The sequence below is a fragment of the Callorhinus ursinus genome, unplaced genomic scaffold (genome assembly GCF_003265705.2).
Source record: "Callorhinus ursinus isolate GAN/ISIS: 27379988/994484 unplaced genomic scaffold, GSC_fseal_2.0 scaffold1, whole genome shotgun sequence".
Classification (NCBI taxonomy): domain Eukaryota; kingdom Metazoa; phylum Chordata; class Mammalia; order Carnivora; family Otariidae; genus Callorhinus; species Callorhinus ursinus.
Genome location: NW_027397063.1, coordinates 63,043,625 through 63,184,419, shown reverse-complemented (window position 1 = coordinate 63,184,419; position 140,795 = coordinate 63,043,625). Strand labels below are relative to the sequence as shown.

General features: G+C 47.6%; 1 protein-coding gene, 2 long non-coding RNA genes and 2 pseudogenes across 7 annotated transcripts; 2 read left to right on the top strand and 3 right to left on the bottom strand.

Moving 5' to 3' along the window:
* Positions 1 to 25,533: 25,533 nt before the first annotated feature.
* On the bottom strand, positions 25,534 to 30,050 carry LOC141374539 (uncharacterized). The gene is made up of 3 exons (XR_012381522.1): positions 29,929 to 30,050; positions 26,920 to 27,049; positions 25,534 to 25,610 (listed from the first exon to the last, which is right to left on the bottom strand). It is a non-coding gene; the product is annotated as an uncharacterized lncRNA (long non-coding RNA).
* Positions 30,051 to 30,218: 168 nt separating this feature from the next.
* Positions 30,219 to 30,421, bottom strand: LOC112821729 (guanine nucleotide-binding protein G(I)/G(S)/G(O) subunit gamma-12 pseudogene; annotated as a pseudogene).
* An 18,335-nt stretch (positions 30,422 to 48,756) lies between these two features.
* Positions 48,757 to 49,889, bottom strand: LOC141374315 (small integral membrane protein 29-like; annotated as a pseudogene).
* Positions 49,890 to 49,934: 45 nt separating this feature from the next.
* LOC141374541 (uncharacterized) lies at positions 49,935 to 59,944 on the top strand. The gene is made up of 3 exons (XR_012381533.1): positions 49,935 to 50,060; positions 50,849 to 50,970; positions 58,871 to 59,944. It is a non-coding gene; the product is annotated as an uncharacterized lncRNA (long non-coding RNA).
* Positions 59,945 to 67,373: 7,429 nt separating this feature from the next.
* On the top strand, positions 67,374 to 109,032 carry BDH1 (3-hydroxybutyrate dehydrogenase 1). 5 transcript variants are annotated; one of them, XM_025876333.2, is made up of 7 exons: positions 67,374 to 67,575; positions 76,813 to 76,939; positions 89,352 to 89,424; positions 90,092 to 90,202; positions 100,535 to 100,676; positions 106,873 to 107,025; positions 108,240 to 109,032. In XM_025876333.2, the coding sequence occupies exons 2-7, from the start codon at positions 76,857 to 76,859 to the stop codon at positions 108,707 to 108,709; spliced, it is 1,032 nt and encodes a 343-aa protein (XP_025732118.1). In that variant the 5' UTR covers positions 67,374 to 67,575; positions 76,813 to 76,856; the 3' UTR covers positions 108,710 to 109,032. The 5 variants fall into 5 exon arrangements, with proteins under 5 accessions (XP_025732118.1, XP_025732108.1, XP_025732137.1 ...); XM_025876323.2 differs by lacking the exon at positions 67,374 to 67,575 and adding an exon at positions 68,657 to 68,804; XM_025876352.2 differs by lacking the exon at positions 67,374 to 67,575 and adding an exon at positions 68,886 to 69,032.
* Positions 109,033 to 140,795: the final 31,763 nt, after the last annotated feature.

Here is a 140,795-nt window from a genome sequence, read left to right as displayed (position 1 = left end):
GGAAGTTAACCAGTTGGGAAAGAGCTGGGGCTACGAGCTGAGAATGCCAAGGGTATCTTGAGCAGCTTCTCGATCCGGACCCCTTATCCCCCCCCCCCCCCCCCCCCCGCCCGGCCCCGAGCTGCATATTCTCCGTGGCCTCTTCCTGCCTGGGGTAGAAGTGGATTTAAGTCGCTCATTCCACAGAGATGGGGCTGGGCCTCATCTCTCTTGGTAGAATGAGCAGCTTTGAATCTTAGGACTTGGATTCTGTGCCTTTGTGATAAGGCAGGAGGTGTTTTTAGGGGCATGTAGACAAGACAGTACCTTTGTAGGAGACTTCAATTCCCAAATAAAATGCATTCTCCAATTCCTAAGCAATAGAGAGAAATTTATAGCGCCAGGCCTTATACACATGAAAATAACAACAACAGCAACAAAAGCGAATCCTTGACATACCAGACCCTGAGAGAGAGAACAGGAGAAGCTCTGATTTCCGTTCAGGCCCTGACTTGCTGGGTCCCTCAGTGCTCTGCTGCCTCTCGCCCTCTCTCCTCCTGTGTCCTTGCTCAAATGTTACTTCCTTTAAAAGGCCTTCCTGACCTTTGAGAAAAATAGTGCTCTTGTCACTACCACTTTGCCTGCTTTATTATATCCTTGTTAAAGCTTTACCTGAAATTATACCCCTGATTTGATGTATTTTTTGCTTCTTGTGTTTCCCCACTAGTATATAAGCAACACGAGTGCAGAGAATCTGTCTCATTGACTCCCTGCTGTACCCCCCAGTGCAAGAATACATTATAAGCACTCAATAAATAAATTGAATGGAAGGGATCTACCTATTCAAAGAATTTACTGAGGGGCGCCTGGCTGGTTCAGTCAGTGGAGAGTGCAACTCTTGATCTGGGGGGTGTGAATTCCAGCCCCATGCTGGATGTAGAGATTACTTAAAAAAAACCAAAAACATTTTTGGGGCGCCTGGCTGGCTCAGTCTGTAGAGCGTGTGACTCTTAATCTCAGGGTTGTCAGTTTAAGCCCCACATTGGGCGTGGAGCCTACTTAAAAAAAAATAAATAAAAAAGAATTTACTGAGAATTCTAAGGTCTGCAAAAGGAACTAGAGGTAGAGACTTTTATTTGAATTGTTTTTCTGGGAAACTATTAACCTGTAAATTTCTGTGTCTTCTTGACCTGCATCACATTTGTTACCAGGACTTGCCTGTCATTGAAGAAATACACAGTTAATCTCTCGTTAACCTCATAAAAAGAATATTTTCCTTTACTCTAAATAACCACAGAGTTTTCCACAAAGCAATGTTGCTCAAGTTTCCAAATGTGTAAGTTGGAGATCGATATATTTTATCTTTTTTTTTTTTTTTAAGATTTATTTATGCAGCACCTGGGTGGCTCAGTCCGTTAAGCGTCTGCCTTCGGCTCAGGTCACGATCCTGGGGTCCTGGGATAAAGCCCCACGTGGGCTCCCTGCTCAGCAGGGAGTCTGCTTCTCCCTCTGCCCCTCCCCTGCTTGTGCTCGAGCTTTCTCTCTCTCTCTCAAATAAAATCTTTTAAAAATTTTTAAAAAATAAAAGATTTTATTTATTTATTTGAGGGAGAGAGAGAGTGCAGGGGAGAGCAGTAGGGAGAGAGGGAAAGAGAGTCCCAAGCAGACTCTGCATAGAGTGCAGAGCCCAATGGGGGGCTCGATCTTACAACCTTGCGATCAGAACCTGAGCCAAAACCAAGAGTCGGTCCCGTAACTGACTAAGCCACCCAGGCACCCCGATATATTTTCTCTTTTATTCCTCAGCTTGAATCAGCTGACTGTACTGGTCTAGGAGTCACAGCCTGAGAAAAATCACCTTATCTTTCTGAATCTCAGTGTATTGTTTCCTCTAAATGTTGGCAAATGATATAATTTAGGGAAATCCTCTCTTGGCATGTTTCTGGAATGTAGAGCGAAGCACGAGTTTTTTATGCATCATAAAACAAATCAGAACTATGTTTTAAATAAATCTTTATTTTTAGTTTTTATTTTATTTTTAAATTCCAAAATAGTACACATTTATTGTAAACAATTAAAATAGTACCAAAATGTAGGACTCAGAAACCCTTAAGTGCCTCATAATCCCACACCTCATGACCATTGTTATGTTTGCGTTTATTCTCCCTGGGAATTCGTACAGAGATCCTAATATAGTAACAATAGTAGCCACAATATCCAGTATCCTGAAACTTGCTTGTTTTCATGTAATAACGTATCTCTTTGTCTAGCCATAATCTCCGTCAGTCTCTCACCTGCTGCAAAACTTGGCTTTTACCTGACAGCATATTTTTTCAAGAACCCAGTCTGTGGTTTCACAGGGAAGTAGCTTTTTGGGTGGGTGATCTGCCGTCATCCAGGGCCTTGCTTCAGGAGTTTCACTCTAGAGCTCTCAGGGAAGATGATTTTGTTTTGGTGGACTTTTTGTAGTAAGAAATAGAAAACCATTCCATCTTTTTTTTTTTTTTTTTTAAGTGTTTCTCTGGTAAACATGTCTTCATTAATAAGTGGTTCTCTCAAATACTGGAGTCATCCTGCCTGCCCTTCTGAAGTGATTTTTCTTTTGTCAGTTAAAGGGACAATACAGGGGCACCTGGGTGGCTCAGTTGGTTAAGCGACTGCCTTCGGCTCAGGTCATGATCCTGGAGTCCCCGGATCGAGTCCCGCATCGGGCTCCCTGCTCAGCGGGGAGTCTGCTTCTCCCTCTGCCCCTCCCCCCTCTCATGTGCTCTCTCTCTCTCATTCTCTCTGTCTCAAATAAATAAATAAAATCTTAAAAAAAAAAAAAAAAGGGACAATACAACGGTACTTTTCGTGTGAAAACCCAGACTAAGGGTTTCCAATAACACATATTCACGCTCTGAGACTCAGCTCAGAGTTCCACTCTCTGGGACGTCCTCCTGACTCTTGCCCACTCTGTTCGGCCGCCCTTGCTCTTGGCACGTGAGGCTTGTTCCCAGGCGCACCGCAGCAGGGTGTGTGGGCATCGCCGCCGGCCTACAGGCTCCTTCTGGAGACCGTCAGGTCCTTCAGAGTAGGGTTGTGTTTCTATCCCTGGTTAATTGCTTAATGCCAGGTACATAATAAATGTTTACTAAATATTACTGGATGGTTGGATGAAGGATAGAATGTTCCATTCTCATTATTTGTGGGCTGATTATGTACTTCTTGATTCATTCAGAGGCCCTCTTTCCTCCCCTTCCTGTTCCCTTAGAGCCATCTCCTTTACCACTAGGAGCTGGAACCAGGTGAGAGTTGAATGGTGCCAGGTATCTGGGGAACAGCAAGAAAGCCCTCAAACTGTTAAAGCAGCGGGGCCCCTGGCTGGCTCAGTCGGGAAAGCATGCAACTCTTGGTCTTGGGGCCGTAAGTTCAAGCCCCACAGTGGGCCTAGCGCTTATTTAAAACAAAACAAAACAGGGGCGCCTGGGTGGCTCAGTCGTTAAGTGTCTGCCTTCGGCTCAGGTCATGATCCCAGGATCCTGGGATCGAGCCCCGCATCGGGCTCCCTGCTCTGTAGGAAGCCTGCTTCTCCCTCTCCCACTCCCCTGCTTGTGTTCCCTCTCTCGCTGTGTCTCTCTCTGTCAAATAAATAAAATCTTTAAAAAAACAAACAAACAAAACACAACACAACTGGTAAAGCTGCAGCTCGCCATGGCCCCGGGGAAGAACACTGAATTGGGAGACAGGAGACCTGGGTTCTGGTCCCACCTCTGGTACCAATTCATTTACCCATTCACTCACTCTTTCAACAATATTTGTGCAGCACTCAGTTCTAAGTCCTGCAGATGTCGTGGTGAGGAAGAAAGACAAGATCCTAACTCTCGTCTTCCAGGGGAGAGTCCAGCACACACACAGTAAAAGGTGATGTGATAGGGAGTGTCTGGGTGGCCACTTCCGTTTTGTGGTGAGGAAGCGCCTCCCTGAGAACGGACATTTCAGCTGAGATGTGAAGGAGGAAAAGGAGCCAGTCACTCAAGGACCATAGGGATGAGCATTCCAGGAAGAAGAGCCAGTGCCAATGTCCTAAGGTGGAAACAGAGTTTGTGTTGTCAAGGGACAGAAAGAGTGTGTGGCTGGAGTAGAGAGAGTGAGGAGAAACATGATTGAAAATGAGTTTGAAGAGGTGGGTGGAAGCCGTATACTATCCTGCTTTGAGGAATTTGGATTTTATTTTAAGTACAATGGGAAGCTAGTGGAGGGTTTTAAGCAAGAGAGTGAGAAGATCATTCAGGCTTTCCTTCCAAGAATGGATAGCAGGATGGTTACAGAGGGATCAGCTGGGAGCATTGCAGTCATTCAGGCAGCGTGGACTTAGGCTAGGGTGATTGTAATGAAAATGGAGAGAAGTGGATGAATTTGGAATATGCTCTGTAGATAAAGTGGACAAGACTTGCTGACAGATTGAATGTGGAAGATGAGGAAAGAGAGGAATCAAGACCGAATCCTAGATTTATAGGTTGAACAACAGGATGGATGCTCGTCTAATGACTAAAAGTAGGAAGACTGAGGGAGGAGCAAGTTGGGTAGGAAAACTCGAGTTCTTTATGGATAAATTATGTCTGAGTTGCATATTAGACATCTGTGTGGAAATGTTAGGAAGGCGGTTGGATATCCAAGTCATGCTTTGGGGAAAATTCAGGGCTGGATGTAGAGATTTGGGGATCATAGGCACATAGATGGTCTCCAAAGCCATGGGACTGGATGGGGTTACCGAAGTAGTAGTAGAGGAGAGGAGCCCATAAGGACAACAGAAGGGAAAGAGAACAGCAGGGGGTCACAGAGTCAAGAGAGAAAACATTTCAAGAGGAGGAAATAATCAACTTTTGCTGAAAGGTCACGGAAGCTAAGAACAAAGAGGTGGCCTCTGGATTTAGCGACATGGAGGTCGTTGGTGACCTTGACAGTAGCAGTCTCTGTGGAGAGTAGGGACCGAAGCCCAATTTGAGTGCACTGAGGAGGGGACACGGAGACAGCAAATCTCTTGTAAAGTTGAAGGAAAGTAGAGAAATCAGTTAGTAGCTGAAAGGAGACACAGGGGTTCGGGGAGATGCTAAGAGAATGCGCGCACAGCGATGGCCCCAGTAGAGGAGAAGTACTGACTCTGCGGGTGTGGGGGGGAGGACTGCAGGAGCGACCCCGAGGAGAGAGGGGGGACGCGACCCCGAGCACAGGGGGAGAGACTGCGTTTTGAGAGCGACAGAGGTTCTGCGTTTACAGAAACCAGAAGGAAGGCAGCCGGTACAAGAATGTATGTGGGGTTGGTGGAAAGAAGATGCAGGATTTTCCCTTTGTGTGACTGCGGTTGAGTCACTTATCTTGCCGAGAAGCTAAACAGGTCTGCTCCAACCATGATGAATGTGCTTCTTTGAACATAGTCAGTCCGCCAATCACACCTGCCTTAACATCTGCTTTATTCAGTAAGGGGCCTGTGGGGGAGGTGCAGGGTTCAACCTAGACCTAATTATAATAATGGCTCCTAACTATTCAACACTATACATCAGGTCCTATATGGAGGCTTTCCATAAATTCACTCTCACTGTCCCCACACTCTGCAATGCAGGCTTTAGTAACATTCACATGAGGGAGATTAAGAAACCGAGGTGGGGGGCGCCTGGGTGGCTCAGTCAGTTAAGCGTCTGCCTTCAGCTCAGGTCTTGATCTCAGGGTCGTGGGATGGCGCCCCAGGTAGGCTCCCTGCTCAGCGGGGAGTCTGCTTCTCCCTCTGCCCCTCCCCTGCTTGTGCTCTCTCTCTCTCTCTCTCTCTCTGTCAAATAAATAAATAAAATCTTAAAAAAAAAAAAAAAAGGAAACCGAGGTGGGAAGAGGTGGTCAAGCAACTTTTCTAAAATGATGCAGTGAGAATTTAATCCCCGAAGTGTGACCTGCACCCCTACTTTTGACCATTGTGTTGTTCTATTGCCCCTGCATAGGAAGGGGTGAGAGGGCTCAGCTAGGACACTCGGGGGTTGCTCAGGTTAAATACCTTCTAGTCTTCTCCTCAGAGAGATGACAATAATTGCTCACTTATTCCTAAAAAGTGCTGAGGGAAGCAGGAGAGCTGAGTGTTCTATAGCAGGCTCCGAGTTTAATGTTCCAGACTCCTTGACAAAGGCCACGTGGCGGCAGAGGGATTGAAGACACTCATTTAAAGCCATAATCCAGCGCTATCATCTGTACGCCTGGGACATCTGCTGCCAGTTACCAGTGTATTAGATAAATCCTCAAATGATTGTGGCCTTAGGTTTCTCCAGATGTTTGCTGGGAAACAAGCTTTGCCCGGTTTTGCAATCCTCTATAAAATAAGGTCAGTTTCATATGAATACAGATTGGGCAGCAGGGCCTCATCCATACCTTCCAACTTGCATAAAATTCAGGATTTTTCCATGCAGAGCAGTACAATTTCTGTTTTCTTTTTCTTAATTTTCTAAAATAACAAGTAAATTGGTGGAAAGAGCCCTGGTCTGGGAGTAGGGAGACAGGCCCCTATCATCTGTCTCACTTCATAGCTGGGTGAACTTGGAGAGTTTCCCAAGTTGTCAGTAAGGGCTTTGGCTATCAGGGGGTTACCGTATAGAACGGGTGGAACTCCGTGGGAAATTGATACAATTGTATTTCAGTATAATTGAATTCCTTGTGGTTTTGTGTCTTTTATTGTATGGGTTCGTGGACATTTTGCCAAACTGTTAAAGGGATCCAAGGCACAAAAAGTGTAGGAACCAGCCAGAGGATCTCCGGAGTTCCTGTTTAATTTGACATTAAGTTCCATTAACATACCTTCCCGGAACTAATTTTCTTTTAACAAAGTCCAACAGCTGGAAGAGTGAAGAGCAGTTCCTCAACGCTGGTCAGAGGGGTCAATAAATAGGAGGTGATAGAGCCTCCCATTTGGGCTGGGGCCCCGGCCTGCAGACGGAGAAACCCAGGCTCTTGGCTCTCACATGCTGTCAACATCTGAGTAGAGGGGCGGCACCAGCCACATGCCCAGATGTGCATCTGGGGACCACCCTGAGAGGCAGGAGTGGCCTGCAGACTGAGGTGTCTCGGGAACCAGGTGCTGCCTCGAGAGAGGAAGGAGAGGGGGAAGAATGGCAGCAGGAGAAGAACCATGACCTGGCCAGGCCTTCTATCTCCCGTGCTATTTCCACTCCTATAACACAGTTTCTCATGATAAAGTGTGATGCTAGAAGAGATCCTGGGTAAAAGGCATCACTGACTAATAAGCCACCTATTAGATATTGGCCACTTACTATCCTGGGCACTCTACATACATTACCTCCTTTAAGCCAAGAGAACCACGTAAGGTAGATATAATTATAACCATGTCACAGAGAAGAGAACAGGCTCCCAGAAGTTAAGCATCTTGCCCAATATGGTGCAGCAAGTGGCTGAACTGGGATTCACACCCATTTCCACATTCGCCTTCCAGTCAATGGGAGCTGTTGGTCAGCATTTGGCTCAAGGTAGTCCCTCTCCCTCTCAGACTGGGACACGCCCCAGTTTGAAGAATAGGACTTCTGTGTCTTCTTCCAAGCCTCTAAGAAGACGGCCAAGCTGGATTTATTTATTTACTACTTACTTTGTCAAAAGCAGTGTTGTACTGTGTCTGGAGTTTTGTGTTTGATCGAAAGCCTTCTTTTGAGTTTTCGGAAACTAATATTTACAAGGAGGTCCTTATCGGAGCCATGAGAAGAGTATTACTGGATTTGAGAACCACAGCATCCTCCTTTAAGAATGGCAAATGGTTTTTCATGGGCTCTATCTCCTGGAGGGGGCTGTACAGCGAGTCTGTTACAGACTCAGGGACGTATCAGTGCATCCCTTGGCCTTGTGTGCTTTGCATCGGGTCTAAGACCCAGTGTCTTAGAAGTATTGGCAGAGTGAGCTGTTAGATTATAGTACACTCTGGGCTTTTCCTTTCCAAAGGTCTTGTGTTGGTGACTCTTCCTTAACCCACTGGTCCCTAACTCCGATGTATACCTGGGGTGCTTTCGACAAGACTGATTCCTGGGCGCCCCCTCCAAAGAGTCACTTAAATCTGTGTGAGGGTCTGGGCATCAGTAATTGCTAAAAGCCCTGCCAAAGATTTCAGTGTACAGCAAAGGCAAGAACCACTGAGCCATGGTCTTACTTGCCTTGAGCCATGCTGTTGGTGCTCCCTTACCTAGAAAGCCTGGCCAACTTGTGCTTATCCTCCAGGAAGTCTTCTCTGAAACCCGGCGGGGCTCTGTGGCCCTCCTCTGTGCTCCCAGGACTGCTTGCACCGGCTCACTGTCACACATCTCATGGCACCCCAGTCTTCAGTTTGCCTGCCTTCCATACAAGGCTGTAGGTGGAAGAGACGGGGCCTCGTGTCTCTGAAGCCCCAGCTTCCAGCACGGTGCCTGGCACAGGGTGGAAGCTTGGCACGTGCTTGTTGAATAAATGGGGGGATGAACACATTTGTGGGGGGAAAGAATAAAAAATGTGGTTAGACTCGGGTCTAGTTCTCCAAGGGCCCGGAAGATGTCCCAGGGGAGCTCAGTATGAGTGTGTTTGGGGAGGTCTGAGGCTGAATATGCACCTGACATTCAGAAATAATTGTGTTCTTTGGAAGAAGGTGTCCCGCACGTTGTCGTAGCGGAGACCAGAGTGAGTATCGCAATCCCAGGGGTTGCAGCCCCAGCTACCACTGTGCCCCCACCACTCGGCCCAGCCGTCTGCTCGGCTCATGAGTCAGCCTGCCTCTTTGTCCCTCCCAGAGATGTTGGTTCTGTCTCAGAGGAACAAAGGGAACATTCTGGCTGTGAGACAATGACTTTCAGGGTTTTCCTGGTGCAGCTCTGGAGAGAAGACACTTATTTCTACCTGCTCTGTGGGGACCAGGAGAGGCAGGGGCATACCCATGGCCTTCAGTCGTGAGATTCAGATTCAGACAGCAGTGGCCAAGCCTCCTTGGGGTGGGTACTCTGAGGTTTCCAGGTGGGAAAGTCCTACCGTTAGTGAAAACGGAGAGGGACGAGGAGGAGGGGGAAAGCGGCTTCTCTTAGGAACCTACCCGATGGTACTAGGACACCATTGTGGGCACTCTGCGTTAACTCTACTCCTTGCAGCAACCCGTGAAGTAGGTATCATCTTTGAGCCAGTCTTCAACACCCACATATCTTCAGGCACCTCATTCTCTCCAGCCAGCCTCCTAAACTTACATCTCGTTCCTTCTCTCCCCAATGGCAATGCCTTAGCGCAGGCCACCATCTAATTTGCCATGAGAAGGCGCAAGTGTCACTAAGCTCACACCTTACGTCCAAACCGTAGTGAGAGCTGTGTTCGGAGTTGGGTCTTGATTAAAGGGATATCTCTGTTGAGTCAGTAATTCTGAGACTCAAGGGGCCCATCTAAAGAAAGACTCCGGGGCCTGAAGGAGGTTCCCACCTCACAACCCTAAGTGATGAACACATACACTTTGCCTTTTTCTCTATAATTTAGCCTGAGATGATCTCCTGTCGTCATAGTAACTACTCCAGGTTGAGAATTTCACTTCCTGGAGACTCACCCTAACACTCAAAAGAACCCCACTGATGGCCTAAAGATTTAGGCACCACCCTAACTCACCCCTCACCCCCTTTTTCCCCCCACTAACCAGGACCCGGGGCTGTGGAATTTTCCAGAGGCTGGTGCCTCTATTTGAGGGGAAGTGACTGGATTTCCTGGGACCCTCTAGCTTCAGGAGGATCATTTGAAAAGATGTCATGGCCTGCTTAGGGAATAATTACAATTTTTGGAGCAAGGATGTGCTTGGGTAAGGCTGGCTTCAACTGAGGTCCTGAGGGACGGGGTTTGAAACTGGGGAGAAGGAAAAGTAAAAAAAAAAAACAAAAAAACAAAAAAACAAAAAACAAAAAACAACCAAAAAACAAAAAACCAAACAATGGTACAAAGGAAGCACTGTCCCCATGAGCAGATGGAGTGGCGGGGTCAGCCCAGCCCAGGTCGCTGTACCAGGCCTCCCACAGCATCTGTTTGGGCTGGGAGGAAGCACATCTCTGGTCCAAGAGATAAACGGCTACATTAAGACATCCTGTGGAACAGAGGGATACACACAAGACTTTAGACTTGAAAACCAGATATGTGGAGGGTACTTTTCAGTTCTACGTTAGGAATCCTGCAGTGTAGACTGCCAAATAGAATAATTCAAGTGGCAAAATGAACATTCCAACTTGAAATATACAGCTTCACTGCCACCCATTCTGATTAACTAACCAGATAACCAGATCACTGCCAAATCTTCAGACTTCAGCAGGATCTATGGACCAAGTGTGGGTTTGAATATCAGGAGGCTGCCTTTGGACCTGCAGCTGCTTCTCACGTATGTGGTCTTATGGGCACCTAAACAGTTTAAGGACCCTTCTTTCCCCCAGGGCCCTGGAGCTAAATGGGGTTAGGGATGAATCATGCTGCAGATGGTCACTAGGTGGACAGAAGAGGGAAGGGAAAATTCATGTGACTGAATATGGCCACTGCGTTATTAGACCCTGCTCTTGGGCTTGAGGGAGTTTGTAGACTTCTTCCAATGATGCTATATACAACTAAGGTTTATTCTAGTTTGTCTTATTTCTATTTTGGTATCTTGACAGGCCATTATTTTTTATACCCAGGGACTGAACCTGTAAGAATCTCCATAACAGCTCAGTTACAGAATCCTCTTTTTTTAAAGTTTTAATTTTAATTCTAATCAGTTACCATACAGTGTTATGTTAGTTTCAGGTGTACTATGTAGTGATTCAGCACTTCCATACGTCACTCAGTGCTCATCACAAGTGTCCTCCTTAATCCCCATCACCTGTTTCACCCATCCCCCACCCCCTCCCCTCTGGTAACCCGAATCCGTTTGTTCTCTATAGTTAAGGGTCTGTTTCTTGGTTTTCCCCTCTCTCTTTTTCCCCTTTGCTGTTTGTTTCTTTTCTTTTTTCTTTTTAAAAATATTTTATTTATTAGAGAGAGAGCATGAGCCGGCGGAGGGGCAGAGGGAGAGGGAGAAGCAGACTCCCCACTGAGTGCAGAGCACGACGAGGACTCGATCCCAAGACCCCAGATCATGACCTGAGCTGAAGTCAGATGTTTAACCAACTGAGCCACCCAGAAACCCCTCTCTTTTTTTTTTAAGATTTTTATTTATTTATTTGAGAAAGAGAGAGAGAGAGCACAAGTGGGAAGGGCAGAGGGCGAGGGAGAGAATCTCAAGCAGACTCCACACTGAGTGCAGAGCCCCACATGGGGCTCCATCTCATGACCCTGAGATCACGACCTGAGCCAAAACCAAGAGTCACTTAACCAACTGTGCCACTCAGGCACCCCTGTTTTGTTTCTTAAATTCCACATAGAAGTGAAGTCACAGTATTTGTCTTTCTCTTACTGACTTATTTGGCTTAGCATTATATTCTCTAGCTCCCTCCATGTCGTTGCAAATGGCAAGATTTCATTCTTTTTTACAGCTGGGTAATATTCCATCATATATATATATATATATATATACATATATATATATATTTACCATATCTCCTTTATCCATTCATCAGTTGATGGATACCTGGGCTGCTTCTGTATCTTGGCTAATAATGCTGCTATAAACATAGGGGTGCATGTATCCCTTTGAATTAGTGTTTTTGTATTCTTTGGGTAAATATCCAGTAGTGCGATTGTTGGATCGTAGGGTAGTTCTAGTTTTATTTTTTTTATTTTTATTTTTTTAAAGATTTATTTATTTATTTGAGAGAGCGAGAATGAGAGAGAGAGAGTACATGAGGGGGGGGAGGGTCAGAGGGAGAAGCAGACTCCCTGCTGAGCAGGGAGCCCGATGTGGGACTCGATCCCGGGACTCCAGGATCATGACCTGAGCCGAAGGCAGTCGCTTAACCAACTGAGCCACCCAGGCGCCCAGGGTAGTTCTAGTTTTAACTTCTTGAGGAACCTCCATACTGTTTTCCATAGGGACTGCACCAGTTTGCGTTCCCACCAAAAGTGTAAGAGGTTCCTTTTACTCCACATCCTTGCCAACACCTGTTGTTTCTTGTGTAAAGAATCCTTTTCATGTTAGGGCTTCTGGAAAGAGCACAGGTCTGTGAATCAAGACAGGAGGGGTTCTAAGCCCAGCTTTGTCATGAACTTGCAGCTGACCTTGGCAAGGCACTTTTTATACCTAGATCAAGGTTTCATCCTCTTCCTTGCTACTTTAACATCCTATGACTGTGATTTGGTCATGGGAAGAAGACAGGACCCCCGGTAGGTTAGGGAAATCAGGAAGTGAAGTTAAGGAAGGTCATATTAGCTTGGGAACCATTAAAAATCCTTGGATCCCTACATAACCTGCCTGCATCTCTAAATGTTTGAAGTCCACTGGCTGCTTCCTACCTCCTAAACCGTCAGCTCTCACCAGGGCCCGTGGGCCCCCTTGGAAGCGCCAAGAATCACTGGGTCCCCATTTCTTTTCTATATGCAGTCACCATGGGGGATGAAAGCCAGAGAGACAGGCTAGGGGGTGAGGAAGGAGGGCATTTGGAGAGAACAGGATGATGCTTCTATTTTGAAATCGTTTGCTGCAGACCCTCCAGCCCCAACAACAGGATAGGACCAGAGTCATGGGTAAATAGCATCTGCTTTTCTTTTCAGATGAAATTGTTTATCTGAAAAGGAAATGCAAAACACTGGTTCTGTTTTTCTGCACTATGTTATTCTGATGGTATTCCAGTTGTGCAACCCAGAGTGTGATTATTAAACCTATCTTATGGGCACAAAGGAGCTCTGTAAGGAAGCCAAGAGGCACAGACTCCCCAAGGCAGGATTTGGAGATTTTACAAATTCCAAACAGTTTTCCTGATGAACTGTAGTAACCCAACACAAGACAGAAGATGGAGTCAAACTCCAAGTGCATCTTGTCCTCATAGAGTTTGTTTTGACACTAGAAGAATTTCATCTCTGTGTCATTCTCATGGTCTTACCCCCATGAGCTTGTTCAGCACTCAATCTAGTGGACACCTGGTGAATATAAAGGTCTGTCTCTCCAGCACAAAATAACTGGTCAAGAATGGATGGGAACATTCCATGATTCCATAGGTTAGTTTATTCGCAGGATCCAAGTTGTCTGGTTGGTTCTTCTCCCAAATTGCAGAACTGATTATTTGAGAGGAAGGATTTATTAGAGACACATGATTAAGGGTGTGGCTGAGGGCTTGGGCCCTTGGATTCCCGGAGAAAGGCAGCTTTTTAATGGCAAGCCTCGGGGTGCCTGGGTGGCTCAGTTGGTTAAGCGACTGCCTTCGGCTCAGGTCATGATCCTGGAGTCCCGGGATCGAGTCCCGCATCGGGCTCCCTGCTCGGCGGGGAGTCTGCTTCTCCCTCTGACCCTCCCCCCTCTCATGTGCTCTCTCTCTCTCTAATTCTCTCTCTCAAATAAATAAATAAAATCTTTAAAAAAAAATAATGGTAAGCCTCTAGCAGTCAGATCAGAACCAGCCTGGGAATTTTAGTGAGAGCCCTGAGCCAATCTAGAGAAGGTAGAGAGAAGTGCCTGGATGATTTTAGCCAGGCTTTTTATTGGGTGGTAGGGGGAAAGGTCATTCTCTCAACTACTGCAAACCAAACCTGGAATTCAGGCACATATACACAAGGGTGCCATGATTTTCCCCTTACACAAGGGCTGGACCTTCCCTGCCCACATGCTTCTCAGGCAGCAAGGGTCCCTTTCCTGACCCTCCCTCTGTCTTCGCCCCTCGTGCCCTTCCCAAGGTGCTCATTTTATCCACTTTTGCCTGGAGACAAATGATGGAAGAGGGCAGTGAGCTTAGCCCCACACTAGCCTTCACCCCTCAGGAGGACCTTCAACCTTGTTCAACCGAACGAGCTGCACTCGGTGATAAAATCAGGAAGAAACCTGAGAAAAGAGGAGCAGAGAAAGACCAGCACTGTGACTTGGGGAACAGAAGTGCCTCTTATTGGTTCACCTCTAACAAGAATTAGGGCAGGAGGAAATGTATAAAACTTAGCTCTCCAAGGTCTAGAATGATCTTAATCTTCCATATCCACTTTACTGAGGCCACTTCTAGTACTTTGTTTAGGGAGATTTGGGTAAAGAAACTTTGATCTACTGTCATAGATTTTAACCAACCATGAAAATAGGGCCAAATTATAAAGCTTGGGTCCTCAGATATGCCCCAAATATTCATTTCTGTTTTTATTCTTTTACTTTGTACTGCTTATTAGATCCAGGACACAGTGACAATTGCATTTTTCTTGCCCTCATATCTTGACATCTTTAATTCTTAGCCACACAGATACCATACATACATAATAAATAGAAAGTTAACTACTTTTGTTTTAATTCCTTTTGCATTTTTTGCACACAAATAGAGTGTATAAGGCATAAAAATCAAAGAAAATCCAATTCAAGTTGATAACCAACAACATTTGGCAGATGATAAACTTCCCCAAGGTGCTATGCCTAGAGGAAGTACAAGTACCATATTGTTGATATACAATAGGTATCTCACCCATGCTATCGTGTAACTTACAAGTAGCATCTACCTCAAGTTGCTCATGTTGAGTTGTAAGATGCTGCTACATATATATATGTGTAAATAGATGCAAATATATATATATATATAATTTTTTTTAAGTAGGCTCCATGCCCAGCATAGAGCCCAACGTGGGGCTTGAACTCATGACCCTGAGATCAAGACCTGAGCTGAGATCAAGAGTCAGATGCCCAACCAACTGAGCCACCCAGGTGCCCCAAGATACTGTTAATATTTATTTTAAAAACATACAAAAAATAGTTCTCTTTTTCATTGCCCCACCCACCCTTAGAGTACTTTAAAGCACTTTTGTAACTATTTTTCGTGTGTGTGATTAGAGGAGTAATTCATGTTCAGTGCAAAACGTGGAAAACACACAAAGAAGAAAAGCATGTAGAGGAGCGAGTAATCCCAGCGGTCGGACAAAACCCTGGTTAACACTCAGTAGCTCTGACATACAGAGATAGAGTCACAGAGGTAGAGAGGCAGACATCTCTTAAAACAAAGCTGAGATCTCAGGGAGGAGTAGGGAGACAAAAGCCGAGAGAGACGGCGGCATCAGAACTCATGCAAGGCCTTCGTGAGAGAAGTGGAATGTTTGAGCTAGCTAAACCCTCCCAGGAGGCCGGCCTTTCCGGTTACCTCAGGGTGCAGCCCGGCTCTAACTGACGGCGCTGTTCGTGGGGTGTCTGTGCCTGTCCGTGGTGCACAGCCCAGCAAGGCCCCTGGAGGACTTACTCTGCTGTGTCGCAGCCCACACGGACCTTGAGGAAGGCTGTGAAGAAAATGCTTCTAACTTTTCCTCTCTCTCCTCTTCCCCCTTAGCCAGGATTCTTGGCTTGCAGGAGCCAGGCTTCTTGGTAATTGACTTACTACTTATGATATTTGCCCTGCTGTCACGACAATGGTTTTATATTTTGTTCCCCTTGGATACGTTGTGAGAGAAGGAGATATGCTTTTCCCTCTGTTCCACTTTATGCTCCTTTATGCTAAATGTATAAAATGGCTCCTCATGCATTTCCCACACCCTGCAGCATAGAAAAATCTTCATTTGGTTGTGTCTTCTAATGACTCCACACAGGTTTCTTCGACTTTGGGCCAGATCGATTCACTATTCATCACACAAATTTTATTAAGCATGTACCCAGGCCAGGCGCCACTCCAGGTGTTGGGAATACAGCAATGAATGGAACACAAAAATCCCATCCCTCATGGGGGGGAGCTCTCGTTCTGGTGAGACCAGGTGGCCAAAAGCCTCTTGCTGTCATGCAAGTTCATTCACTCGGGCAATACATAGCGGATGCTGACTTAGCGTTGTGTCCACTTGGCTGGGCTGAATCACATTTTCCTTTCCTGGTATGATTTTGGTTAGGGTAGAGCACAAGAGGGATTCTTACGTGAGATCTGGAGGGTGAAAATGAAGCAGCGGCCATTTTGTAGCTCACACACACTTTGTTGTTCATCTAGTGGCCTGCCTCATAGGCATGAAGCTGTGATGGGGCACGCAAGTGCCTACCCTCCGCTGGATCCTCCCTCGGCTTCTCTGTTTCCTGGGCCAGCTGTGGACAATTTCCTTCAGGATGACAGCCACCTTTATATCACTCAGCAGCCCTATCAGCTCCTTTGCACTCTGCTCTGTTCTCCAAAGATGGCGTTGCTTTCCCTCTGCTCTGCTGCGCCCTGCCTTTCACTTTTAATTAGCTAAGGAAGCCATGCTATATCACTTACTGTAAACTCTCTCTCTTTCTTTCCTTCCTTCCTTCCTCCCTCCCTTCCTTCTTTCCTTTCTTCCTTCCTCCATCCAACAAATATTTTAATGAGATTCTCCCAAATGGCAGGTGCTCTGCTAGTTGCTGGTGCTACAGTGAAGAGCAGAACAGAGGTGGTCTCTGCTTATATAAAGCTTTACGGCCCAACAGGGGAGGATAGACCAAAAAAATCAAATAAATGAAACTGGGGGAAGAAAATGAGTGGGCTGTGTAAATAGAAAAAAATGGGCCAGGGTGGACAAGAGAGTAGGACCTATTCCAGACAAAATGGATGGGAAAGGCCTTTATATCCACATGTATTTTTAAATATTAGAAAGTTGAAAGGATATGGACCTATTGAGGAAGCAGTTTTAGTTTTTGTTAGAAGTTTTCATGCATTTGAAAAATACTCCATAGAGGCTAAATTTCTTAAGAGGACATAGGAGTAGAGATGGAAAGCTAGCAGCCTGAGAGACCCCTGTTCAAGAGGAAAGAGACAATCATAAAAGATTCCGTGGGAGCATGGGAGATGTGGAGTTTTATCTTTTTCTTTCCTGTTGTTCTGATGTTGAAATGGGGGGGAGGCTAGTCTTTCATTCTAACAGGCACTATTGAGAATGATTTATTGAGATTGAGCCCGAGCTGTGCCATCAAAAACCTTACTTAAGATAGGAGTCAGGTGACGGTTTGGGATAAAGGACCCTGAGAACATGCAGGACGTGCTTGGGACAAACCACTGGGGTGTGTGTGCGTGCACCCTTCTCCCTACAGAGAACCCCCGCCAAGTGAAGTGCTGTGCGCCCAGCAGGAGGACGGATACTCCCGGATGGCTTTACGCAAAAGCTTTCCACCTGTTCAAAGTGAGCTTTTAAAGCTTGGGGCCTGAAGTGTGGACTCAGAACACAGAGGCCCCAGCAGGGAACTGGTGGGTCTTCTTTTAATGTTTCTCAGGATGGTTCCAGGTCTAGTTACTGGTTTGGGATCCAGAGGAACCATGTTCCTTCTGTTTGGAATTCTACAGATTAGATGAAGAGCTCCAGCTAAAACCTAGGAGACAAGCCAATGTGGTGAGGGGTAGAGTAAAGCCTCTTTCTTGTCAAATGAAGATATTGCTGTCAAAACAAGGATGAACACTGTGTTTTGGAAATTCCAAGTTCTTCTTACTGGATTGCTCTCAGGGCAATTTCAGTAAATAAAATCCCATTGTTATTCATCGGCTTCTCCAGGTTTGCTTTAAACTGCTTTAGCTTGGTGCTGGCAGGCTGATAGGTTAGAAAGGAAATGCAGGAAGAGAAATCCAAAGTAAAATTTTTATTTGAAAGTTAGTAACCTACCGTGGAATCTGACATTCTCTTCACGGTCAGAATGTCCAGAGATTCTGCATCTCATCTACCCTTCAGGAGACTAAGCACCAAACATTTTATAGATTCACAAAAGACAAAGGTTTTTACAAACATGGACCCATGCAAAAGCTCAGTTGTCACTGTTAAAAACAATAGAGTTCCACAGGCTTATAGTCTGGCCCTAATTAACAAAGACATAAATATCATGGTCTCCAGTGTGACCTTGTCACAATTCACTCACCTTGACTACTAATGGACTTCATCTGACATAAAGCAAATTACCTGTCATGGAACAGGTGAACAAAATCACAAAAATTCAAGCAAAAGGGGGGGGGATGATGTACACGTAAAGTTTAACCCAAGGTCACCCCGTCTAAAGCACCGAGCCAGAAAAAATGTCAGAATCTTTCTGCCCATGAGGCCCTACTGGGTGGAAAACACACTAAGCATCGTCAGTCAAGTCTGCCCAAATGTTGTCTTCCCACAGTGCCCACAGAAAAGGACAGCCTGAGATCCTATCGCCCGCACGAGGAGTGCTGTGCCCTGGCTTCCAACTCGCCCTCAGAGGCCAAGGCCTGGAACAGCCTGGATTCACTATTCCACACTGTAGCAAGACCTCAAAGAAGTTCAGGTCAAAACTCAGTGTTTATTGCACAAAGCACTTTGTTATCAAAAGCCTTTGCCTGGAGCCTTGGAGAGGATTGCAAAGGAATGCTTTCTTCTCTCAGCTTTCTTAGGAAATTACCTCCAGACCTGCCAAAGTCACAAAGAACAGCAGGATTTCTTTGGTGCCTTCATACATGGAACTTTTGGACATCCCTCATGATTTTTTGCACTCCTATTTCCTGAGGAGAAAACAGGAAATCTGGGAGAGAGGAACTGCCTGCCTCTGGTCTCTTGGCAGCCCTGATAGAAAGACTCCAAGGGGCAGCTGCAGGAACAAGGCTCGGACTGTGAGCAGATCCATAACTTAGTGCTTACATCTTACTTCACGGTGGGTGGCCCCTCTGTCAGGTGCTTTGCCTTCATCCTTGTTTTGTTACCACATTTCCTTCTTTTCTGCCTTCCTTCCATTTATCCATCCATAAATCCATTCACCATCCATCTACTCATCCATCTATCCATCCATCCATCTATCCATCCATCCATCCATCCTTCTACCCATTCATCCAAAACTGATAACTTACATACCAGGCTCTGTGTTAGAAACTGATTCTACATATGACCTCGCTGATATGAGGAATTTTTAACCTCAGGAAACAAACTGAGGGTTGCTGGAGTGGTGGGGGGTGGGAGGGATGGGGTGACCAGGTGACAGACACTGGGGAGGGTATGTGCTATGGTGAGTGTTGTGAATTGTGCAAGACTGTTGAATCACAGATCGGTACTTCTGAAACAAATAATGCAATATATGTTAAGAAAAAAAAAGAAGAAGAAGACAGCAGGAGGGGAAGAATGAAGGGGAGTAAGTCGGAGGGGGAGACGAACCATGAGAGACGACGGACTCTGAAAAACAAACTGAGGGTTCTAGAGGGGAGGGGGGTGGGGGGGATGGGTTAGCCTGGTGATGGGTATTAAAGAGGGCACGTTCTGCGTGGAGCACTGGGTGTTGTGCACAAACAATGAATCACGGAACACTACATCAGAAACGAATGATGTAATGTATGGTGATTAACATAGCAATAAAAAAATTAAAAAAAAAAGAAACTGATTCTAAAGATGAGCAAGAACAGTTCCTGCCCCCAACCTTGTGGGAGAGGCAGACACACACGTAAATAACTCTAACATGGTGCAGAGGTTGAGTTGTGCATAAAACCAAGGGACCGTGTTCAAAGGAGAAGCATGTCCTCCAGCTGTTACCTCCTGTGGTGGACTTTCTCTTAAAATGGTCCCTATGATCCCACCTCCTGGTGTTCACATCCTTGTGTGATCCCCTCCTGAGCATGGGTGGGACCTGTGACTTGCTTCTAATCAGTAGAAAATGGCAAAGGAGATAGGATATGGGTGATTCCATGTATGTGATTACATTACTATGTTACATAAAATTGTAGCGTCCATCTTGCTAGAGTCTCTATCTATCTCCCTGGCTGTGGAGAGAGAGTTCCCCAAGTGGCCATGTTGGGGAACCACACATGGCAAGGAACTGCAGGTGGGCTCCAGGTGCTGAGGGTAGCCCCTGGCCAACAGCCAGCAGGAAACTGAAGCCCTCAGTCACACAGCCGCAGGAACTGAACTCTGCTAACAATCAGGAAGCTTAGAAGCAGCCCTTTCCCCAGGAAAGCCACTTTGAGCCACTCAGATTGCAGCCTTGTGAGCCCCTAAAAAGAAGACCCAGTTAGGCTGTGCCTGGACGCCTGACCCACAGAAACTGTGAGATAAGACAGGTGTGTTGTTTGGGGAACAGCAGACAGTCGGGAGGTGATGAAGTGGGCAGACTCAAACCCCTAAATTGGTGATACTTTGTTATGCAACATTAGAGGACTATTACACCCCCTGAGGAACAGCCATCAGAAACATAAAGTTCTGGGAAGGGGCCGTATGCCTCCAACCCCCAGGCTCATTCATTCATTCAACAAATATTTATGGAGCACTTAAGGGCCACATGGCACTGTTCTAGATACATTAGTAAACAAAAGAAAATTCCTGCTCTCATGAAGCTTATATTCTTAGTCAAGGAATACAGATATGAAATTAATAAGTTAATTATATAGTATGTTCCTCAATAATGAGTACTACAGAAAAAGATAGATGGGGGCTGTGAATGTCAGGAAGGTGGGTTGAAACGTTTCAGGGTAGACCTCACTGGTCAAGTCGCCCTCGAGTAAATGTTGGAAGAGGTGAGGAAATACTGCACAAGAAACTCTGGGCATCCTCCCTGTGGACAGCTTCAAGCATGGAATCTAAGTCTGACCCTGCTCTGGGAGATGATGGGGGGGTCATAGCTGCTCTTTTCAACCTCATTCCCCACTTCTACCCCTCCACTGTTTGAGTCTGCCCACTTCATCACCTCCCGACTGTCTGCTGTTCCCCAAACCCGCTTCCCAAGAATCCTCACTTCTCATTCTGTTCACCTGACAAAATGCTTCTTCTTGGTTCATCTCAATGGTCACCCCCCCAGACTCCCCCCACCCCGCAGAATGTCAGCTTCTCTTCTGCCTTCCCTCTGGCTTTATGATTTTATGACGAGCCTTCCACTTTCCACAGGTATTACAGCTTTGTGGCCTCTGTCTCTTACAGATTGTGGGCTTATAGGACACAGGGACCTTCACCTATTATCACTGAATTTCCAGACTGGCATGTTCTAGATGGTATCTGTTGAAAAAAGATTTAGTTAGGTGTCACTCCTCTGTGTGTTGTTTTTTCCTCTCTCTTTCCATCTATCCCTTCCCTGACTCCCTTACTATCTGTTTTTCTCTGCACATCTCTCTTTGCCTCTCTAGGTGCTTTTTTCTGTTTCTTAGTCTGTTTCTCATACACGCAGACACATGTGCACAGAAACTTGCACAATCATATATAGCAGTTTCTTTTGAGCATCCTGTCTTCCGTGACAAGAGCGGGGACAGGTGCAAGGAAATGAGGGAGGGGGTGGGGTGGGCTTGGGGTAGGGGAGGAACCTTTATTTTAAAGGACAAATCTAAAGTATACAGCTGGCTCTTCTTAAATATTAGATTAAAATAACCACGTTATTACCACACATCCATCAATGGAGGACACTTCTCCCTCTACTGTCACGTAGCCCAGGGTTTCTCAGTGGGGTCATTACTGGTATTTTGGATCCGATAACTCTATTGTGGGAGAATGTCCTGTGTATTGCAGGGGGTTTAGCAGCATCTCTGTCCTCTAACCACCAACAGTAGCCCCCTATCGTGACAATCAAAAGATCTCTAGACATTGCCAAATGTCCCTCAGGGGCAAAATCTCCACGGCCTTCACTGAGAACTGCTAATATAACCCTTTTCTCCCAGGATCTGAAGGTACTCACCTGCAATTTTTCAGGCAGCCTCCTAAGCACATAATTTCTACAGGGTGGAACAAAGAATACAGTGTCTGGGTTTAAGACAACTTCAGCCTGTTCTCATCCTTCCCTAAGTCTTTGGTCAGCCCTATTGGATCCAACGCGGGTCTTGCGGGGTCTCTGGTAGCTTGCGGGGCACCTTTGCGCTACCTCTTCTAGGAAGTCCTAGCTCTAAGTTAGGACGCACAGCTTGGATTTTGGACCTCATTCACCAGCTCTACTGGGCCTTCATGTGCAATGTGCAAACAGCACAACTGTACACTGTGGTCCCGGACACAACCCTCCCTTCTGCTACCAGCCAATGGGGCAGCTGCCAGTGGGTTGTTCTTCTAAAACCATGACAACCCTATTCTTCTCTAACATATCCATAGCTGAGGTGATGAGCATCAGCGGGGGTGAGGTGTGGAGAGGAACATGTTTTGCTTCTTGAAGCATCAGACTGTCCCTTGCTAAATGTCATTCATCTAGTAGCAAAATCTGGTCACCTGTGCAGATCAGGCCAGACTAGAAGGAGACTCTAGCGTGAAGATCCAGCTAGAACTTAGAACACCCCCAGAATGGAAATGCAGTTGACCCAGAGAAACAGATGACCCACACTTGCAAAAACAGGTCCTGACACTTGTGCTACCAGAGTCCAGGGACTCACAAAGGGAAATCTGACTACACACCTGGCCTTAGAAGACTCCACCCCTAGGGGATTCATGGAGCTCGGTCCTGATCCTGCCAAACTGGGGCAGTCAGCCTGTAGTGCTGGGAACACAGGCATCTTAGTATGAAACCCAAAATGTTCTTTAGAAATGGTAACGTAGTTAGAGGAAGTTTATATCATTTTGTATTTGGTTTGTTACTCAGAGAGTATTTGTTTCGAGCCAGCTTCTTCTATGGCATAGGTCAGACCCTGCTCACAGAATGGCTCACATGTTCAAGACTCCGCTGGGGGCTCTAAAACAGAAAATTCATGCAGCCGCATCCATCTTTCCCCGAGAGGGGAAGACAGAATGATGACTTTAAAGCATTACTAGTAAGCAGCAAACACCAGGAGAAAGGAATGGTTTCCCTTCTTGAGTCCAGAGCCCCAAATGTGGTGATTAAAAAAGTCTTGCTGTTGAATCACTTATTACAATTAAACATAAAACACGATGGTAGCAAAAGTCTTGCTGATGGAAGCTTTGGTCTGAAATGCAAGCACCTGCATGTTTATAATACCACTCACTGTGTAAGCCAATGACTGGAGGAAATAATTAGTTAGCCTCTGATTACATCTGATTGTCAACTGTGATGACAATAAACAAGGCAGAAAGACCACATGATACTTGTGGGAAACTCTGAAAAGGGCTTGGGAAACATTTTCAATTGAGGATACACCAGAAGGGGGGAAAAAATCAGCGAAGGGTCCCATAGATAAAAGGCACACTTATTTAAATCAGTCATCAAAGCAATACAAATTAAAATAACAAAGAGGTATCTCTTTACACCTATTAGATCGGCAGATGTTACAAAGCTGACTAACGGCCAAGTGTGGTGGGGGCTATGGGTTATAGGAAACCTCTTGAACTGTTGGGGGCTGGGGGGTCCTGGGGTAGCCATTCTAGAGAGGAGCAAGATTGAGTACCTACCTATGAGGATTAAATGAAATAATATATGTACAACATTTAGCACAGCACCTGGCATGTAGCAAGTGATTAATGGAGATTAATACTTTTATTATCAGTATTCTATTAATACTTCCATTATTACTATTCTCAGAAATGGCTGGTCCAGATTGTTCCCTTTGATGGTATAAGGGAAGGTTGGGGGGAGACGACCCTAGTAGGAGGGTGGGTCTTTTTGTCCCCCCCAGGCGAATGCCTCCAATCTAGTGGCACATCTGTCACTGCCCTCAAAGGCTTTTTCCATTCCCTCAGTAGAGTGGCCTGATCAATCTGAGAACTAAGGAAGAACAGAGAGACATGCAGGGGAGCCCCTTGCCTCTGAAATGGGGACTCTGATACTGGCAGGTGGGATGAAACCCGTGTCCTTCCTACTGGTGGGGAAGGGAAACTCACTGCCAGTGACAATATTCTCTTTGAAAGGTACATGGCAAGGGGCGCCTGGGTGGCTCAGTCTGTTAAGTGTCTGCTTTCAGCTCAGGCCATGATCCCAGGGCCCTGAGACTGAGCCCTGCTTGGGGCTCCCTGCTCAGTGGGGAACCTGCTTCTCCCTCTGCTGTTCCCCCTGCTTGTGTTCCCTCTCTCTCGCATTCAAATAAATAAATAAAATCTTTTTTTTTTAATGTACATGGCAAAAGATAAAGATTTCTGAGAAAGGGAAAAATGATTAAGTTAGTACTTGCCACAAGCCACCCACAGAGAGACTCAGGTCCTCTTTCGAGCACGAAAGGGGTAGAATCAAGAGAGAGATGTACATTTTTCTCCCAGCAATTGCACCAAGTCTAAGAAGTATCCTTTACAGGCTTAACTGCCATATAACCTTCAACTTGATAAATATGTTTTAAAAATAATAACTGTGGCCGGACTGAGAGTTTTGAAAAGTAGCACCAAACAGGCTGTAACTCTGTCAAATGGTTCAAGGAGACTGAAGTTGGCCTGAGAAAAGGATCCTGTTCTCGGGGAAGACAGTTGTAAGGAAACAGCGCTTGGTTATACAGCGTTTGGTTATCATGCTGATACAATGTATGCGGTCACTTATCTGAGTTAACCACTTAACCATCAATATTCCTCTCATCTTAACAGATCTTAACAGAAAAAAAAAATGAAAAATTCAATCAACTTTAACGGAAAGCAGAAGAAAGGAAGAGAAAAATTCACCCTAGATTCTGTCCCTTCCAAATTCAACTCCTTTTCTGGGTTTCCCAAATATAATCTTACTCAGTTCAGCTTATAGCATATAGATATATTTTTAACTTTTCCTTACTTAGCACTGATTAACGTTTTCTATTGGGAGGTGTTATATTGAATAATGTTTAAATTTAGTAACGTAAAAGTAGAAATACTTCAGGAATTAAAGCACAGACAGCAATTTCTTTCCAAGTCCTTTTGCCCTTGCCCATAGGAAGCTGGGGTCGCAAAGGTCAACTCTTTAACACCTTTTTTCCAGGTGTAGTCCAGGGATAGGGGCCGTTGGAGGGTTATGCTGATTCTGCTGCAGAGCTGAGTTTGAGCGGTGAAGCCTGCTGAGGCCTTGGGAACTGCTGAGCGGGTGTGATGAACAGATGAATGAGTGAGTGCTAAAGGGGACTGAGGAAGCAGGTTTGCGGGCATTGGGGTGGGGGGGTGTTGGGGGTGGAGGAGAGAGACAGGAAAAGACAAATAGCAGTGTGGTCAGGCCCAGCCTGGTCTGGCTTCAGAGTCTGAACCTCCGATGTGCTGGCAACTGGGAGGGAACCCCAAGCACACTGGCACCTCGACAGTGTCGCCCCTTTGGGAGTACAGGGAGGACGCTGGCTGATGGGGCTTCGCACGGTTTTGCTGGCAGGCGCGTGAATGGTGGCTGCAGAAAAGTCTGTGAGGGAGAGGACGCTGAGCATGTCTAAGCTAGCTGGGGGCCTCCCAGAAATAAGTGGGGTGGTGGAGGGAGACGCCAGGTGTGGTGGGCTGAGGTCCTGAATCAGGTGGCTGTGGGGTGACGGAAAATTAAAATGTGACTTTTGTGATAACCTTCTTTGTGGCCACAGGCTGGGGTTTGGGGACACCTTGGCAATAGAGGGAGTCTCCCTTTTTATCCACTAGCAAGAAAAAGATATAACAACCTCAGGAATATTTGTCTCATTCCCTCATGTTTTAAAGAAGATCTTCAAGGTCAAGAGGAGTAGATATAGGAGCCTGTTCTCAGGGCTTACCTTCCTTCCTTCCTTCCTTCCTTCCTTTCTGGCACAAACTGGCTTCTCAAGGGTAGTGAAATACATTGAGGAAGGCACTCTCTGGGGAAAAAACTGTTGGTTCTTGAGAGAGAAACAGAGAAGAAATATGATCACGACATACGCTCTTGGTAGACACGGGGCACTGCTTGTGCAAAGTCCTTTCTTTGGGCATTAATTAATAAAAAAAATATAGATGCCTTTAAATGGTTATTGTGTTTCAAAATGTAGACTTGTTATATCTGAGGGTCCTCCCTATGTTCCAGAAAAACAATTTCTCCCAAGAGAAGTAGCTGAGGCTTAATTCAAGTCAGTGGTGAGGTTAAGAAGTTGGTTGGATTGGCTGAGTATTCATGGAACCCCCCCGTTGTAGGGGGGTTGTAGGCCTAGCATCTGGTTTTGTGGGGGGAAATAGGTCTAGATGAATCGCCATGGTCCCTGTCCTCAAGAAGCTCATACTCGAGCTGCAGAGAGAGCTAGTGCTCAGCTGGGTGAGTAAATTCAACATTTACATTAGACACTTTGGTTCTGCATTACCTGGGTCTGCACTGTATGCAACAGCATAAGCCTGGCTGGTAGTCCCTGAGGATGCCTGGTTTGGACAGCTGCTGAAGAAGGACCTCCAGTCATTTCCACAGTTGGTCAACAGATGGTACTATTCCTTCCAATGGGAGGAGGAGGGCTGACAGCATATTATATTTTATGGGCCTGCCAGGCTACCTTGGGCTTTATGTGGAAACATCTCCTACCTGTTCTCCAACTGAAGACACAAATAGCTGCACTTCCCTTGGGGCACATGGAGCACTACCAGTATGTAACCAGCTCTGGCTGTGATCTGCCATTTTGTCTGGATGAAGAAAAGCTTGGAGGGTGGGTGTGGGTTGAACAGTTCAAGATGGCGATGTAGGGAAATCCTGAATTCACCTCCTCCCATGGACACAGTGAATTTACAGCTACATATGGAACAATTTCGTCTTAAAGAAAAACCTAAAGGCTGGCTGAGTCGTCACTATACATCAGCAAATGAGGCTTGGCAGATTACCAGCCCCAGGGCAGTACACACTGAAGTAGGTAGGAAGGCTGGAACACAGTCTCACCATAAACCCCAGCACTGACACCTGACTCACAGTTGGGAGGGAACTCAAAACCCAGAGCTTCCCCATGAGGAGCAAAGGGGTTGAACCCCATACCAGGTACCCTAAATTTTAAGATCTGCACCTGAGAGATGGCATCTAATTTTGAAAAGCAGCTGGGCTCAGGTCCTGACACCCACAAGACTATATCCCTCTGAGAAATGGGTCCCGAAGGGCTCGCACACTCGGACTCACCCACCCCAGGCCCAGCTCAGAGGCAGTAGATCAATGGTGCCCAGACTTAAGGTAAAGATGCTTACCTGCTTATCTTAAAGAATCAGCCTGAGAGGCAGGCATCTCCGAGCCTGCTTGGACACTCTCCAGGGCCAGAGAGGGGTGGGCGCCATCCTTGTGTTCTTCCTCCACCACACACCAAAGCACCAATATCTCCTGGAAGGGACATTTTTTTTTTTTTTTTTTTTACATGTGTCTGGTGTCCCGATTTCTACAGCTGCTGCCCAGGGGATGCCTCTTGATTGTCTGGTCCTCTAAGCTAAGGGGGCTTACGTTCCTGGTCTCATGCGACTATAACATTCAGAGTCACCCAAAAGGGAGCTCATACCCTTGTCTTATGCTCTGATTTTTGTAGCTGCTGGCAGGAGACACCTCTGCATGGCCTGGGTCTGATGGTCAGTGGGGCTTAGTTAACGGGTGCTACACGACTCTATATATTTACATAGTTTTAAAAGCTGGTTTTTATATTTCCTTGGTTTTTAGGTTTGCTTCCCCCATTTTTATGGATTCTGCCCAGGGGATGGCCCTTGATTTCCTGGCTCTGGTGGCCAGGGGACTTACATTCCTGGGTTGCATAGGACTGTAACAATCAGAGAGACAGTGGGTAGGCTATCATCCCCAGGACACTGCACACACCCAGTCTTTCTGTGAAAGAGCCTCTTTGCCTGACCTGGAGCTTTGGCCTGAGGGATAGGCTTCAGGTGTGGTACATATTTAGTGGCCTACAGAGCTGCTCTCAAGGAATACGGGCCGTAGATGCCAGCTTGGTACTCTCCCTCGGCCTTGCGCCAGCTCGCTGCTATCTCCCAGACAAGAGCTTAAACACTTGCCTGGAGCCCTGATCTTTGTGACTGCCTTCCGGTGGATGCTTCCAGATTACCTGGCTCTGGTGGTAGCAGGGCTTCTGCTTGCGGTCCCCCGGGGACTCTGTATATTTGCACACTTTTAAGAGCTGCTGCCTGAGGGTCTAGTTTCAATCAGCTTGAAGCTAGGTGCTGAGATCCTCCCCTTTGGGACACTGACCGGTCTTGGCAGATACTTAACTACTGGGAGCTATTTAAAAACATAATAGGGTGCTGAGATGAGCACACAGGTTTGAGAGACAACCAAGAGCTAGGGCAGGTTTAAGCTACAATATTCATCTCCTACATGAACTGGTTTACATAAATTGGTCTGAACTGACTGATTACCAGCAATGAAATTGAATCAGTGATAAAAAAAAAAAAAATCTCCCAACAAACAAAAGTCCAGGACCAGATAGCTTCACTGGTGAATTCTACCAAACATTCAAAGAATTAATACTAATCCTTCTCAAATTCTTCTAGAAAATGTAAGAGGAGGGAACTCTTCCAAACTCATCTGATGAGGCCAACATTACCCTAATTACAAACCAGACAAGGATGCCAATATCCCTGATGAACATTTATGCAAAAATCCTCAAAATATTAGCAATCCAAATTCAACAATATATTAAAAGGATCATATAGCATGATCAAGTGGGATTTATTCCAGGAATGTAAGGCAGGTTCAAATCAAATCAATCAATGTGATACACCACATTAACAAAAGGAAGGATAAAAATCATATGATTATCTCAGTAGATGCAGAAAAAGCATTTGACAAAATTCATCCCTTTATCATAAAAATTCTCGACAAAATGGGTATAGAGGGAGTCTATATCTCAAAATAATAAAGGCCATATAAGACAAGCCCACAGCTAACATCATACTCAACAGTGAAAAACTAAAAGCTTTTGCTCTAAGATCAGGAACAAGACAAGGATTCCACTTTTATTCAACATAGTACTGAAAGTCCTACCAGAAAAATAAATGAAAGGTATCTAAATTGGAAAGGAAGAAATTAAATTCTCACTATTTGCCGATGACATGATGTTATGTATAGAAGACCCTAAAGATTTGACCAAAAAAAAAACTTAGAATAAATTAATTCAGTAATGTTGCAGGATATAAAATCAATATGTAAAAATCTATTGCATTTCTATATATTAACAATGAACTATCAGAAAGAAAACAACTCCATTTACGATTGCATCAAAAAGAGTAAAGTACCTAAGAATAAATTTAACCAAAGAGGTGAAAGACCCATACTCTGAAAACTATAAGACATAAGGAAAGAAATTAAAGAAGACACAAATAAATGGGAAGATATTCCATGCTCATGGATTGAAAGAATTAATATTGATAAAATGTCCATACTACCCAAAGCAATCTACAGATTTAGTGCAATCCCTATTGAATTCCAATAGCATTTTGTCACAGAAATAGAACAAACAATCCTAAAATTTGTATAGAACCACAAAGACCCTGAACAGCCAGAGCAATCTTGAGAAAGAAGAACAAAGCTGGAAACATCACAACTCCCTGATTTCAAGCTCTTTGTTACAAAGTTACTATAATACAGCATGATACTGGCATAAAAACAGACACATAAAACAGTGTAACAGAGTAGAGAGCCCAGAAATAAACCCATGTATATATACAGTCAATTAATTATGAGGAGCTAAGAATATACAGTTTGGAAAGGACAGTCTCTTCAATAAATTATGTTGGGAAAACTGGACTGCTACATGCCAAAGAATGAAACTGGTCCACTATACACAAAAATTAACTTAAAAAGAATGAAAGACTTGAACATAAGACCCAAAACCATAAAACTCCTAGTAGAAAACACAGGCAGTAAGCTCTTTGACATAGAGTTGGTGATGATTTTTTAAAAATCTGACGCCAAAACACCAAAAGCAAAAATAAAACAATGGGACTATATCAAACTAAAGAGCTTCTGCACAGCAAAGGAAACCATTAACAAAATGAAGAGGCAACTTACTGAGTGGGAGAAAATATGGCAAATCATATATCCAATAAAGGGTTAATGTCCAAAATACATAAAGAACTCATACAACTCAATAGTAAACAAACAAACAAACAAACAAAAAGCGCAATTGATTAAAAACTGGGCAGAGCATCTGAAGAGACATCCCCCTCCCAAGTTAGAGTATTTTAGTTATTAGCAGTTACCAAATAAGCTGAAGGTAAATTTCTTCCAAGGAGCTGCTCATAATTTGTTTTGTTGAGGGCGCCTGGGTGGTTCAGTCACTTAAGCGTCTGCCTTCAGCTCAGGTCATGATCCCGGGGTCCTGGGATTGAGTCCTGCATCGGGCTCCTTGCTCGGTGGGGAGTCTCCTTCTCCCTCTCCCTTTGCCACTCCCCCTGCTCGTGCTCTCTCTCTCTCTCTCTAATAAATAAATAAATAATCTTTAAAAAATCTGCTTTGTTGAGAGGAGGCGAGGAGCTGTTTCACTGTTCCTCTATAAGATATTGCAAGTGTTTTTATCCTTGAAAGGGGTTTCTGAGGTTGCTATCCCTATCAGCAAGGGGTTGCTCCTGGGGTGCTCCTCCCAGGAGGACACCCGTGAAACTTTTACTCTCTCAGTGGAGGCTCCATTCTCAAATGCTGTACACTCTTCCTTGCCTGGATGAGGCTGGTGGTGCTTGCTGTTTTGCTCCACATCTTCAGTTATTATTTTTACCTGAAACGAGTAAGACTTCCTGTGGCCCACTGTTTTCAGGTTGTAAGTGGTGGAATGAATCTGGAGCTTTCCACTGCTCTCCAGACCCCAGGCCAGAGGGGCTGACCTCCTGAGTCTGGGTGCAGCCAGGGCTTCGTGATTGTCAAAATCACTCCGCAGCTGGTTCTAATGTCTGAAGAGACATTTTTCAAAGAAGACATCCAGATGGCCAACAGACACATGAAAAGATGCTCAAGATCACGAATCATCAGGGAAATCAAATCAAAACCACAGTGAGATATCACCTCACTCCTGTCAGAATGGCTGCTATCAAAAAGACAAGAGATAACACGTGTTGGTGAGGATGTGGAGAAAAGGGAACCCTCGTGCACTGCTGGTGGGAATGCAAGCTGGGGCAGCCACTCTGGAAAACAGTATGGAAGTTCCTCAAAAAGTTACAAATAGAACTACCCCATGATCCAGCAATTCCATTTCTGGGTATTTATCCAAAGAAAACAAAAACACTAAACTCTGGAAAATATATGTACCCCATGTCCTTTGTAGTATTACTTAACAATAACCAAGGTATGGAAACAACCTAAGTTTCCACTGATGAATACATGGATAAAGAAATTGTGGTATATGTATATTCAATGGACTATTATTCAGCCATAAAAAAGAGTGAAATCTTGCCACTTGAGACAACATGAATGGGGCTCAAGAGCATTATGCTAAGTGAAATAACTCAGACAGAGAAAGACAAATAGTGTATGATCTGTCTTATATGTGGAATCTAAAAAAATAAATCCAGCTCACAGATACAGAGAACAACAATTTGGTGGTTGTCAGAGGTGGGGCTAGAGGGGTGGGAAAATGGGTGAAGGGGAGCCACAAAGAAAAAAAGTTAAAAAAATAATAAAAATAGAAAATAGAAGGTATAATTGAATCACATTCTTTGAATCTATGGTTACATATAGATGTAAATATTTGAAAAATGTCCTATACAGATAACAACCCAGGCTCATATCTGGGTGTTACATATGGAATTAATTAAACTAAATTTAGGTTACTTTTTAAATTAAAAAATAGACATTCCATTATGGAAAACGTTTACTATTATTGACACACAGATGTGTATCCATCACAGATATCCATTATTAAGCAATATCCATGATGGATACACATTTTTTCTGAAGGTGGTGATATGCATCTTGGCTTTGGGGATACATTTTTAATATGCTTTAAAAAAAATACAAGAATCAGCTAGAATACTATTGTCCTTGTTTTAAGTAAAGAAAAGTTCATTATTCCTTCAGGATGTATACTTTGACCATGAAATTGAAGTCTAAAATCAAGTCAAAGGGCAATGTTGAGTTAGAAAAAAAAATCCTGAAAATAAAACAATCCATGTGTTGAAAGAAAGAAAGAGAGAAAGAACTTGGGTTGATAGAGGCAAGTGGTTGGTCTGTTTACCCTCTGAAGACCAAGCCAGGGGGCTCATGGATGTTGGCTGGTTTGGCTCTGCCCCAGTGACTCAGGGACTACTTGTGGGGCTTAGCGGGAATGCTTGCTTCTGTTTGTTTGTTTTTTTTTGTTCTGAGTCCTTGCCTGGTTTGAAACTTTTCAGCCCCGGCAGTTTTCTCCTCAGCACTGTGTCTTTTGCTGAGGCCGGTAAGTAGCTCTCCTGTGAGAAGAGGCGGCCAGGCCTTGGGAATGAGCCAGCCTGGGGTCTAGCTCCAACTGTTCGGTAACTTCAGCAAGGTATGTCATCTCCTGAAACCTCAGTGTCTCCATCTGTATACAGAGTAAGCCCTCTGGCTTGCAGCTGAAAATGGGTTGTGACCAGAAAACTAAGGATTGTCGAATGGCCGTTTGGAAGGAACCGCTATCACACAGAAAACCCGGCCTCCGGGAAAAACCCTTGGAAAAGGAGAGCGCAAGGAGAGGGAATCACAGGCAAGCCAGGCTAGGGGCCTTCCTGTGAGCCCTGGCCCAGCATGGCTCGTACAGGATGCCTGAGCCTCCCTTTCACGGTGTCCGGACCCGCAGAGAATTAACAGGCCCACTGCAACCGGGCGTGGACACCTCCGCGTGCCTAGCACCCTACAGTTTGCACACATTAGGCGGTGTGCTCTTCAGGCTGCACCCGCCTTTGTTGCTCCCGGAAGTTTCATCTCTTGCAGAAAGTCTTTCTCCCTGGATCCGATGAGTCCCAGCCCTGCCCCTGGGCAGTCCCTCGGATCCCCACAGAGCACAGCATTCTCTCCACAAGGGAACGGACTGGACGAGGGGAAAGGCTGAAGATGGGCCGTTCCCCTCACCCACCCGCATCTCACCCCTGCCTCCAGCACAGTGCTGCCTCTCCTCAGCAACCCTGCGCCAACCCCAGAACTTGCTGCATCTCCGAGGAGGGCCTTTCCACCTGGGGCGAGGGCCAGCCACCGGCAGCACCTCCCACCAGGGCTAGTTGGCCCGCCTCCCAGAGCAGTTTAAGCCGGAGCCGGAGCTAGGCCTTGCCCTGCGCCTTGTCTGATGTTGGAGAAGAGTGACCTCTAGTGGTAGTTCTTGGAAGAGACGCCGCGGCTTCCCCCAGCCTGGGTGAGCCCCCCCATCTGTCGGGGGAGTCAGGGGGCGGAGCTTGAGTGGGTGCGGCTGAGAGAGAGAGAGAGAGAGAGAGAGAGAGAGAGAGAGAGAGAGAGGCGGGGAGGGCGGGCACTGTGGACTCCTGAGCTCCAGGAAGCTGGACCTTGCACAGCTGGTTTGTCAGGTCTGCTCTTGGACATGAGCACATCTATCTCTGCTACTCCTGTAACACCCAAGACTCTGGGTGTTGGAGCAGCCCACCCCTCACCCCTGACTCCCCTGGAGGCAACAAGCTCCCCAGCCTCTGTGACTAAAGAAGGGGAAGGTGGGAAGGGCATCAGGTAGTGTGTCTGGGTATGAACGAGGGCACCTGGTTGTCTATTGAGAGCACCAACCCGCAGGTGGTCTCCATCTGTGCCTCCGTGGACCCGCAATGACCAGTCGGTCAGTCCTGTCTTCAGCAGGGTTGAGTGGAGAGGGGGGAGCTTATCAATGTGTGAGCAGGCCAATGTTGGGGGGCAAGCTCTGCGACACGGCAGGACTGCCTGGTGACTTTGGCTTTTCCATCCCACCATCTCTGTCAACACCATCCCATTCTTTGAGATGGACAATTTTTTCCAATCTTCAGTAAAGAGCTACACAGTTCAGATTAAAGCCTCCCTTCCCTTCTAAACAGATTGCCTTGCCTAAACCCCCTCTTCTAAGGAACTTGAGAGCTACCACCTGCCACAGGACATATTTCCATGTGCCTAGGAGGCAGAGGCTTCAGGAAGTGAAGTGGTATAAGCATGCTTGAAGGGAGAAGGTTCTCAGCACTACACCCTCTCCCTCCTCAGTCTGAAATACATTCAGAGCCTTTTTTTCCTTGCTGTTGTTTCCTATGAATGATAATCTATCTTCACTGTGTGACTTTACTGAGTTTAATGAGACCCAAAACTCCTGCACCTACAGGGTCAAATTGAGTGCTCTTTGTGTATAATTTTTGCCCATTCTATTTCTAATCACAAGTAGGGTAACCACCTCTCCCAGTTTGCCTGGGACTGTGCTGGTTTTCATCTCTCTGGCATAATTATTAACATTGTTCCCTTTTACTCTGAAAAGGGTCCCATTGAGATGGTAAATTACACTGTCACCCTAATCACAGGTCATCTCTGTAAGAAAACATTAAGGCATGAGGATACAGAGGATGTGAGAGATAAGGTTACCCTGAATTTGAGATTTAAATTGGTTATTACAGTCTTGGCACAATTAGCTCTCAGCTTCTTGGCAGCTGGAACAAAAGAAAAATATAAAGGGCTAGGAAGTTGATTCTATCTTGTAAAACGATGCGTATTATGTCTTCCAAAGGGACATGTTTATCAGGCACTAACCTTCAGGAGGAATTTTAAACATAAATTATTATACAAGGGACACTGAGTAACATAAGGGACCATGTCTTCCGTGGTAGTTTTCACGAAGTTTCTATGTGGCTATGTTTTATATGGGTCCTCAAAGTGACTGTGGTTTTCCAATTCTCTTTGTGAAAAAGGGAAGGGAATAAAAATTATTTCACAGGGATTAACGAAGATAATATGTGTGCCAGTGCCAAGGAAACTATAAAAATCAAAACTTTTATCATTTTCACTCTTATTAGCTTGTCCACAATCCTCCTTTTATTGATGGGGAAGCCAAGGCCCAGAGAGGGAGGAAGAGATGTAGCTAGTTAGTGGCAACACTGGGGTTAAGACTCCTGTTTAACCCTAAATGCTACCAAACTTCCTATCTGTTTGCCAAGATGTAATTGAGATTCTGTCAGGCCACCTGCGGGGGGCGCTGTGGGGATGGTGGAGGAGAATCAGAAAGGCATTCCAAGGCCTTGGACCGTGGTGGCGGTAGTGGCCCAAAAGCAGAGGCTAGAAATGGTGTTTTAAGTCACCACCATAAAAAGATGTTACTAACATGATTTTCTTTTAGTACCTGGTGGTGTTTGTCTGAATTACTTCTGCCTGAAAAGAACCAGACATCTGTTTTTTGTCAGTTAAGAAGAGCCTGTTCTCTTTCTGGCCTCCGGTGACACAGACCTTGGGGGAGGGGGAGCTGGTGTCAGCAGTGGGGTTTTCCAGCATTAGAGTACAACCTTCTTTTCAGCTTCCCTTCTCCAGGCCAGTGGGTCTCAAAGTGTGGTCTCAGACCAGCAGCCTCAGCGTCACCCAGAAACGTGTTAGGAATGCAGATTCTCTGGCCCCGCCCCAGACCCGCCAAATCAGGAAAGGGCTGATTCTGGTGCACGTGAATGTGTGAGAACCATCGCTCTAGACTGTTCTTAGGCCTGTGTGGCTTCAAAGAGAGAAGAGAAGCAGACCCACAGCGGCCCCCACCCTTTGTCCCTCCCCCCACCTCCTAGGTGGGCTGTCCTTTCCAAACTCCTAATAACCATTGCCTTTTTAGATGTGACCATTGCTGGGGGACTTACTAAAAAAGGAAGAAGTAGCATGGCCTTTGTGTGATGGCTTAGCTAGCCAGTACCACGCCTGGACAGTAAAATCTACCTTTACAAGCACTTCATGTACACCAGAGTTAAGAGCCCTACAATCCAATGGCCCAAATGAGTTCTGTTTTAAAGGAAAAAACATTTCTCTCTTCAGCCTCTGAAGTCTATGGCTCGTTTTCAGTTGAAATAAACTAAAAAGGATCCCATCAATTTTTTTAAGGTAATCAGTTCTCCAGGAAGTAAAAGCTATAGCAATCCAGAATGTAGAACTCTGTAGGAACTGATCTTCCTTTCTACAAAGAGCTTTCACATTTCCAAATGGGTCTCCATAGAAATAGTTTATCTGCACCTTAAAGAGGACCGATTCGCTTTTCAAAGCACAATAAGCCTAACGGTTTCAGCTGCTCAGCCTGCTCTTGCCCCAGACCAGTGTTGTGGGTGCAGGCTTATCAGTGGGGAAAGAGCCCTCAACCCTCCCTGCTGAGGGCTTTTCTTGACCGAGATGTAAACTAAGAAGGAAATGAGAATTCTGCCTGCATGGACCTCACATTGCCCTTTTCTGTCTTTCTTTCCAATGAAACATTTTGGACTATGCAAGGCACTCTCCCCCAGGCATTATGTTGTAGGCAACGTGCTGGCAGGAGAGTGGGAATTTATTCTACTCAGCATGGCAAAGGGGAAGCTGGGGTTTGGGAGGCCTGGGCTGAAATCCTATACAGGTGCGTAGGAAAGCAGGCCCTGAGAGCTGGCTTCCACTCCCGGACGTGACCTGCCAGCACAACCCACCTGAGCTCTGGAGCAAGCCGCCTTGGCCAATAGCGAGGGGGGGAAAGACATAAAAATGAGGAGAAAAGTAACAGCTGGAGACAAAGAGAATCAAGAACAGAAGTATCTTTCCGCTAACATAAGGTTCTGAGCCTTGAGCTGCGCATTTGAATTTGGGGAGCAGCTATTTATTTTTGTTGTGGTTTGTTTTAGTTTTTTTTGTTGTTGTTTTGTTTTTTGTTTTTTTAAGTAGGCGCCACACACAGCGTGGGGCCCAACACAGGGCTTAAACTCACTACCCTGAGATCAAGACCTGAGCTGAGGTCAACCAACTGAGCCACCCAGGCGCCTCTCACCTGGGAAGTTTTTAAAATGTCTAAGGACCAGGATTCTGCTAGACCAATTAAATCAGAATCTCTGGGAGTGGTACCCGACATCAGCATTTTTTTTTTTTTTTAAGCTCCCTGGGTCTTTCCAGGGTGCAGCCAGGATTGAGAACCATCTTTCCAGCATTCACTTGCTCCAGCAACTCTCATTTTCCTGCCTTCTTTCAACAGTGCCATGCATCAGGGCATGGCCCCTTCTTATTCATCTTAGCTTATATTTTCTTTGCTCTTCTGGCCTTGAGGACCTTGACGTAGAATCAGGAGCATCTTACACTAAGTGAAAATTTAATCTGAACTTCTTTTGCTCAAGAGCTCCTATTTCCCTTTGGATCTTGTATCTTTATCAGACACTGAGTTGGAGTCCCAGAAGAAATAATTGGTTGTATTATTCACAAATGAGATACAAAGCCAGACCTATCATTTGACTTTGAACTTCCTGGTCACTTCTGGTTGAATACAATGAACAAATGAGCCTCTCCATAAGGAGACTGCTTCCTGACAGTAGTCAAAGAAAAGTGGAGTCTCAAGAATAGGAGAGATTCGATGTTTTACTGGACAGATGTGGTGACCCCTTTCAAAAGTATGTCATCAGGGCCTCTTCCAAACAGTCATTTTAAAGTTTGCCAACTTAAGACCCCAAGATCTTTCTTTCCCCTGCAGGGCATGCTGAGTTCTTGTCTCCTTTGTAAGGCCCCTCCTCTCCTATGGAATACAAAACCATTCTTGGAAGAGGTCTTGGGTTCAACAGATGTACAGGCAAGCCTGTGATTTTGAAGTCTCAAGGAACTTGGGTGTGATGGTCACCAGCTTTTGCCTAATAAGCACTCCCCTCCTGCTTTCTTACCCTGCAACTCTTCCAACCACTAAAGCCTCTTAAAAATTTGGAACCGGGTTCGCCTACTCCCTCCTCACTCCCCAGTTCACCATACTCTTGGCAGGATCTGGGGCATCAGTGGCCATGACAACAGCAGGAATACACAATAGGCTGTGAACCAAGCCAGCCTACCGACACTCTGGCCCCTTCTCCTTCACTCCCCTCTGCTGCCTGGGGGTGCCTCAGCTAAGCATTATGCCCAAGTTGTTTTCAATGAAAAAAAAAATGCTGTGTCATTTCAGGGAGGGACTATGTTTTGAACCTGCTAACTATTTAGGCTTTGTTACCCCTCCTAACCTTTTACCCGTTTCCACAAAAGCTGGGTATTCCCTTTTCAGCCCTAGGCTAGAAGGACTTACTCTGGGCACTCCCCAGCCCAAAGGCGGGGAAGAAAGCCTCTCTTCTCAGAGCAGGTCAAATCAAGATCCCTGCCTTAGCCCAGTTTCCCCTGAAAATGGAGCCTGAGGCAAAGCTTGCATGGGGGCAGAGATGGGTTTTGGGAAAGTAAGAGTGAGGGGAAAAAGCAAGGAAGGAGATAAAGGGAATATGAAGCAGCTCATTACCAAACTGGCCATGGCGTCTTCAACAAGGCTGGTTGCTCAGGCAACAGGTACTTGATCCTGGGGCTGGGATAGAAGTCTGGCTAAGCAAGAGCTGACTTGGGGGTACCTTCTCAGGATGATGGATTTCAGACCCTGGCAAGGACCCCAGGGGTTGAGGCAAACTCTTGGGGGGCCCCTAGAAGCCTGGAGAAAGCAACAGCCAGGGCCGAGTGCTGAAGTGGAAAAGCCTGGTTTGCCTTGGCCGATGGCTGTGAAGGGGGTGAGGAGGCTGAGGAGGCGGGGCTCGCTGGAATCAGTCTATAATCGGAGGCCAGGAGACCCAACGGGGGGGGGGGAGGTTCCACGGGGGTCCCGTTGGAGCAAGAGGGTGGAGAGAAATATAATTTTGATCTTATTTGACTAGTAATCTTGATTTTCTAAGTTTTCTAGAAGCTCTCAGTAGTAAAGCAAGCAAGTCATCAAGAGTTCTCATTTGGTGAGTTTTCATGGAGGCCTATTGCACATTCTGCCAGGGGGTGGACCAAGTTCAGGGAGGTGAGTGTTCCAAATCCAAAGGAATGAAGGCCAGGGACAGTCAACTCTTTGCAAAGGAGGTGTGATATGGCCGGGGGAGGGGACAGGCCCCTGACGCCAATTCAGCCACCGTCTGAGCTGCATCCCCTGTGTGTCAGGCACTGTGCCAGGCATCGGGGGATACAGAGGTGAATCCAGTCTGGTGCCTGAGGTCCAGGAGCTCCCAGACCAACAATCAAGAACTAGCCATGGAGGACCTCATGACTGGGTAGAGATCATCTCCTTGGGCCTCTCTCTGAATTGTAGATGTTGATATTTACTCACTGCCAGGAAGTGTTGACTTTGAGTTGTTTTTCTACTAAGGGAAAAATCCTCTGATCTACTGCCCACATTGGTGAGCCTAGGCCAGGTCAGGGCCAGAGCTCTTCCCTGAGCCTGAGGGGCCCTGGGCCATCTGTGTGGGAACCAGCAGTTAGAGGGGCCGCTGACCCACTGTGCACACTGGCAGCCCACTAGGGAAACCCATGAAGAAAACACTTCAGTGGGTGACGTATTTTCTCCTGGGTTTCCTGCCACCTTGGAAATGAAGAAGGAGAAATAACTGGCTGCAAATGGCTGAACAGAATTCCACTAGACTGAAAAGGAGACTCTCAGACTCATGGTGGTGTCACCCCGTGCCTAGCGCACTGCCCGCCCACACTTGGTAGGTTCTCAGTTGCTGTCACTGATTGAGACTAGGCTGTTATTGAATGCACCTGAAAAGTTCTGTTCAACGCTTTTTTGGTTATTGTCTTAATTATGAAAGTATTGACTGCTATGACAACAAATTCGGACAGAGGTATAAAGTAAAAACTGCCCCTATCAATCCGTGCTCTTACTTACCAGAGGTAATAACTTCATAGTTTCTTGTAATTCCTTTTAGAAAGATCTTTAGCACATATAAGGATAATACACACACACACACACACACACACACGTGCACACACACAGTTGGTCATACTACACATCAGATCCTTAATTTGTTTTTCTCACTTAAAAATAGATAGTGAAGCTCTTTTCACACCAGCCTATCCTATTTAGTGGCTACAAAATATATTTCAGTGCATGAGTATACCATAATTTAGTTACCCATTTACCATGTGGTTGATATATTATTTGCAGCTTTTTTATTTTATAGTGTTACAGTGAATATAATAATGCATACACCACTGGGCACTTCTACAAGTTAATCTAGATGACACATTTCTAGAACTGGAACTGCTGGGTTGAATTCTGGAAGCTACTACCAAATTGCTCTCTCCTCGTGCCAGATTTATTTGTAACAACTAGTGTATGAACCTATTTCCCTCCATCTACCACCTCCCTGGGATGAGGGCCGGGGGATTCCTGCCATGGGCCTAAGCTGTAGGAAGTTCTATTCTGGCTCTCTTCTGGCTGTGCCCTTCCTATAGGGCATGTGTCCTATGAGGTCAAGGAGATATGCCCACCTAGAGCCTGCACCCCTCCCCATATTAACCATGTTCTGTGTATCTGAGACCCCAGAATTTCCTTCTTGAAGAGCCCCAAGCCCTTCTAGGGTCTGCATAGGCTCTTTCCAGATCCATCTTCCAGACTGTATACTGCTGGTCCACTCATCCCAGACCCTAAGGTGGCCAAGGGGTAACCATATATGGAGTGTAGAGGGGCTTGGATGTGTGGGCTGGGGGTACTCATATAGATCTAAGGCCTCATGTGGAGGTTGGGGCTGGGGTGGGAAAAGGAGGGGCAGGTGATAGACTAGGGGCTGAGAGCTGTATCTGGGGCAGAAGCCTAAGTCTGAGGAGTATGACAACTCTAAACTTGAACCTGGCCTTTCAGATTGTGATTGAGATATATTTATTAAGGGAAGAGAAAGGATTGTATTTGATTAAAGAGTTTGCTTGATTTATAATCCTTTTTTTTTACTTGGTTTATAATCTTAAGTATTTATGTGACATGTGGGTGTGCATTTATATTGTGCCTTTAACCCTGAGAACATTAATGGTAGGTCATTACCAAGTTTTTAATCTCTGACAATCTGTTGACAAAAAATGATACCTGGGACTGGGCATGTCTTTAAAATTAGTTGAACACATTTACAAGTTTCTTAACCATTTACTTATTTTGCTGTGAACTACTTTTTTATATCCTTTGTTCCTTTGCTTCTTTCTTTACTTCTTTCTTCCTTTCTTCCTGCCTATCTTTCTTAATTTTATTCTTTGTAAATGTTCTCTTGTGTAGTAAGCTAATTAGCCCCTTGCTGTATGTGCTGCATATGTGTTCTCCCTTCTTTTTTGTCATTCATCTTTTTTTTAAAGATTTTATTTATTTATTTGACAGAGAGAGAGCACAAGCAGGGGGAGCGGCAGGCACAGGGAGAGGGAGAAGCAGGCTCCCCGCTGAGCAGGGAACCCGATGCAGGGCTCGATCCTGGGACCCTGGGATCATGACCTCAGCTGAAGGCAGACGCTTAACCGACTGAGCCACCCAGGCGCTCCTTTGTCAGTCATCTTTTGATTTTGTTTAGTTTTTTTTTTTTTTGCCAGTGTTTAAACATTTTCTTCTTTCATATTTATCTATCATTTTCCTTCTTTTTTAATTTTTTTTAAATTTTTTATTGTTATGTTAATCACCATACATTACATCATTAGTTCTTGATGTAGTGTTCCATGATTCATTGTTTGTGCATAACACCCAGTGCTCCATGCAGAACGTGCCCTCCTTAATACCCATCACCAGGCTAACCCATCCCCCCACCCCCCTCCCCTCTAGAACCCTCAGTTTGTTTTTCAGAATCCATCGTCTTTCATGGTTCATCTCCCCCTCCGACTTACTCCCCTTCAATCTTCCCCTCCTGCTATCTTCTTCTTTTTCTTTTTTCCTAACATATCTTGCATTATTTGTTTCAGAAGTACAGATCTGTGATTCAACAGTCTTGCACAATTCACAACGTTCACCATAGCACATACCCTCCCCAATGTCTATCACCCAGCCACCCCATCCCTCCCACCCCCCACCACTCCAGCAACACTCAGTTTGTTCCTGAGATTAAGAATTCCTCATATCAGTGAGGTCATATGATACATGTCTTTCTCTGATTGACTCATTTCACTCAGCATAACACCCTCCAGTTCCATCCACGTCGTTGCAAATGGCAAGATCTCATTCCTTTTGATGGCTGCATAATATCCCATTGTGTATATATAACACATCTTCTTTATCCATTCATCTGTCGATGGACATCTTGGCTCTTTCCACAGTTTGGCTATTGTGGACATTGCTGCTATAAACATTGGGGTGCACGTACCCCTTCGGATCCCTATATTTGTATCTTTGTGGTAAATACCCAGTAGTGCAATTGCTGGATCGTATGGTAGCTCTATTTTCAACTGTTTGAGGAACCTCCATACTGTTTTCCAGAGTGGCTGCACCAGCTTGCATTCCCACCAACAGTGTAGGAGGGTTCCCCTTTCTCCACATCCCAGCCAGCATCTGTCGTTTCCTGACTTGTTAATTTTAGCCATTCTGACGGGTGTGAGCTGGTATCTCATGGAGGTTTTGATTTGGATTTCCCTGATGCCGAGCGATGTTGAGCACTTTTTCATGTGTCTGTTGGCCATTTGGATGTCTTCTTTGGAAAAATGTCTGTTCATGTCTTCTGCCCATTTCTTGATTGGATTATTTGTTCTTTGGGTATTGAGTTTGATAAGTTCTTTATAGATTTTGGATACTAGCCCTTTATCTGATATGTCATTTGCAAATATTTTCTCCCATTCTGTCGGTTGTCTTTTGGTTTTGTGGACTGTTTCTTTTGCTGTGTAAAAGCTTTTTATCTTGATGAAATCCAATAGTTCATTTTTGCCCTTGCTTCCCTTGCTTTTGGCGATGTTTCAAGGAAGCAGTTGCTGCGGCTGAGGTCGAAGAGGTTGCTGCCTGTGTTCTCCTTTAGGATTTTGATGGACTCCTGTCTCACATTTAGGTCTTTCAACCATTTGGAGTCTATTTTTGTGTGTGGTGTAAGGAAATGGTCCAGTTTCATTCTTCTGCATGTGGCTGTCCAATTTTCCCAACACCATTTGTTGAAGAGACTGTCTTTTTTCCATTGGACATTCTTTCCTGCTTTGTCAAAGATGAGTCGACCATAGAGTTGAGGGTCCATTTCTGGGCTCTCGATTCTGTTCCATTGATCTATGTGTCTGTTTTGGTGCCAGTACCATACTGTCTTGATGATGACAGCTTTGTAATAGAGCTGGAAGTCCGGAATTGTGATGCCGCCAGCTTTGCTTTTCTTTTTCAGTATTCCTCTGGCTATTCGGGGTCTCTTCTGGTTCCATACAAATTTTAGGATTATTTGTTCCATTTCTTTGAAAAAAGTGGATGGTATTTTGATGGGGATTGCATTGAATGTGTAGATTGCTCTAGGTAGCATTGACATCTTCACAATGTTTATTCTTCCAATCCATGAGCATGGAATGTTTTTCCATTTCTTTGTGTCTTCTTCAATTTCTTTCATGAGTATTTTATAGTTTTCTGAGTACAGATCCTTTGCCTCTTTGGTTAAATTTATTCCTGGGTATGTTATGGTTTTGGGTGCAATTGTAAATGGGATTGACTCCTTGATTTGTCTCTCTTCTGTCTTGTTGTTGGTGTATAGGAATGCCACTGATTTCTGTGCATTGATTTTATATCCTGCTACTTTACTGAATTCCTGTATGAGTTCTAGCAGTTTTGGGGTGGAGTCTTTGGGTTTTCCACATACAGTATCATATCATCTGCAAAGAGTGAGAGTTTGACTTCCTCTTTGCCGATTTGGATGCGTTTGATTTCTTTTTGTTGTCTGATTGCTGTGGCTAGGACTTCTAATACTATGTTGAATAGCAGTGGTGAGAGTGGACATCCCTGCCGCGTTCCTGACCTTAGGGGAAAAGCTCTCAGCTTTTCCCCATTGAGAATGATATTCGCTGTAGGTTTTTCATAGATGGCTTTTATGATATTGAGGTATGTACCCTGTATCCCTATACTCTGAAGAGATTTGAGCAAGAAAGGATGCTGTACTATATCAAATGCTTTTTCTGCATCTATTGAGAGGATCATATGATTCTTGTTCTTTCTTTTGTTAATGTATTGTATCACATTGATTGATTTGTAGATGTTGAACCAGTCTTGCAGCCCAGGGTTAAATCCCACTTGGTCATGGTGAATAATCCTTTTAATGTACTGTTGGACCCTATTGGCTAGTATTTTGGTGAGAATTTTTGCATCCATATTCATCAAGGATATTGGTCTGTAGTTCTCCTTTTTGATGGGGTCTTTGTCTGGTTTTGGGATCAAGGTAATGGTGGCCTCATAAAATGAGTTTGGAAGTTTTCCTTCTATTTCTATTTTTTGGAACAGTTTCAGGAGAATAGGTATTAATTCTTCTTTAAATGTCTGATAGAATTCCCCTGGGAAGCCATCTGGCCCTGGGCTTTTGTTTGTTGGGAGATTTTTGATGACTGCTTCAATTTCCTTGGTGGTTATAGGTCTGTTCAGGTTTTCTATTTCTTCCTGGTTTAATTTTGGTAGTTGCTACATCTCTAGGAATGCACCCATTTCTTCCAGGTTATCTAATTTGCTGGCATAGAGTTGCTCATAATATGTTCTTATAATTGTTTGTATTTCTTTGGTGTTGGTTGTGATCTCTCCTCTTTCATTCATGATTTTGTTGATTTGGGTCATTTCTCTTTTCTTTTTGATCAGTCTGGCCAGGGGTTTATCAATCTTGTTAATTCTTTCAAAGAACCAGCTCCTAGTTTCGTTGATCTGTTCTACTGTTCTTTTGGTTTCTAGTTCATTGATTTCTGCTCTGATCTTTATGATTACTCTTCTCCTGCTGGGTTTAGGCTTTCTTTGCTGTTCTTTCTCCAGCTCCTTTAGGTGTAGGGTTAGGTTGTGTATTTGAGACCTTTCTTGTTTCTTGAGAAAGGCTTGTATTGCTATATACTTTCCTCTCAGGACTGCCTTTGCTGTATCCCAAAGATTTTGAACAGTTGTGTTTTCATTTTCATTTGTTTCCATGAATTTTTTAAATTCTTCTTTAATTTCCTGGTTGACCCATTCATTCCTTAGTGGGATGCTCTTTAGCCTCCATGCGTTAGAGTTCTTTCCGACTTTCCTCTTGTGATTGAGTTCTAGTTTCAAAGCATTGTGGTCTGAAAATATGCAGGGAATAATCCCAATCTTTTGGTACTGGTTGAGACCTGATTTGTGACCTAGGGTGTGATCAGTTCTGGAGAATGTTTCATGGGCACTAGAGAAGAATGTGTATTCCATTGCTTTGGGATGGAATGTTCTGAATATGTCTGTGAAGTCCATTTGGTCCAGTGTGTCATTTAAAGTCTTCATTTCCTTGTTGATCTTTTGCTTAGATGATCTGTCCATTTCAGTCAGGGGGGTGTTAAAGTCCCCCACTATTATTGTATTGCTGTCAATGTGTTTCTTCGCTTTTGTTATTAATTGCCTTATATAATTGGCTGCTCCCATGTTTGGGGCATAGATATTTACAATTGTTAGATCTTCTTGTTGGATAGACCCTTTAAGTAGGATATAGTGTCCTTCCTCATCTCTTATTACAGTCTTTGTTTTAAAATCTAATTTGTCTGATATAAGGATTGCCACCCCAGCTTTCTTTTGGTGTCCATTAGCATGGTAAATGGTTTTCCACCCCCTCACTTTCAATCTGGGGGTGTCTTTGGTTCTAAAATGAGTCTCTTGCGGACAGCAAATGGATGGGTCTTGTTTTTTAATCCAATCTGATAGCCTGTGTCTTTTGATTGGGGCATTTAGCCCATTTACATTCAGGATAATTATTGAAAGGTATGAATTTAGTGCCATTGTATTGCCTGTAAGGTGACTGTTACTGTATATTGTCTCTGTTCCTTTCTGATCTGTACTGCTTTTAGTCTCTCTCTTTGCTTAGAGGACCCCTTTCAATATTTCTTGGAGGGCTAGTTTTGTGTTTGCAAATTCCTTTAGTTTTTGTGTGTCCTGGAAGTTTTTTATCTCTCCTTCAATTTTCAATGAGAGCCTAGCTGGATATAGTATTCTTGGCTGCATATTTTTCTCATTTAGTGCTCTGAAGATATCATGCCAGTCCTTTCTGGCCTGCCAGGTCTCTGTGGATAGGTCTGTTGCCAATCTAATGTTTCTACCATTGTAGGTTACATATCTCTTCTCCCGAGCTGCTTTCAGGATTTTCTCTTTGTCTCTTAGACTTGTAAGTTTTACTATTAGATGTCGGGGTGTTGACCTATTTTTATTGATTTTGAGAGGGGTTCTCTGTGCCTCCTGGATTTTAATGCCTGTTTCCTTCCTCACATTAGGGAAGTTCTCTGCTATTATTTGCTCCAATATACCTTCTGCCCCCTCTCTCTTTCTTCTTCTTCTGGGATCCCAATTATTCTAATGTTGTTTCGTCTTATCGTATCACTTATCTCTCGAATTCTGCCCTCGTGATCCTGTAGTTGTTTCTCTCTCTTTTTCTCAGCCTCTTTATTTTCCATCATTTGGTCTTCTATATCGCTGATTCTCTCTTCTGCCTCATTTATCCTAGCAGTTAGTGCCCCCATTTTTGATTGCACCTCATTAATAGCCTTTTTGATTTCGACTTGGTTAGATTTTAGTTCTTTTATTTCTCCAGAAAGGGTTTCTCTAATAACTTCCACGCTTTTTTCAAGCCCAGCTAGTATCATTAAAGTCATGATTCTGAACTCTAGGTCCGACATCGTACTAATGTCTGTATTGAGTAGGTCCCTGGCTGACGGTACTATCTCTTGTTCTTTTTGCTGAGGTGATTTTTTTCGTCTTGTCATTTTGTCCAGGGGAGAATAGATGAATGAGAGAACAAAATGCCAACAGGTTAAGAACGTCCCCAGCAAATATACTCTATACAAATCAGAAAAGACCTGAAACCAGGGGAAAAGCAAGGGAAAGAAAGAAAAAAGAAAGAGAAAAGAAAGAAAGAAAGAAAAAACCAAAAAGAAAAAGATTAAAAACAAAAACAGAACAATACAAAAAAAACCCCAAATATGATCTAATATGATCAGGCTAGTGCATAGATCAGTGCCACAGGCTAGATTTTGGGCGTATTTTGGTCTGTTAGAAAAAAGTGCCTCCTGAAATTTTAAAGGAAGAAAGACTTATATATGTACAAAATAAGGGTTGATACAATGAAGGGATGGAAGATGACTGTAAAGATGAAAATTATAAAAGATTTTATAAAAGGAATTGATACGATAAGAAGTTTGAAAAAAGAAAGAAGAAGATTTAAAAAAAAAAGGTGAGAGAATGTGATCAGGCAGGAGACTAGAACAAAGCCATACACTAGTGATTTAGGGTATATTTTGATCTGTTAGAAGAAACTGTATCTCAAAATTTTAAAGAGAGAACAACTTATATATATATGCCAAAAATAAGGGTAACTACTATGAAGGGATAAAATATGACTCTAAAAATGAAAAATAATGTTTTTTTTTTAAAAAAAGGGATTGATAAGATGTTGGTTGAAAAAGGGAAAAAGAGAAATTAAAAAAACAGTTAAAAAATTAACTTTGAAAAACTAATGAATCATGGTAAAAAAAAGCCATGAATTCTATGTGCAGTATTCCCCTAGCGCTGGAGTTCTCCCGTTCTCCTTGATCGGTAAACTTGGTCTTGGCTTGCTGGCTGTTCGTGCTGATCTTCTGGGGGAGGGGCCTGTTGCCGTGGTTCCCAAATGTCTTTGCCAGAGGCGGAATTGCCCCACCCTTGTCGTTCCCAGCTAAGCAAGCTGCTCAGGTTTGCTCTCAGGAGCTTTTGTTCCCTGCAAGCTTTCCCTACAGCTTTGGAGGAGGACAGTGAAAATGGCGGCCTCTTAATCTCCGCCCCAGAGGAGGCAAGATCTCGGGGCTCTGCTCCTCAGTGCGCCCCCAGAGAAAAGCAGTCAGTCACTGCCATGTCCCCGGTCTCCGGCCGCACTGCGTGCTCACCCGGCCTGTGACCGAGCGTTGCTATCTCTGGCACCCGACTCAGTGTGGAGTCTCCAAACCCAGCAGATCCCTACGGTGCGCTCCTGCGCCGCTCCTCCCGGGGGAGAAAGGGGAGTCTCCCTGGATCTGCCGCTTGTTGGGTCCCTGCTGGAGGAGCAGGGGCCCAACTGGGCCGCGGATCACAGTTTATGGCAACCCCGAGCTGAGAGCCCATGCCTCGGCTCCGTCTCTGCAGCCGGCTTCCCCGCTCCGATACCTGGGAGCTCTGCTGCACTCAGGCACCCCCAGTCTTTCTGTGACCCCGAGGGTCCTGAGACCACACTGTCCCGCGAGGGTTCCACCCCCCGCTTAGCCACTGGAGCGACGTCCCTCCGCGGAGCCGACTTCTAAAAGGTCCGATTTTGTGCTCCGCGGCTCTATCACTTGCCAGAAGTGGCCAACGGAGGCCCCCTCCCCCGCCGTCTATCCTCCCGAATATCGCCTCGGATTCACTTCTCCGCACGTCCTACCTTCCAGTAAGTGGTCGCTTCTCTGTTCAGAGAGTTGTTGCTACTCTCCTCTTCGATCTCCTGTTGAGTTCGTAGGTGTTCAGAATGGTTTGATCCCTATTCAGCTGAATTCCTGAGACCAGACCCATTTTCCTTCTTTTTTAAGTTTTCTTTTCTCTCTCTTTTTCATGGCTGTTGTTTACATGCTATTTATATGTTTTTCTAAAAGCTATCTTACTCTAAAACATTTTTTTGGGCCACAAAACACTTTAGTTACAAAGTATACCTACTGACTACTATGGGGCAGGTCCTGTCACCATGGAAATCACTGCGGGGAGGGTTAAAGAAAGGTGGTGCCCACCCAAAGGGCCAAGCTCCCCCTCCTAGCCACCCTTCCACCTCAGGACAAAGTTCCCATTAGCGCCTGAGACTGGGAGGTAGGCTTAGAGCCCACGAAGGATGGCAGGCCTCGTGGGGACTGAGGTGCTGGTGGGGGCCAGCTGCTCTGCAGGCACCCAGGAAATGGGCAATGCTGGGAATGGGCAGGAGGAGGGAGACCAGTACCCAGCAGGGAGAGCTGGAGGAGTACAAGCCAGAGAGGAGGCAGCAGAGGGCAGGGCCCTGGGCACTCCAGGACTCTGCAGCTCTGAAGATCAGGGCAAAGGGGTCAGGTCATATCTTGACATCCTGCAAAGGCATCCACTTGTGCTGGTAGCTGCTTTTGCCAGCCACATTGCACCTTGGCGGGGAGGGGTGGGGTGGGGGGGTTCTCCTACATCAGAGAGTAGCTCTTGCTCAGCCTCGTGTAGCTCCTTAGCAGCTGTGGCTATCCACGGGAGTAGGTGATGGTGAACCTGGTCCACCTACTTTTGATTTTGGACATCCATTACCACAGCCACCACCACCCCGACCCAGGTGATGAGGAAGAAAGGCCCCAACACATAATCTGCGGTAGAGTCACTATGGGCCGGGTGGGGCGGGGGGCACTGGGCACTGTGGTGCTCCTCTTGACATTGGCAGCCGGAAGGCTGGGTGGTCAGCACACGAAGTGGTGCCGTGGGGGCCACCTCCACTGGGTCCTCTCCCGCTGCTGCAGTCCCAGCAGGAACACCCTTGGTTGGCTTCCAGGCCTGAGAATTTTTTTTTTTTTTTTTGTAACTACCTATGCCTTTTTCCCCCAGAATATTTTGGACATATATTGCCTCCTCAGCCAGTGAAAGATCAGCCTCAGAGGCAGAACAGAAAAAAAATATTTGAAGAAACAAGGGCCAACGTTTTTCCAAATTTGATAGACTATAAACTCACAGACTCAAGAAGCTCAGTAAACCCCAAGCATAAGAAACATGAAGAAAACTACACTGAGGAACATTGTAATCCAATTACTCAAAATCAATGATAAAGAGAACACCTTAAAAGCAGCCAAAGGAATTATGTATAAAGGAGCAAAGACAAAGAGGACAGCAGATTTCCTATTGGAAAAAAAAATGGCAGGCAAGAAAGCGGTGTGGAGGGGCGCCTGGGTGGCTCAGTCGTTAAGCGCCTGCCTTCGGCTCAGGTCATGATCCCAGGGTCCTGGGATTGAGCCCCGCATCGGGCTCCCTGCTCCGCGGGAAGCCTGCTTCTCCCTCTGACCCTCCCCCTGCTTGTGTTCCCTCTTTCGCTGTGTCTCTCTCTGCGAAATAAATAAATAAAATCTTAAAAAAAAAGAAAGAAAGCAAGCAGTGTGGAGCATCTTTATAGTACTGCATGAAAACAAAGTCAAACCTGCTGACTAGAATTCCGTAACTCACACAAGTATCTGTCATAAATAAAGATGAAATAAAGGCTTTTTTTTTTTTAGACATACAAAAGCGGAAGGAATTCATCACCAGCAGACCCGCACTACAGCAAAGGTTAAAAGAAGTCCCTTAGGCAGAAGGTCGGTGACACCAGATGAAAATATGGAACTACATAGAGAAGGAAGAGCAACTGTGTGGGTAAATACATAAAACATTTTTTCTTATTATCTAAATCTCTATTTTTTTAAAGATGTATTTATTAGAGAGAGAGAGAGAGAGAGTGCATGTGCACGTGGGTGAGGAGGAGCAGAGAGAAAGGAAGGGAGAAACCCAAGCCGACTCCACACTGGGCGCAGAGCCTGACCCGGGGCTCGATCCCGGGGCTCAATCCCGGGGCTGGATCCCGTGACCCAAGACCATGACACGGAAACCACAACCTGAGCCGAAACCAAGAGTCCAACGTCCAACCAATTGCGCCACCTAGGCGTCCCTATCTAAATCTCTTTAAAGGACAGTGGACTGAATAGAAATAGGAACAATGTAGTGTAGGCCTTATAGGGCATGTAAAAGTAAAATGTAAACCACAGCCACAGAAAAGTGAGGAGGAGAGAGATTAAACCGCGGTGTGGTCCCTCCTGTACGTGTGTTAACGTGGTTTGCAGGTGAACTGTGCTAAGTCAAAGACATACTGTAAACCTGCAGACAGCCTCTTCTTGGCCTTTCAGGTTCCTTTCTGGTAAACTAGGCACATTAGTTTAATGATAATCTATTTTTACTTGAATGAAAGGAAAGTCCTTTTGTAAACTGATAAACAAAATGTCGTGTTAGCCGTTTTCCCACCAACTTGCACTTCTTTGCGGTGACAGCGTCCTGTGACAGGTGATTTGCGCTGTAATGGAAAGGCAGTGTTTACTCATTTTGTCTCAAGCTTCCTTCTTTTTCTCTCTTCATCTCTCTTGTTTTGTCTGTCTCCTTTTCCCACACAGGGGATTCCAGAATCCCAGCGCTTCCAGTAGGTGAAGTGTTGGTCCAGGGTTGGAAAGAACGTGGAGGCAAGAACAGCCCACAAGTGCTGGGTGAAGGAGGAAGGTCCCGGGGGACAGACCAGGTGAGCTGCTGACCATGGCTGAAGGCAGACAGCCAGACACACCCGGCTGAAGGTTTCACCGTGGTTTGGTTTTCACTCTGCTGAGCTCCGGATCCACATGTCTATATGCCTCCTGCTCTTGTCGAGATCACCAGGGAGTTCCACAGGCTGTTAAAATCAGTGATCAGTTCTCAGTCCTCAGGTTTGACCTATCAGCGGCCTTTGAAGTGCTTGGTCACTTCAACCTCTTTAACACGCTTTGTTCCCCTGGCTTCCAGGGGATCACTCTTTCTGGGCTCTTCTCCTGCCTCCTGCCTATTCCTTCTCTGTCTCATTTGCCAGTTCCCCCTTTCCTCCCTGACTCTTAAGTTTCGGAGGGCCTCAGGGTTCAAATCTAGGGCCACTTCTTTTCTCTACATATCACCTCCCTTCATGTCTAATCCAGGTTCTAGAAGTTATTAGGTCCAGCCCAGGTCTCTTCCAGACTGGACTGCAGATTCCATGTCTCCCTCTGGGTGTGTATGCATCTCAAAATTAACATGTTCAAAATCGAACTCTAACCTTCCACTTAAAATCTGCTCTCAAACACCTCCCCCCACCCCCGGTCTCAGTTAATGGAGCTACATGACAGTCTCTCTCTCTCTCTCTCTCTCTCCCTTCCATCTGATCTGGTAGCAAATCCTGGGGACTTTATCTTCAAAGCATGTTCAGGATCAGCCACTTCTCACACCTCTGCTACTAGAGGTAGCCAGTCTGAGCCACCATAGTCTCTCTCCGAAATTATTCTAACTGGCTCCTAATTGATCTCTGCTTCCATCTTTGACCTTCTTCCAAATATTGTCTATTCTCAAAATAGCACTCAGAGAAATTGTTTCAGAATCGAAGTCCATCATGTTACTCCTCTTCTCAAAACCCTTCAGTGGGTCCCATCCCAACCAGTAAAGCCCAGATCCCGGTAATCTGGCCCCAGCTCCCTCAGACCACACTGCTCTTCTGTCATTGGCTCTGCTCCAGCTACCAGGGCCTCTTTGCGCATGCCTAACTCACTGCGCATGCTCATGCCTCCTTTCGCGCCCACCGTTCCGGGTGGGCGCGTGGATGCTGGTCCCCGAGCAAGGCAGCGTTATTACTGTGCTAATGGAGCGTAAGCTTCAGACCCTTCATTTACATGGGCCTTTCTAAGGTCTTGCACCTAATTTTATATTGATAATTTTATATTCTTTTTTTAAAAGAGGGTCTCCAAATGGCTTAAAGATCAGGCCCCACAAATCTTAGATCTACTCCTGTTCTCCAGATATCTGCATGGTGCACGCTCCACCTCCTTCAAGTCTTTGTTCAAATATCACCTTCAGAAGCGCCTGGCTGTCTCAGTCAGTAGAACATGCAACTCTTGATCTTGGGGCTGTGAGTTCAAGCCCCACCTTGGGCCCACACCTTGCTTAAAAGATAAAAACTCTTCAAAAAATATCACTTTTAGCATAAAACTATTTTATTTATTTTATATATTTATTTGAGAGAGAGCACGAGCAGAGAGAGAGGCAGAGGGACAAGCAGAATCCCCACGGAGTGGGGAGCCGGAGGGGGCTCAATCCCAGGACCCTGAAACCATGACCTGAGCTGAAGTCAGATGATTAACCAGTTGAGCCCACCCAGGCGCCCCCAGCATAAAACAACTGTAAATTGTACCACCAACCCTTTATTTCTGGCAACTTCCTATCTTCTTTTCCTACTTTATGTATATTTGAAGCACTTATCACCATTGGCAATACTAATATTTATCTTATTTTCTCTGTCCCTCACTAGATTTTAGCTCCACAAGAGCAGGGATTTTGATATCTTGTCTAGGTATATCCCCAGCACCTAAAGCAAATAGTAAGTGCTCATAAATTTTTGTTGACTGGAGGAACTTCTACTTTTGCAGTGAAGGAGTGGAATAAGGTAATTTGTATTTCTAGATTCCAAAAGAAAGGCAGCAGGACCCTGGGAGGAGAACAGAGATAGAAGGAATGGAAAAGATAGGTGGCTCTGTGTTCACCAAGGGCCCAAAGCCTATGACACCCTGACGACCCTCCTATGCTGGTGTTTGGTCTGGAGGTACAGGGCCAGCAGAATATGGATGTCCTGTATGGGGCTGATGACCAGAAGCAGGAACAAGGATGAGGGCCCACTTCTGCTCTTTCATTTCTAAGGCACCTCCCTGTGGAAGGATGCTTCACTTCTGAGCAGTATCCTTGAAGTCCTCCTTCTGCTTCAGAGACTTCTTCCATGATAAACCCTGTTCCCAGTAATGCTCTAGGACACTTGCTAGCCCTAGGGGGCCACCGAATACCTAAAAAGAGTGGAGGTAGAAGGGAAGCAAAGATAAGAGTTAGAGGGTCAGCAGTGGAATTAAAGGGTAGGTAAGATTAGTCCAAAGCCAGGGAAGTAAGACACAGCAGGGAAGTCCAGGACAGATCAGAGTAGACTTGGAGCTGGTCAAGATTCATGATTCTGGACAAATGCCACGAACGTGCAGGAGTTCTCAAGGCTCAGCAGTAAGTGGTACGAGCTGTGTGGTTCAGGGGCCAGGAGGCTTGGTGGTGGCAGAAAGCACAGGTGCATCTTGCCAACAGAGCTCCTAAGGCCCAATTCTCCTGCCAGTTGTGCCTGCCACCAAGGACCTATTATCAGCTGACTTTGATCTTTGACAGGGTCACTGCCTTTCCAGGGCTATCATTTGGCCTGGATCTCAAAGACTTGTATCCAGCTGGGAGTATCCAAAGGACTTGAGAGATAGAGCAGTAGTCAGGAAAGCAAGTTTCTAAACATCCTCTAGGGATTGAGTTTGCTACTGATTTAAATGCCACTGAGCATTTGGGAGCAAAATGATGCATTTTTTGTATGGTTGTTTTGTTAAGGAGATAAATACCTACGACTTTGTGGTTGTGAACAAATTTCTTCAGCCCTCGATTTGAGAGGCATCTTCCAAAGCCTTATTTTAATTAATTTAAGCCCATTAGATTGAATTTCTGAGTGTTTCTGGCCTAAACTATGTTGTCACACTCAGATTAATTTCCCCTAGATGAGAAGCAGGGCAATTATGATTGTACACAAGTGAGTCACTCATCACTGGCAAAGGCTACTGATATTTGAAAGGGTATTATTTGCCTAACACGGTCAGTGATACACTGCTGAATGATAATATTTAATTAGACCATTAACTCAACATACAGCCTAATTCTTTCTCAACTAAATGGAGAGCTCCACCTCTAGCCAGTTTGGTTCATTGCAGTTTCTCACAAGTGCTGGTACCTATGTTGGTGAGGGGTGCTGGGCTCTTTTCTGGCTCTCCACCTTGTCTCCTGCTTGTATGCCCTGGATCACAAAGGCGGTGAAGTTCATGGAGAAGTCAGGAGGGTAATTCTACTTTTAACTTTTTGAGGAAACTCCAAACTTTTCCAGAGTGGCTGCACCAGTTTGCGTTCCCACCAATGGTGCACGAGGGTTCGTTTTTCTCCACATCCTCACCAACACTTGTTTCTTGACTTGTTTTTAGCCATTCTGACGGGTGTGAGGTGATATCTCACTGTGGTTTTGATTTTCATCTCCCTGACGATGAGTGATGATGAGCATCTTTTCATGTGTCTGTTGGCCATCTGGATGTCTCCTTTGGAGAAGTATCTGTTCATGTCTTCTGCCCATTTATTAATTGGATTATTTGGTTTTTGGGTGTTGAGTCGTATCTGTTCTTTATGCATTTTGGATACTAACTATTGGATATGTCATTTGCAAATATCTTCTCCCATTCTGTAGGTTGCCGTTTAGGGTTTTTTTTTTTTTTTATTGTTTCCTTTGCTGTGCAGAAGATTTTTAGGTTGTTGTAGTCCTAATAGTTTATTTTTGCTTTTATTTCCTTTGCCTCAGGAGACATATCTAGAAAAAATGTTGCTACAACTGATATCAGAGAAATTACTGCCTATGCTCTCTTCTAGGATTTTTATGGTTTTAGGTCTCACATTTAGGTCTTTAATCCATTTATTTATTTATTTATTTATTTATTTAAAGATTTTATTTATTTATTTGAGAGAGAGAATGAGAGAGAGAGAGAGCACATGAGAGGAGGGAGGCTCAGAGGGAGAAGCAGACTCCCTGCTGAGCAGGGAGCCCAATGCGGGACTTGATCCTGGAACTCCAGGATCATGACCTGAGCCGAAGGCAGTCGCTTAACCAACTGAGCCACCCAGGCGCCCTCTTTAATCCATTAAAAAAAAAAAGATTTTATTTATTTATTTGAGAAAGAGAGAAAAAGAGGGAAAGAAGGAGAGTGCGAGCAGGGGGAGGAGCAGAGCCAGAGGGATAAGCAGACTCCATGCTAAGCATGGAGTCCAGCATGGCCTCCCTCTCAAGACCCTGAGATCATGACCTGAGCCGAAATCAAGAGTCAGATGCTTAACTGACTGAGCCACCCAGGTGCCCCTTTAATCCATTTTGAGTTTATTTTTGTGTATGGTGTATGATGTGTGTGGTGTAAGAAAGTGGTCCAGTTTCATTCCTTTGCATGTAGCTGTCCAGTTTTCCCAACACCATTTGTTGAAGAGACCATCTTTTTCCTACTGCATATTCTTGCCTCTTTTGTCAGAGATCAATTAACCATATAATTGTGGGTTTGTATCTGGGCTTTCTCTCCTGTTCCATCGATCTATGTGTCTATTTTTTTGCCTGTACCATACTGTTTTGATTACTACAGCTTTGTAATATAACTTAAAATCTGGAATTGTTATACTTCTAGTTTCATTTTTGTTTTCTTTTTTTTTCAAGATTGCTTTGTCTGTTTGGGGTCTTTTGTGGTTCCATACAAATTTTAGGATTATTTGTTCTAGTTCTGTGAAAAATGCTGTTGATATTTTGCTAGGGATTGCATTAAATCTGTAGATTGCTTTGGGTGGTATGGACATTTTAACAGTATTTGTTCTTCCAATCCATGAGCTTGGAATATCTTTCCATTGGTTTATGTTGTCTTCGATTTCTTTCATCAGTGTTTTATAGTTTTCAGAGTACAGGTCTTTTACCTCCTTGGTTAAGTTATTCCTAGGTATTTTATTATTTTTGGTGTAATTGTAAATGCGATCATTTTATTAATTTCTTTCTGTTGCTTCCTTATTAGTGTATAGAAATGCCATGGATTTCTGTACATTGATTTTGTGTCCCACAACCTTACTGAATTCATTTATCAGTTCTAGTAGTGTTTGTGTGTGTGTGTGTGTGTGTGTGTGTGTGTGTGTAGTCTTTAGGATTTTCTGTATATAGCATCATATCATCTGTATGCAGTGTAAGTTTTACTTCCTTCTTACCAATTTGAATGCCTTTTATTCCTTTTTCTTGTCTGATTGCTGTGGCTAGGACTTCCAGTACTATGTTGAATAAAAGTGATGAGGTGAACATCCTTGTCTTGTTCCCAGGGAGGAGAGGTTTTAAGGTCACAAGGCAAGATAGTGGCAGAAACTGGATGCTGGTTTTTTGATTCTTGAGAAGTATTCAGAGTGCTGAACTGCTAATTTATAATTAGACTCTAGAAAAAGAGTTCTTTCTAGCTTTGTCATTTTGATGCAGGCTGCCCTTAAAAATCCTGTCTCTCAGAGCACTTTAAGAACAGGGAAAACGAGAAGAGGAGTGGTCACCACCATTTTTCAGGACTTCCCTTTGGCACTCTCCCCTCAGGGCAAAGGTGAAGTGGTAAATAAAAGCAAAAAGCTTGTGTGTTGTTCCACCAAACCTTAGGAAACAAACACTAGAGAGACCTCAGAAGATGAAGTAAATATCGGCACAGATGTGAGTGGCTGTCCCACACTGTTAACACAGCGTTCCTGGGTGACTCCATTGCTATCACAGGAATCAGGTTACCTGCTACCTCATGGGGGAAGTTCCTTTCACTTTGTTCTCTGCCTCTGGCTAAGACTGTGTAAATATTGGAACCGGTTTCAGGACAACTCTGCCCTCTTGGCCTCCAGTGGAATTAGGGGAAAAGTCTGTACTCGTGCCTGGGTGGAAAGGTAAAGGGGAGTAGCCTTGGGCATACCTATGAAGGGAACCCTGGAGGCAGGAGCCGGGGCTGTGGGCAGCAGCTGCACTCCAGAGTGTTGGGATTCTCCCTTTGATTACCTTGGAAAGTCTTACTGGAGGTTTTAATGCTGAAGCAAGCAAGGGTGAATGTGCCTATTTAATGTTGTTATTCCTTCATTTATTTACTTAACAAATATCTATAGAATGCCTTTTATGTGTCCAGAATTGCTTATAATATCCCCTCATATTCCTTCCAGTTGGCTTAGCCCCTTCAACTAAGTCCAGCTTGCCTGTTCCAGCATATGATAGGCATCCCCACATACTGCAGTATGCTGCCATGTGCATTGGCCACATCCCTAGGGTTGCCCCTCTCCCTCCCTTTCTCCTATTTCCCCTTCCTCCTTTGGGGACCATGCCTTTCCCATGCCCCACCCCCACTTTTGGTTCCATATCTTTGTTCCTTGGATCCTGGAGGCTTTCGTTTGTTGTTTGTTTTTTAACCTACTGTACATTCAGTATTCGTCTAGAATGTATGTTCCATAAGGGTAGGAATTTGCTGTGTCCAGTGTCTACATCGGGGGCTAGCTTTCCACATAGCAGGGGCTCAATAAATATTTATAGAATAAATCAATGAATATTGGGCAATTTAAAAAAGTGCGTAAGGCAGCACTACTGCTCTCAGACATCTTCTTAATTTAAAATTAATATGCCAGGATTAGGAGCTTCATTCCCTCCCCTTGAGCATGAGCTAGACTTAGTGACTTATCTCCAAAGAATGAATATGGAAATGGAAAAATAGGAACTTTACTGGGTAGAAATCTGGCAGACATTTCCTTAGCCAAGTGTCAAGGTTAATGTCATCTGTGTTAAGTTATGTTGATGATATATATCCTTGATATGATATGAGGAAGGCACTTCACCTCTGTGGTATTCTCCCCGCAACACCGAATCCCGGGAACCATAAGAAACACATCAAACAATTGAGGAGTAGTCGACAGAATAGCGGATGCACTCTTTCAAACTATCAAGGTCCTGAAAAATCAAAGCAAGACTGAGAAGCTATCATAAATTAAAAGAAAGTAGGAGACATGACATCTAAATGTGATATGGTATTTTAGATTAGATCCCAGGGATGGAAAAAGGACATTAGTGAAAAAAAACTAGTGAAATCCAAATAAAGCCTGGAGTTCAGTTAATAGTGTTGTGTCAGTATTAGTTTCTCAGTTTTGACAAATATGTTTATATAAAATGTTCACATTAGGTGAAGAATATATGGGAATTTTTCTGTACATCTAAAATTATTCAAAATAAAAATTTATTAAGGCGTAAAAGAAGCAGTATATTCTCCCTCTCTTTTTTAAAGATTTTATTTATTTATTTGACAGAGAGAGCGAGAGAGGGAACACAAGCAGGGGGAGTGGGAGAGGGAGAAGCAGGCTTCCCGCTGAGCAGGGAGCCCGACGTGGGGCTTGATCCCAGGACCCTGGGATCATGACCTGAGCCGAAGGCAGACACTTAACGACTGAGCCACCCAGGCACCCCTATTTGTTTTTTTTTTTTTTTTTTAAGATTTTATTTATTTGTCTGTCAGAGAGAGAGCAAGAGCACAAGCAGGCGGAGCAGCAGGGAGAGGGAGAAGCAGGCTCCCCGCTGAGCAAGGAGCCCAATGCAGGACTTGATCCCAGGACTCCAGGATCATGACCTGAGCCAAAGGCAGACGCCCAACTGACTAAGCCACCCAGGTGCCCCCAAACTCCATGATTATTGTAATAGCTATGATGTTAACTATCCTGAATAGTCTGGATTAGTAATTATAGGGCCTGCAGTAAGAGCAGTTTTAACTCCTTTTATTTATACTTCATTTCCTTTTCTTGCTTTCCAGCCTTGCCATTGAGTGTCTGGGTGTAGTGTGTCTCTTTGGCACTCCTTAGGGACATGACACTGGGCCTCTGACTTCCTGCTGCAAGTCCTTCAACCATGGGTGAAGCTCTATTACTACTGTGTGCGTGTGAGTGGGACCCATCCCCTGAACCAGCTTCTGCTTATCAGAACACACTCCATGCAAGCAAGGCTCTCATCCTTCTCTCTTGTGGCTGCCGCAGCCTCACATCATGCAAGAAAATGAGCAGCCATTTGAGGAAACACCTCTAAGGATGACCTGCTGTGCCCTGAATGCCAGCAAACATCTCGCTTCCCTGCACACTGCCAGTTCTGCCTTTGCTTCCAGCTCGCTCAGTCCTGGAAGACGGGGCTGCTCAGTCTGGTGGTCTTTTGCTTCCAGCTTACCACGTTGCCCTTTGTGCTTCTCCTCATGTCCCATGCTCTCTTTGACTCCACTCTCATTGGCCCACTAGGATGCCAACTTGTGTTTCCATCCCCTGCCTCCCCATACCCGAGCCAGTGATGGCAGAGAGGAACGAGAATACTGGGCAGTTGCACTGGAGGCCGGCTGCAGAACCTGGTGAAATGGGAGGGATGAAGAAGTAAGGAGAGGTTCCAGAAACTCTTGGTCTGCCTGAAGTAGTTTTCCACTATGAGGAAACATTGTGCTAGAATAACCCAGAGATAGCCCAGCTGGCCAGGATCCCCTACAAAAGGACAGGTTGCTGGTGGTTGTATAACCGTAAGAACACACCTATTATAACCCACCGAATCTGCCAGGAGTCAAGGGGACACTGCAAACACCATGAAATTCAAACTCCCCAGCTCCCCACCGCACCCCACCTGAGCCCAGCCACTCCTCAGCCTCATCTCTTTAGACTCTCTTCATTTCTATAAGCTCTTCCTTCCGGTATGGCCACTGATTTGGCCCACAACTAGTCTGGATTCCTCAAACTGTCAACATCATGAAAGACCCTGTCCCCAAAAAGAAAAGGCAGGGGACTGTTCTAGATTAAGAGAAACTAAAGAGACATGATAAGTAAACATAAGTCATTATCCTCAGTTGGAATCTTAACCGAGGGAAAAAAACTACAAAACCACAAAAGGACATTATTGGGACAACTGAAAAAATCTGAGTATAGATGAACTGGATCCTACTACTGTTATCAGTGTTAAATTTCTTGAATGTGACAATATAGTATCATGGTTGTATAGGAGAATTGCCTTATTGCCTTGTTCCTTTGAAATAGATTCTGAAATATTTGGGAGTGGTGTGTCGTGATGTCTGGCTGCAACATACTTTCAAATGACTCAGCAAAGTGTCTAAGTGTAAGTGTACGTATGTGTGTTTAGGGAAGGCAAACATGACCAACTGTTAACGATTGGGACTTTAGGGGCGCCTGGGTGGCTCAGTCGTTAAGCGTCTGCCTTCGGCTCGGGTCATGATCCCAGGGTCCTGGGATCGAGCCCCGCATCGGGCTCCCTGCTCGGCGGGAAGCCTGCTTCTCCCTCTCCCACTGCCCCTGCTTGTGTTCCCTCTCTCGCTGTGTCTCTCTCTGTCAAATAAATAAATAAAATCTTAAAAAAAAAAACAATTGGGACTTTAGATTATGGTCGTATGGGTGTTCATTATACTCTTCATCTTTTCTGTAAGTTTAAACTTTTTCAAGATAAAAATTTGGAGGAAAAATATTCTATCGATCTTTGAATTTGCAATCCAAGGCAGTCACCTCCTCTATGAAGCCTGCTGCTTGGCCCCAATCTGAAGGAACAGCTCCCTCTTCCATCCTCCTGGAGCCCATGGTTTTGCCTGTTACATCATCGAGCACAAGCTGCCCTGGAGTGCCACAGTCCCTCTCCTCGGGCTGTGAACCCCTGCAGGGCAGTGACGGCAGGGGTCTCAGGAGGAGGAGAGGGTGAAAAGCAAGGCTTGCCACAGCCTAGCTTGGCCTGAAGAGCAACCCTCTTGCCTCTGACCTGTGCCCTGAGTGCCAGCAAACATCTCACTTCCCTGCACACTGCCAGTTCTGCCTTTGCAGTAATGGCCCTCCCTGCTCCTTTGGGGTCCTGCCCTCCCAGACAGAAAGAGGGACCAATTCCAGAGTAGAGGGATCTATTTCAATGTTGTCTCAGGGTCCAAGTAGGGAAGCAGATCACTCTGAGTGGGTGTATTAAGGTTAGGGTTCTGCCGAGGCACAGAATCAACAGGATGTATATAAATGAAGAGAGGGGTGGGAAGAGCAAGGGTTTGGGGGAGAGAGAGGGAAAGAGAAAGATTTTAAGGAACTGGCTCACATGATTGTAGAGGCTTGGCAAGTTCAAAATCATCAGCATAGGCCAGCAGGGTAGAGACCCAGAGAAGAGCTCCAGAGAAGAGTCCAAAGGTGGCCGGCCCGCAGAATTCCCTCTCCTGAAGAGGTCAGTCTTCCTATTAAGGCCTTCATTTGGTTGGATGAGGCCATCCACGCTATGAAGGATAATCTGCTTTACTCAAAGTCCACTGATTTAAATATTAATTTCACCTAACAACCTATTCACCAAAACATTCAGAATGATGTGTGACCAAATACGTGGGCACTGTGGACTAGCCAAGTTGACATACAAGATTCAACATCAACAGCCATTCCATGTTAACTTGGCATCCATACATACCTCCTTAAACCGCACTTACTCTCCAAATAAAGACAATAATAAGGTAATAATTCCACCTAACTTGATGTGACTATCTTGTATACAATTGAAAATGCACTAACCCTTTCCCTAGAAGAGGATGCAAAGTCCTTGGATGATGTTTATTCTCCTTGATATCCCATAACTGAAATACTATGCCGTAAAGTTAACAATACTATGATATAAAGTCAGAACATCTTATGTTACGTAAGGGGGTAATAGAGGAAAGAAAACAAAGATATTAAACACACACACACACACCCCACAAAATAAGGAAGAAATCCTCATGACAATTACAGTCCTTGTTTTCTGTAACTGGGAATGTGGTTGTAGCTGATATTTATAATTACCTTTTCCTACTGCCCATTCCATATTCCCTTTGTCCTTGGCTGATGTGTTTCTTTACCTGGTAGGATGCCCTGAACCATCATTCACGGAGGATCAAGGTCGTTAGTAATCTTGCCTGAATTTGATTGTTGTAATTTTCCACTGACTTTAATGACAGGGCACCGTAATACTAAGAGACACCCTTAAGGGATCTCCTATACTCCAGACATACTCTTCCTTACCTCCATTGTGATGTTCAAGGGGTTTGTTTTTGCTCCACCTTCTCACAACTGACTCTGTCTAAAGCTACTTGGTCATCTTGAAATCTTTCTCAAGTCCTGATCCTGGGTCATGCTCAGGGCATTCTCTGGATATTTCCTTCTGTTCAGGCCATTTCCTATGTTCATTTATGTCTACATATACCTGGTAGGGGGAGCTTAAGATGAAGTTGGTTGGAGCTGCCCTTTGGCATAATTTTTTCTTAATTATCTCTAATCAGTGGCATTTACTCTTGACCCTCTGCTTGTCAGAGGGCCAAACTTACAGACATTTTAAGCTTAAAACAAACATTTACAAAGCTGAACTTTGCCTATTTAGTGACAAACACACAAACATCCAGAACTCTAAATATTGTATTTTATCATTAGTTCGTTTTATGAAATGAGTGTGAGAATTTACCTTCCCTGCTAGAGGCAAACATTGAAATAATACACATACATTTTGGAAGAGATTTCCAGGGGTGTGTATTATACACTATTAACTGAGCATTAAGAGGACTCCAGGTGTATCTGCCTTGTAACTTACCTGGAGAGTACCCTGCGTGCTGATAGTGCTGAGGGGGCATTTTTACCCCACCACCAGCTAAGGTGAGTGAACACTGAATGCAAGAAATATCAACAGAAGGAAAACCTTTAAGTCTTGGAAAGAGTCTGGTTGGGGGGAGGGAGTTGGGGAGGACCAGATATGCCTTGGGAAAATAGAGAGGCAGCAGCCTGGCAATTTGATTTCCCTTTTGAAATAGTAGGCTCTGTCCTTGGTAGCAAGAAGCAGAAAATATTAAAAAAAAATACATATTCATTTGAAAAAAATTGAAAAGCTATGAATAAAAATAAGCACATGGTTTGGTATCCTGATTTTTAAGAGTTTACTGTAACAAATATTCTTTGAAAAAACAGAACTTGAAGGTCAGAAAATTAAATCAGATTTAAGGGTTGAGAATCTTGTCCCATATTTTTCTCTTGCAAAGTTTATATGGTCAATTAGAACCTATAATTACTTTTCCTAGTTGAGGGCATCAGGTCTTGGCATCTGTATTGTATTTGTTGAAAGAAATTTCCATATAATAAGGCGTTTGAGCTTCTGTTAAATCATCCACAGAAACAATGCCCAACAGGTTATAAAAAATTCTCTATTCCAAATACCCTTATAAACTGGAATTTTCATTCTTTTTTTAAGCAAGAACCTTAGGACAATTGGTGGTAGGCTTAAAGAAATTCTTTGGAGGGTGCCTGGGTGGCTCAGTCCATTGAGCGTCCAACTTGATTTCGGCTCAGGTCATGATCTCAGGGTGGTGAGATCGAGCCCCACATCAGGCTCTGCACAGAGCACGGAGCCTGCTTGAGATTCTCTCTCTCCCTATCCTGCCCCCCTGCCCCTGGCTCGTGCGCATTCTCTCTAAGAAAAGAAAGATAGAAAATCTTTGGAAAAGGACGGACTTACGTGGCATCTGTCTCTGTCACTTGCTAGTTGTGTTGCTGTGGGCAATTATTTGACCTCTCTAGGCCTCAACTTCCTTAGATGCAAAATGGGGATGATCTTAGGTCACTTTTAAGACTGTTACAGAGATTAAGTGAAATAATGCATACAAAGCTCTTGGCATGGGGCGCCTGGGTGGCTCAGTTGGTTAAGCAACTGCCTTCGGCTCAGGTCATGATCCTGGAGTCCCGGGATCGAGTCCCGCATCAGGCTCCCTGCTCGGCGAGGGGCCTGCTTCTCCCTCTGACCCTCCTCGCTCTCATGTACTCTCTTTCTCTCATTCTCACTGTCTCAAAATAAATAAATAAATCTTTAAAAAAAAAACAACAAAAACAAAGCTCTTGGCATAGTGTCTGGTACATAGCAATTAACTGCTAAGTTGTGCTGTTGAAGACAGGGACCCAGCATTTTGTTATCCCACTACATTCTGAGAACAAAGCACAATGCTTGTGATATATATAATAAGGCTCAGATGTAAACTGAAAGAAGAAAGGAAGGAGACTTATGGGTTGCTCTAGCTTGGGTGAATGAGCAGAGTCACTGTTTTTTACCTTCTCGTACTTTCCCTCTTCAAAGATCCCAATTACCTCAAAGAAACTTTGCTTAAATTTCCAAACTATTGGGGCACCTGCCTAGCTCACTTGGTAGAGCATGTGACTCTTGATCTCAGGGTCCTGAGTTCAGGCCCCATGTTGGGCACAGAGCCCACTTAAAAAGAAAAAAAATTTCAAAACGACTCCTCATACCAAACCGTGGTTAAAAAAAAACCCCAAAATTTTAGTTAAATACATCTGTCAAGAGACAGAAAGGGGGTGAGGATGCAGATGCCTGACACTGCCCCTCTTTTTCCAGAAAGGTCCAAGCTCTTGTCTTACTTGCTCATTTACTGCAGGGGAAAGGCTGGGTCTCCATTTCTCAGTCATGGGCAGAATTCAGTATTATAGTAACGTCAGGATCAAGGGCTCTTTTCAGCACATTAGATTTTGAGCACCACTGCTTTTAGAATAATCCATTGGGCTTTTTCTTTGTTTCACTATAAATTATAGAAAAAAAACTGCTTGATATTTCCAAATTCTGCAGAATTAAGGGCATGATACCTAGCCCCCCAACCCCATTTTTTTTTTAAAGAAAATTCAATTGTGTCAAAACAAACAGAAGCCCTGCAGGATTTGGAATAGTAAATGGTGTTATTCTTCTCTCTTCCCCAGCAACGCTCAGCACAGAGGGCTGCACAGGTGGGCTCCTGGAGGGCTTCAAGGTGGCTGGCCAAGGGCAGGATTTAACCTGTGCCATTTGACATTCAACACTTAACACTGAGGGCAGAGAAGACCAAGGGCATTCAGAGGTGGAACAGGGCCAGGTCTGGAGGGGGAGGGCTGGGGCCTCGGAAGATGAGGGAATGATTAGCTTGACTGGGATTCAGGAAGAGTGTGAGCCAGGAGGCAGTTAGGAACTGATGTGGACGGGAGCCAACACTGTGGCTCTTGGGGCAGTGGGATCTCTTCAGGGGGCTTCTTTCAGGATGCTACCTCTTCTACAAAGCCCATCCTGAAGCCTTGCCAGGAACTCCCACTACACGTACATGTCCCTCTTTTAGAAGACTTACAGGACTTCTAATGATTCATTAATTTATGTACAGGTCTCATTTCCCTCCTTGAAGGCAGAGGCGAAGGGCCGCTTCCCTCCCAGACTAGCTGCGTAATTTGCAGCAGCACCGTTGGTGTTGAAATGAGATGAAATGTGCTATGTGCCACACATCCTGGCCTGAGACTTTGTATCTGGGTGGAGGAACAGCTTTTTACAAGGGGGTGAGGGGAACAGGAGGGCAGAAAGGAGACAGAATCTTGGCACACGCTGGACTGGGAGTGAATTGGGTCCCACATCAGCTCCACTTCCATGTTCAACCCCAGAGCTGAGAGTTTCTCTAGTTTCAAAGTCAGCAGCCAGGACCTCAGAAATAGGGGACAGATTTAAGGGGTTCTGAGAATGACTTTGTCAGACTCATTTAGACCCAGGCCTTCAGCTGGCCCTATCTCTTGGGAGTCCCCATGCGTCCTGCCTGTCTCTGAGAGCTTACTGGTGATGTTCTAGAGGGCAGGGCAACTGGGAGATAAAAGGAGCAAAAGCTCAGGCTGAACAAACTGATTCCTTGGCTAGCAGACTTGGGAAAGGTCTGCTGAGAATGACCCTGAAAGGTGGGCAGAGATGCCTCTTTTGGTTTAATGATTGGCTTAGTCCGGGTTCCCGGGAAAAACACTCTGAGCAAGAATTTAGGTGGAGGTAGTTTATTTTGGGAACAAATCCCAAGGAACAGGAGTGGAGGGGTGGGAAGATCAGGCAAGCAAGGAAGAACAGAGAAGAGCAAGCAAAGGGTTCTGTACTGAACTGATAAAGTTGGGCATCACCCTGGGCAACTGGGGCTCTATCCTCTTAGCTACACAGAATGCTCCTCAGAACTGCCAACCAGAAGAATGGAAGAGGGGAGCATTTCTCCACCAGCTCAAAGCGTTAGTTCTTTTGCATTTGCAGGTATGCGCATGTGTCAGAATGGGCAGGGATTTCCCTGCAGGGGTCCCTGGCTGCTGTGACAGTGAAAACCAGAGGCAAGAAGACAACAGGTGCAGCCAAGGCAAGGTGCTCTCAGGTAACACCTGTATGCAATCGTTTGTCACAGCAAAGGTGGAATAAAAAGATGGGTTGGGAAGCTGTGAGGTCAGCCACAGGTGCAGTCTGATATAACTTCAGGTGCAATGTCCTTTCCCTGCCTTCCATAAATAGAACTACGTTTCCGTTTAATTCTCAGTTCAAAGTCAGGACCTCTGGTTTTTCTAGGTGGAAACACTAATTCTTCCTTTAATTAAATGCTTTTCTAGCAATGCATAACCCTCAAAGTGTAACCAGCAACCCAATGTAACGATTTATGTTATGGCTGTGGCATGGCGTACAGAGTGAGTATTCTGAAACACAACACCTTAGAAAGTACGCTGGCTTGAGTTTGTAAAATGGGTACAGAGAATCAAGTGCATCCTGCCTTTTGATCCTCCCATTCTTCAAGACTCTATGTGTCAGGAGCTGGGGATAAAGAAGAAACAGTAACTCTCAAGAAGCTCGTGGAACAGAGCTGACAAGTTTCTTTCAAAGCCCTACCAGGCAAGCACTTCCCTCCCGTTTTCATCTGCATAGCCCCTTTCCAATCAGCGCTTCTGTAATTTGACGGAAACATAGCTCCTGTCACTAATTTGTGAATAGTCGGTTTTTCATCGCAGAAAGTTGGCTTGGTCATCCTGATCTGTGGCCATTTGGCCCCTGACGTTCTATTGTTAAAACTCTGGGAGCTGTGCTATTCTTAAATTACTTTTAAAGATTCATAGGAGTAATTCTTTCAATGCAATCCGATCTAAAGACAAATATAAAAACCACCCAACCAACTCCGATGAGTTCTAACGTCAGCAAACATGCACAGAAGCTGGAAGGCGCCTCATTCCTCACCAGGTTCCCTCAGTGCCTGGTGCGGCACCTGCTCCTTCCAGCCCGAGAGCCCCAGCCTCTCCAGAACGCGGCTGGCGGTGGAGATCAGCGCCCGGCAAGGGGTTAATCTCGGGCTGGGAGCCAGATTGGGGGTACCCTCTGCTGGAGAAGGGCCAGGCGAGACGCGGGAGGAGGAAGGAGAAAGCACAGGAGCACTACCCTCCCCCGCGACACCCGCGGTTCGCTCCGCCCCGCCCCGCGTCGCCGGACAGCTTGCACCCACCGTTTCTAGGCTCGGCCGCATCCGGTAGCCGGAGGAAGCCGCCCTAGTGGGAGCGTGCAGAGGGGCTTCGAGAAGGAAACGGCGGCAGCGCCCCCCCTCGGTCGTCCAAGCCAGGAGCGCGGGTATCCGCGAAGCATCGGTCTCAGGGGAACGCGCCAGCTGGGCCCTCCGCAGCCGGAGCCCCTCCACCCATTTGGTTTGGGGTAAGAGGAGGGGTCCGCATCTCGGCAGCTCGGGAGGGATGCGCCGACGCCCCCTGCTCAGTTTGGTTTGGCCTTGCGCGGCCCCTTGGCCGAGTCGCCAGGATGCGGGTGGGGCACAGATTCCTGTAGGTCTGGCCCTGCAGCTGCGGCCGGGGTAAGGGTGGGAAGATGGACGGGTCCTGTCCAGATCTGTGTCAGTCCCAGGTGGCCCTCACCCACCGCCTTCCTGGGCCTTCTGTCCGCGCTCTGGGAGCCCGCCTGGCGTTTATTCGGCATAACGTGCTCAACAGGAGGAGGCCCAGGTTGAACACGCAGCCCCGAGGCGCCCCGGGGGAAACCCTCGGCGCTCATCCTTACCCCCCTGCGCATTTTACGAAAGACCACCCCGGCACCCCAGTAGGGAAGGAAGCGGTCCAAGGTCATTTCATAGTCGGAAGCCGAGCCAGTACCGAAGCCCGTCGTTCCAGCCCCAGGCCCGACCCGCCCCTTCACCGCATCTCCCTCCTCCTGCCCCACATCGCGTCCTCCACGAAGCCCTGTTCTCAGGACTTGGGGAGTGCTCCTCCCCTCCCGCTGCGCCCTGGGAAGGATGGTAGACAGTGGTTAGGCTGCCGGTCCAGCCGCCTGGAGCACGAGCTGAGCCTGCGGATGCTGGAGGACCGGACGGGCAGCCGGACAGGGGGTGGGGTGAGGGGGGAGCACGGTGGAGGCGCCGCGGGGGCAGCTTAGGGATGCTGAGGCTGGGTCAGGCCCCGGCACGCCGAGCCGCGGGGGCGGACTGCGCGGCTTTGTCTGGGCGGTTCCGTCCCAGCCAATGGCAGCGCGGCTCGAGCCGAGCCCCTTGGCTCCCGCCTCCTGCCGGCGGGAAGGAACTCCGGCCCTGCGATTGGCTGCGCGGCCTTCCGCGCGGTATGGAGCGAGGTGGCGCGGGCGCCTCTCCGGCCGCCCCCGTTCCGCTAGCGTCCCTGAGCCTGCGAGAGAAGGTGTCTTCTTGGCTGTCCGCCCGCAGCCGCTTTGGGGAGGGTTTGGCGCTGCTCGCGTCCTTGAGCTCTGCTCGCGTCCTTGTGCCCCGCGGGGTTTTTTTCCAGCTAGTCGGCCAAAATCGGCCTCGAGTCAGCTGATGCGGAGTCATGGGCTAGCCCTGCTTGGGGGTAGTATGCAGAGGCACGTGTTTCATTGCGGAGGGCTGCCCGCAGGCCTCCTGCCCCCGGGGTCCTTCAGGACGCAGCGTATGTCCTATTTTCTACCTGAGCTTTGGAGCCCGGCCGTGCTCGGGTTTATATGCACCCCTGGCCAACGTGGAAGCTGACCTTTGGAATTGGTGTAGCTTTCATACTCTCTCCATACACATGCGTATAGTGTCTGTTTCCTGTCGGACACCAGTGTAGATATTTTGGAGGAAGCGGAAGTCAGTGATATAACACGTGGATCCTATCTGTGGGGAGCGCACAGACCAGGTGGGAATTGGCGGATAGGGGCTGTGAATGCTACCTCTATCTAGTATTGCTTGCTTGGGTAAGTGCTGTTCCAAGTGCTGTTACAGAGGCACAGAAGGAAGGGATGGAATGGAAGTGTCGGCGAGAGATTGATTTTTTTTTTTTTTAAGTTAGGGCATCCGGAAAGGCATCTTGGAGGAGTGTTCTTTGAATCAGCACTTGGTCATATGAACAAGTCACATGAGCAAGACATGGAAGTTGGAGAGTACAGGGCTTGTTGAGCGATGGGGTAGCAAGTGGTAATGCGTAGATGAGAAAAGTATAGTGATTTGGAGGGGCCAAGTGAGGTCCGGCTTGTGTACCCCGATTTGAAATATGGTAAGTGCTTATGAGTAGAATGGCTCTTTAATTTGTCAGTTGTGCTGATATTATTATTTTTTTTACATCTGCTCCAAAAATCTTGGAAATATCTTTGATTTTTCATTCTTGCACATTCTCCATTAAATTTGTCAGTGAAATCATATGGGGCTCTACCTTCAAAAGGTAGCCAGACTCTGCCCACGTCTTGTTACCTTCATAGTTCCACCAGGTCTGGCAGCTCTTCTGTGTATCTCCAGTGAGTACCTTTTCACATTTCACTGGAGTTGTGCACTTTATGGCTATAAATTGTTTCCCTGGATTACTGCCCCAGCATATAAATGGACTCCCTGCTTCTGCTTTTGTTCATCCTCAGTTTATCCTTAAGCCAGTGAGACTTATTATATTAAATGTAAGTGTGATCGGGGCACCTGGGTGGCTCAGTTGGTTAAGCCACTGCCTTTGGCTCAGGTCATGATCCTGGAGTCCCAGGATGGAGTCCTGTATTGGGCTACAGGCTCAGCAAGGTGTCTGCTTCTCCCTCTGACCCTCCCCACCTCATGCTCTCTCTCTCTCAAATAAATTAACTCTTTAAAAATAAATAAATAAATAAATAAATAGTCTGATCATAGTATTCCTCTGCTGAAAACCCCCTTAAGTAATTCACATATTATGTGCCTACTGGGTAGAAGGCACTGTTAGGTGTTGGGGATATGACAGTGACCAAAGCAGACAAAACCCTTTGCTCTCAGAGTTCACATTCTAATGGGACTGAGAGATAACAAGAGAAATAAGTACAATGTGTATAATGTTATAATGTAGTAAGTCAAGGAGGGGGGAAAATGGAAGCAGGGAAGGGGGAATAGAAAATGCCAGGGTGGGGGTGGGATTGATGGGGTAGCCAGGGAATGTTTAGTGAGGAAACATTTGAGTAAAAGACTGAAGTGAGAGAAGGAGACCTGTGGATAGTGAGGGGGAAGAATGTTCCAGGTAGAGGGACAATTAAGGGCAAAGTTTCCGAAGCAGGTGCTTACTTGTCATGTTCTAAGTATAGCAAGAAGGCTGTTGTAACCAAGGTGCAGTGAAGCGGGGGGGAGGGATGAGGACCCAGATCGTGGAGGGTCTTGGGGGCAGTCTATAGTGATTTTGGCTTTTACTGCAAGCAAGAGTTTGGTGCAGGCGTGAGATGATCTGAGTTATATTTCACAGGATCATGCAAGCCCATGTTGAGCAGTGTCTGAAGGGGGACAAGGGTAGAAGCAGGGAGCCAAGTTGGGTGGCGGTGATTGCAATAAACCAGGCAAGAAGTGAAGACGGCTTGGACAAAAATGGTATCAGAGGGCTCTAGATATATTGTGAAGGTGGAGTCCGGATTTGCTGACCCCTTGGCTGTGGAGTGTGCAAAAAATCAGAGGGCTCAAGAATGAGGAAGATGCAGAGAAGCAGATATTCAGTGCCATACACAAGCTCAATTTTGGACAGGTTATTATAAATAATAATAGGTAACCTATTAAACACTCCAGTGGAGATGTTGGATGGGCAGGTGGATATGTAAGTCTGGAGTTTGGAGGAGAAGGCTGGTTGGAGATAAAGATTTAGGAGTTGGCAGCATGTAAATACTATTTAGAGCTCTGAGAGCTCACCATGGGTGTGGGAAGAGCCCACCAGTGGAGCCCTGAGACTCCCATCATTTAGCTAGCGGTCTGACTTGAATTTGATAGGCGAGCCCTATTATCCTGGGGATGGAATGCTAGCTTAATCTGGCAATTGTGATTATGGCAATTTTGACAGCTCTAGTAACACTTTCTCTTGGGGCAGGACAGATGACACGTGGAGAGGAGGCACAGGTTTCTGTTATCACTGCAAGATCTACAGCTTGGCATTCTCCGAAGATGGGGCAAGCTTAACAATGCTGTGGAAAGAACCTGTTTCTCTGCATTTTAGCTGGTATTGTTTTGGCTGCAAGGAACAGAGACTTTAGGCTCATTTAAATCCCATGGAGAATAAAGACCTCGAGTGCCTTACAGAGCTGGAGGACAGGAGGGCAAACGGGTCTCAGAAGCAGCTCCGCCCTGAGGAGGCTCAGCGGCTGTGTTTCTCTTTTTTCTCCCTGCCCATCTCTCCTCCTTTCTGCATGTGTGCCTGACTCTTCTCTCTGCAGGTTGGCTTTCTCCATCCTCTCTGGCTTCAGGCGCAGTGTGGCATGGCTGCCCCCCTCCCAACTACTGATCACTTGTCCCTGCCTCCCCCCCCCACCCCCGCTGGCCGATTTGCATTCTTTCCCAGGGCCAGGGGACAGAATGATGGGTTCTCTCTCAGACCCAGTCCTCCATGGCCAGAGGGGAGGTCTCACTGGCCAACTACAGCTGTGGAGACCAAATCCTGTGGGCGGGAGACAGGTCGGAGAGGGCAGGGATCAGGTGAGCAGGACAGACACCCAAAAGATGACCACTTTCAGAGAGTGTTGGTGCTGTGGCGTCTGGGGGGAGCCGGCATCACCTGAGTTTAATCAGGCGAGTGGACTGTCTCTCAGAGTAATGGAAGTGCCTGCATTAGGTTTGCCCTTGCTGAACTGGGCTGTGCAGATAAATCCTTGGCTTTTCCTGGAGGTCTCTGTCACACGCAGCTATATGAGTCCCCTCTGCATCTATGATAAAATGGTGGTGAGACCATCGTCTACTATATCATTTAATGTTCCTCTATGATGCTTTTAGACTTTGGTTCCAGAATAGTCCTCTCTTTAAAGAATAATGGTCATCTTTTTTGAATTAGGGCTTTAAACCTTGTCAGGTTTCCCTTTTGCATGGCCTTCAGGAAGCCCCGGTTGACTATGCAGTTAGCATGTGTAGCTGAGCTGGGCTGGAACTTTTAGGCAAGCCTATACTAAGCAACCAGAAGGGAAATAGCCGAAGGATAATATGTATCTATCTGAGTAGGGATTTCAAACTTAAATGCTCATAGAGTCCATAAGTTAACAAAGGTGATTGAGTGCCTTACAGAGCTGGAGGACAGGAGGGCAAACGGGTCTCAGAAGCAGCTCCGCCCTGAGGAGGCTCAGACGTTGTGTTTCTCTTTTTTCTCCCTGCCCATCTCTCCTCCTTTCTGCATGTGTGCCTGACTCCTCTCTCTGCAGGTTGGCTTTAAGATAGATAGTAAGTGTATACTTTGTACTGAGTTCAAGCATAATTTAGCTGCCTAGTTACATTGCCTTTTTTTTTTTAAGAGTTTATTTATTTATTTGAGAGAGAGAATGAGAGAGAGAGAGCATGAGAAGGAAGGGTCAGAGGGAGAAGCAGACTCTGCTGAGCAGGGAGCCTGATGCGGGACTCGATCCCGGGACTCCAGGATCATGACCTGAGCTGACGGCAGTCGCTTAACCAACTGAGCCACCCAGGTGCCCCTACATTGCCTTTTAAAACACTAGGCTGGCCAAACAGAAACAGCCAGGTAGAACACATTGGAGGCAGGCTGCCAATTCTCAGAACTTCGAATCTCACACAGAAGCTCACTGGTCTTAAGCTCCTCAGTGTGGGGTCCCTTTACAGGAGCATTTCCTGCCTAAACCCATCCTGCCGTCAGTCGGATAGGGCCTTCCTTTCCCACGTGGTAGTGCCCAGGCTCATCCAGACTTCATGGCTAGAAACACATACTTTCTCTTTCCTGCCTAAGGCCTGCCTCCTGTGTTCCATTTGCCTGCTGGTGGCCTTGCTTTTTCCAAGGATTTCAGTATGGGGAATGTCTGTCCCTTGCAAGAGAGACCCTGATCCTCACCCACAGGAATGCAACCAGCTATGTCCTCTGTGAGATAGTCCTGTCAGCATGCCACAAGGGAGCCCAACACTGGGGCGAGGATGCACACACTGTTTTTTTGGAGAGAAGGTACATTCCACAGGTTATGCGTGGGTGACACATTGAAAATGGAAAGGGGTGCCCTGGAGAGTAGACCCAGGTGTTCTTAGTGTTAGAAAAGTTTCTCCCTTAGGGCACCTGGTGGCTCAGTCAGTTAAATGTCTGCCTTCAGCTCAGGTCATGATCCTGGGGTCCTGGGATCGAGCCCCACGTCTGGCTCTCTGCTCAGCGGGGAGCCTGCTTCTCCCTCTCCCTCTGCCTGCCGCTCCCCCTGCTTGTGCTCTCTCTCTCTCTCTCTCAAATAAAAAAAAAATAAAATCTTTAAAAAAGAAAAGAAAAGTTCCTCCCAGATTCCAGATTGGCATGTGAGCATCTTGATTTCGTGACAGTATCTTACAAATTTGGTCCCTGGAAGTCAAGTCCTCTGTGCCAAGTTACCCTGGGGCAGCTGACTGAGTTGAAGGCCCAGGAGACTGTCCCCCTTCCGCCCCCCCCCCCAAGATGCTCTGGCTTCTTGCAGCGTCCACCTCTCACAGCCATCTCTGTTTCCAAACCAAAAAGGCAAGTGAGGGCTTTTCAAGTTTGAGAACTTCACATTTGCAGAGAAGAAAGCCCAGCACTAGGCATTAAGATGGCAAACAGTGCAGCGTTGGGCGTATGGTGGCGAGCATAGCTGCCTTCTAAGATGGCAGACATCCCGGAAGACTGCATGGGAATCCCACGGCCTACAGCACTGTGTTTGCAGTGGAAAAAGCAACATGTTTTAGAAACTTAAAAAGGAAGAAGAGTTCTAAAATCCTCCCATTCTGTGTGTAAGAGACGACATCACAAAAAGTGCGTTATTCAAAGGGCCGAGTTTTCGTGTACTTTAAGCTATTTTTACTCCAGCACTTTCCGATATTGCTGACTTGAGGGAAAATAAAATTGAAAGCAGCCCTCTGTGTGGAGATAACATTGAAGTGGTCTCTGCCACAGACACTGAGCAGAAGGGATGAAGGGCTTTAATTATAGGCTACTGGATTAGGAGTCCGCCAGTGGCAGTGACCTCAGACTCTAGTCCTGTCAGGAGAGGCAGAGAGGCATGTGTTCTGCCAGCTCAGCCGCTAGGTTGGGGGTTGGGGGCGGGTGAGCACCCCCGTGAAGACTCTGAGCCATGTGGGCTTGTGCTTCCTCTGAAGGGCCAGTTTGGGCTCCATTCTGCTGTTGCCTGCCAAGTGCTTGCTATGGCAACTTCAGTTTTGGCCGCAGGCTGACTTTCTACACGCAGCTCATCCCCACTTGCAGAGACTCACTGAACGCCTCTTTTGTGTCAGGCTTCTTCTAGGCATGAGGGATTCAGTGGTGAACAAGATGGACAAGGCCCCTGGCCCCACTGAGCTTATGATCCAAAAGGGGAGGATGAAGTAAAGAAACACGGTGGTTTTGGACTGAAGAGTGATCTTACAGAGAGCAACCTCTGTGTGTTGCATGGGGGATCTGGACAGCCCCCTTGAAGTCCACAGAGTCAGAAGGACTCAGCCACCTCGAGTGAGGGAAGAGCAAAGGCCGGGGAGTGGGGGGAGGGGGCACAGAGGCAGGAAAGAGCTTGGCACACACACGAGAAGCTTTTAGAAGGCAATGTGGCCATAGAGCAGTGAGCAGAGGGGAGGGTGGTACCAGACAAGGGTGGGAAGGGAGGCAGAGGCCCATGCCCAACAGGCATGGAGAGGAGGCCTTTAGGCAAAAGAGTCACATAACTCGACTGGTATTTTTTTTTTTTAAGATTTTATTTATTAGAGAGAGAGCACAAGCAGGGGGAGGGACAAGCAGACTCCCTGCTGAGCAGGGAGCCCAATGCGAGGCTCAATCCCAGGACCCTGAGATCATGACCTGAGCTGACGTTTAACTGACTGAGCCACCCAGGTGCCCCACTTGACTGGTATTATAAAGATCTTTCAGGGCGCCTGGGTGGCTCAGTCGTTAGGCGTCTGCCTTCGGCTCAGGTCATGATCCCAGGGTCCTGGGATCGAGCCCCACGTCTGGCTCCCTGCTCAGCGGGAAGCCTGCTTCTCCCTCTCCCACTCCCCCTGCTTGTGTTCCCTCTTTTGCTGTGTCTCTCTCTGTCGAATAAATAAAATCTTAAAAAAAAAAAAAAGATCTTTCTGGCTACAGTGCTGGGAATAGTGTGGTGAGTAGGGACAGGAGTGGAAGCAAGAGCCTGCTGCATAGTCAGGGAAAGATCACACAAGCCAAGGGATCCCTATTTGTTTTCCTTTCTTGAGGATTAAACAGATTAAATACCTCCACTTGCTGCCCACAGTGAACCATGCAGTGGTTGGCTAGATAATGAATTGATTCCAGACCTAGTGGCCCAGGTGGCTGGTCATCAGTTAGGTTTGGGTGGCAGCACAAGGGCAGGAAGGAGCTGCCTCCCAGGCACAACCTCATTCCTGATAACAATGGTATAACAAAGCACAGGCAGGTGTGCAAACTAGAGGCTAGGATGGTTCACCAGGAAAAGAGTAACAGCTCGTCTGGCTGTGGTTGCCTTGCTCAGCTCCCTCCTAGCCTCCCCTTCCTGCCCTGGGCCAAAACTAATGCACACAGCAATCAACAGTCAATCATGCACAACTAGTTCTGGTGCTGAGTAGCCTTAAGGTGACACCACGTGGTACATGGCCTTGTTGCAATAAGATTGATTTGACTTCAAAAGAGGGGGGTGGGGGGTGGGAGAGACTCTGTGTGTGTGTTTATGTGTGTTTTAACTTAGGCTGATGAACATGTGTCTCATTTTCTAGCTCCAGTCTCCATGCACCAGAGCTACTGATGAGTTGAGCCTCCGAGCCAGACCCTGTGTGTTGGTGGGGTGGGAGAGAGAGTAGAAGGTTGAACCCAGTGATTTGTCATGGGTTGGAAGAGCTGCCTTGGAGGCACGTGGCCAAACAGCGTGCAGGCTGATGCCCTGGGTGACCACAGATAGATGATCTGCTGGTTATGGGGAACACAGACAAGAGAATGGAGCCCCTGAGAGACAATGGACTCTGAAAAACAAACTGAGGGTTCTAGAGGGGAGGGGGGTGGGGGGATGGGTTAGCCTGGTGATGGGTATTAAAGAGGGCACGTTCTGCATGGAGCACTGGGTGTTATACGCAAACAATGAGTCATGGAACACTATATCAAAAGCTAATGATGTAATGTATGGTGGTTAACATAACCAATTCCAAGAGAATGGAGCCCCATGAGTTGGAATCCCTGAGGGGATGGGTCCCCAAGTGCCCCCTGTGGTTGCTACTTCACTTGGTTGTAGGATCACCAGTCTGGTCCCACCTTCTCATGTTACAGACGGGTGACAGCATGCCCACAGTTGCCCAAGGAGTTGGTGGCACCGCCAGAACTAGAACACAGCTCCCAACTCTTTCCATCAGATGAGGCTGCAGCTTGATAAGGGAGGTGTAGGAAGACCCTGCCCAGTACCGTGACCAGATGTGGGCCAGACAGACAGAGCCCAGTTGGACTCTTACAACCTGGAGTGAAAATGGCCACTCCTGCCTCAGCCCCTGAAGGGTACACCCATGGAGGCAACAAGGCAACACTGAGGGTGCATTTTGTGTTTCAGAACCTACCAGGAGGAGGCCCACTGTTCTACCTCTTGTGGCTGCCATGCTGACCGCCCGCCTCTTCAGACCCCTGTCACAGCTCCCGGGGAGAACCCTGAGTTGCTACGATAGAGAAAATGGAACAAGGTAAGAAATGAAAGGGTGGGAGGAGGAAAAGATGGTAGAGGAGTAGGGGACCCTATTCCAACCAGTCCCTAGAATTGAGCTGGATATCTACCAGACCACTCTGAACACCCATGAAATCAGCCTGAGAGGTAAGAAGATGGATCTGGATCTCTACAAACAGAATATTGCAGGTGGTTGGTTTCGAGTATGAAGCAGGGAGCTGTGATTCCACAGGCACATATGGGAAAATAAACGGCAGGGGGAGGGAGCCGTGGTGATCATACACCACTGGTGAGTGATAGCCTCCTGCCCTGGGGACAGGGCACAGACTCACAGACTGGTAGTGGCAGGGAAAGGACTTTAGGGCAGCCCCCCAGACTGAAACCCAGAGCGGTGGGGCTGCACGTGCAAACTGGGGGCAACTGGTGGTTTTAGAAGCACAAAGGGCAGAGACGTGCCCCAACCTGGAGGCGAGGACTGGGAGCGCTGCTGAGGGGCGCACAACCCAGGATGCTGCAGTTTATAGCAGCACAGACAGAAACAGAGATAGTGTGGCCTGGAGAGCTCAATGAAGAACAGACTGCGATCTTGCCACTCTGAGACAGATGGTTGGAAACGATCTCTTCTGCTCTGACTCTTCGGAAGAGACACTGAAAGCCACCAGGGAAAGCTGCCAGAGAACAAAAGCCCCCAAAAACCTGTTTTCAATGAGCCCATCCCCCACCACAGGGGGCATGGCAACTCTGCCCAAACAGGGTTGCCTGAATAATAGTGCGGCAGGCCCCTCCCCCAGAAGACAATCTGGGAGAACAAGAGGCCAACAACCCTAAGGTCCCTATAAAACAGGTTCATCTTGCTTGGGTTGTGGTCAATAATTTGGACTCTACATTCCCTCAACCATCCCTCAACAGAATGACTAGAACGAGGAACCCCCAAACTAGGAAAGACTTAGAGACTGTGACTTCTGCCACAGATTTACAAATGGATACAGATACAACCAAGATGTCGGAAATGGAATTCAGGGTAGCAGTTCTGAAGACAGTAGGTAGATTGGAGAAATCGATTAATGGCAACATAGAGTCTCTAAGGGCAGAAATGAAAGCTGAACTGGCAGAACTTAAAAATGCTATCAGTGAGAGCCAATCTAATCTCGATAATATAACGGCTAGGGTGAGCGAGGCAGAAGAACAAATTAGTGATCTAGGAGACCAATTGATAGAAAAGAAGGAAAAAGAGAAGACCAGGGAAAAACAAATCAAGATCCATGAAAATAGAGAAATAAGTAACCCCATGAAACGTTCCAATGTCAGAATTATTGGGATCCCTGAGTAGAGAGAGAGAGAGGACTAGAAGATATATTTGAGCAAATCATAGCTGAGAACTTCCCTAATCTGGGGAATGAAACAAACATTCCTGTCCTAGAGGCAGAGAGGACCCCTCCCAAGATCAAGGAAAACAGGCCAATGCCCCGGCATGTAATAGTAAAACTTGCAAATCTTAGAACCAAGGAAACCATCTTAAGGACAGTTAGGGGGCAGAGATTCCTTACATACAGAGGGAGGAACATCAGAATAACGTCAGACCTATCCACAGAGACCTGGCAAGCCAGAAAGGGCTGGCAAGACATATTCAGGGTACTAAACGAGAAGAACATGTGGCTAAGAATACTTTTTCCGGCAAGGCTGTCATTTAGGATGGATGGAGTGATGCAGAGCTTCCAAGACCAGCAGAGACTGAAAGAATATGTGACCACTAAGCCGGCCCTGCAAGAAATATTAAGGGGGGTTCTATAAAAGGAGAAAGACCCCAAGAGTGATATAGAACAGAAATTTACAGACAATCTATAGAAACAAGGTCTTCACAGGCAACATGATGACAATAAATTCATATCTTTCAATAATCACTCTCCATGTGAACGGCCTAAATGCTCCCATAAAACGGCACAGGGTTGTAGATTGGATAAAAAGACAGGACCCATCCATATGCTGTCTACAAGAGACTCATTTTGAACCTAAAGATACATCCAGACTGAAAGTGAAGGGATGGAGATCCATCTTCCCATGCCAACGGACCTCAAAAGAAAGCTGGGGTAGCAATTCTTATATCAGACAAATTAGATTTTAAGCTAAAGACTGTAGTTAGAGACACAGAAGGACACTGTATCATTCTTAAAGGGTTTATCCAACAAGAAGATCTAACAATTTTAAATATCTATGCCCCCAGCATGGGAGCAGCTGTCTGCATAAGCCAACTGTTAACCAAAATAAAGAGTCATATTGATAACAATATGTTAATTGTAGGAGACCTCAATACTCCACTCTCAGCAACAGACAGATCATCTAAGCAGAAAATCAACAAAGAAACAAGAGCTTTGAATGACACACTGGACCAGATGGACCTTATAGATATATACAGAACATTCCACCCTAAAACAACAGAATACTCATTCTTCTCCAGTGCACACGGAATTTTCTCCAAAATTGACCACATACTAGGTCACAAATCAGGTCTCAACTGATACCAAAAAATTGAGATTATTCCCTGCATATTCTCAGACCATAATGCTTTAAAACTGGACCTCAATCACAAGAGAAAATTTGGAAGAAATTCAAACACTTGGAGGCTAAAGACCACTCTGCTCAATAATGTTTGGGTCAACCAAGAAATCAAAGAAGAACTTAAACAATTCATGGAAACCAATGAGAATGAAACACATTGGTCCAAAACCTATGGGATACTGCAAAGGCGGTCCTAAGGGGGTAATACATAGCCATCCAAGCCTCAGTCAAAAAATAGAAAAATCCCGAATTCACCAGCTAACTTTACACCTTAAAGAACTAGAGAAAAAGCAACAAAATGATGCCTAAGCCATGCATTAGAAGAGAAATAATTAAGATTAAAGCAGAGATCAATGAATTAGAAACCTGAAACACAGTAGATCAGATCAATGAAACTAGAAGCTGGTTCTTTGAAAGAATTAATAAGATTGATAAACCATGGCCAGACTTATCCAAAAGAAAAGAGAAAGGACCCAGATTAATAAAATTATGAATGAAAGGGGAGGGATCACGACTAACACCAAGGAAATAGAAATGATTATTAGAAATTATTATCAACAACTATATGCTGATAAATTAAGCAACCTGGAAGAAATGGATGCCTTCCTGGAAATCTATAAACTGCCAAATCTGAAACAGGAAGAAACTGACAACCTGATTAGGCCAATAATCTAATGAGATTGAAGCAGTAATCAAAAACCTCCCAAAAAACAAAGAGTCCAGGGCCTGATGGATTCCCTGGGGAATTCTACCAAACATTCGAAGAAGAAATAATACCTATTCTCCTGAAGCTGTTTCAAAAAATAGAAGGAGAAGGAAAGCTTCCAGACTCATTCTATGAGGCCAGCATTACCTTAATCCCCAAACCAGGCAAAGACCCCATCAAAAAGGAGAATTTCAGACTGATATCCCTGATGAATATGGATTCCAAAATTCTCAACAAAATCCTAGCTAATAGGATCCAACAATACATCAAAAGGATCATCCACCACGACCAAGAGGGATTTATCCCTGGGATGCAGGAGTGGTTCAACACTCGCAAATCAATCAGTGTGATAGAACACATTAATAAGAGGAGAGAGAAGAACTATATGGTCCTCTCAATTGAAGCGGAAAAAGCATTTGACAAAATACAGCATCCTTTCCTAATTAAAACTCTTCAGAGTATAAGGATAGAGGGAACATTCCTCAAGTTTATAAAACCCATCTATGAAAAACCCACAGCGAATATCATCCTCAGTGGGGAAAGGATGAGAGCCTTTCCCTTAAGATCAGGAACACGTCAAGGATGCCCACTCTTGCCACTATTGTTCAACATAGTACTAGAAGTCCTGGCAATAGCAATCAGACAACAAAAAGAAATAAAACGTATTCAAATTGGCAAAGAAGAAGTCAAACTCTCTCTCTTTGCAGATGACATGATACTTTATGTGGAAAATCCAAAAGACTCCATCCCCAAATTACTAGAACTCATACAGCAATTCAGTAATGTGGCAGGATACAAAATCAATGCACAGAAATCAGTTGCTTTCTTATACACTAACAATGCAACTGTAGAAAAATTAGAGAAATGATTCCATTTACAATAGCACCAAAAACCATAAGATACCTCAGAATAAACCTAACCAAAGAGGTAAAGGATCTATACTCTAGGAACTACAGAACACTCGTGGAAGAAGTTGACGAAGACACAAAAAGATGGAAAAACATTCCATGCTTATGGATCAGAAGAATAAACATTGTTAAAGTGTCTATGCTACCCAGAGCAATCTATACCTTCAACACCACCCCGATCAAAATTCCGATGACATTTTTCAAAGTGCTGCAACAAACAATCCTAAAATTTGTATGGAATCAGAAAAGACCCCGAATTGCCAAGGAAATGTTGAAAAAGAAAAATAAAGCTGGGGGCATCACGTTGCTGGATTTCAAGCTATATTACAAAGCAGTGATCACCAAGACAGCATGGTACTGGCACAAAAACAGACATATAGACCAGTGGAACAGAATAGAGAGCCCAGATATGGACCCTCAACGCTATGGTCAAATAATGTTCGACAAAGCAGGAAAAAAGATGGACTGGAAAAAAGACAGTCTCTTCAATAAAGGGTGCTGGGAAAATTGGACAGCTATATACAGAAGAATGAAACTCGACCATTCTCTAACACCATACACGAAGATAAACTCAAAATGGATGAAAGACCTCAATGTGTGAGACAGGAATCCATCAAAATCCTAGAGGAGAACATAAGCAGTAACATCTTTGACATCGGCCGTAGCAACTTCTTTCAAGATACATCTCCAAAGGCTAGTGAAACAAAAGCAAAAATGAACTTTTGGGACTTCATCAAGATAAAAAGCTTCTGCACAGCAAAGGAAACAGTCAACAGAACAAAGAGGCAACCCACAGAATGGGAGAAGATATTTGCAAATGACACTACAGACAAAGCACTGATTTCCAAGATCTGTAAAGAACTTATCAAACCCAACACCCAAAAAACAAATAATCAAGTCAAAAAATGGGCAGAAGACATGAACAGACACTTCTCAAAAGAAGACATAAAAATGGCTAACAGACACATGAAAAAATGTTCATCATCATTAGCCATCAGGGAAATTCAAATCAAAACCACATTGAGATACCACCTTACACCAGTTAGAATGGCAAAAATTGACAAGGCAAGAAACAACAAATGTTGGAGAGGGTGTGGAGAAAGGGGAACCTCTTACACTGTTGGTGGGAATGCAAGTTGGTACAGCCACTTTGGAAAACAGTGTGGAGGTTTCTCAAAAAATTAAAAATAGATTTACCCTATGACCCAGCAATTGCACTACTGGGTATTTAGCCCAAAGACACAGATGTAGTGAAAAGAAGGGCCATATGCCCCCCAATGTTCATAGCAGCAATGTCTGCAATAGCCAAACTGTGGAGAGAGTCACGATGCCCTCAAACAGATGAATGGATAAAGAAGACGTGGTCCATATATACAATGGACTATTACTCAGCCACCAGAAAGGATGAATACCCAACTTTTACATCAACATGGATGGGAATGGAGGAGATTATGCTAAGTGAAATAAGCAGAGAAAGTCAATTATCATATGGTTTCACTTATTTGTGGAACATGAGCAATAGCCTGGAGGACATTAGGAGAAGGAAGGGAAAAAGGAAGGGGGGGAAATCGGAGGGGGAGACGAACCATGAGAGACTATGGACTCCGGGAAACAATCTGAGGGTTTGAGAGGGGAGCGATGGTTTAGCCCAGTGATTAAGTATTAAGGAGGGCACGTACTGCATGGAGCACTGGGTGTTATACAAAAACAATGAATCGTGGATCACTACATCAAAAACTAATGATGTATTGTATGATGAGTAACATAACATAGTAAACTTAAATTAAATTAAAAAAAAGAAAAGAAAAGAAAATCCCAGAGAGAAAATATGTCTCCTAAGTCATCATCAATATGGAAGCCAAACTTGAATCCCCATGTGAAATGAAAGCACAGGGCATATATTCTAAGCAGAAAAATCTGTAAACAGTTAAAGATTAATGCACCTTAGTGAGGCTCCGGCCAGATTTAAAAAGAAAAATCTTGCTAGACCAATGTTTTTGCATTCCTGGGGCAGAATTATACAATGAGGGATGGAAGGGAGGCAGCTGGTCAAACACACACATTAAAAAAAAAGAAAAGAAAAGAAACAAAAGGGTGGAGGTGCCCTCGAGGGTCACACTTGGTGGGCAAAACAGAGCTCCTCACACATGGATGCTGCAGGAGGTGAGAAGGCCTGGCTCTCAGAGATGTCTGTCAGTACCTGCTGTCCACCAGCAGAGGAAACTCAAGGGTGTCCTCAAAAGAAAAGACCTTCACAGGGCACAGAAGAAGATCTTTCATCCCTGCTTTGTGTTTTTCAACTTTTTATTTTGAAATAACTACCCTTATGTGAAAGTTGCAAAAAGAGTACAGAGAGTTCCTGTCTCTCCTTCACCTCACTTCCCTGCATGTCAACATCTTACAAACCGCAGCGCAATCATCAAACCCAGGAAATTACTGCTGCGGGAATATGCTGAACTAATCTATAGACCTGATTCAGATTTCACCAAATGGCCTACTAATGGATCTTTTCCAGGTCCCACGTACAAACCAAGCTCCCATAGTGCATTTAGTTGTCATGCCTCCTCAGTCTCTTCCTACCGGGGACAGTTCTTCAGTCTTGGTTGTTCATAACCTTGACCCTTTGGAAGAATGCCTGTCAGTTTGGGTTTGTGTGGTGTTGCGTTGCGTGTACATTCAGATGTGTATGTTTGGAAGGATCCCCCCTAAGTGAGGTGATGCCCCTCTTGGAACATTGCATCAGGAGGCATAGAATGTTTTGTTTTGTTTTAAAATTTTATTTATTTGACAGAGAGAGAGAGAGAGAGAGAGAGCACAAGCAGGGGGAGCGGCAGGCAGAGGAGAGGGAGAAGCAGGCTCCCCGCTGAGCCGAGAGCCGGAAAACAAGGGGCTTAATCCCAGGACTCCGGGATCATGACCTGAGCCGAAGGTAGATGCTTAACCGACTGAGCCACCCAGGTGCCGCAGGAGGCATAGAATGTTGATGTGTCTCAATCCTTTGCTCACCTGGATAACTGCTCTTTTTAAATCTTACACATGAAACCAGTTAATTAAAATGTCCCGAGGCTTTCCTGAATGGTTTGCGTGATTTAGAGAAAGCATTAAGTACAAATTAAACAAGCAGCTCTTTGAGAACTTCTGGAATTGCCTTTTCCCAGGGGATTCAGAGTGCTCTGTTACCTCATTTTCTTCTTTTGCAGCCAGAGCAAGGAAAAAATAATATACTTTCCGTTCTTTTATATTTGAGAGGAGTGAAATTAAGGGTCAGGTTAAATGCAAAGTCTCAGCAGCTAGAAAATCGATGGTTATTTTCGATGCCAATAAATAAGCCTGTCTAGGAGAACATGCATTTAGGCTTTTAGGACCATTTGCTTAAAAGCATTTCCATGGGCTACAGAAGCTTGGTTGGAAACGGGCTTCAACTAGTAGAGGACATCATAGAAAAAGAGTAAGAAATGACCCTTCCCACAGAGGCCACATCCCATGGAAGGGGGAATGGAGCCTGGCTCTCCTGAAGGACTCTGACCTGACAAGCTGCCCTGCTCACTGGCTCTGCACAACCCTTGGATTTTGAGTTTCTGGCTTTGGTAGAAGGCCCTGCCCCTGCCCTAGCAGAGGTGACTTACTGATGCATTCTCCACCTCCTGGATCCTGGATGCACATACCAACTGGCTGAAGGCCAGTGCTTGGCTCTGCCTGCCTGGGCATGACGTGTAATACTCCAGGATAGCCTGATCTGGGCAGAGTGGAGAAGGGCTCCTTTATCCCTTCCAGCCCTGGCTCACGTAGATTCTGTTGGCAGTCACATCACTTACGATTCATGGTTGACCAGACTACGTTGTTTTTACATATGCTGCCGTGTAAGACCATATTTCTCCCAGGCTGCGCTGTGTCAATGATATTTGTCCCTCCTAGACCCCATCTTGTTATAGCGAGCTTGTGAAATTACTTAATCATGACTCCTTGCCCCAGAAAGCCGGGTTACTCGTTATTGTTGTTGATTCATGATGGACGAGACACAGACCAATAAGATGGAGAAGAAGCCAGAATTAATGCTGGGCCAGCATGGGGTGGCATCTCAAATGTGGCTGACTGAGCCACCCAGGTACCCCTGGATAACACATTTTTATAAATATTTTAAAAACTTTATGTTTTGAATAGGTAATATATTCACATAGTACAAAATTCAAATGGTACAAAATAGTACATGGTAAACAAGTTTATCTCCTACCTCCTCTCCCCTGTTACCAGCTGCTCAGGTGTCCCTACCACCTCCATTTATTGTTCGTGGTTTAATATTTATTTAAAAATTAACAGTACCTTGGGGCACCTGGGTGGCTCAGGTGGTTAAGCGTCTGCCTTCGGCTCAGGTCATGATCTCAGGGTCCTGGGATCGAACCCCATGTTGGGCTCCCTGCTCCGCTGCAGGTCTTCTTCTCCCTCTCCCTCTGCCCCTCTCCCCTTTTGCTCGCTCTCTCTCTCTCCTCTCAAATAAATAAATAAAATTTTTTAAAAGATTAAAAAAAAAACCTCACAGTACTTCTCCTTCTGGGAAGATGGAGTAGATGTACTTTTCTCTATTCCTCCCATTGGATACAACTAAAACCCCCAGGTTCTATAAAACAAGCATAACAAGACTCTAGAAGATGGAGAGAAGAAGATGGATCAGCTAGGGGCCGCAGGGTCCAAGAAACAACACAGTGATGAGCTCTTTAGGTTTACTTTGCCCTTCATCTCTCCCATACCACACTGGAGCTGAAGAGGCTAGCAACCCAGAAATGCCAGTGAGCTCAGGACAAAAAGCCCCAGCAGAAGCCTGCTCTCTCTAGCCCAAAGGCCAGCCTAGCAAGACAGAAAACTTGGGACAGTAATGGCTCTACTCCAGCTGAACACCACAGGAAAACCTGTGGCCCCACCCCTATCTGCACCTGCAAAAGCCAGTGCTGAGCCTCAACTTCCACGATCACCAGGCTGTAGGGGGTACCCCAGTCCCTCCAGCAGAGGTAGTGTCCGAGAAAGCTTTTGTTCTCACCCAGCAGTAATCAGGCACCCTGCCTGCTTGGGTGGGAGTCTGGGAGAGTCAGGACTTTACCAGCCTCTCAGCAGTAATGAGACCACACGCTCCCATGCATGTGGGGAGCAGTAGTGAGGCACTCCAACCCTTCCCAGCCAGAGAGTAGGAGTGGAGACCGAGTCAAGGTGGGAACTCCCATCCCTACCCCGCACTAACACTTCCCAGTTTAGTTTATGAAGGTAGTATTACCCTGATTCTCAAGCCAGACAAAGACTACAAAAAAAAAGAGAACCTTACACCAATATTCCTCATGAATATAAATGCAAAAGTTCTTAAAATTTTAGCAAATAGAATTCAGCAACACATAAAAATAGAAACCATGAAAAAATGGGTTTCTCCAGGAATTGAGATAACACACAAAAATGTGTGTATTTTTGTATTCTAGCAATGAACTTGAGGATATCAAAATTTAAAACAATACCATTTAAAATGCTCAAAAAATGAGATACCAGAGGTATAAATACAATAAACATGTACAGGATTTGGGGCGCCTGGGTGGCTCAGTCATTAAGCTTCTGCCTTCGGCTCAGGTCATGGTCCCAGGGTCCTGGGATGGAGTCCCTCATCAGGCTCCCTGCTCAGCAGGAAGCCTGCTTCTCCCTCTCCCCCACTTGTGTTCCCTCTCTCGCTGTGTCTCTCTCTGTCAAAGAAGTAAGTAAAATCTTTAAAAAAAAAAAAAAGTACAGGATTTGTATGCAGAAAACTATACAGTACTGATGAAAGAAAATCAATGATCTAAATAAATGGAGACCCATACTAAGTTCAGGGGGGATTGAAGAACTCGAAAAAGTAAAAATGTCAGTTTCCTCCAAATTGTTATAGGAGTTTAGCACAATTTCTATCAAAATCACAGTCAGATTTTTATAGATAAGGACAAGATTGTTCTAAAATTTATATGAATAGGCAAGGAAGATAGAATAGCAAAAACAATTTTGAAAAAGAAAAATAAGATGGGAGCACATAGCTCAATGAATCATAAGAGAGAATCCAGAAATAGACCCACACACATATGCCGGACTGATGTTTGACAAAGGTGCAAAAGCAATTCAAGGCAGAAAAGAGAACATTTCAAAAAAAAAAAAAAAGGTCCTGGAGCCATTGGACATTCATAAACAAATAAATAAACTTTGACCTAAGTCTCATGTTATATGCAAAACTCAAAATAGATTGTGGGCTTAAAATGTGAAACATAAAACTATCAAATTTTTAGGAAAAAAAACAAGAGAAAATCTTCGGGTTCTGGGATAGGCAAAGAGTTCTAAAACTTGACACCAAAAGCGTGACCCATAAAAGGAAACGTTGATAAATCAGACTTCATCCAAATGAAACAGTTTCCCTCTGCAAAAGACCTTGTGAAGAGGAAGAAAAGACAACTTGTAGAATAGGAGAAAATAGTTGCATCCTGCATATGTAACAGAGGACTTGCATCTAAAGCCTGTAAAGAACTCTCAGAACTCAATAGTGAAAGAACAAACAATACAGTTAGGATATGGACAAAAGAGGGGCGCCTGGTGGGCTCAGACAGGAGAGCGTGCGACTCTTGATCTCAGGTTTTTAAGATCGAGCCCCAGACTGGGTGTGGAGATTACTTGAAGATAAAATCTTTTTTTTTTTTTTTAAAGAAGAATATGGACAAAGGACACGAAGAGACATTTTACCAAAGAGGATATACAGATGGCAAATAAGCACATGCAAAGATGTTCAACGTCATTAGCCATTTGAGAAATATACTTTGAAACCACCATAATCAGAATGGCTAAAATTAAAAAAATGTGACATCACCAAATGCTGGTGAGGATATGGAGAAACTGGATCACTCATCCATTGCTGCTGGGGATGTAGAATGCTATAGCCACTCTGGAAAGCAGTTTGACAGTTTCTTAAAAACTAAATGTGCATCTACCATATGACCCAGCAATTATTCCCCTGGGCGCTTACTCAAGAGAACAGATGTGTACAAAAACTCACACAGGAATGTTGATAGCAGCTTTATTTGTAATAACCCCAAACCGGAAACAGCACAGATGCCCTTGACTAGTTGAATGGTTAGGGGTGCCTGACTGGCTTAGCCGGTAGAGCACGCGACTCTTGAGCTCAGGGTTGAGTTCGAGCCCCACATTGGGCATGGAGCCTACTTAAAAACAAAAACAAGCACACAAAAATAGTTGAATGGTTAAACAAACTGTGGTATATCTGTGCCATGGAATATAATTTAGCAATTGAAAGAAGAACAAATTACCGGTACATGCGACAATCTGGTTGAATCTCCAGAGAATTATGTTGTGAAAAAAGCAATCCTGAAAGGTTATATACAGTGTGACTCCATTTATATAACACTCTTGAAAGGACAGAATTATAGAGATGGAGAGCAGATTAGTGGTTAAAGAGGATGTGGGGGGGACAGAAGTGGGTGTGGCTCTGAAAGGGTAACATGAGGGATCCTTGTGGTGATGGAAATGTTTTGTATTTTCACTGCATCTGTGTCAATATCCTGGTTGTGATACAGTGCTATAGTTTTGCAAAATATTGCCATTGGGGGAAATTGGGTAAGAGGTTACAGGACATCTCTCTGTGTTATTTCTTAACTGCATTTGAATCCATAATTATTTCAAAATAAAAGTTTAATTGAAAAAAAAAAACTATCAGGGGGGCGCCTGGGTAGCTCAGTGGGTTAAGCGTCTGCCTTCAGCTCAGGTCATGGTCCCAGGGTCCTGGGATCGGATTGAGTTCCGCCTTGGGCTCCCTGCTCAGTGGGGAGTCTGCTTCTCCCTCTCCGTCTGCCCCTCCCCCATTCATGCTTTTTTTTATTTCTTTCTCAAATAAATAAAAAAAATCTTAAAAAAAAAAAAGGAAAGAAAAAAGTATCAGGAGGCAGCGTAAAACCTCAGGGTGAAGCCACTGAATTTGCAGAAGGCTTTGTTAGCAAAGCTGTATCCCCGGACGGCGATTCCTACACAGTGGCAAAAATGGCCACTGCACCTGCTAGCTGACTTCGTCCCAGCTAAACAAGCCTGGAGGAAAGAGGCTGTCTTCCTCAGCAGGACCAGCAGATTGTCCTCAGGGGCTTGGGGTAGGGAGCAGTGCGGGGGGGCACACTGGTGGCTGAGGGTCCTCTGAGTTGTTTGCCCCAGGAACGAGGTCCAGGCAGGAGCACAGCGTTTGCTCACGGCTTCCTTTTCTCCTGCAGGCGCATGCTGATGTTTTACTCCGTCTCTTTGGTCCCTATCAGCCGTCGTGCTTATTCCAATGAGGTGAAGCCGGTGAGTGGCAGCCCAGCTACGGTGGTCACAGCACTTCCCTAGGGGCCCCCAGCCCTGGGCCACCCTCAGAGCGGGACTTTCTTGCCTCTAGGATGCTCGGAGCCACTTTCTCACTCTCTCAACCGTCCCACTTCCACCATCAGATGAAGTTGGGGGTTAAGAGTTTAGACTCCGGGTTCTCTCAGTCCAGGTTTCGGTGCCAGCTCTACCGCGGACTGACTACCTTGGGCATTTCGGAAATATCTGTTTCCTCACTTGGAATGTGGCATAATGATCATACTTAACTGTGTGGAGTTACTGTGGGTGTTAAATAAGAAAAATGTGTGCACAGTGCCTTGCATATGGTAGGAAATGATAAATACCTTGATGATGGGTGTCGTGATGATGGGGGTTGTAGATGAGGAACCTGGGGTCCAGAAGGGAGAAGTGACTTCCCCAGGTAACATTGTCAGTTGGTGGCAGAATTTGGGTTAGAACCTCGTCTCCTGATTCTGAGTCCCAAGCACCTTCCACTCTACTATGGTGCTTCTCGAATAGCTAGAGGCAGGTGGGGAGGGCCAGGACTGGCCCACTTAGTAAACACTAATCGTTACTGCCCAGAGGAGGTTTGGTCACCATGCTCTTAGGATCCTGGGTTCCTAATGTGGGGTCTGACCTTCTAAAACAGGTTGGCAGCAAAGCCGTCCTGGTCACAGGCTGTGACTCAGGATTTGGGTTCTCCTTGGCCAAGCATCTGCATTCAAAAGGCTTCCTTGTGTTTGCCGGCTGCTTGATGAAGGTAAGAGATAGATCATCTTTGTCACCGTTGTCCTTTACACATAGTTACTGTTTTGTAGAGTTTTAAAAATTGTAGTAAAATACACATAACATAAAATTTACCTTAACCATTTTTTTTTTTTAAAGAGAGAGGGAAAGAGAGTGTGGGGTGGGGAGGGACAGAGGGAGAGAGAGAGAATCTTGAGAAGGCTCTACACTCAGTGCAGAGCCCGAAGGCAGGCTCGATCTCATGACCCTGAGATCATGACCTGCGCCAAAACCAAGAGTCAGATGCTTAACCAACTGAGCCACCCAGGCGCCCCTGCCATCTTAACCATTTTTAAGTGTAACATTCACACTCTTATACAACCATTACTCCCATCCATCCCCATAACACTTTTCATCTTGTAAAACTGAAACTCTATACCCAATAACTGTCCATTTCCCCCTCTGTCCACCCAATGGCAACCATTACAATTTCTGTCTTTAGGAATTTGTCTATTCTAAGTACCTCATATAAGTAGAATTTTATGGTATTTGTCTTTTTGTGGCTGGCTTATTTCACTTGGCATAATGTCCTCAAAGTTTGTCCCTATTGTAGCATATTACAGAATGTTTCCTTTTTAAGGCTGAATAATATTCCATTACATGTGTATATCCCATTTGCTTATCCATTCATCTGTCATTGGACACTTGGGTTGCTTCCAGGTTTTAGCTATTGTGAATAAGGATGCTATGAACATGGGTGTACAGATATCTTTTTGAGACCCTGCTTTCAATTCTTCTCAGTATATACTCAGAAGTAGAATCGCTAGATCACATGATAATTCTGTCTTTAATCGAGGAACTGCCATAGTGTTTTCCATGGTGGCTGCACCATTTTACATTCTCACCAACAGGGCACAAGGGTTCCAATTTTTCCACATCCTCACCAATACTTTTTTTTTTTAATAGTGGCCATCTTAATGCTGTGAGGTAGTATCTCATTGTAGTTTTGATTTGCATTTCCCTAATGATTAGTGATATTGAGCATCTTTTCATGTGCTTATTGGCCATTCATATATCTTCTTTGGAGAAATGTCTATTCAAGTTCTTTGCCCAGTTTTAAACTGGATTGTTTGTTTTTATTGTTGTTGCTGAATTTTAGGGGTTGTATATTCTGGATATTAATTCCTTATCAAATATATGATTTGCAGATATCTTCTCCCATTCTACAGGTTGCTTTTTTATTCCATGGGTAGTGTCTCTTGATGTACAAAATTTTAAAATTTTTATAAAGTCCAATTTGCCAATGTTTTCTTTTGTTACCTGTGCCTTTGATGTCATATCCAAGAAATCATTGCCAAATCCAAAGTTGTGTTGCTTTTGTCCTGTTTTCTTCTAAGCATTTTACTTTTGGGGGTCCTATACTTAGGCCCTTGATCCATTTGGAATTAATTTTTGTATATGGTATTAGGTAAGGGTCTAGCTTTTTTCTTTTGCATGTGGACACCCAGTTTTCCCAGCACCATTTGTTGAAAATACTGTCCTTTCCCTCCCATTGAATAGTCTTGGCACTCTTGTCAAAAATCATTTGACCGGGGTGCCTGGGTGGCTCGGTCGGTTAAGTGACTGCCTTCGGCTCAGGTCATGATCCTGGAGTCCCAGGATCGAGTCCCGCATCGGGCTCCCTGCTCAGCAAGGAGCCTGCTTCTCCCTCTAACCCTCCCCCGTTTCATGTACTATCTCTCTCTCTCTCATTCTCACTCTCTCAAAATAAATAAATAAATCTTTAAAAAAAATCATTTGACCGTATATGTGAATGTTTATTTCTGGGCTCTTTCTTCTATTCCATTGTTCCATGTGTCTGTCTTTATGCCAGTACTAGATTATTTTGATTAGTGTAGCTTTGTGGAAAGTTTTAAATCAGTAAATCTATATCATCCAGATTTGTTCTTCTTTTTCAAGATTGTTTTGGCTCTTTCGGGTCTGTTGAGATTTCCTAAGGATTTTAGGATATGTTTTTCTGCAGAAAACATCATTAAGACTTGGACAGGTATGGGATTAAATCTGCAGGTTGCTTTCAGTTGTATCTACATTTTAACAATATTAAGTCTTCTGATCCACGCATGTGGGATGTGTTTCCATTTATTTCTGCCTTCTTTAATTTCTTTCAGAAATGTTTCATAGTTTCATTGTACCTCCTTGGTTAAGTTGATTCCTAAGTATTTTATTCTTTTTGTTGGAATAAAATGGAATTATTTTTGCAATTTTGTAACTTCCTTTTCAGGTTGTGCGTTGTTTGTGTAGAGAAATGCAACTGATTTTTGTGTGTTGACTTGATATCCTGCTACTTTGCTGAATTCATGTATTAGTTCCAATAAGTTCTTGGGGGAATCTTTCGGGTTTTCTACATATAAGATCCTATCATCTGAAAACATAATTTTCCTTCTTCCTTTCCAATTTGGATGCCTTTCATCTCTTCAACAGACTCCAGAGTTCCAGATGAGTGCACTTGTCTAGTGATCTAGCAGGAAAGTGATTCCTGCTGCTTTCTATTCTGCCATCTTCCCAGAATCCTACTTCAAGCTGAGTATTTAATCCCAGGACTACCCTGGACTTGGGCTGGCGTTTGTAGTTGTTTTTTTTCATTGCTTTCCGAACAGCTGGTTCATCTGTTGCTTAAAACAGTCCATACCTTTTCTCTTCATCTGTAGTCTCACTTGTTCTTCATAGCTTTGTTCATTCATCCATTCCCTCGTCCATTTGCCAAATGCTTATGATGTGCCTGCCCCTTTGATAGGTGCTGTAGAAGAATATTACCTGGTCCCTGCATCTAGGGAGCTCACTGTCCAGTGGTGAAGGACCGTCATGCACAGATTCACCCGGAAGAGTTAGAGTGAAGAGGGTTCTCAGAGTTGTGTGGGGTGTTTAATGAGAGTGCGTAGAAGGAGGGGATTGAGTCTGGCGTGACAGAGGTCACCTTCGTTCTGGGTCACGGAGAATGAGTAATGCTGTCCCAGGTAGAGACTGAGGATCCTTTGCGATTCAACAAGTGGAATTTAGGGTGTCTGAGGGGAAGCCCTGGGACGTGAGGCTGCAAAAGGTATAGGGGACGGTTCTTCCAGTCTGGAGAGTTGTGCAACCTCACCACAGGGCGTCACTCAGAAATTTCTCTCCCTGGGGAAGCTGGGAAATATAGTTCATATTCTGGGACATTATGTACCCTGCTTAAAATCAGGGGTTCTACTGCTATAGAAGAAGGGAAGAATAGGCGTTTGGGACAATTTGCTGTCTCTGCTCTGTAGATGAGGTATTTTTCTTTATTTTGAAGGCAGTAAGAATCCAGAGAAGGAATTTTTTTTTTAATTTTCTTGTTGTTATGTTAATCACCATACATTACATCATTAGCTTTGGATATAGTGTTCCATGATTCATTGTTTGTGTATAACGCCCAGTGCTCCATGCAGAACGTGCCCTCCTCAATACCCATCACCAGGCTAACCCCTCCCCCACACCCTCCCCTCTAGAACCCGCAGTTTGTTTTTCAGAGTCCATCGTCTCTCATGGTTTGTCTCCCCCTCCGATTTAGTCCTGAGAAGGAATTGTTTTTATACTAGATTTAATATCTGTAAAAATAATACCTGTTCAATGTAAAAGTTTCAATAATATAAACAAACAAAAATAATAAAGTAATTTGCATTGCCACAGTTTGAACATATTTTCAGGTCAGAGAGGGTTTATTTGTCCTTTTAATTTTTCTTCTTTTGAATCATGAAAGTAATACATATTTATAATAGATTCAAATCAGACAGAAGTGGATGATGTAAAAAAGTAAAGTATTTTTTTTAAAGATTTTATTTATTTATTTGAGAGAGAGAGAATGAGAGATAGAGAGCACGAGAGGGAAGAGGGGCAGAGGGAGAAGCAGACTCCCTGCTGAGCAGGGAGCCCGATGCGGGACTCCATCCCGGGACTCCAGGATCATGACCTGAGCCGAAGGCAGTCGCTTAACCAACTGAGCCACCCAGGCGCCCAAAAAGTAAAGTATTTTTACTGCAGTCTCTTGCCCCAGAGTAACTAAAATGTATGTGTGTACATTATTTCTGACTTTTGCTAATATAATCAAAGCCACAGTGAATATTCTTACACATATCTTTGCTGGTTTTCATTAGTAATTCTTGGGAAATTTTTCTAGATGTGGAAAATACTGGCTAGAAAGGTGTGCAGATTTTAGGTTTTATTCAAGTCTGTCACACTGCTGCTCCCAAAAGCCATACCAGTGCCTACTCCCTCTGACATACATGCACAAACTTGTTTCAAAACGGTTTTGGGGGTGATGGGTGAGGCACGCTTGGAGTTGGGTTCTCTGCATAATGTGGACTTGCTTCAACAAGTCCTCACAGGAGCTGTGATGCTACAGAACATTTCGTGCCTTTGAAGTTCCTTCTCCATGTTTCCAGTGCCTGTGCCATCATGCTGGCTTGTCCAGTAATGCAGGGACTATGTCCTGACTCCATGGTGCAGAATTGTGCGGAGGAGCCTTTGAGAGAGAGAGAGTCAGGGCCTTGGATTCTAGTCCCATGTCAGCCACTAGCCCAGGGACTAGGCAGACACCTCCCCTCCCCGAGCCCCTTTCTTATAATAAGGGGGTTGGACTGGGTGCTCTGACGTCCTCCTACGCCCACAGCCACGATCCTGACTTAGTGACTGGTGTTTTCTTTAAAATACCAGACAAGGTGACTACCGGATTATGTCTGTTGGTGTTACTTAGTGACTGTTTTGGTGTCATGTGTGTCTTTGCTGGTCAAAAGCTAGAGGAGGCAGAAGTCACTAGAGGTTTGAGTTAATGATGCCAATCAGAAAGCAGTCAGAGCCACTGGAGACCTCGGATAAAGTCTTCCAGCTTGCTGCTGAGATGTTAAGCCATGTGGTGGATTCTGGCTACATCTGTACCCCCAAAACTCTGCCTGCTCTTACTTAGACTTACTCCTCCTCTTGTGCTTCAGGTCTCAGTGCCTTGGGCCAACGCAAGGGCTTGGCTCCAGCAGATGTCTCTAATCTCCTGCGTCATTAACTCCTCACTCTCTGCGGGATCATTTTGGCGTGCGCGTGCGCGCGCGCGCACACGCACACACACACACACACACACACACACACACACACACTGACAACCTCCCACCCCATGTGCACTACTAGCTCATTTCTCTGCACCCCCAGAGGGTTGTTTGTACTGGATAGTTTCACCTATTTACTTCCCATTTTCCTTTCAACCCATATGGATTGGGCTTTGGGCCCCTCCCCTCTGTTTATTTGTTCTTTCATCCAACAAATATCTCTTGAGTACCTACAAGAGCCAACAATATTCTGCTTTGGAGATACAGCATATACCAATTCAATGAAAGGTTCTTGCCCTTGTGGAGCTTACATGGGCGAGGGGGGAGACACACAAGGGGTAGATAAATAAGTAGATTGCTTTCCTGTGGGATGTTGAAGTTATGGAGAAAAATAAAGCAGGAAAAGGAGGTGGAGGGTGAATGTGGTAGAGGGGGTGTTGGGTTTTAAAGAGGAAAGAAAGACCTTACCGAGAGAGTGACATTGGAAGGAGGTGAGGGGTTAGGGAGCAAGTCTTGCAGATAGAAGGGGTAAGAACAGTCGGTCAAGCCAGAGCCCCAGGCAGGGCGTGTGCCTTTGTGTTAGAGAACAGCAGGAGGCCTCTGCGGCTGCAGTGAGGCGGGGAGGGGGGAGAATGGGGTTTGGGGGCAGATCTTGCATCATAGAAGGGACAGAGTGCCTCTCTCTGGGTGCAAGGGAAGGCTTGATAGGCCAAGGTGGCATCTCATTGCCATCTGGAAGGACAAATGGGAGTTCCCTGTGGTGGGTGGTGATGGCATATTTAGTCTGAGGAAGCTGAAGCCCAGAGCCCTCATGGAGTAAGAGGAGACCAGCTGAGAAAAGAAGGCAGGGCCAGACCAGGGGGGCCCAGGGTGCCTCTGACATGGCTTTTATCGAGGATGCCAGCAGCCCCCATGTCGCCAGATCGATTGGCCACTTCTCAGACCACATCGTACTGAACGTATCACAACTTTAACAAACAAACCACTCTTGCATGTTATCCCTTGTTTTGTGACTTTTGGACACCCCACTCTCTTGGTTTTTCTTCCCCTCCCTTGCTAGCTGCTTCCACTGCCCATCCTGTGACTATTACAAGACCCCAGGTTTATTCCTCTTCACTGTTTCTTGTGTGTGTGAGAGATGCTCCCATTTCACATGCTGAGTGTCCTCACCCTGCCTTGGGGTGCCGGACCACCTAGCAGGACAGGCTGAGAGTCTGTGCAACCTTGCTGCCAGGTTCAGTCCGTCATCTGCCTCAGTGTGGTAAGAAATGGAGGTGGAGAAGGTTGAGTTAGTTAACACTGGATGTTAACTAATTGGAATTAAAATAAAAACTTAAAAAAAAAAAACAACTATTAGGGAGCTTACAGTTTATGCCCTGGAGTCTGAGGCCACAGAATGGTATGTTAATATTTACCGAAAGATGTCTAGAGGCCCAAGAATGAGGCTGGAGTGGCTCATCTGGAAGTAGAACAGAGACAGCTGCACCAGGAAAGGGCTGTCCTTCTGCCCGGGCCAGACACTCTTGCCTGGACCTGATGTGGATGAGGGGGAGAGCCCCTGGAGTCATTGTAAGGGTGCCCATCCAGGGAGACTCCTAGGAACACCCATGTGGTCCCAGCCAGAGGGGTGCCTCCCTGAAGCCTGGGCTGAGGGAGAAGAGGCTCAGCTGGAGGTGTCCAGTGGAGGGATCTCTGCAGAACCCATGAAAGCACCACGACAAGGGAGGGCCAGCTCTCGTGCACCTGCTATACAAAGTCACCAACAGCAGACAACAGGACCAGCCTCAGAAGACTACAGTGTTACCCCCTAATTTGCCAGCCCCTGAACCCAACCCTGGAAAGGTCAGAGATTAAGGAACAGATGAGAAGGAGCTAGAAAATAGGGAGAAAGGGCAGTCTTCACCCCTATCTGGTGTCCCATGGGCTTCCCACACTCCCCTAGGTCTGGGTCAGGGCAGGCTTTAAACTGCATACAAGGTGGAGGGCTTGGGTTTTCAAACCAGGCTGGGCTTGAGTCAGTTGATTAGTAGACTAAACTGGACTCTTTAAGTCAAACAAAGACGCTCTCTATCATCTGAGATTGTGTGGAAACACTATAAGAAGTGCCTAAAATTTCATCCAGCGGTAGAAAAGAGAGCTCACAGATGAAATGTAAAGGGATAATGAAAGAAGTGGGTTTATCAGTAAACCAGTTCCACAGGCACCGACACAGCAGGACTGAAAGCTTGTCCCCGAGCAGCAAGACAGATGAAGACGAGGGCAGAAACCCCGGAGCCTGGGAGGCGGTGTGGCCTTGGACTGAGGACAGGTGGATCTGGAAGGGGACCGGCTGCTGTGTTCTGCAGCCCCTGGGCTGAGGGTGGTCAGGAAAGGTTTTCTCTGAACAGGTGAAGGCAAACTGACAGTCTCTGTCCCCGCTGACGTGGCCATCAGGAGCAGCATGTGGAAGCTGCTCAGAGTAATGAGGACTCCTGGGGAGATCTGTCGGGAAGGGAGGAGGTGGGTTTCTCTCCTGAGATCCTGAATGCTGAGCCTGAAGCTGTGAGCCGTGGGACGAACCCCTGGTTTCCTCTGAGGAAGGGTTCTTAGCTGCCACGGTGCCAAGCTGAATTCACGTGGGCCCCCTGAGCTGGGTGAAGAGCCTCGCCTGGGGACTCCGGGGGCATGGGCTCCATGCTGGCTAGAGGCTCAAGGAGAGGTCTGGTGGGGAGTCCGAGAGTTGCTGAAAGGTGGTGGCAGGGTTCACAAAGGCCACGAAGAGGACAGGTTGCTCAGGTGCCTGTCCTCTTGGAAGTAGGCAACAGCACCCGCTCAGGGACCCAGACCACCTGGGCTCTGCTCTGGGGGCGCCTTGAGGGGGCACGACATGAAGACTGCATTCAAACAAGATACGTGATTTCTTGGTGTCTGTGGGCACCAGCCCTTCCCTCCTCTGGACTGGAAGCTGTCGTCCCCAGGACTTCTTTGCTGGTGGACCCTCTCGGGGAACTGCAGCAGGAGCTCTAGGCCTGTACATAGAACACCTGCCTTGTTGTCCGGGAAGGTTGGCACCTCCAGGGATTTCAGAGCCAAGCCTTGGACTAACCAAGCCTCGCACCTGGCAGCTCTGTGCAGAGGGACTCCGGGTGTAGCTGGCGTGCCTGGTGTCAGGCGGGGCCGAGACTCAGAGGGCCACGCATGTTGCTTCTCTTCAGGACCACTGCGGAGGCTCCCTGTAGAGGATGACTGTTTAGGAGTGGAAGAGATCTTGGGGGGCTGGGGATCGGCCTGACCTCCTGTCTGATGCTTGGGTTTTCACCGCACCATGTCCCGCACCCTGCCCCAACCCCGACCTCCACCCTCACCGTCTGAGCTCCTCCCGGGCAGTCTCGCCATCTCTGAACGATGAAGGTCACTCCTCATCTTGGGCTGAATTTGACTTCTTGCCTCTGTTTCTGTTTTGTGGGCGGCATGGGACCAGTCAGCTCCCTCGCTGTCATGTTCTCCCCAGGTCTCTCTCCAGAGTGATTATCTCCAGAACCTCGGGCCCCAGTTGACACAGTCCCGTCACCATTCTCTCCTATGTCTCTCTGACATGGCGTGATGCAAACGTCTCATCCTGGGGTCCTCCTGGTTCAGACCACTTAAACCAGGCTCAGCCTAATTCGCAGAGAACTTTTCACTGTGGACATATGCGGACATCCTTGTGCTTCCTACTCTTGGCCTTGCTGGGGAGGTTAGCTTCAGTACCACCTGTATCCCAGGCATGCCCTTGGCTGAGAGTAGGCATCTCCCTCTCACTTCAGCCCCTGGCAGCCCCTGCCGTCCTCCTGCTAGATGCCTTCCTGTTGCCTGCACCACTGAGGAAGTCACTTCCAATTACATTATAACTGATGGTGTTTGATTTTCACATCCATTGTAGCTCATCCCTAAGGTGGAAAAGATATGGGTCGTAGAATGGATGAAATATGGTAATAGAACCTGCCTCACGGTGTGCAGACTAATGAGAAATGCATATCAAGCGCTTAGCACAGTGGGAAGCACTGTCAACACTCAGTAAATGATGCTGGTTTTTATTCACGCCCTCCAGCAGCTCACCACTGCACCCCAAGAAGACCCCCGCCCACCTCCCCAGCCTCCTGTGCAACCGCTTCCTTATGCCCCTGCTCTGCCTGCAGAGGCCTTACCTCTGCCTGAAATGTCCCATCCCCAGAGCCCCTCTGGTCCATGGCCTTGGCTGTCACTGCTCCTGAAAGGCCTGCCCTGGCCGTCTCCCCTCCTGCAAGCTTTCATGTGGCAAATGCTGCCCATATTGTTCGCTTATGCATCCTCTCCCTTCCCAAAAATGTGCCTCCTTAAGAACAGGGGATGAGTTATTTATTTTTGTGTCTCCCAAGTTCTTAGCGCAGTGCTGGAACAGAATGGAGGCCCAAGAAATGCTTGCTGAGTGAGTGACCCTTTCTCATATTTAATAATACCTGGATTTACATAGCACTGTATAGTTTAACAGGTTTTTAATAAAGATGACTCCATCATTCCATTAACCTGAGCAGGTCAGGACAGGTGGTGATGTACTTATTTCTAAGCTGGAAAAACTGGGCACCTGTTAAGGGTTGCTTGCACCTGAGGGCACAAAGCCTGGGTAGTGACGGGACTGGAATGAGAGCCTGCTCTGACTTCTGACCATCTTGGTGGTGACAGGCCTGTGGCTTAGACCAGAGGTGACAAGCTGGCAGCCCCCTAGTCACATGTGGCCTGTGGATGCGCTTTGGCCTACACTGTGTTTCTTTTTTAAATGTGAGTAAGTTGCCAACACTTAAAAAATTGGGAAATCCTAATTACTAGCTTAAACATCTGAGCATCTGGCGAGCCTGGGTTACACCCATAGCCATGTGGGCGGCAGCTAGGAGGGGGGGGAGAGGAAGCCACATGCTTCATTCCCAGCCCACCCCCCCCACCCCCCACCCCCGTTGTCAGACACCTGCATGCCTAGCCCTGATAGGTACTGACTTCGCAACCTTTGCTTAGAGAAAGCCTCCCGCCAATGAGGCCTTGGGGGCTTGTGTCTGTGGCACTTGGGTTGGCTTGATCTGTCATCAGTCCTGGGGTTGAATAGAACCACCTGCTGCTTGAGCAGCCCCAGTAGGTCTCCAGAGACCCCGTCCTGCAGTTGTTAGTTGTTAGTAAGCCCCAGGCTTTGGCAAGGCCTTGGCCCTGGTCCTCCGACTGGAGGCAGGGTGGGAAGGAGGTGGTTGAAGCAGCAACTCTCTCCTCCCCAGGACAAAGGAGACGCTGGAGTCAAGGAGCTGGACAGCTTGAAGAGTGATCGATTGAGAACTGTCCAGCTCAATGTCTGCAAAAGTGAGGAGGTGGAGAAAGTGGTGGAGACCGTCCGCTCGAGCCTGGAGGACCCTGAGAAAGGTAGGGGGCCCGCTGGGGCAGTAGGGCTAGTGCACCAGCCGTTCCGAAGGCACCTTTCCTAAACACTACCGCCCATTTGCCAGTATCCTGTCAAAAGTCCGCTTTCCCTGTTGTTGAAGCTCTTCTTGCACAGCGGGAGGAAGTGGGTTAAATTAAATACACCCATGCAATAAGGCAATGTGAAGTAAAGCCAGAGGTGCTTTCAAAATCTCTAGGGGTGGTGAATAGATGAGCACGGGGGCAGGTCAGTTCAGACAATGCTCATCGAATGCCCACTCTGGGCCAAGTGTTGGGGACACAGAGATGGCCAAGACACAGTCCTTGTTCCCAAAGACCTCACGGTTCACTGGGGGGCTAACCCAGATGATCTCCACAGCCCCTCTCAGGAAGCAGCACATGACGGAGGGACACAGCCCAGTCCTGGGTGGGGTGGGGAGCCTGTTAATGAGAGCAGATCACGGCAGGGTGCAGGAAGGCCATTCCAGGAGTAGGGGAGAGAAGGAACAATGGTGGGAAGCACACGGGGTATGCTGGCGGACAAGTCCGTGGTCAAGTCTGGTGGAGGTGGTGGGGGTTGAGGGGTTGAGGAGGGAGGTCAGGCAGTGCCTGGGGTCCATGGCCACTCTCCTGAGGACACCGGGAGCCACTGTAGATTTCCCAAGGGGAATGACCTGTCGGTCTGGGGACTGGGGTAGCAGTGTGGAGGCTGGATTTAGAGGGAGAGCATGAGTGCGGGAGTACCCCTGAACAAGGGCAGCAGGTGTTGGGGATGAGGAGAGATCAGATCCGGGAAGACACAGCTGGCTGGACTTGGTGATGCATGCATGCGGGGGATGAGGGAGAGGCATGAGGCCTCTCCTGACACCGGGGGCCCCCCCCCCCCCCGGAGGAGCAGGGTGAGGCATGCGGAGTGCCCATGGGATGCCCTGTGGGAATGTCTGGGTGGAGACGAGACGTCCAGGGCTGGAGGTGAGGCTAGAGTGGGGAAGATGCAAGGTGTGCCTCCTGGGAACGTGAGCAATCAGGGGCTGGAGAAGGGGAGAGGCAGTTGGCAGAGAGGTTGGGTACTGTGCCCCCAGAAGCCGAAGGAACAAAAAGTTTGAGGGCCAGTAGCCCACAGGGTCACATGCTGCAGGAAGTTCCAGTAACATAAGGACTCGGGTGTTCTCCCAGTTCAGCCCATGGAGGGGCCTTGGTGGGAGGGGCTCTGTTCAACAGAGGGGAGGAGACCCCATTCAGGGAGCACACAGCCATGGTGCATTCTGGGCTACCTGCTTCCTCTCAGACGTTTACCTTTGAGCTTCCCTGCAGACCAGGCAGAGAGGGTTCTCTCTTCCCCACAGGTGGGCGGGGCATCTCTCCTGAGTGGTGACTTCAGGCACTGGTAGCGGGGAGGGGAGGAGAGGGCACCCCCTGCGCCGGTGCTGGGCGCTGCTGAGCATTCATGAGCCAGGCAGAGAGGCTGCCATCTCCCAGCGGCTGCCTCAGAGCTGCTGTGCCGAGAAGCTGTTGCTCGGGCTGCCAGCCTGTCACTGACGTCCCCTTGTCCGCCCAGGGCCGCCCCCACCTCCAAAGCCGGCCATTCGCAGGCTGCCCTGGTCTCGGAGGAGAGGCCTGTGAGTTCCCTCACTCACTGCACATCTGTTTCGCAGGGCCAGGGCTCCCGTCCCATTACGGAAAGGCAGGATGGGTCCCATGGGGTGCTTCCCAGCTCAGGAGGTACAGCCTGCCTCGGCCCTCCTGCCCGCCTTCATCAACCAGGAGGCAGGCAGACAGCCGCAGTCGGCGCCATAAAGCCCCGTCATGGCAGCCTGTGGGTCTGTGGTGATTTAAAATGGCCATGGAAAGAGATCGCCGCTGTAGACCCGAGCACAGAGTGGGGCTGGACCAGAGCTGGGGGCTGCTCGGGACCCCGGTCCCGGTCCCCTGCCACCAGGACAGAACCACCTCCATTCCCCATATCGGTCCGGCCAGTTCGCTTGAGCGGAACCACAAGGGGGGGGGCGCTCACCCCCCCTGCCCTGGGACTAAGCTCAAACCCTACTCCCACCCCGATGCATAAGCTTTTCCCTGCTGCCTTTTTCCACATGACACATTCCAGCGAGGGTTGATAAACCACAGCATGACCTTACTCACCCAATGCTGCGTTTTCTGGAAAAAGATTTGAAGATTTTTTTTTTAGGTCTGAAAAAGATGAGAAATCTGTCAGACATGTGGTTGTCCAGGTCTCTCTCTCCCCGCTTCTCCTTCCACCTCTCTTTCTTCCCTGTGGCCCCCACCCCTGCCCCACCAAGGGCTGTCTCTGTCCCCGTAGAGCGGCTGCTCTTCTCCCCTTCTCTGGCAATGCTGTCTTTGAACTCCACGTGGCGCCCTTCTAGAGCTTTCAGACCAGCTTGGGGTCCCTAAGCAGGTGGCCACTTCTGACTCACTCTACCCAGGCAGGATCCTTCCAGGAGACAAGTGGAGAGTGTGCGTTTTGATGGCGAGATGGGTGCCTTTCATCCCGCCTCTGTGGAGCGGGGCAGCCAGCCTCGGGGGGGTGGGGGGCGGGAGATGAAGGAGATTGTCTGATTAGAGCAGGTGAGCCATCTGCCACCAGCCCCTGCACTTGCCAGCAGAGCTCCGAGGGACTGGATGGACATCTGGGCAGTGCCCACCCCGACCCTAGCGAAAGGCTGAGTGAGCCAACTGGCACACCTGATCTTGAAACCATCACTTAACCTCACAGTCAGGAGATATTTATTGAGTACCTGCTGTATGCCTGGGAGTGTGCTGAGCACCAGTGAAGGTATGACCTGGCAGGAGGAGTTTGTGGTTGGACACCAGCCAGATGTAAGTCGGTGACTTCATGGCAGGACCCCTTCAGAACAGTTACAGCACTGGGGACATTGGGCCATGGAGAAGGAAGACCCTGCCTTACATCTGGGACACCCTCAGTCTGGGAGTGAGAAGACTGAACTTACTGTGGGCTGCACCCTCTTACTAGAAGTGTGACCTTGGGTTTGTACCTTCCCCTGTGTGGGCCTCAGCTTGCCTATCTCTGAAGTGGGAAAAGTGCCCTGCTCACACATCCAGTGCTCACACCTAGATCTGACCACTACGGGAACATGGGCAGAATATCAGCAAAAGCTGTCCTCAGGCTGAGGGATGGGGAGCTCAGCAGAGCCAGGAGAGGCCACGAGGCAGAGGAGTGGCCAGCTGTTCCGCCTTCCAGAGGGCGGAACAAGAAGCATGGCAAAGGAGGCCTCACGCACCCCTACGGAGGGAATCGTCAGCAGGAAGTGACGGACAGAGGAGGGGAGTCTGGCTGAGGGGCCGACCGGAATGGAGGTGGAGGACAGAGGCTGTGACAGGGAGACCCGGGAGAAGTTCTCCAGTGATACAGGATGGAGATGACAAGGACCCACCCTAATGCTGTGGCAAGAGGAAAGAAGACACGGATTCTATGACACGGCAGAGGGAGCCAACAACAGCACAGGGTCGAGCATGATGGCCGTGTCCTCACACAGACCTGGGTCCAAATTCCATCCTGTCCCCCTGTTAGCTGAGTGACATTGAGCAAGGTGTTTCACCTCCTGGAGGCTCAGCTGTGTCCTCCAGACCTGGGACAACTTAGCATCTGAATGAATGCCCGCAGAGTGCTTAGCCTAGGGCCTGGCCACTGTCCTTTTGATCTTGATCAGTAGTATTAACAGTTCTCATCAGATGGGGGAGAAGCGAGAGCATCCCGGGGTCTGTTAGCGAGGAGGAAAGTGAGGCGCGGGCTGGGGCTGCTGGAACTCGCCGTGCTGGCATGTGGGGGGGCGACCTTGGGGCACTGAGCTGAAAGTGACCGTCAGGAGGAGACTGCAGTCGGGAGAGAGCCATGAGTCCGAGGGTTACACGGGCACCCTTGACGTCTGGATGCGCTGCGGCTGTTGCAGGAAAACAGCCGTCCCTCAGACCTGCAGGAATGTTCGCTGTGAGTTTATTTGGAATGTTGGCTGGGGACTCCAGAGAGCTCCTAGGTCCACAAACTCTTACTCCTTATCAAGTCAGCAGAGCTATAATCCAGGAACGATGTGCTTTCACAGGTCAAGTTCAGTTACACTCTTTTGGATACCAGTGTCAGATGTAATTAGTTTTTAGCTGGAAGAAAACCCCACAGCTGTGTATTTTAAGGTGTGATACGGTCTTGTGTGAATCAAACACAAAGCAGCTGGAGATTTCGATGAACATAAAGAAGACGAGGCTGCCTAGGCACTGAGTGTAATTTGGGAGAAGGTAGTCTAGGACATTGACGAATGCCTGTATTTAGGGGGCGGGCAGAAGAAGGGTGGTCGGGGCGGGGGGGCATGCAAGAGATGCTTGGGTATCATTAATGCCAAGGAAGGAATGAGTGTCAAGAGTAATGAGTAGTGCGCATACTGGGTGAAGTGAGTGAAGATGGGAGGGAGGGATGATGGGGCATCCTTAGGATGTCGCACCCCAGACACTGTGGGACAGCAACAGGGCTGGAACCGAGAATGGCAGGGAAATGGGGTCTGGAGGGTGTGGCTTGTGTTCTCAGAAGCCTGGTGGTGGAGGGAAGGAGAACAGACGGTGGTGTGAGGCTGTAACACGGTAAAGAGGAGGTTCTTTAGGATCTTGAGACATGGTATTTGTAGACAATTGATTCATCTGGCAAACATTTATTGAGCATCTGATGTGTACAATGTTGGAGGGAGGGAGCCAGGGGTAAGAAAAGGGTTGAAGTTGCATGAAAAAGGAACAAGGAGTGATGGCTTGTGGTTTGGAAGGTGGAGGGTGAAGTGTCAGCCTCGGCAGGTGGTGGGAGGCCTCCTGCTCTTCCCGGGAAGAAGAGAGGGGTGAAGACCCCCGGGGAGGTCTGCGGGGTGGGGGCTGTAGTGGCCATGTCACCGCGAGGTCACTGGTGAGACCCGAGGGCCTGCGGCTTCAGCTCAGCCGCTGTGGGGAGTGAGAGTGAGAGCTTCATGAGCACTTTGTTAACCAGCAATTTCCTTCCCTAATAAATGTCCTTAATTCTCCGTAATTGAAGGAGAAGGCACCAGAGGTCAGTTGAAGCTTTAATTTGGGTAACACGGAAGGAAAGCAGCTAGAGACCAATTACTCTGTCATTTACACAAACTCATTTCCATGATTAACTTGGAAAGCGAAGCGGGGCCAGGGTTCCCGCAGGCAGGAGGGCAGCTCTGCCCTGAGGCTGCAGCCCATGCAGTCCTTACACCCCGCAGAGTGAACTCAGAGGCTCTGCAAAGCAAGGTGGCCTCCTCGGGGCCTCCTTCCCTCATGCAGCTCTGCCTCTGACCTGCCGGGCGTGCTGAGGCCATCCTCCTCCTCGGGGCCTCTGCTTCCCTGGCTGTAAAAATAGTGGTGAGGATCCGAGGATCCTTCTAGCACCAGTGTTCCCTGAGTCTACAGAAGCCAGCTGTCCCCTAGCTGGTCTTACAGGAAACAGTCCACCCAAGTGTACTCAGGGCGTGTATGCTTGCTCCAACTCTGTACCCCACCCGGGACCACACAAGGCTGAGGGCTGTTCTCGACCTGCAGAGACCAGGTATATACACATGGGCCGTGGGGCTCACCGGTGATAACCAGCAAACAGTGCATGCTTCAGAGAGGGGAAGATCCGAGCATGGAGTCATGGTGAGGAGGGTCTCAGGATGGATCAGGACTGGGGCCCGACTTGAGGTCAAGTCTTAGCTGAGCCTCTAACTGCTGTGAGACCTTGGACACTGGGTCCCCTCCGTGGTCCTCCAGAGAAGACTTGGCCTGGAAGACTCCTGAGGTTCTCCTGGCTTCTGGCTGGAGGTCAAAGGCAAGCGAAGGTGCGGAGGCAGAAATGAATACACAGTGCAGGGTGAGGGGAGGTGACTGCACGGAGCCAGTGGGACTGAGTGAGCCGAGGTGGGACTCCAGGCTGTCGACACAGGGCTGGGTCATGGTGGGTCCAGAGAGTCTATGCAGGGAGAAGCAAGATAGTAATTGGACATTTTAGACTTAAGGGAGGGTCACAGCCAGCACCGTAGGCCTCTCTCTCTCCTGTTATTCTTGGTGATTCCAGAAAGTGTCCCGAGAGCCTTGGACAAGAAGTAGCAAGTTTTGGGGACAAAGCGGAGAGGGGCATGGGCTGCAGGCTGATGGTGTCTGAGGCCAAGCGTGTGTGGTGACCGTGGTTCTGTCGCATCCTGTCCAGGCCTGTGGGGCCTCGTTAACAATGCGGGCATCTCAACTTTCGGAGAAGTCGAGTTCACCAGCATGGAGACCTACAAGGAAGTGGCGGAAGTGAACCTTTGGGGCACGGTGCGGATGACAAAATCCTTTCTCCCCCTCATCCGAAGGGCCAAAGGTGAGTTGGAAAGGGATTTCCTCCTGTCCCACCTTTTCCTCTTTGCTTAGAATGGAAAGAGGTCTCAGCAGAGCCAACCTCCATGCCTCAGTGAGGCTGAGCACAGGACTCTCGGAGGCTGTGCAGGTCCTGTGGATGGTGGCAAGTGGAGGTGCCTTGGCCAGCCGGATGGAAAGGGATGTGTGGTTTTCAGAAAGGAGGGCAGCTGAGAGGTCAGCCATCTCGAAGGCTAAAAGATTATAGCAGCCACCCCACTCTGGGGACCTAATCTAGAGAAATAACCACCCTTGCGCACCGAGCTGTGTGTATATACACCAACTATAGAGAGAGGCACGGTTAAGTCAGCTTTGGCATATCCATTCTATGGGTTACTATGCCGCGGTTAAAAAATAACACAGTTGTGGTAAAGTGTGAAATATAGAAATAATAATAATAATAATCAAGATTAGAAATTTAGAAAACAGACAAAACTCTCAAACCATGTTGGGTAGCCAAAGAAGGCACTGATCTAGATGTCCTCCCCAGATAGCGAACGATGATGGCAAAAAGGGATGACCCACACGGCCTACCCCAAAGTTTCAGCAATGATAGAACGAACCCTGAGAGCGGCTGTAGGATTTTAGAAGAATACTCCAACCCTCCAGTGACTTCCAACTTAGAGGTTTCTGAAAGGTGTCTCCCCGCGGTGCCCAGGATGGGGCCATGCATTCACTTCCTGAGGGCACTACCGGGGCAAGCAGGTCCCAGGTCCGCCTGGGCTTACTTGGAAGGGCTCCGCCTCCATCCCAGTACCTGGGGCTGGGCCTGTGGAAAGCCTCTTGAGGTCACCACTCTCTTCCAGTGCCGAAGACTCTGTCCACATGTCCTAACCCTGAAATCAGGTTCAGAACCCTGGCTTGGCCTGCTTGCAGCCAGAGCCCTAGTGGGTGCTAGCGATTTGCCCATTACACGGTGCCCTCCTGGTATGCAGGCCTGCTCATTTCTCTTCCCCTGTCCTGCCTGGCACAGTCAGGGAAAATCTGGCCATGTGGGCCTGAGCTGGCCTCAACTATGAATTAGAAGGCCCCCTGACCCTGGGTAGTTCAGGCATCGAAACAGGTGTCAGGGCCAGGAGGCCAGGTTCCAGCCAGGCCTCTGGAAGCCTGCCAGGCCCCAGGCCCTCTGCCTGACCAGTCAGTGCCTCCTGAGCAGGAGTTTGCTGTCTTCCTTTGTAGGCCGCGTCGTCAACATCAGCAGCATGCTGGGCCGCATGGCCAACCCGGCCCGCTCCCCCTACTGCATCACCAAGTTCGGGGTGGAGGCCTTCTCTGACTGCCTGCGCTATGAAATGCACCCGCTGGGCGTCAAGGTCAGCGTGGTGGAACCTGGCAACTTCATCGCCGCCACCAGCCTCTACAGCCCTGAGCGCATCCAGGCCATTGCCAATAAGATGTGGGATGAGCTGCCTGAGGTGGTGCGCCAGGACTACGGCAGGAAGTACTTTGACGAGAAGATCGCCAAGATGGAGACCTACTGTAACAGTGGCTCCACAGACACATCCCCTGTCATCAGTGCTGTCACCCACGCTCTGACCTCTGCCAGCCCCTACACTCGCTACCACCCCATGGACTACTACTGGTGGCTTCGAATGCAGGTCATGACCCACTTGCCTGCAGCGGTGTCCGACAGGATCTACATACACTGAAGACTTTCCCACTGGCCTCTGGTGGGAGGGAAGGGAGAGGCGGAGGGAGGGAGGGTCTTGGGTAGTTACCTCTTGAGTACCTACTTGTGCATTACCCACAGTCCCAGGAGAACCTACCACCAGTTGTAGCATTCACCAGAGGGGATAGGCCAGCCCTACTTGTGTGCACAGCGAGTGGTTTGGGCCTTCTCAGTCAGCGTAAGGAGTGGTGGGCAGGCTCCCCACACCTCTGGGCAAACACGGTGCATCCATCTTTCCCAGGCTGACTTCATACAGAGAGTTTGGGAAGACACGTTTATATTAAAAACAGATTTATTATTAAATACAGTATGAATCCTTTACGTTTTAAAGCCAAACAACTGTTCAAACATTTATCTCATTTGATCCTTAAACCAGCCTCATGCGTGAAAAGAACAGATATTTTTTTTTTCTTTTGAACGTGAAGAATGTGTGGCCCAAAGAGGTACACGAGTAACCGTTTGTTGTTGACACATAGTCCAGGTTATGTGTTTCTGCCACCACTGTAGAAACGCTTCATGGTGTGCGTTCCAGGGCTGCTCTGGATCCAGTTATCTGAGGATCCTGTGATGAGCTCTGTACCCTCACCTGAGCCAGACACACCACATGCCCTCTGTGCACCCCTCTGCATGTCCATGGTGCCTGTGTGTGTGGCCCAGAGCCAGCAATATCAAGGGGTGGGGACATTCTGGAAATTTCCATTTGTGATTTCTGCCACCTCTCTTAGGACTTGTGTAGAGGTGCTTGTTGGCTAAGAGGTTGATTTGCTTGTTATGAGTCCGCTGAGTTTTGCTTGAGGTGGGACCATGTTGACGCTGCATCCTTGGCAGGAGCCATGGTACAGCCTGCACCTGGGGTAGGTCCAGGTTCCCTGCCTGTCTCATGTGGTACACACACACACACACACACACACACACACACACGTGCATGCGCTCAGGGGGGCCTTTACTGCATGCTTGCTTTCCTGCTGTGGCCTTATTTTTAATTAAGAACCCAGGTCACTGGTAGGTAAAGTCAGTGTTATCCCTTCTTGGGTTTGGGTTTGAAAGCTGCTATTCCTGCAATTGTCCAGAGCTTGGCTGTTTGGACCAAAACCAGGCATCACTCTCGCCCCCAGGTGGCTGCAGGCGGTCCTGCGCGCCAGCCCCGCCAACCAAACCGGCACTTCCGCCTGTCCCGGGAAGGGGCAGGTCTGCCGCTAGAGGGCGCTCTGCCTCTGCTGCAGCCCGAGCGGCCTCTGCTCCCGACTCGGTTGCCTCCACCCAAGCCTGAGGTCTCAGAGCGTTCCCGATCCCCACCTTCCAGTCAGGGCACAAAGAGCAAGACCCTTTCAGAAACAGCATCCCTGCTCTGCAAGTCGCTGCCTGGCATAAACGTGGAGCCTGGCTCCAGGAGACGGCAGAAGAGCTGGGCAGCCAGGCCTGGCCTCTGGGCTCAGGCCTTGCCAAGGAACAGGGGGCCTCACAAGGAGGAAATTCAGCCTGCGTTATGGGCTTTGGTCCCCTCTGTCTTCAATCAGGGGCGCCCTACCCAGCCCGCTGTCTGCAAGGTGAGGCCGGGTTGGGCCGGCAGGGCTGAAGCCCTCCGGAGCCCAGAGCCGGACATCCGAGGGCCATCGTGTTCACGTTGCAGCCACATCCTTTTGAATCTCACAGTGCTGACCTTTCAGAGTCGCGTTTCCACAGCTTTGGAGACTTTGTTTCCATGCTCGATTTTTTGAGAGAGGGACAGATGCAACACTTGGAGTTACGCGTGTGTGTGGACACCCAGGAACTAGAGGGAAGGGGGGGCAAGCTCCCGAGCACTGGACAAGCCACGTCTTCCTCTGCAGAGGTCCCCGGGACTCGGCCAGGACTGCTAGACCGGCCCACGGGCCGCCCTGAGTTTTATTTGTACCCCAGCGACTGCAAAACCCAGAGCACCTTCTTTCCAGATAATCTCGATGCCAATTAAATGACCAAATTCACTCTGCTGGCCTGGAGCCTACGTGGGTGCAGGTCTAGTTCTGATCCTTCCAAGGGATGTGGAAGTAGGCAGAACAGAGGTGGTTGTTCCCATTTTACAGAGGACATAACTCAGACCCAACGAGGGAAAGTGACTCACCCAGTGTCACAGTAGATCTGTGACAAAAGTCTCCTGAGCGGTGCTGTTCACCATCACCTCACCCCAACAGCCCTGGGAACTAACCTGGCACCCAGGCCCTCCCTGCTTGCCTGTCAGCAGAGAGCTGCCCCTTCTTGGGGTGGGGATGAGGGGTGAGGGGAGAGAGGGGGCTCCCGTTCTGCGGGGTACAGATGGCGTGCACAGGTGCCACCTTGGGTAGGAGCATGATCTCTAGGGTACTCTCCTTGGTGGCTGGAGGCTGGGTGAGAGCTCTCTGAAAGATGCTTCTGACGGGGGGCGCTTACCATGCCACCTGGGGCCAAGAGGCTTGCGAGCAGGTGCAAGGCCAGCCTGGCCCTGCCTGCCCCAGGCTCCTGGGGCCGTGTGTCGGCTACCCGTGGCAGGGGGTCTGCCAGACTCCCCACTTGTGAGGCCTCTTCGCTTCCTGTATCTCACACAGGTCCTGGCTCTGCAAAGCTCTGCGCAGCTCATCTGCTGCAGGTGCAGACATGAGCAGGCAGAGGCTCCCTCCGCTTGGGTGGCACCAGGCTCAGGCTGCCAGATGACTAGAGACACATCTGTGTGGTGCTGGCTGCCTTACACAGCCAGTTCGCTGCCTTTCCCCGGCGTCCCACAGCAGCCCTGGGAGGGAGGCCGGGGGGGGGGGTTACTATCTCCTTTTACACATAAGGAAACCGATTACCCCAAGTCTCTTGCCAAGGGAGGGATAGAACTGGGTGGCCAAGCCAGCTCTAACCTCCAGCCCGGAGCTAGCGATGCATAAAAAGCAGGGCAGATGGCACCAGGATCTAAAATAAGGAGGGGGAAAAAATACCTCAATTATGTAACAGTGAGAAAAATCTGTAAGCATATACACAGTAACAAGCACAGAGTGTGCTGCCACATGAGCCATCCATCCCCTCCTTCCCGGCCCCCTGTGGGAGAGGGGAGGCCGGGGGAACCCGTTCGTGTGCCAGCAGGAGGAAATGTGCCTTCACAGGGCCAACACTGCTCTCCATCAGGGGCCTTTCTGAAGGCAGGCTCTAGGAACACTGAGACCCAGCCTTGGGCAGAGACAGAGTCTATAACTGCTCCCAAAGTGCTGGAGGGCTATAGAAGCACAAGGCTGGAGGGTCCTCAGATAAGGCTGTGGAACAAGGAGAGCTGTGGGGCCTGGTGCTCTGCTGGAGACCAAACAGGCAAGCCCAGAGCATCATAAGGCCCTCCTGGTATGTGCGTGCGCTAAGGCAGCTGGTCTGTGAGTGGCCCTTCAGACGTACTGGGTGAGCCCTTCCCGGGCTAGGGACCAGGGACCAGACCTTGGACTAAGACCGGGAGAGGCTGCTATGACTCCCAGAACCTCAGAGAGGGAAAGGGGATCCAACCACCACCAAGCCTGACTCCCAGCCTCCCGGGAGCTGGCCAAGCCTTGAAGCCCTCCAGCGACAAGGAGCTCGTTACTTCCTGAGACAGCATGTCCTTGGTTAGGGAGAATTGATCCAAAGACTGAGCTGAAATCTACCACCTGGAACCTAACTCCTCTGGCACTTGGCTGTGACCCAGAACTGCACAGAACATCAGGTATTTGAAAATGGCCAGAGCAGGTGCAAGAGCCCAGGTCCCTCACTTGACAAGGTTTCCATACTCCTGTCTGCACAGGAGGTTTCAGCTGTGGTTATCCCATCTTTCATTCTTAATGACACACACGAGGCGGAATGACCACCTGTGTCCCCTCCAGCGGCAAGAACTTGGAGACAGGTTTTAAGACCTTCAGTGAAATGCTGACAACTTCTCACACATGGGCCCCCTCACTCCTAAGTGCACTCATGACTCCTCTTTCATCTGCTCCTCACAAACAGCTTATGAATTAGGCGGGACCACTACTGCCATTTTACGGATAGAGAAACTGAGCCTCGGGGAGGTGAAGTGATTCGCCCAAGACCACTGGGCCAGGAAGTGGGAGAGCCTGGCTTCCATCCCTGGGGCCCCTTCCTTTACTCCTAGGCTGCCTCAGTCTCCCCATCAGGGCCCCTGAGCTGGACTGGAGCCCACTCAGAGGCTGGCCGTGTAGCCTGTGAGGGATTGATGAGGGGAGGGCTGAACTCAACTCTGTCCTAGCCCACAGTTTTACAGAGAGCCGTGTGGAAGGGAGGCTGGGCCTTGCGTCTCCCTGGAGCTGTGGCCACTGTGTCTGTGGGCTCTGCCAGTGGCCTGGGCCCGGGGGAAGGCCCGAGGGTTGGAGACAGCAGGGCCAGGCAGCGTTCCCCGGGAACCGTGGCTGAGGACCGTCCTGTCTCAGCACCGATGGACATGTGTTAGAGGAGAGAGAGCGTGAATGGGGACCCACCTCAGGGGATCTTGGGGCCCAGAAACACCTTGTTCTGCTCTCTCAGACTTAATTACTCTGTAAAATGTGAGGCTGCTCCCACTTATCAAGTTACAGATGAGCTTAATTCCAGCGCACTGAGTAACCACACCGGGCTCCTTCCGAAATAGCAGTGGGTGGGCCGCTCCTCTCAGCGTCTGCTGCAGCCACCCCGGTTTCCGGAGATGCTGCTTGTTGTTCTCAGGGCCTCAGTGTGGCTCAACTCTGCTCCCTGATGACGGCAGTGGGCTTGGCGGACAGCTCTGGGCACCCTTCTCTGTAGGCCATCCAGCCTCCCGGTCCATTATTGGGTTGTTTACCCTGCCGGGGCCTCTCTCCCTCCGACTTCTGTTGTGTTCTAGCCAGAGGTTTTGGTTCATCATATTTGACCAAAGGTCTACCAAGTGGCGTGGGATTTGCCATGAGAAACGAAGAAAAAGCGTAGCGCTGGATGGGTGAGAACGCATGCGCTCTGTGAGGCTCTGCGGGCACCTTAGAGGAAATAGGGTGAAGAGCAGCAGGCCACGCCCGAGGCACTAGTGATGTAGTGAAGGGCAGCGAAAGCTTCCCTGCTGCTGGCAGGATCGACAGACTGGTTCCAATGGAAGGAACTGGCGGAAGGCATGATGTGATTCCAGGGGACTTGGGTGGGAATGGGGGAGCAATTGCTGGTCATCACCCAAATGCCCCTCGTGTTCCCATATTCAGAGGATCAGCCCTGTGGTCAGTGCCCCCTGTAATAATCGAGCCTCTTCTTTGTGCCAGGCCCTGTACTGGGCACACAGTGTCCAATGGCAGGCAGCCCACTGCCCTCCCAGAGCTCCCAGGCTAGCCCACGAAGCCTGAAACTATAACCCAGGGCGACAGGTGCCATGATTTGGAGGAGGAACTGAAATGCTTTATTCTACCAGAAATGAATAAAAGTATAGCCATTTTCAATCCACACACAACCTAATTTGGCTTCTTCCTTGCATAACTTTGGAGCCCCAGGCAACAGCAGATGGGGGGTGGGCATGAAAGGCCAGGGATCCTTCCCTACTTGGGGAGTCCCCAACTTTCTCAAAGGAAACATAAAAGTGAATGTCCCTGGAAAAGCATGGCTGGGCCTTGTCCAAATGCCAAAGACATAAGGTAGCCATGCCAACAGTGCTGGGACCACTTGAAGAATGGCTAGGCAGGGGGCTCAGACACATGGGGCTGGGCACATGATCTGGAGGCTGAAGACGGAACTGGATCAGATGCTCAGGCTAAGCACAGACATGGAAGAGGGGACACCACTTGGAGGAATGTGACAAATTGGAGTTTTCAGCTTTGGGTGTTTATCTTCTGTGAAGCTAAGTGTACGACAAAATACAATAGGACACTAAAGAGATGCTCTTGGGAAAGCAAAGAGAGAAGAAGCAAACCTGGGGGTCCTGGAGCTGGCAACCCCTGGGGAAGGGAGCCTGCTGGTGGTGTCCCATTGGAAATGGAAGGACCTCGGAGACCCTGCAGTCAGAGGATGGGAAAGAAAAGGCCTTGTTGGAAATTTCATTCTGGGCAAGGTTGGGCAGAAAGAACACAAGTTTTGGAGCCAGACAGACCTGACTTTGAATCCTGTTCTGCAACCGTCCAATTGTACAATGTTCTCAAGTAATCTAGCCTCTCCCAGCTTTGGGCTCTTTCTGTCTTACATGGGGGTGATAGTGGGTCTCCTGTAAGGCTGTTACATAGATTGGATGAATGTGGAACTTCCGCAGCCTGGCGCCTGGCACCGGGGGAGAGACGCAGGAGGCACGGCAGTCAGTGTAGCTGGGGCCTAAATAACCTTCTCCCATCCCCACCTTGGCCTTTCTGAGAAACGCATAGGCCTTCGTCCATGGATGTTTCAGGGCCAGAGACAGAAATTGGGAAACACTCAAGGCTGAACCACAGCGACCAGAGCCCTCCTTCTGGCTCACCCTGCTCCTTCTGGGGGCTGGGGCAGAGGAGGAAACTTCCTCCTCCCAGTACCCCCTTCCGATTGCTAAACACAGAACAAACTCAACAGCCTTATATCACCTCCTTGCCAGAAATCCCTGAAGGGGATGCTTGGTGGATTAAGGAATTATTGGCCAGAAGGGCTTTGGCCCTAAAGTACAGGCAACAAGGGCATCCCAGGCAGAGAAGGGGGTATTTTCTGAAGCGCCAACTCTTGGAACTGCCCAGGGGGATCATCCCAACCTTTCGGCTTCGGGGAGGAGGACGGTGCAGTTCTTCCTGCCCGCAGCTGCCTGGGTTTGGGCTCTTGCTGTTGCCTCTCAGTTACGCCTTAGCCAGGCCTGGCCTCCTTCCTGTCTTTTCTTCCTCGGCATCTAAATTCTGAGGATTAAGTGCTATCTAGAATCAGGCCGCAAGGGATCTGTGGTAAGATTTCATTCCTAGCCTGGAGGTGCTCCCAGCTGTGGGGGGGCAAGGTGGGCTGTGCACCAATGTAGGGGAGCTGACCATCACTCAGGACAGCCCGTGCTACACTGGGTGTACAACCATGTGTGGGAGCCCAGCGTAGGGACAGGGGACTTCTGACAGGGCAGGTTACAGGTGCTTCCTGAAAGAGGTCATGTGAAGAGGATTTTGGCAGGATCAGGAGGCAGGGCACTTGGCTGGGCATTCACACCTAGGGGAGACGCGTGGGACAGGCCCACCTGCTTGCTATGCCACTTAGCCCCTCAGAACCTCTGCTTTGCTCAGTGTCCCCCCCTTAGCCAGGAGGGGGCAGTCAGCTGCCTCTCCTGGAGCCTTCCTGCCTTTTGAGTTGAGGCCAGGGAGGGTGTGGGAAGTCATTAAACAGGACAGGACTTTCTCTGACCCATGGCAGGAGGGCTAAGTTCCAGTTCCAGGTTCTCAGGGGCAGACTGAGCCATGGGGAGTGGCTGAGGAAAAGCAGCACGCTCCCATCCCTGCGTTTTAGTGCTTAGGAACCTGGCTCCCAGCTGCCTAGCTGGCCTGGACAAACCAAGAGGCTTGGAGCAGAAACTGTTACAAGTCTCTGATATCCATTCTCCCCTTCTGTAGGACTATATCCATCAATGTTTAGCTGGGCACATGGCTACCCATAATAAAGACTTCATTTCCTGAAGGGGGGGAAATCGGAGGGAGAGATGAACCATGAGAGACGATGGACTCTGAGAAACAAACTGAGGGTTCTAGAGGGGAAGGAGGTGGGGGGATGGGTTAGCCTGGTGATGGGTATTAAAAAGGGCACGTTCTGCATGGAGCACTGGGTGTTATACGCAAACAATGAATCGTGGAACACTACATCAAAAGCTAATGATGTAATGTATGGTGATTAACATAATAAAATTAAACTAAAAAAATAAAGACTTCATTTCCCAGCTTCCTTTGCAGTTAGAAGTGGTCATGTGACTATGTTTTGGCCAATGGTAGTACAACAGCTTTCAGGAACCTTCCTTAAGAGATTGACTAATAGGCACGCTTTGGCTCCTTTATCCCTTCACTTGACTGTCTGGTGGGAACCTGGATGCTGCCATCTTGAATCATGAGGTCAAGGCCATGTGTGGTATTACAAGATAGTGTCTCAATCCCAGACACTGGGGAACCACTTTCCTCCCTTAGCCACCCATTTAGATTTTATGAGAGAAGAAATAAACTTCTATCTTTTCTGCATTACCACTATTTGGGGATTATTTCTTTGCAGGCAAACCACAAGTTAACTAACGTAGGTCCTTGATGGACAGAAGATAGGGAATCTGTTGCACACACATGGGGGCAGGAAGCCACATTTGATAATAATAGTGATGAGCACTTATTGAACACTCCTAACTGCCAGACCCTGGGTTAAGCACTTTATATGCATTATCCCATTTGATCCTCCCAGTGATACTATGAGGCAAGATTTATAATCCCAATTTTATAGATGATTAAACTGAAGCTTAGGTTTAAATACCTTGCCCAGTCAGTCAGAAAGTGACAGGATTCAGAACCAGACTCCCTTTAACTGCTGGGTGCAAGCACTGACTGTTCCTCAGGCAATGATGAGGGTCCCTGCCAAGCTGACTGCAGCCTCCCTGACCTCACCTGGGCCACTGGGGCCTGTGGCTCAACTTAGATTGAGAGATTCACGACGTTGTGCCTGCGTTGAACTGGACCATAAATCAGGCTGAGATCGTGGGCAGCCCAACTTTGGTGCTTAAGTCATGAGGGTGGAGGCCTCAGGAATGGGATTCATGCCTTATGAAAGAGGCTCTGGAGAGATCCCTAACCCCCTTCCAGCATGGAAGGACCCAGTAGTGAGAGGTGCCAGTTATGAACCAGGAAGAGGGCCCTTATTGGACGATGCTGGTGCTTTGATCTTGGACTTCCAGCCTCCAGAAATGAGAATTCCATTTCTGTTTTTTATCAGCCACCCAGTCTGTGGTATCTTGTTATAACAGCCCAAGCTGAAGAAGACACCATCTCCTGTTAAATGGCTGAGCTGAGAGGGCTCAAGAACTCTCTTCCTCCACCTCCTCCCACTCTCCCCACCTTCCTTTCCCTCTCCTTCCTCCTCTCTTCTCTCTCTCTCCAAACTCCCTCCCCGCCCCTCCATTTCCTGAGGTTCACGGAGGTTGTACCCGAGGCCCCTTATACAGCATGGTCTCTTCCAGGTGGGCTTTTGTTTATCTGCTAATATTTCCAGGGAGCATCAACCACAAAATGCCTGAGACATAAAGGACTCATCTGGACAGTCAGGAAACCTTGATACTACTCCCCACTCTACGACCGAGGTCCTTTGTCACCTGGCAAGTCCCTCTCCTCTCTGGGCCCCACTCTCCTCATCTTAAAATAATAGTAATGATAACAAAAACAACAATCTTACCACTTTTTTTTTTTTTTTACTGTGACTCAGGCACAACATGTTCTAAGTGCATTTATATGCATTAATTCACTTAATCCGCATAACAACCCTACGAAGGAGGCATATTACTATTCTCATTTTATAGGTGAAGAACCTGGGACGCAGAGGGTTTCCAGTTGCCCACAGTCAGCACAACAGAGTGAAAATGTGAACAATCGACTTGAAAGAGGAACTCAGTAACAGTCTCTTGTTTAAATGACATCTCACGCAGTCAAGAAGAAAGTGGTGGTCTTGGGTAGAATGGGGGTGGGACTAAACTCTCACCCCCCTTGGCCTCCCCTGAGCTCTACAAAGTTTGGTGTGAAAGCCACCAAACTCTCTAAGGGCCCTCCAGTTGGAACATCCTGAGTCTCTGGTGACAGGGGTCTCTGGGGTTTGGAAGGCCCTGAATAGAGCACGTGGGGCCCTGCCATCTCCGCCTCGCCTGGGATTAAGGGGTTGATCACAACTTGTCTGGGAGTCCGCCAGCACGATGATGAACCGCCCCGCCCCCCACCAAATGGCCTATTTTCCGAGCGAAAACTGACAGCCCCGGGCTTCTTGCTTGACCTCGGCTCGTTGCAGAGAGCAACTCCGCTTCAAGCTACCCGCAGCACCTCCTCCCCGGAGCGGCGGAACCGAGGCAGCGACGTCCTTCGGACAGACCCGCAGCAGCCGGCAGCCGCTCGTCCCGGGCAGGCGCCGCCGTCCCCCGCCACCTCCCCGGCGTCGCGCAGGCCCCGGGGCGCATTCCTGCCACCCGGGGCGCCGCTCCCCCGCCGCGTCCTCAGCGCCACTCCCGGCACTCGGGACTCGGGACTCGGGACTCGGGACTCGGGACTCGCCGGGCGCTGGAGGCGTGCGGCCCGCGGGCCCGCCTGAAGCTTCGCAATCGCGAGCCTCCTCAGCTCCTGGCTGAGCAGCTGGGCCGCTGGAAATCAGACAGATCGGAGGCCGCGCCCTGCCCCAGCTCGGTTCAGTGACGGTGGGACCTGGGTCAAGTCTCACCAGCCTCTTAGCGACAGAGCTGTGAGCCTGGCCTTCAGTCCTTGTCGGCCCTTACCTCCCCTGGGTGGAGTGCACCTCCCTTCAAGCCCCTTTGCCATATTAACACGGTGGGGTGATTTGCGTGTCTGACTCTGCCCACTCCCCACCCCCAGGCTGTCAACTCCCCTTGGCAGGAAGCCAACCGCAAAGGCCCACCAAAAAGTCACTCTCCGGCTCATGGCTCATGCAAGTGCCCTGTGGACCATTGGTGGGAGACACCAGGGGCCTTTCTGCAGGTGGGTCAGTCTCAGGCTGGCCACTGGCAACGCCTGGCCGCCAGTGCTCCAGGGAACCATGGAGAAGGCTGGGCCAGGGCAGCTGGAAGGAATTTCCATTTGTCCATTCTTGCCAGGCCTGCTTCTGCTTTATTTCAGCAAGGGGCTCAGTGCCTCAGAAACGTCCTGCCAAACATTCTTGTTTTTAAAGGAGATGGTGAGTCCCTTGCTTCCCGGCCAGATTTGTTTATTATAGCTCCATTCCCTCCTCCGTTTACAAGCCATACCCCCTTTATGAGCCTCCTTCCTCAGGCTGTGTAAATGGCCTTGGGATGAAGGAAACTTTGTTTCTCTTTGATGCCACACTGAGCTGGAGACACCTGCGCTGCGGGTTAGAGACCTGAGCTGAAGGTGGTTTTGAGACAGTTAGGGACCAGGGGACCAAGCCCCAAATGAAAAACGTTGTGCACCTAGGGCACTTTCTGTTGGCTGTTATCTTTTTTTCTTTTTTTTTTTATAAGTAGGCTCTATACCCAGCGTGGAGCTGGCCACTTAGTCAACTGAGCCACCCAGGAGCCTTTGGCTGTTATCTTCAAACATTTAAACCACTAGTCTTAACAGAGCAGAACCAGGTTGTGGCCGGGATATGGCCCGAACGCAAGCCGGACTTAAACCAGAGGACCACGGCTCCAAAAAACACCAATGAGCTGTGCGAGTTGCCTCGGATATCGACCAGTCAGGACGCGGCCCTTCAAACCAATCAGGATGAGGCATTTTTTCCCTCCCTTTCCCTCATTAGTATATTGGACCCAAGTGGGAACCTGAGCTGGAACTTTCTCTATATAAGCAGGGCCTCCCCGCTGTCCTGGTAGGGTAGCGTAATTGCTGTTTGTCGGTGTTGTGTCTACCCATAGCTTGAACTGTAAACTAAGTAACCCCTTGCTTGTACCTTTGATTTTTGGGTCCAGCCTGTTATCTATTGTGAGCTCAAGAACCCGACTCCCGCACCCGTTTTTTAGGTTGGTTTGTTTTCCCCACTGGTCTGTTGTGTGCCCAGAGCTTCATTTTCCACATCTGCGCAATAAGTCAGTGGTGCTTCCTCGAGTCTCAGCGATTCTTCAGAAGTAGCTGATAAGGGGTTTGCTTTAAGATCTTGTGAAGAAAGTATTCTGCTTTAAAAAAAAAAAGGCGGGGGGCTTGAAAACCACTGACCTAGATGACCTCATATCTGCGTCGAGGAATTGTCTGCTTGGGTTTCTGACTGGAGACTTTTCTTAGCCTTAATCACTGTGAGGTCCCTGGGTCTGGCATGTGATAGTGAATGCTTTGTGCTTGATAGTCATGCGATAGAAATTTCTTATTGGGGAATGAGGCACAAAAATCCCAAGTGAACTGGACGGCTGGTCATGTCTGTGTACTAAGTTGGACTGGCTCATCAAACGCAGCTTATGCCAGTTTTCATGACCTGGGGCTGCTAGATGGGGCTTCTTAGGATGTAAAGTATTACTAATGTGAAGATGCACTTTGAGGATCAGGTAATGATTGTGATAATTTGGTTAAATGCACTATAAATATTGAGATGAGAAAAATGAAGGGATGAAGAGCATCATACAACAAAGGACTTGCTGACCCGGGGTAGCCCCAAGGAGAGACGGGAATTCAGTCCTTCTGCAGAGCTCTCCTGCTTCCTGGAGTTGCAGGTCATTTCTGTGCCCACCTCCTCTCCCTCCCTTTCCAGGCCTCTGTCTTTTCCTACAAGGTAACGACAACGAAGCCTTCCCATACTCTGCTCTCATTTGACACAGCAAACCTATAATGGAGGGAGGGACGGGAATTAGTTCCCCCATTTTACAGATGAGAAAAGAGGGTCAAAGAGGAGGGGATTGAGCAAGGTGAAAAAGCAAATTTTGAGCAGAATGGTGTCAAAATGCTGGCGTCCTGATAACTTCAGGTGGGCCAGGACTCCTGCCAGCTGGGGAAATGGCTCTGAGAAGTGTGATGCGGCGAGATGGAAAGACACCGTCTGGGCGAATCCACCCTCTTGAACCTGCTCCACCAGGCTGTGGCCCAAAAGGGTGGGGTATGACTTCTCTTGGTCCCCCGGGGTCCTCCGAACACTTCCTAGGGCTCCTGAGCCAGGACGCTTCGAGCGATGGACAAAGGTTTCTGGCAGAACCAGACCAGAGATAGGAAGACCCTGATCTGGTGACCCCCACCCCCACACACGCACCTGGCAGTGAGAGGGGTCCTCATCCATGGCAGGTTCCCTGACACAGGAATGCTGTGTGAGCAGAAGGGACCTCCTTGCCAGCCAGCCCACAAGGCTCTGAGAATCTTCCCTTGAGCGTTGCTGGCAGCTTCTTAGCTTCCTCTGCTGTTTCTAAGATGAGCCCAGCACGTCCTCAAGGGACCCTGAGTGGAAGTCAGGATTCTAGTCACATCTCCAGTGTCTGTAATCCCTCCTGCTTGGGCAGCACGTGGGAGCTTACAAAGCGCATTCACACCAGAGGCCAGGGAGGCAGGCAGGGTGGACAGCAGAGAGCACATTTATCCCCATTTTATGAACTGGACAAAACAGAGACTCAGGGAGGGGAGTGACTTACCTAAGCTCACACATAGCATTGGAAGAACCAGAGCTAGAACCTGGGCTGCTACTGTGTCAGGCTGACGGCCTTGCAGTGGCAATTCCTGGTTTTGCCTGTGGGGCTTCCTACTCGGCTAAGACCACCGTAGCCTCTCTGAAAGAGACTAGAGCAGATCGATCTTTATTTCCAGCACTTGCCCACGACAAGCTGCACCTCTTACAGTCAGAAAAGGGAGGGCCTTTGTTAGGGGCTGGCTTTGGAAATAGGCACTTTCCATGCCCTGTCCCAGTCCCCGCCAGCTAGGGGAGTGGGAGTCAGGAGGCCTGGGCGTGGGGTCTGGCTCAATAGCTGACTCTCTGGGGGCCTTGGTCAGGAGGGCTTTTCTTTTTCAGTCTCAGTTCTTTCCCCTGTAAGATGGGATGAAAGACTGGACTCACTATTCTCGAACAATTCATGTTAGGATCACCTGGGAAAGCTTGTCCAAAACCCAGATCTTGGGGTTTTACCCTAGACCTAGTGTATCAGCTGTGGGAATGGAGAAATCTGTGGGAATCCACAGTGTTAACTAGTTCCCTGGGTGATTGTGAGGCCCACTGACATCTGAGACGACAAGACTAGATAGTCCCTATTATAGGAGGTCTCTGACATCCTATTATTTGAGGCATCAGGAAGTGTGGTAAGTGCACTCTGACTCTCTGCTTATTTCCTTCCATATTTTATTCTTTATAGTGGACTCAGCGTCCTAGAAGTGGAAAATATCTTGAACAGATTACCAGAGTACAGCCTCTTCAGGAAAAGTACAACAAATAAGAGAAGGCCCAGGACGGGCAGGACTTTGCATTCCCATGAGGCCATGAGCCAGCTGTGGGTTCTCTGGACCTCCACCTGTCAGGTGTTTCCCAGGCCACCAGCCTGGGATGTATTAGATGACCTACCCCATGGGCATATCCCAACAACAGGATGAGTTCTGTGATGTGGCCTTTACCCACAGATTTATGGGAATTCTGATTCCATCCCAGGGCTCTGTCTGGCCCAAAATGGCCACCTTCCTTCCCTGTTCCTGAGGAGCCTCTCACTTCCAGCCTGCCCAAACAGTCCTGCCCACTGCTGGAGTGAGTGTCTGCATGCTTGGCATCTGCATGCATGGTTTCATGGAGAGGCTAGATGTCATTGCTCTGCGGGCCCCAGACTATACCAGTTATGGTTCTTGGCTAAAAACAACAGAAACCAATCCCAGCTGACTTAAGCTGAGAGGGAATTTATTTAAGGATAGTGGGAAGCATTGAGACTCACCAGCAAGGCTAGAGAGCCAGACTTGGAAAATAGGTAGAAACAAATCTGACTGCCTCCCATAAAGACTCATCCTGTGGGGATTCCCCAAAACCAAAGAGGGGATTCAGATGCTGTGCACCCCACAAAATGACAAATTCTCTACTCACTTGTAGATGGATTAGCCAGAAAGACTCTACACCCAGAGAAACGTTGGTGATTTTTGCTGTGGCTGGTGCCAATAATTGCATTTCCTATTCTTCTAGTGAAGTTTCAGAATCCCATGTGCATCCCATCTGAGAAGGGTCCTACCAGGAATCATCTCCTTCGCTCTACCCTATTTATTCATTATGATGCTATTACTGTGTTTTCCACACTCAACTAGTGGCGCTGCTAGCTTCTGGCCTCTCACTGCAGATCAGCCCTCGTCCGCCTGCCCAAACACTCATGCACCAACACCCTATCCCATGTCTCCTTGGTCTGCCCCACTGTCCCAGAGGAAGGGCATCTGATCTCCAAAACCATCTGCTAGGATCGTACCTTTTTCTCCAATCACTTTTCTCCTTCATCCAGCCAATCGGTGATGTTTACCGGGTAACTACTCTGTGCCAGTGACCATGCTGCGTGCTGAGGAAGAGGACAACCCCGTCTTCGTGGGGCTTATCGTGCAGGACTTAGGCATTAGTCAAAGAGTCATGCAATATCTTATTACCGACTGGGATAAACACTAGGAAGGAGAGCTCACCAAAACCTTGAAAGTGTTAGTAGGGGCACCTGATCTGGTCTGGGATGCTTCCATGGAAAGGTGACATTTGAGTTAAGATGTAAAGGATGAGCAAGAGCTAGCCAGAGGAAGGGAAAGGAAGGGGGAAGGGAGGAACGAAGGGCATTCTACGTCGAGGGAACAGCATGGGCAAGGATTCTGGGGCAGAGTGAAGTTTATCTCCTCCCAGAAGTTAAAGGAAGCAGGATGGTTGGAGCTCCTACTGCAAGGGGGCGAGTCATGCCCCCCGAGACTGGAGAGGTAGGCATGGGCCAGACCAGCAGAGCATTGAACTCACATCATGGATTTTAGTTTTTACAAAGAGCAACAAGGAATGGTTTTTAAAAAAAAAAAAAAAAAGGTAAGGAGGAGTTGGGGCTGGCAGGGTGGAGAACAGATTGGAGAGGGCAAAGGTGGATAAGGGGGCTTGTGAGGATCCAGGTGAGAACTGATCACGTCCTGGCCTACTGAATGGTGGCTATGGAATGGAACAGGGTGGACAGATTCAAGACATATTTAGGAAGTGAAACTGATAGGACTTGGTGATGAACAGGATATGGGTTGGGGGTGGGTAAGTGAGGGAGATCATGTGTCTAAGATGACTCCAAGGCTTGTGACTAATGCAACCAGGTGGATGGTGTTAGGGGAACACTTGTTCTCTACTCCATGTTTCCATGTGGAGGGACTTCTATTAGAGTAACACTCCTGGGCTTCGTCCTGATGGCTCCTCCTTCTACATTAGGGAGGAGGGACTGGGCTAGTGTGACTCAGAGCCTTCTGGGTTTTCTGGTCACTTCTGCCTGCCACAGACAGGTGTGATTCAGTGTGTTCTCTGAGCCCTGCAGTGAGCTTCGTGGGGCCAGCTCTGCCCCGGGGGGTAGAAGCCCGAATTCTGGGACGCACGTTCAGTTCAGGCTGACATAACCAGTTCAGCCAGCCTCAAACCACGGTTCTGCCCTGACAATGGAGCCCCTCCACCCCAAAGCCCCAGCAATGAGAGGTGTATTTCCTGAGGTAGGGAACACTGAAGGAACAGTAGGTTTTGAGTGAGAGATCATGAATTCAGCTCTGGACCCCTTTCCCAGCCACTTCGATGTCTTAACTTTTGGCTAAAATGTTCTACTAAATCTGTACACTTATCCACGTGCCTCTTTTTAAATTATTATTAGTTTGGGACATGAACTACGTCAAAACAAGGATTTCTAAAATTTTACTTGGCTGTGGGTAGCTCAGCCCGGACTTAAAATGTGAGCTAAGTCTCCTCAGAGAGGTGTAAACCTTCACCCCATTCTGGAGGATTGTAACAGTAACAAGTATCCTGACTGAGCACTTAACACCCCTCTTATACTGTGCTAGCATGATCTCACTGAATCTTCCCCACTTTTTTTATTCCCACCCTGCAGATGCAGAAACTAAGGCCCAGAGAGGTTAGTAAAATGGCCAGAGACAAGGCCATCTGGCTAATGAGAGCTGAATCTGAGATTCCAACGCTCTTGCTCTTAAACACTGCTGACCTGGAGGATGTCCTGGAAGATTTTTAACGTACCGTGTTAAAAGTAAGAAGCACAACTGTCTCTGATGCTCTCGGCCGAGGGATCCTAGGACCTATTAGCCTCTGCTTTTCTCTCCCCCACCTGGTCCCTGCCAAGGCGAGCCTTTGAACTCAGAGCTCTCCTTTCCTCTCTCCAGCCAATTTCCAGACATCCCTCCCCTCGTCTAACGCAGAGACAACCTGTCTGGTAAAGCCTCGCAAATCCAGCACCAGAATCATCTGGAAGAGTTTAGCAGGCAGGCAGGCAGGCCAACTTGAAATCGAAGTTAGCAGGGATTTCGCCCGAGGCCCTCACGTCAACTGTAACGTAATCACTGCCCGATGCAAAAAACAGGCCGCCCTGGAGCTGGTAATGAAATCGGCTCGCTGTGTTGTCACTGGCTTGTCCTCATTTGCATCAGGAGGGCAGGCTGCTGTGAAATTCAAGTCTCCTAAAGTTCTGTATCCGAAGCGGGGAGGGCACGTGACCCCACTCCCCCACCGCCACACGCGGTCTCAACCCCCCACCTCCCGCCACCGGGCCCCAGCCAGGCCCTCCGTGCCGAGCTCAGCTCTGCGGTCTGAGCCCCCGGAGGCAGTCCGATCCTGACCCCGGGGGCCTTTCAGGGTCACTCCCAGGCTCCCGTGGAAAACCAGAATAACCGTGCCAGCCCCAGGGAGCCGTGGCGAGAATAAATGACTTCATGTATGAACATAGCTTTATAAAATGGGTAGCTATCCTGGTCATCTTCATTCTCCTCATCATCAGTACTTGGTTTCCCACCTTTGCTGCTTTTTTTTTTTTTTTTTTAAGAAGACAAAACCCAGTGCCATATGTAATATTATTTATTTGATACTTCGTTTAAATGAACTTTAAATAAACTCACTTTTGAAACATCGCATCCTCTTAAGCAACAGTATCTTTGAAACCACAGGTTTGATAGTTTTAGTTCTATTTTTAAAGGCGTATTACAACAAATGTGTGGCATTGAAGTACAGACGCTCACCGTGAAGCCCTCAGTGGCCTCGTGGGCAAGCAGTCGGCTGCTGCCCTTGCTCTGAGGGGCAGCCCCAGGCGAGAGCGGGCACCGATCTCATCTGTAAAATAGACAGCGATACTGCTGTCCAGCCTGTGGTCCTATCCTGGGGCGTGCTGGCTGTGACCACGCTTGGTGGCGTGCCATTCGCTAGCCACGTTGATACCCTGTAGGTGCCCTGTCCCCGCTCCGTTCCAGGTTTGCCAAAGAACTGCTTGTCCTAGGCTTCCTCGGCCCCAAATCTCCTCTTCTTGGAATATGCTGGGTTGTCGCTCAGGGTAGATGTGTTTTTTCTCCTGTGTTTCCTCTCCTCAGGCTAGAACGCCCCCCCTCCCAAACCTATTTTAATCCTTCATCCCCATTCTCATTCCCCCTTCTTATCCTGCCTCTGCTGAGGGTGTCAGGCTATATTGAAGGGAGAGCATCCCCGGCCCAGCCCCTCCAGCCAGCCCTCGAGTCAGCCCCAGGGTTCAGGAAGCAGACTTGCCAGGAACCTTATCCCCACTGCGTGGGCCCTCCTCTTGCTTGCTTGTCCACCTAACTCATGGGTCTGGAAACGCCTTTTCTCTGGACCTTTCCAGCAGAGGCAGCTGTTCAAATTCTGCTCTTTCCTTCTGCGTGATGACTCAGTAGGCATTCCCTTGGACCTGGGCCCCTTCCCCCTCTTTCCACTTGGGCCAACAGGGTAAATCTCCACAAGAGGTCTCAGGGTGCCTTCAGCTCCAAGTAGAGGAGGCTGAGGCCTGGGGGTGCTGTTCTGTGGTAGAGGAGAGGGTGGGAGTAAATTCCGGCCTGATGCCTGGGATGCTTTGCATTTCTGTGAGCTGCCCTGCCCAGCCAGCACCCAGGGCTTCATAAATGTCCATTTGGAGAGTCCACCTGCTTGTGTGGTGAGGTCCCTGAGACTGGCTGGCCCCCATCAGACACAGGAAAATTAGAGGAAGTTGGGTACTGCCTTTAGAAAACTGATGACAATATGATTCCTTTTATTGTATGAGAACTAAGGGAAAATGCATATAAAACAAACCTAGACGGGCACCTGGGTGGCTCAGTCGGTTAAGTGTCTGACTCTTGATTTCGGTTCAGGTCATGATCTCAGGGTTGTGGGATCAAGCCCTGCATCAGGCTCTGCACTCAGCACAGAGTCTGCTTGATTCTCTCTCCCTCTCCCTCTGCTTACCCTCTCTCTCTCTCTCTCTCAAATAAATAAATAAAATCTTAAAAAACAAAACAAAACTGGAGCTTTTCCCTGAAGAGTGGAAGGGAGGAGCAGTTTTCAGTTTTAGAGTTTTACTCAGCCTATCCATGTACCATGGATCCAAAGAATGTCCAAAACAGCCCCTCAGGTGTGAGCTGTCTCTTCTAAACCAGTCAGAAGCTGTGAGGTTGGGGCTCAGAAGTGGCTCTTTTACTCCTGGGGATAGTCCCTGGGCCCTCCTCGGCCCTTGGTCCTTGGAGTTAGACCAAGGTAGACTGGGGTTTCCTCCCACTTGACCTTCTCTCTTTTCAGCACCCCTTCCCCAAATCTTGCTCCTTCTGACTCTCTTACCCCACTGCTCCCACGCCCAGGTCCCACTTGCATCCTCAGCCTCTAAGATAGGGCAGCATTTGGTCACCTTGGGTTCTGCTCTGCCTGGGCTGGAGAAACAGGCCCTGGGTTCTGTAAGGTGAGCTGAGCTTGCTCTTGGCCAAGCTGGCCTCCTTGGTATATCCCCTGTGTATTGATGTACTTATGGGTCTCTGCTCTTTCTCCCCCTTGAGTTGGCCTAGCTTTGGTTTGTCAGGCCTCAGGAAAAGGCAGAAGAGTGAGGTGAGGGTTTGTTATCATCTGAACATTTGTGGCCCCCCACCAGATTCATATGTTGAAATCCTAACCCCCAAAGGGTATGTATTGGTAGGTGGAGCTTCGACAGGTGATTCGATCCCTGAGAGTAGAGTCTTCATGTATGGGATTAGTGCTCTTAGAAGAGAGATCCCACCTGAGCTCCCATGTCCCTTCCACCATGTGTGGATCGCCGGATCATGCTAGCACCATGATCTTGGACTTTCAGCCTCTGGAATGTGAGCAATAAATTTCTGCTGTTTGTAAGCCACCTGGGCTATGGTACTTTGATAGAGCAGCCTGAATAGAGGCTCTGCATATAGAGAATCTGCCCTGCATATATATTCAATTATTTGACCAGAACACTAAATTTCATTTTCCTGTGACATCTATTTCATTGTATTGGAAATTGTTATCTCTTCATAAATGGGGTTCATAACTAGTGGGCCCAGCTTATAGAATTCTGGGGGAAAGAGCTTCCAGAACAGTGATATGGGGTACTTCCCACAAAATTAAACAGGTTGGAGCTGTCTGTGAGCATCGACCCTCATTATGACAGCCTCAGCTTCTGGGATAGTTAGTAGGTGACAGCGGGACATTCATAACAGAGATTACAACAACAATAAAATAATAGCTCTTATAATCAAACTACAGTCAAAGTGCTGAGCTCTGTGTCTGATAATGAGGACTCAGACATAAACAAGACATGATCCCTGTCCTCAAGGGCTTTGAGTCTGGTCATTGACTCAAAAGTTTGAAATGACCCTTCAAATCAACTCTTCTCTCCCTCCCAGCCCAACCGGACAGCCATCAGCGTGCCGCGGCTGGACACTGGTATGACTGAGGGTCAAGCACCCTCCCCTTTTAGTCCTTCATGATGTTCTATTCTCAGATTTTGTGCACATGGTGCATGTCTGCCTTTTTACATTTCCATCCACACCAGTTTTTGTTTTTTTGCTGCTTAGCTAAATTCCCAAAGATGAGAAGGAAGGGTGTTTATTCATGTAAATCACTTGGTGCAAGGATCTGCTCAGCTGAACACCTGGATCATATTTTGATAATGATGATGTTGATGTTGACAAAGCTTGACAATTCAATAACTATGTAAGATGTCCTATTTTTCAAAGAAAGCTTGGCTAGAGCTGAACTAAAACCACAGACAATTCAGAAGAGGATTCTTTTTAAGAAAACGGCGAAAGAAAAGAATTTGCAAGCCCGCCCGGTGAGAGAACAGCTCTCCTCCCAGCAATTTTGTCTGCCTTTGGCACTGTCCAGGTCCGCCCCAGAATGGCATACCGCCCCTGTGGTCCTCACCCCACCTGCTTCTGTCTGTCACGGCCCAGGGCCCTTTAGTCCCTAAAGGCGAGGCTTCCCGCCTCCGGACAGGCCTGGGCTTCCTCCGTGAGTCACGCTCACAGCAGTGAGCGTGCTCAGGGTGTCTCAGTGCAGCCTGCATCATTTGCCTCGGGGTTCATCCAGAAATTTCAGGAAGAAACTGCAAGATACCATCCTAGGCCTACTCCAGAGCTGTCCTTCAAAAACAATAGCACCGTTGAAGATGAGTGTTACTTCCAAAGTTAAAGGTAAAGTCAGACAAATCAGTCTGAGATATTCTGTTGGTCAAGCTGGACGCTTTGATATCCGCCTGTCAGGGGCAGCAGTGAGACCCCGAAAGCTTCTGTGGGGGTTTCCTTAAGTCCTTCTGTCCAGGGCTGATACTCAGCTGGTGTGCAGGATAGACCGTTCTTTCCCTCTAGCTTCCATGTGCCCTCTCATCTTCAGAAGCTCCCAGGGAAGCAGCTAGAATGGCTCCCACTTGGACTGAACGGGCAGCAGCCACAGCGCACATTTAGAGGTGGAAGTCTCTAGATCCATTTTTCATCACAAGGCTTGCAGTAACTCCACAACTACCCCTTAAGTTTGCCTGGTCACGTCCACATCTCTGGCCTGATCCTCCGGTGGAACAATGCAGGGCAAAGTGCGCTGTCAGCCCCTGAGTTTCTGGGAACCTGAAAGGTCTGTCCCTCCTTGGCCAGGGAATTGGCTCATGGGAGCTGGGACTGGTTAATGCAATATCTGGCACTTCCTCTACAGATGATGCAAATGTAAGGCAAGGACCTTGAAAACCAAATTCTAGAAGATAGCAAGAAGACAAAAGTGTAAGAAAAAAGAAAAGACAAGTGACCGAGACTGATGTGTAAGTATAGAACTGGTAAGAAGACACTGGTTTCCCGAAGGAGGTGGTTATTCCAGTGGTTCTCACCCCAAGCTGAAGGCCCTCTGTTGGATTGGGAAGACATCTTGGGTGTGTCCAATAACCTGGCTATCTTCTTTGCTCTTTGCTGGGTTTCAGCTTGAGGAACAGAGAAGAGGGAGGATGGTTGGTGCATAGGGCATGTGTGAGGGACAGAAAGATGCGGATGGGAAAGAAAAGAGTTCTCCAGCTAACATCTGAGATTTGCCATCTGCCAGAAAAACATTAGCAAAGCACTACCCCAGGCCATTAATGTGGGGTTCTATACATCCATGGAACAATTTCCATCTGACAGCTTCTTACCCTGGATATGTATCTCATATTCCTCAATCCTGAGCCAAGGAAGGGAAGGAGGTAGATGGACCCGGTGGGCCTGCAGGTGATCTGGACTGACAATCAGAAAGAGCCTTGAGTCTGGTGCTGGCTCAGACACCAACAGTCTAATCTGTCTTTCATGTGATCCAACTTGGATCCCCTGGACATGCTGGAAATAATCTCTGACAGTTTTAGCATGGTTTGCTGGCTGAAGTAGCTGGGAGAATGGAAATTTGGAGAGCAAGAACCAGACCACGGTAATCTGTTGGCCACAGCAAGTCATGCTGCCGACCGCCCTCAGTGCAATTCAAGTCATCATTTATCACTGACTCTTCTCTGTGGATTACCTGCTGATGGTGGCCTACCACTTCTCCAACCTGGTGGGTACAGACAGTCTACTGTGATAAGAGCATCACAGAGTAGTGGTTTCTTTTATTATTATTATTATTATTATTGTTATTACTATTTTTTTTTTTTAGAGAGAGTGCATGCGTGTGAGCATGGCGGGAGAGGGGCAGAGAGAGAGAGGGAAAGAGAGAATCTTAAGCAGACTCCATGCCCAGCGCAGAGCCCAATGCTGGGCTCAATCTCAAGCCCCTGAGATCATGACCTGAGCCAAAATCAAGAGTCGGATGCCTAGCCGGCTGAGCCACCCAGGCACCCCCCAGAGTAGTGTTTGAATTGAGAGGATCACAGACTATCGGGGCCAGAACTCCTTCATTTACAGCCAGGAAACTGAGTCACAACAACAGTTATTGGTTCACGTTTCTGCTTCCACCATTAGATTATGAGGTTCTCTAGGGTCAGGACTATGTTTTTGAAGCCTCAAAGCCTAACAGAGCGTTTGGTCATTAGAAAATGCTCAATAAATGTTTGTGACAACGAGAAAGTAAGGGAAGATGGGTGGAGGGAAAGAGGACTTGCCCGAGGTCACACAGGTACCTGGGCCTCCCTGTAGGCCTCTCTCTTGAGGCATGCTGGCCACTGGGAGAGCTGCTCATCCCCCTCTCAGCACTGCCCACTCTAATCAGCGCCCTCAGCAGGTCAGGCTGGCTCTCTATCACCCACAAGAGTCACTGATACCAGACCCCATAGCAGGGCCCAGGCGGAGGCCCCCAGTCTATGATGTGAACAACGTCAGAAGACCAAGCCTGCTTTCTACCAACTCCCTTGCTAGGATGAGGCCTGAGGCATCAAATTAGGCCGGTGTCTGTGGCAATGCAGGACCCAGGGCTGGAGCCTGAGAGCCAAGAGGGAGGGTCCCAGAGTACCTCCGGGGCACAGCCAGGATGGAGCCTAACAAGGCATCCACGCAAAGGGATGGAATTCTGGAATTCCAGAATTCTGGAAAATCCAATGAGGCAGGACATCAGAAACAGAAGTCCAGAGAGCAGAAGGGACCTGCTGAAGCTCATCCACTGTCAGGGGGCAGAGACAAATTAGAGGCAGGGTTGGTCTCTTCAGAGGACGAAGAGGTAGGCTCGGAACAGAGAGGAAGAGAGGCAGCCGGAACAACAGAGCAAGTCCCTGAGGAAATGGAGTAGAGCAGCAGATCCTATTAATAGGGCAGCAACAGCTTCACCCCAAGCTGGGCAGGGGGAGTGGGAGCAGGGAGTAGGAAGATACTAAGAGAGGGAGCTGAGCCAGTCTGAATCAGACTTGCCCCACTTTCTGCCAGCCCTGGGAAGCTACCTCACCTCTGCCCCTTGCAGTGCCCCCACTTTGGGGTGGGGAGGGCCCAGAGTTGGGATTGACCCTCTTCTAGGCAGCCCTCAACCTCAGGACCACGTTAGGGGTGTTATCTTCTGCAGATGAGCCCAAGCATTGCACGTTGGGATGAGGGTCTTGAGTAAGGTCACTGTAGCAAGAATACAGAAGAGCTTCTCGTGGGCCCAGGGGCAGGAAGGGTGTCCAGGCAGCTTTGGAATCGGGTGAAGGCCAGTGTTTTTCAAGCATTTTTTTTTTTTTAGCAGTAGAATCCTTCACCCAAAGAAATGTTACTCAGAATGTGTCAACCTGCTCAAAGCAGAACTGCTCGGTTCTCTCAACTTTCCTCTTACCCCAGGGTTAGTCCCCAGAAAATGAATGGAGCTTTACAGCTGGACCAATTCAACTGCCTTAGCAGACCAGCAGGGAACCTGCTCTCTCCAGAGCAAAGGGGACATGATCATTTGCTCTCATGAGCAGAGACACCTAAGAATTGAGGTCTGTCTCCTCTCCCCAGCTGAGGGCTTCTGCCGGTAGAACCAACGTCCTCCAGGGTGGGGCCAGACTGGAGAGACCTTCAGGCTAAGGCATGTGGGTTCCACAAGATGGGGAGCCATAGAATGTGTCTGGGCAAAGGCCTCCCTTCTGGCATTCTGGTTTGACAGCCCAGCTGGGACCGTGATCTCCTGGTGTCTTAATCCGGCATATTTGAGAAATAGCTCCAACAATGCCGGGTCAAAGAGACTGTGGGGATGGTGGCTTGGGCTCAAGAAGGACAGATGTCATTGGTTAAGTTTTGGTAAATAGACGAATTGTCAGTGAATAAGTTCAATGGAAGAATCAGTGCTTCCTTAAGCTGCAGGAGAAATCATGCCCATTCATTCATTGACCCAATGATATGGCTTTAATTAGGAACTCAACAATGATTTTTAAAGCCCCATCTTGAGCTTGCAAGTATTGCAAAGACCTAATACGTATGTTTGGAAGCCAGACAAGACTTTCTGCTTCTGTCTTCCCTGCGGGTTTGTCTTGGTTATGCCTCCTTGTAGTGGGCTTCCCCTGGTTTTTAGGACAAGTCTTAGTGTTGGTTACCTTGTGTCTTGGAAGGCTAGCTAGGACCTGGAGTGAGGTGAAACGTCTAAAGTGGGAAGCACGTGCATTTCTTCTTCTCTTTTTTAGTTTTGGCTTTTTTTTTTTTTTTTTAATATGATCAAGTTGAGAAATGCATGACAGAAAATATCAGTTACTTCCTGAGGTCTCAGCATCAGACCACCCCTCCACAGTCACCCAGGAGAATGGCTCTCTCAAGCCCTGACCTCGGCCCCCCACCCAGCACCACCTGGTACATTATACATGTGGGGTGCCTTATAGTTTGTAAAGAGCTTTTAAGTGCATTCTCTCATTTGAGCCTCACAAAAGGGCCTGAGGCAGACCCGGCAGGTGTTGTCTTGATTTTAGAGATGGTAAAAGTCAAGGTTAGAGAGGCAAGGGCACTTGCTCAAGATGGTGTCACTAGTTAGCATTTATTCAACAAAATTTCATTGTTTTATTTGTACTTATTTATGAATGATATTTGTTATTCCAGCACAGAGCCAGCTCTGCTGACTTGCTTCTCAGGACTCTTTTAGCCATACCAGGCTCTTTCTCCTAAGGATATAAATAAAAATGGATTTTCCACTGGAAACAGGTCAAATGACTTAATACAGCCAGAGACAATTCAGAGGGACCTGGTAAATCCTAAATGAGTCATGCTTCATTTGAATAACAAACCAGAGGGACTCTCAAGCCTGCAGCAGAAAGAAATAGAATTGTACAGTTGGAGGGAACTTGATTATGGAGAGCAGTGACTTTTAAACATTTTTAAAGCCCAAAAACCATTCCTAAAATAAAATCTTACCATGCAGCTCCCCGTGGAAGCCTAGCAATGCAGCATCTTTGTGGAATGTGAGGCCTCATTTAATATCTTTAGAAAACCCTCTTATTTATAGATGAGAAAACAGGCCCAGAGGCCCAGGGAGAGGTCCCTTGGGGAATCGGGGCCTGGCGAGCGAGGGAACCCCACTGAAGGGTCCCCATGAAGAATGAGCTGCTTGTCTCAACTTGCTTTTTCATCATGTCCCCCACTGTTCCCCACATTACTAACACATCCAGTCCTTTCTAGTCTCCTTTGCTCAAGCTCTTCCTTCTTTTCAGAATGCATTTCCACTGTGAAACTTGCGCTTTGTTCCCTCCAGACCAACGTCAAAGGGACTTCCCCTCCCCTATGAAGTTTCCTTAAGGATAAAAGCGAGAGAGACTCAGTCTCATTTCTGAACCCCCCTGGAACTTTGGTGACAATCTTAGGATGTTCTGCTTGTCCTAGAGCCATTTGGGACTTAATCCCACTCCTGAGCTATCATCCTGCTTGAGGACAAGGGCCTCTTCCCACAACCTAACGGTGTCTTCCAGCTCTAAAATACTACGAAGCTGTGATCTCAAAAGATGTTACTCTAAAATAGAGTTGTTGTTGTTGCTGTTTTTTTAAATGGAATCGATGTGCAGAATCGGTCTCATTTCTGAATATCCAAGTCCTGGCTAGTCATATTCCATTAAAGCTAAACAACGTTCCTCCCATCTTGTCTTCTTCCTCATTCTTCAGCCTTTATCACACAGCTCTGCACCAACACTGTCTGACTGACCTTGACCAGGGCCCATGAAATCAATACTGGCTGCCTTCGGGGACCCTGGCCGAGGAGTCTGAGCAGCCTGGGCCCCCAACCTGGCCCTGCCATCCCTGGGCAAACCACGTCCTCCCTCGGAGCTTTTGCCCCTTCCGCAACGATGCATGCGCACTCCTGTGAGAAGCTAAAGACAGGTTATAGGGAGAGGCCTTTATAAGCTGCAGGCTGCCTTGATGGTTCACTTGATGAAATCAGTGAGAAAAAATTTAAATTTGATTTCTAAAATTTTCTTTTTTTTCCTTCGATTTCTAAGATTTTCAAAAGTGGCGTAATACCCAACAACGGGTTTATGTGAATGTTCTCTTTCTTGTGTGTTGCTTTGGCATGATAGATTTGCACACTTCCTTTCGCTTGCAGGGGCAGCCCCAGGCCCTTGTGTTGGCTGCTCTGGAAATCAGCTCACTGTATTCTACTGAGTCCAGTTGAAAATACTCATTCATTCGCAAAATGTTTTTTGAACATCTACTATGCCAGGCTGTTATGGGTTGAATTGTGGCTCCCCTACCCCCCCCAAAAAAGATATGCTGAAGTCTTAGCCCCTGGTATCTGTGAATATGACCTTATTTGGAAATAGAGTCTTTGCAAATATAATCAGGTCAAGATGAGGTCATACTTGCCCTACTCCAATATGACTGGTGTCCTTCTAAGAAGAGGAGACCCAGAGCCAGACCCAGACCCAGAGGGAAGAGTACTGTGTGAGAGTGGAGGGAGAACTTGGAGGGTTGGGCCTATAGCCAAGGAAGGCCCAGGGCTACTGGAAGAGACAAGGAAGGATCCCCTCCTAGGGGCTTTGGAGGGAACACGACCCTATAAGACCTTGGTTTTGGATGTCCAGCCTCCAGAACTGTGAGAGAATAAGTTTCTGTTGTTTCAAGCCACTTACTTTGTGGTACTTTGTTATGGTAGCCCTAGGAAACTAAAACATTGGCAGACTGGGGATCTGGTGGAGAAAAAGACAAACAGCCTGCCCTCACAGAAGTCACGTTCTAATGAAGGAGGCATGACCATAAACATGGATGGATAAATGTGAACATGGCAGATTCAGGTACTGAGGGGATTAAACAGGGACACAAGATATTTTCGTTCTTAACTGAAGGAAGAGAAGTCCACTGAAGGGGAGCTGGGTGGAACCAGATCATAGAGGGCCTTGGGATGGGAAAAAGGATTGTCATGGAGCCAGAGGGGCTATAGACAGAGTTAACTGGGCTGTTTGAATGGATTGTTGTGGCTTGGAAGAGAATGTTGGCAATGGAAATGAAGCAAAATGGGCAGATCAACATATCATATGGTGGTAGAACCAAAGGATCTTGCCGATGGATTCGCTGTGGAGTTGTAAGAAAGAGAGGAATCGAGGATGAATCTAGATTTTTGGCTTAAGGCAAAACCATTTCTTTTGAGGGTGGGTGGTGAGGCCATTTTTTAAAACGGAGAAGGTTAGGGAAGGCACGTGTTGGAGGTGAGAGGGAGGGAATCAAGGGTTCTGTTAGCTTCAAAGATGCTTGTGAAACATCTTTGTGGAGATGCAAGTAAGTCTTTGGCTCTGTGAGTTCAGTGGCCGGAGGGCCCCTCATCCAGGGTCTTTCTTCCTGTCTCACCAGACAAGACATCTTCTGAAATCCCAAGGTCTCCAGGAAGACAGGAGGGAGGTTCTTTCTACTGGAAGTCTCTCTTTATCCAGTGTTACAGCTGGGCACAGGCACCCTGGAGGCTGTGCAACTATGCGTGTGCTAGGAAACTTGCTAAGAAGCCCAGAAGTTTTCAAACCCCTTCACAAAGTATTTTATACTTCAAAAGCTTCCTGCAGCGTCTTTAGAGCTTGTCTAGCTTCATCAGCAGAGTTAGGTATCTCAGGGCTTCTAGGATAAACTGGGTGGGGGGGTGGGGGCGAAGCTGCAGGTGAACCTGGACAGTATTCCCAGGACGCCAGGCTCCAAGCTGCTTGTCTAATTAAGAAAGCAGAAGAAACCTTTTGCTTTGCACAGACGCACTTCCTGCACAAAGAGCTTGGGTGGGTGGGGGGCGGGGAGAGACAGAAATGCCTGCACTCTGGGCAGGCCAAGCCTCACGGAAGGGTGCTGACTCAGAAGTAGCAGCTGCTTGCCCTGGGAGTTGGCGGTTGTTGGCACAACCGAAGATCAATTAAAACACGCCATTCTGGTGTGCGCTCCCCACACCAGTCCCTCTGGGGTGCTTCCTCTCCCTTTCAGCTCCTCCAAAGACTTCTTTGCTGTCTAATGAACCACCCGGTGGCCTGAGGAGGCGGGCCGCACAGGAGGGAGGGAAGCTGCAAACAGGAGCCTAAGACCCAGGGCTGGTCCTGCCCGCCCTGCACCCCCCCTCCCCCGACCCCAGTACTATTCCTGAGCCTGTCAGCCAGTCACTGAGCTCCCTGGGACTGCCGTTCCCCAACTAGAACAGATCCACCTTGCCCTCCTCTGCTTCTAGGGGTCATCCCGAGAGTGAAGAGGGAATGCACATGGCCACACTCAAACTGTCAGCTCCTCTCCAAGTTCAATGATTTCTGTGACATAGAGCAAATACAATAGGACAACGCATATATGTTTAACCTATCTTAGAAGTAATCGTAAAAGAAAATCAAAAGAGATCCTACTTTTCTGGTTGCAAAGTAGTTTAGGAGAGCAGAAATGGACAATTCCAAAACTCCTGAAGTTTCCTGCAGTTGATACTAGCTCTCCCTGGCCCCAGGGGCCCAGAGAGGAAGCTGTAACTGGGTGCCAGAGAATGACTGCAGAAGGTCCAGGACCTGCTAAGGAAGTGTTGCCAGATTGAGCAAATAAAAATACGCGGCCTCCAGTTAAATTGGAATTTTAGATAGACAGCAGATAATTGTTGGTATAAGTATGTTCCAAATATTGCATGGGATATACTTATACTAAAATATTTTCATTGTTTATCTGAAACTGAAATGTAACTGAGTGTTCTGTCTCTTATCTGGCAAGTATACAGGATCCCTGGGCGTCAAACAGGGGATTCGGCAGGCCTAGAAGCCACTTGGATCACTAATATGCCTCACCCATGCCTCCAAGAGGGAGCCCTGCCTTCAGGGTCGGGGCTCCTTACCTTTAAGCAATTTGGATTAAGGAAGTGGTCTGTCTTTGCTAACTCAGTCCATCTGTGTGAGGGCTCCCTATGTGCAAAAGGGTGTTGTCTAAATATGCAAGGCTGTAGACTCAGTCACCAGGGACTCAAATCTCAGAGAGTGTGAAAGGGAGAACAGGAGAGCAGACTCAAAGGAGGAACCAGGTAAGGGATTAGGAGGCTGTTAACTGGGGAGGAAGATCAAGGAGAAAGCAAGGTTGGGGGGCTACCCATCCCATGAAGCCGCTTTCCCCACAGACTGGATGCTTGGGACCCACGTCTGTAATGTCCTTATGCAACTCTTCCCTGCAAGGTCCATGCACTGGGGGCGGTAATGGGCTTTGGACACAAGCTTTTCTATGAGGTGAGGGGAAGCAGAGAGAGAGCATTACCTCAGGCAAACGCCTCACCTGAGAACAGTAAATTTGAGATTCTCTGCTGTGGCTTGTCATTGGCAACATCAGAAGTGCACACAAAGGAGAAAAAAAAGAAAACCGGCCACCGACCCTGCCAGATCCCGGACGCAGAAGACACTTGTCTGGGCCCAGAGTGTCCTTCCTTCCCTTCCTTCCTGCCCTTCCTCTTTCTTCCTTTCCTTTCTTTTCTTTTTCTTTCTTTCTTTCTTTCTTTCTTTAAGATTTTATTTATTTATTTGACAGAGAGAGAGAGAGAGAGCACAAGCAGGGGGAGTAGCAGGCAGAGGGAGAGGGAGAAGCAACACCCCCCGGCCACCACCGCTGAGCAGGGAGACTGATGCGGGACTCGATCCCAGGACCCTGGGATCATGACCTGAGCTGAAGGCAGACGCTTAATGGAACTGAGCCACCCAGGCGCCCCTCTTCATTATTTCTTGACCAACCACCACATGCAGGGCCCTTTTCTGACTCACGGGAGAATCAGCCAGAGTCCCACAAATAGGATGTTTATAGTCAGAGGTAAGAAAATTAAGAAGGGAAAAGATTGAGGACTGAGAAGTCATACCCAACTGGGGAATCCAGGAAGGCTCCCTGTAGGAACTAGTGTTTTGTTCTGAGTCCTGAAGAACACATGGGATTTAGACATGTAAAACCAGGGAGGAAGCGGGTGAGGCAAGGAGCGGACGTGGAGAAGCCCAGAGCACATGAGGGAAGTGGTGGTCAGGATGATTTCAGACCATTCTAAGTTTGGTTTCAGGGTTTAAACCAAGAACTCAAGGGAAAGCCAAGTTTGCGTCATCCTGGGATGCTCAGAGAAACCTTCTGACCCACTTGTTTACGCATTTTCCTCTTTCCCCTCTCTTGAACACATCTTTCTCTGTTGGAGGCTCATTTATAACTCAGGCAACCTCCTTCAGAGGGAGCAGGTGTTTCTCCGGAATGAACCACCTTGGGAAGCAGAACGTACAAGTGGGGAAAAAAGCATGTCACAGCACAGTCAGGCAGAGAGCAGCCTGGGTCAAGGCAAGGGCAGAGGGGGAGGAGGCCAGTTGGCGTGAGGTGACAAGGCAGCAAAAGAGAGCCTGATTCCCTTCCGACCCCCCCTGCCCCCCACTTCTGAATTCTGGATTGACCTTACCCTCCTTCAGCCCCACGGTGAGACAGTCTCTCATTAGGATGCCTTTCCTTTGAGTCTTGACACCTCCTCCTTCAAGATGTCCCTTTCAGAATGTTCACATCCTTATGAAGGACTGTCCGCTTCAACTTCCTCAGAAAGCCGAGCCTGGGGTAACTGCATAAGGGTATCGGCCTCATTAGGGGGCGTGATCCCAAGGAGCAGAAGTAAGGGAAAAGGGGTGTGGGGCCGAGGGAGAACCCATAGAAAGGCATATTCCGAGCTGGCCACAGCTTGGTATAAACTCCAGCTGCTCATTTCGTGACACCATCTTCCGAGAGGTCTCAGGATGACCACATGCCACGTTCCTTCTCAGTCTAGAGGAGGAAGAGAGAAGAAAGGATCCGCTGGCTCCTATCTCTTTACGGAGACATTTGGCCCACAGGGCATGCATTCCTCCATTCCACGTTGCATGAGCATGAACCTCAGGTAGGCTGCCAGGCATTTTATGTGTCGGGATCAACAGGGAAGCCCGGTAACGAGGGGCAAACGGCGTGGCCTTGAGGTGAGGCACTGTGGGGTCAGGCCCAGGTGAAGGTTGTTGGGGCCCACACAGAATTGGTCACTGCAGTGAAGACTGGGGTTGAAACACATGGCTTTTGGAGAGGACAGAGAGTTTCAGGGGATGCCCAAGAGGTATCTGGTTCAGGGACAGTCCTACACCTTATTCTGAGCAGCTCCCGCCTGGGTGACCAGTTCTCTCTTTAGCAGGTGCCTGCCCGCAGGGGCGAGCTGCTGAGAACTGGAGCTGGGCACACACTGGGCCTGGCTGCGGGGGGAGGCACTGGGGG

What these genes read in the sequence shown, in the direction of transcription:
- BDH1 (XM_025876323.2), top strand. Translation starts at nt 68,696, where the DNA reads ATGCGGAGTCATGGGCTAGCCCTGCTTGGGGGTAGTATGCAGAGGCAC. An exon ending in TTGCCGGCTGCTTGATGAAG is followed by an intron (nt 90,203 to 100,534) that starts GTAAGAGATAGA and finishes TCTCCTCCCCAG; the next exon opens with GACAAAGGAGACGCTGGAGT. An exon ending in CCTCATCCGAAGGGCCAAAG is followed by an intron (nt 107,026 to 108,239) that starts GTGAGTTGGAAA and finishes CTTCCTTTGTAG; the next exon opens with GCCGCGTCGTCAACATCAGC.